General features: G+C 36.6%; 1 protein-coding gene across 1 annotated transcript; it reads right to left on the reverse strand.

The window, feature by feature from the left end:
- Positions 1-29,760: 29,760 nt before the first annotated feature.
- MAN2A1 (mannosidase alpha class 2A member 1) lies at positions 29,761-86,303 on the reverse strand. Its single transcript, XM_026719787.2, has 22 exons — positions 85,664-86,303; positions 76,203-76,463; positions 69,900-70,044; positions 66,890-67,061; positions 65,796-65,923; positions 64,740-64,913; positions 62,456-62,642; positions 61,758-61,935; positions 58,376-58,578; positions 56,065-56,250; positions 55,725-55,839; positions 54,707-54,774; positions 47,504-47,669; positions 45,694-45,927; positions 45,489-45,611; positions 39,471-39,585; positions 37,590-37,723; positions 36,752-36,893; positions 36,332-36,465; positions 34,073-34,267; positions 32,632-32,742; positions 29,761-31,266 (listed from the first exon to the last, which is right to left on the reverse strand). The coding sequence occupies exons 1-22, from the start codon at positions 85,796-85,798 to the stop codon at positions 31,114-31,116; spliced, it is 3,459 nt and encodes a 1,152-aa protein (XP_026575572.1). The 5' UTR covers positions 85,799-86,303; the 3' UTR covers positions 29,761-31,113.
- Between the last annotated feature and the right edge of the window lie 57,876 nt (positions 86,304-144,179).

Below are 144,179 nucleotides of genomic sequence, written 5' to 3' on the forward strand. Positions count from 1 at the left end.
AATTCTTTATCTCCTATTATTTCTGTTAAGTTTGAGCAATGAGAGGCTGAACCAGAGCATGAGTGCAACAGTACTTTATTTACAAAATAAAGGGCTGACCGTGCTTACAAGCCTGGAACTGGCTCGCAGCAATCAGCAGCCAGTTGGACCCCGCAGCCTGCTTTATAGCTGGCTGCTGGGGAGAACTGACCAATGGGAATAGGGAAATAACGCCCACACAAGTGAGTGGACCTGAGTGAGAACTCCTTGAGTCCTCAGGACATAACACCCCTTCCCCCAGATGCGAACACGCATAGTCCTTGAGGTAGATGGGGGTTTGTGTTGGCGCCCGGAGCGGCGCAACTCGGGAACATTGTCTGACTGTTCGGCATCAGTCTGTGACGGTTGAGCGGGCATAGTGTCACCAACACTCTCTCTGGACTGGACATCCTCGGAAACCACCGGGTTGGTTTCTGGAGTCGAACTCTCGTGGGTTGGATCCGGTTGATCAACTCTCTGGGCGCTGTTGTCCGGGTTTGGGCTGACGGAGCGACCGCTGGCGCAGACTGGTCACTGGGTGCGATGTGGCTGGGTGGCGGATGGGACGGTTCCCCTTCGACTGGAGACTCTGGATTCTTGTTTACGAGGTTGCTGAGGCGCCTTCTGAGTTGGTCTATGTGTCTCCTCCAGACGCGACCGTCCTCCAGCCTGACTCTATATGATCTCGGCCCGGTGACGGCGATGACTTCGCCCGGAATCCAAAGTGGGTCCCCAGCGAAATTCCTGGCGAATATCGGCTCCTGTAACATAAAATGTCTAACCCCGAAGTGGAAGCGAGGGGAGAGTCAGGGCAGTATTGTGGGTGCAGTCTATCCAATACAGTCCTCAGGCGTCGGCCCATCAGAAGTTCCGCTGGGGACTTATTGGTGACTGCACAGGGGTTGAGTGCTGGCTCATCAGGAACCGTGAGAGTTTGTGGTGCCAGTCATCTCTGCCAAACCTAGCGAGGGCCTCTTTGGTGGTCCTGACGGCCCTTTCAGCCAACCCATTACTCGTGAGGGTGGAATGGGGCTGTTAAAATGTGGCGAATGCCTAGGTTGGCTGCAAACGGCTGAATTCTACTGATGCGAACTGTGGGCCATTATCGGAGACCAAGGAGTCGGGTAGTCCATGGGTAACGAACAGGCGCGTTAACACGTTGGTGATTGCTAGTGTGGTTGTTGTGGATAGCTGCGCCACGTCTATCCACTTGGAATAAGCGTCCACGACCACTAGGAACATCTTTCCATGCACGGGGCCGGCCAGATCGATATGGATTCTCGACCAAGGGGTGCTGGCGCTCTCCCATCTGGTAGGGGTGGTGATGGGGGGAGCAGGACGGGATTCCTGGCAAATGCTGCAGGAACTTACCCAATTGACAATGTCCTCGTCTGGACCCGGCCACCATACGTAGCTGCGTGCCAACGCCTTCATTCTCACAATGCCGGGGTGTCCCTCGTGCAACGCCTCCAGGACTCGGTGCATGCAGCGAGGTCGGAATGATCACTCGAGTGCCCCACAGTAGACAACCCTGCAAACTGGACAGCTCCTGCATGCGAGTCTTAAAGGGTGCGAATTTGTTATCAACATTGCCTCCCGGCCACCCCTCCTCACCCAGTCGAGCACCTGGGCGGCGTTTGGTCTGCCTTGGTTTTGGCGGCGATGTCAAGGGCGGTGATGGGCAGGTCCAACTGGGTGATTTCAAAAATGGCATTGACAGGAGCTGGGTCTTCAGCCGGAGCGGGTAAGGGGCAGCGACTGAGTGCGTCAGCGTGGGATAGAGTTTTGCCCGGGCGGTGGATAAGTTTGTATGAGTAGGCCGCTAGAAAAAGCGTCCACCGTGTCATCCGAGGGGAGAGGACTTGAGGTGTCTGCTTGTCGCCGGCCAGTAGGCCCAGGAGGGGTTTATGGTTGGTGACCAGTTCGAAGGAGTGGCCAAAAGGAATTCGTGAAACTTTTCACGGCTGCAACAGCTGCTAGGGCTTCCTTGTCTATTTGGCTGTAATTTCGCTCCGTGGCCGAGAGCGTCCTGGAGAAAAAGGCGATGGGGGCCTCGGCGCCATTGGCGAGTCGGTGACTAAGGACCGCCCCAATTCCAAAAGGGGATGCGTCTGCTGCCAGTACTAAAGGAAGGTTGGGGTCGAATTGGATGAGCACTGCCTCTGACGTAAGTAGTGATTTGACGCGTTAAACGCCTGGTCTTCTTTATTGCCCCCAGTGCCACGGTGACTTTTTGTCTAGTAATCTGTGTAGGGGTTCAGCTACTGAGGCTTTATGGGGCAAGAAGGATGCATAAAAGTTTAGGAGCTCCAAGAAAGCTTGTAGCTCCGTTTTGGAGGTTGGTGTGGGAGCTTCGTGGATCGCCCTGACCTTGGACTCCAGGGGTGAATGCCAGAGGCGTCAATTTTATAACCCAGAAAGTCCACCTGTCTAGTGGCAATGGCGCATTTTTTTTTTTTTAACTTGAGGCCATGCTGTCTGAACCTCTCTAACACTGCTCGCACTCTCTGGAAGAGTTGGGGTCTGTCCCTGGCCGAGACCAAGATGTCGTCGAAGTAGAGTACTACACCAGGGAGGCCCTGTAAAATCCGCTCCATGAGGGATTGAAAAATGCCCGGGGCAACACTTACGCCAAATTGGAGACGCTTGCATCGGAAGGCACCCCTGTGAGTGGCGATGGTCTGAAGTTCGCTGTTTGGTTATCAACAGGAATTGTTGATATGCTTGAGACATGTCCAATTTAGCAAAAATACTGCCCGGTTCGAATGTATGCAATAAATGCTGAATGACGGCACGCAGGATAGGCGCTAACTTGTAAATATTTATTGATTGTTGTCTTGTAGTCCGAGCAAATTCTCAGGCTACCATCTTTTTTAGGGTGTGACAATGGGCGTCTCCCACTTGGCGAAATCTGTTGGCTCAATGACCCCTTGTTTTAGTAGTTTATCCAATTCAGCGTCTAGTTTTGGTCGAATAGCAAATGGAACTCTACGTGGTTTTAATCTGATTGGGGCTGCCTGGGGGTCAACGGTGAACGAGATGGGGTTCCATTATAACACCCCAGCTCCTCGCTGAACACATCTGCGTAGTCAGCGAATAAGGAGTCAGTGTCTGAGGTTGAGACAGCATGGACTCCTGTTAACCCTAGGCCGAGGTGGGGAAACCAATCGAGCCCCAATAAGGTGGGTAGGTTGCCGTTAACTACCACTAGAGGTAGGTGGCCTTTAAAAGCTCTAAAACTGACAAAGAACTTGCCTCTGCCGATCACGGGAATGGCCTTCCCCTGGTAGTCCTTCAGACCGAACTGGCATCTCTGGAGCCGGGTAGTAGATAGGCTGGGGTGGAGTCTCTTGAGGGTGTTCCACGAGATTATTGAGAGCGCTGACCCTGTGTCAACCTCCATGTGGCACGGTTTACCTTCTAGGGAAACGGAGAGAAATTTTACTAACAGAGTGGCAATCGCCTGGCAAGGCGGTGCGTGCGACAGTTTAATACTTGCCTCTGTGGTCCCGAGTGCGAGGATGGGGTTTTTGTGCAGTGCTTTGGGGGCTTGGCAGACTCTCAGCAATGTGCCCCCTCTTATGGCAGTTGTTGCAAACGGCTCCTTTAAACTTGCAGGTGGCCCTTTGATGTGATCCCCCACAGGCTAGGCACAGGGTGATGTGCTTGGGTGGACCGGTGTATTCTTGTTTGGCCCCTACCTGCGACCATCTGTCATTGGTGAGGCGATGGACATCGTTCTCATCGTTGTGGCCTTCCTCCGCTTCCACCTCTTCGGAATGGACTGGGAACGCTGCTAGCTTGGCGCTTGGGCCCTGAATTTCGGTGGCTGAGTTCGTAGCTAGCTCGGCTGCTAGGGCCTCCTCTACCGCTGCGCGAGGTTGAGGTCTTTCTTAGCTAGCAGTCGCCTCTGTAGGTTGAGATCCTTGACCCCACAAACCAATTGATCGAGGAGCATGTCCTCTAGGTATGTTCCAAACCCGCAGTGCAGGGCTGCTGTTCTGAGGCGGCCATATATTGGTTGATGGTCTCCTTACTTGATTGCTTCCTCATTCGGAACGTGAACCTCCTGGCGATTTGTGAAGGTCTGGGAGCGTAGTGGTTTGTGAGGATCTCAAGCAACTTCGGACCACGGAACGTTTTTAATTCTCTCGGCGCCACGAGTGCTGCAGCGGTATCGTAAGCGGTGGCTCCGCAGTAGATTAGGAAATAGGATTTTTCCGATGCTCTCCCGCATCCGCCAGGCCGACCGCATCGATGTAATGATTGAAACGGTTCTTATACGATTCCCACTTCTCTTCGTCTGGTTTAAACGCCGGGAATACTGGATTGGAACTCATGGTGCTGGAACGGCTGGGCTACCTGCAGGAGAAATCTCTCTGGGACTACGAACGCTCGTGAGTTACAAGTGATATCAGCTCTGGAGAGGTTTTTTTGCTACCCTCTCTTTCTCTCTCTCTGGGTTACCACGTTGGCTGCTAGCCGTTGGAGGTGTCTAGATTCGCGCCAAAAAAGTGGGCGGTAGTGACTCTCTACAGCGCTGTGCTGTGATTCCTACTGGCCCGAAATTCAAATGACACCCGTTTGAATTTCGCGCCAAATGCAGAAGCGGCTGCGGCTCGCAGCGCTTCACTTTCCCGTAGCGAGGCTAACAAGCGGCTACAGACGCTTCTAACTATTTGACTCAGACCGCTTTCTCTGGCTGCGGATCTGCGTTTGCTCTTTTGATCGCTCGTTTCGCTAGCTGACCGCTCTCTCTGGCTGCGGATCAGCGTTTCCCCTGTTGCCAGCCGATCGCTCTCTCTGGGCTGTAGATCGGTGGCTAGTGACTCAGCGGTTGCAAGGTGCTTCTGGTAGCCATCCCACCTTCGTCGCCAGTGTTAAGTTTGAGCAATGAGAGGCTGAACCAGAGCATGAGTGCAACAGTACTTTATTTACAAAATAAAGGGCTGACCGTGCTTGCCAAGCCTGGAACTGGCTCGCAGCAATCAGCAGCCAGTTGGACCCCGCAGCCTGCTTTTATAGCTGGCTGCTGGGGAGAACTGACCAATGGGAATGGGGGAAATAACGCCCACACAAGTGAGTGGACCTGAGTGAGAACTCCTTGAGTCCTCAGGACATAACAATTTCCATTTTCAGTTTACCACCTATTTTATGTTACATTATATGTTGATATCATCTATAACTTTCTCAAGACCAACATATAACTAGACAGTCAAGGAAAGAAAAAACGAGTAACAGTAAAGTAAGATTAATACATTTAGGATCCATATGGTATATCCCCCCATCTACGATATATCTTATATACACTGCTCAAAAAAATAAAGGGAACACTTAAACAACACAATGTAACTCCACGTCAATCACACTTCTGTGAAATCAAACTGTCCACTTAGGTAGCAGCACTGATTGACAATCAATTTCACATGCTGTTGTGCAAATGGAATAGACAAGAGGTGGAAAGCATAGGCAGTTAGCAAGACATTCCCAGTAAAGGAGTGGTTCTGCAGGTGGTGACCACAGACCACTTCTCAATTCCTATGCTTTCTGGCTGATGGTTTGGTTACTTTTGAATGCTGGCCGTGCTATCACTCTAGTGGTAGCATGAGATGGAGTCTACAACCGACACAAGTGGCTCAGGTAGTGCAGCTCATCCAGGATGGCACATCAATGCGAGCTGTGGCAAGAAGAATTGCTGTGTCCTGGCGCTACCAGGAGACAGGCCAGTACGTCAGGAGATGTGGAAGAGGCTGTAGGAGGGCAACAACCCAGCATCAGGACCGCTACCTCTGCCTTTGTGCAAGGAGGGACAGGAGGAGCACTGCCAGAGCTCTGAAAAATGACCTCCAGCAGGCCACAAATGTGCATGTGGCTGCTCAAACGGTCAGAAACAGACTCCATGAGGGTGATATGAGGGCCCAATGTCCACAGGTGGGGGTTGTGCTTACAGACCAACACTGTGCAGGACGTTTGGCATTTGCCAGAGAACACCAAGATTGGCAAATTCGCCACTGGCGGCCTGTGCTCTTCACAGATGAAAGCAGGTTCACACTGAGCACATGTGACCGACGTGACAGAGTCTGGAGACGCCATGGAGAATGTTCTGCTGCCTGCAACATCCTCCAGCATGACCGGTTTGGCAGTGGGTCAGTAATGGTGTGGGGTGGCATTTCTTTAGGGGCCGCACAACCCTCCATGTGCTCGCCAGAGGTAGCCTGACTGCCATTAGGTACCGAGATGAGATCGCGGACCCCTTGTGAGACCATATGCTGGTGCGGTTGGCCCTGGGTTCCTCCTAATGCAAGACAGTGCTAGACCTCGTGTGGCTGGAGTGTGTCAGCAGTTCCTGCAAGATGAAGGCATTGATGCTATGGACTAGCCCACCCATTCCCCAGACCTGAATCCAATTGAGCACATCTGGGACATCATGTCTCGATCCATCCACCAACGCCACATTGCACCACAGACTGTCCAGGAGTTGGGGGGTGCTTTTGTCCAGGTGTGGGAGGAGATCCCTCAGGAGACCATCTGCCACCTCATCAGGAGCATGCCCAGGTGTTGTAGGGAGGTCATACAGGCACGTGGAGGTCACACACACTACTGAGCCTCATTTTGACTTGTTTTAAGGATATTACATCAAAGTTGGATCAGCCTGTAGTGTTTTTTTTCATTTTAATTTTGAGTGTAACTCCAAATCCAGACCTCCATAGGTTGCTAAATTTGATTTCCATTGATAATTTTGGTGTGATGTTGTTGTCAGCACATTCAACTATGTAATGAACGAAGTATTTAATAAGAATATTTCATTCATTCAGATCTAGGATATCTTATTTTTGTGTTCCCTTTATGTTTTTTGAGCAGTGTATATTCCAGAGATATTCATATAAACATTTCATATTTTTTCTTTGTTTCCACTTAGCTAAAATACAATACATTCATTATAAATATTTTACATTCCCACATAATCCCTTCTAGTTCATTATGCTTTCTATTTTCTCATATCCTTTGTATAATCAAATGAAATTGGTTAAAGGGAAGTAAAAGGGGAAATTAACTCAGTTTTTATTTTTATTTCTTTTCTTTGTGGTATACATGTAATAGAAAATGCAATTGATTATTAACACAGATGTTGAATATTGTTTCAGGAACAGCACTCTTTGTGTGCAAACTCAACTTTTACATGTTGATTAGCTGCTATTGTAGAGAATAAAGATGACCATGACAGAAATATGCAGGAACTTTTATCTAGGCAAAGGGGGGCTGAAACATTTTTTAAATTCACAAGAAATGACTTCAAGAAAAAAACAAGTCCAGTTGTCTTTTGAAAAAGCACCTTTGGGACAACCATGACCTGGATGACTGAGAATCTTCACAGACATCCTAAACAATATTGGAAAGAGACTCAGGCAAACAGCTCTCTAACTCACCAGAATACAAGAATGAAGAAAATGAGATACTGCACAATCAAATTCTCAAGATTCTGGTATTATAGTCAATCTCAATTAAAAATATTTTCAGCTTTCCTATGGCATTTCCTCATCTGACAACCTGGTTGTGCTGACAATTAGGCCCTCTTCCACCAAACAAATACAATAAACATATATGCTTATAAACCTTCATTTTTTCTTCCTATACAGAAATATATCACTGAATACATTACTATGCTGAGAGATGGGGAAACCCAACAGTATTATGTAGTTTAAACAGGTATTGGAAATAAGTTACACCCCACATCATTGTGTATTCCAGTTTACCTCCATATATATATATAGAAATCTAGGAAAAGGCCTTGAAAGACAGGAAGAAAACTTGCTACCAAACAATGGTCAGATAAAACAGTGTTTAAGTTCAGTGTTTAAGAAACTAATTTGAGAAAATGCCTCAGACTGCACACACAACCCCTGTACAAACAAAGATAGAGTGAAAAGGAGGGAAGTACATTCAGACTTTCAATACTCTTACTATGGCTGTTACAATAAAAGTAGTCCTGACTTACATGGTATTGGTTTCTTGGTCTGCTCTACCTTAAAGATGATAGATAGATAGATAGATAGATAGATAGATAGATAGATAGATAGATAGATAGATAGATAGATAGATAGATGATAGATAGATAGATAGATGATAGATGGATAGATAGATAGATAGATAGATAGATAGATAGATAGATAGATAGATAGATAGATAGATGATGGATGGATGATACAGATACATATAGAAAATATGATTGGGGGCCTCAAACATATGAAGAATAGTTGCAAGAATTGGGTATGTCTAGTCTACTGAAAAGAAGGACTAGGGATGACATAATAGCAGTGTTTCAATATTTGAGGGGCTGCCATGAAGAAGGGAGTCCACGTCCACCTATTTTCCAAAGCACCAAAAGGCAAGGTAAGAAACAATGGATGGAAACTAATCAAGGAGAGAAGCAGCCTAGAACTAAGAAGAAATTTCCTCACAGTGAGATCAATTAACCAGTGGAATGGCTTGCCTTCAGAAGTTGTGAGTGTTTTAACAGTGGAGGTTTTTAAAATGTCTGGACAGCCACTTGCCTAGAATAGTACAAGGTATCCTAATGGAGCAGTGGGACTAAAAAACCTCCAAGGTCCCTTCCAACTCTGATGTTATTCTATTATAGGGCTGAGTGTGAGTGTGTGTGTGTGTGTGTGTGTGTGTGTGTGTATTTCCAAACTGCTGGAACCTATTTTTCATGTTCAACATAGAAGCTTAGGTAACTGGCAGTAAGTTAATAAGACATTTGTGAACGCTCATTAATGGATATTGAATAATTTGTTGACAGTTTCAGGAGTAACTAAATCATGAGTTAAATGGATTCCAAGATTCTGTTATCCTAACAGAGCACATGGATCATTTTTCTTTCATTAGCAATGAAGCAGAAATAACAATTTTATTTATTTGCATACACACTACCATGCCTAAAGCTCGTCCCTTATTGCTAGCACTAAATCTTGTTCAACTCTCAATATTGAGAGAAATATGGAATTGGAAATAAGCCACCTTGCTAGCAACTTTGTTCACTGGGCATGTTAAAAAAAATACTATCCGAACTTATAAAAATGCTTTGGCTTTCTTGTCTTCAAGACAGTAATGTAATCAACAACTGAAAATAATGTATTGATAATTATAGGTAGTCCTTACTTAGCAACCATTTATTCAAAGTGACCATTCAAAGTTGCAACAGTATGAATGAGTGATACTTTCAACTGGTCCTCCAAGTTCCAGCCATCGCATCACCTTCACAATCAAAGAATTATGTTTCTGGACCTTGGCAACCAGTTTGCACTTATGAAGGTTGCAGCATCTTGTGGTTATGTGATCACCATTTGCAGCCTTCCCTGCAGGCTTCCCACAAGCAAAGTCAATGGGAAAGTGATGTGGTCATGGGGCATCATGCTTTATAATCACATCCTTTAGCAATGACAGTCCTGGTCCCAATTGCTATTGTAACTTTGAAGACTATCTATATTTAATCTAGACTAGTTATGCTGATCACATCAGTTCATCATAGAACTATAATTTGAGCTGAGGAATTTTACTATGGGAGACTGAATTTATTTATTTTGTTTAGGGCTGCCATCCATGTCTGGAATCTTAGTTAAATGTTGATTAATTGGTTAATTGTATGAATGAAAACAATAGTTCTGAATAATTACTTTATGTGGAGTAATAGAAAATACTTGTAGCTTAGGTTTTAGATTTTGGCAGTGTTTGCTCTCCAAGCTTGTTTCAATTTAGCTTCTGAACCTTTCGTCCAGACTAGGTAACATCATCACTAAATAACAACATGGATTTTCTTGTTCTGTTCTTCTTAGCTTATTAATGACATATGTGCCAGTTTGGTCAGTTGGTCATATGATTGGTGTTCAACCTCTGGTATGAGGAAATACTGGTAGTCAACAATGCCTATTTGATTGTCCAGTCATGGATTAAGCTCATTAAGAGGCTATTAAATGCTAAATGCTCTCCTTCACCCACTAGATAAGTGCTGATAGGAATGGTATAAAAGTAACTTAGGGTATCTAGGATCTGACAACTTTGAGGTAAGTTCATTTCCTAAACATACCTCAGACTGACTGACGAGCATGTTATTTCTTTTTTGGTGGACAACAAAAACAAACACACAGAAGCAAAAGGCAATAGATGACTGTAAAAGGGAAGGAAAAGAGAGAGAGAAAACACCCCACCACTTTTCAACCAGTCCAACATATTGTGCATGTACTGTAGCTCTTTGCAGCTTCAAAAGCAAAGGTGTTTGTCGAAGAGAAATAGATGACATAAAAACTTACTTTACAATAACTACAGTTGCATAGAATATGGAACATATTTGGTTAAGCAAATTATTTCTATTCAATTAATTTACTTGTATTTCAAGGAATATCTCCATACTTAAATGTCTCCCATAATTTAAAATATCTGTGAACATTTGTAACAATCTGGAAAACAATCTGCTTGATAAATTCTTTAGTTGCATATCACAACAGAATTTTTTTTGGAAGCTGCAGAAATATCCTGAAGATTCTGGTTTAAATCAAATCAAATCAAACCTTTATTGTCAATGCACAACATGTGTACAATAAAATTGAATATTTAGTTTATTATTTCTTCTGGCCATTGCAATACAAAAACAGATTGCAAAGTTGGTTATAAAAAAAGCAATGGGCAAATTGTTCAGTGCTACAGGAGTGGGTAAGCATGTTCATTGGATAGTTGTATTTAATTATAGATAGGAAGTATGGGGACCATGGTTCAGGTTGATTTAAGCATTTTACTTTCCAAGGAGAAAACCAACTAAAATATTATGTCTCCGTAGGATAGATTTAATAAATGACCTTTTATCATAAAGTCAGGTTCCTATTTGTTCACTTCATAGGGCATGAAAAATGCACCTCTGCTACTTGTAAAAATATAAATGCCTGTTAAGGTTAGATTCTGAGTGTCATATAGTTCATATTGTTGCTCTATTTATTAGTTACTCAGAATTATGTCAATTTTGCCTAACAACCAGTCAATACAGTTTGAAGAAAAGAAAAGTAGGGTGAACTCCCTCCAGATTCTGTGTATAAGAACGAGTCTGCTTATGGAAAGGAAGTACAAGGGTTGACATTGCGGTGTAAAGAAAATATTCTTACACTTAATACCAAAAATCCTAAAGAACTTATAATTGATTTCAGGAGGAAGAGAGATGTACATTTACCATTATACATAAATGGCAAGGAGGTGGAGAGGGTTGGTAGTTTTAAATTTCTGGGCACTTATATCTCAGAGGAACTCTCATGGACTATGAACGCTAACATGCTTGTGAAGAAGGCACAGAAGAGGCTGAACTTCCTGAGAATGCTCAGGAAGATAAATCTATCTCAGCATCTACTTCTGTCCAACTACCGCAGCACCATTGAGAGTGTCCTGACATACAGCATTCTTGCATGATATGGGAGCAGCTCTGTAGGGGACAAAAGGACTCTACAGAGAATCATTAAAACTGCCCAGAATATCATCAGGCTCCAGCCATCAGCCCTGGGTGGCATCTTCACATCTTGCTTTTTGAGGAAGTTCCACAACATTCTCAGAGATTCTTCCCATCCTGCTTACAATCTTTGTGAACTGTTGCCTTCTGGCAGAAGATACAGAACAATTAAAACTCAGACCACACCTTTTCTGAATAGTTTTTATCCCAGAGCTATAATTGCACTTAACAATTAACTTAAGGACCACCATCAGTGAGCTGTTGGACAGTATTACTTGGTCTGTTGTGTGGATGCTTATGTGTTTTTAGGGGGCAGGAAATTTTGGCCAGTGGGGGATTGTTTTGGGAATTGTCATGTATGTGCATGTTGGGTCTGGTCTCTGGGTGTTATGTGAATTTTGTTGTATGAATACTGTGTATATACGTACAATGACAATAAAGAATTCAATTCAATCAACAGTAATAAATTATTGATTGAAATTTAGTATTTTTATTTTTCAATTAGTTGGACATTTTCCAAAATTAAATTTGCTTTAGAACATGTAATATATATATATTATATATATGGATCTTTGGTTGTTCGGGTTTTCTCCCGCGTAAGATTCGAAGTATCTAGGCAACGTTTCGATGAAGTCTCATTCATCATCTTCAGGCTTCTGTCTCCGGCTCTGTGCTTCTCAGAGTGATATGAGATTGCAGCTGCTTCTTCCTTTTAACTGCTAGTGGGGGTGGGACTTGATTGGGTGGGGGCTTGGCTGTGTTCTGATTGGGTGGGGGTGTGTTCTCATTGGTAGGGGGTTTGGCTGTGTTCTGATTGGTTGGGGGTTAGCCGTGTTCTGATTGGTTGGAGGCGTGTTCTGTTCAGGTGGGGGCTTGGTTGTGCTCAGGTTAGTCTTAGTTGCTGGGGGATTTGAGTTGGTGAGCTGTGATCTTGCTGTTTGGCTTCGAGTTCGTGGTCGTGTTGCATCTTCATAGTGGGTGTCGGTTTGCTTCATGTATGGCTCGGAGGGGTTTGAAGTGGGTAGTGATGCAGCTGCAGTGCAGCTTCTGGTCCATGGTCGTGTCTCATCTTCTGAGTGGGTGTGAGTCTGTTTTCTACTTGGAAGTGTGGTGGTGGCATCTTGTGTGGCTCTCATGGGTGTGGGTCTGGTGTCTTTCTTCATGTTAGGTACTCGTCTGTTCATGAGGGCGGGTTTCCAAATGTCTGGAAGGCGGGAGGTGTCATCTCGTTTGTTCATGCTGTGTGGGCGTTTTTCTATCTCTATGGCTTCTCTGATTATTCTGCTGTTGAAGTGTTCAGTTTTGGCGATAGTTCTGGTATTTTTAAAATCAATTTCATGTCCTGTGGCTTTGAGGTGTTGGACCAGAGAAGAGGTCGTTTCTTCTTTTTTGATTGAGTTCTTATGTTCTTCAATGCGTGCACTTATTCTTCTGTTAGTTTGTCCAATGTATGTGGTAGGGCAGGCAGTGCAGGGGTTTTCGTATACTCCTTGGTTTTCTAATTCGATTTTGTCTTTGGGGTTTCTTAGGATGGTGGATATTTTTCTGTTTGTGCAGAATGCTGTTTTGATGTTGTGTTTTTGGAGGATCTTGCTGATTTTGTCTGTAGTGCCTTTTATATATGGGAGGAGGGCTTTGCCGTTTTCTTGTTTTCTGTCTTGGATTTTGGTTGGGGTTTCTTTTTGGATTAGGTGGGTAATCTTCTTTCTTTGGAATCCATTGGCTGTAAGTACGTTGGTGAGAGTGTGTAGTTCGGTTTTTTGGTGTTGTTCATCGGCTAAGCATTTTGTTCTGGAGATGAGTGTCTTGGCTACGGAATTGATCTGTGCTGGGTGATGGTGTGAGAGTGCATGTAGATAGCGGTTTGTATGTGTTTTCTTCTGGTAGATGGTGTGTCCTAGGGAGCCATTGGATCTTTTGTATACCAAGACATCTAGGAAGGGAAGTTGATTGTTGGCTTCTGTTTCCATGGTGAATTGTATTTTGGGGTGTAGGCTGTTGAGGTGTGTGAGGAAGTTGTTCAGTTTTTCTTTCCCATGTGGCCAGATTATGAAGGTGTCATCTACGTATCTGAGCCAGAGTTTGGGTTTGTGGTCGTATTTTTCTAGAGCTTGTGTTTCAAAGTGTTCCATGTAGAGGTTTGCGATGACAGGTGAGAGGGGGAATCCCATGGGTGCTCCTTCTATTTGTTTGTATTTTTGTCCATTGTAGGTGAAGTATGTATTGGATAGGCAGTGGTTGGTCAGATCTAGGATGTGCTTGGGGGGGTTGTATTTGTTTTGGATGGCTGTCAAGGCTTCTTTTATTGGCACTTGGGTGAAGAGGGATATGACATCGAAGCTTACTAGTAGGTCGCTAGATTGTAAGTTTTGTTTCTTTATGATCTCGATGAACTGGAATGAGTTTCTTACGTGTGAGTTGATGGATTCTGCATAGGGTTGTAGTTGTTTGGCGAGAAATTTGGCCAGGTTTTGTAGAGGTGAGCCTATGGAGCTGACTATTGGTCTGAGTGGGGTTCCTTCTTTGTGTATCTTGGGGAGACCGTAAAGCTTGGGGCATCTGGATGATTTCTCTCTGGGTATGATTCTTTGCTGGATTTCTTCACTGATGGGGGAGGCTTTTATTTTGAATTTGGTAGTTTTTTCTAGGTAGGTGGTGGGGTCTGTCTTTAGGGGTTTGTATGTGGGGTTTTGGAGTAGGTTGGTTAACTTGGTTTGGTAGTCAGATGTGTTCATAACCACTGTCGCGTTGCCCTTGTCTGCTGGTAGGATTATTATGCTGGTGTCTTCTTTCAGGTTAAGTAGTGCAGTTTGTTCTTCTTTGGATAAGTTGCTTTTGGGTGGTTTGCTAGTGCAGAGGATGTTGGTGATTTCGAGTCTGATTTTGTTAGCATCGTCAGGGTTGGTTTTGGTCAGGCTGGTTTCAACTCCGCATATGATGGTTTCTGTGGGGATGTGTTTGGGAGCGACAGCAAAGTTGAATCTTTTTGAAAGGACCTTGGTTTCAGCTTCAGTGAGGATCTTGTCTGAGATGTTGTGCACTGTTTGTTTCATGTGTGGCTGTGGGGGGAGGAGTTGGTTTCTGGCGTTGTTGTAGTTTCCTGAGTTTGTTGGTGTGTGTGTCTGTCTTGAGGGTGGTCTGTGTTTCGGCTCTCCAGACAGTGAGTTGTTTGGATTTGTCCCAAAGTAGGGGGTGAATCTTGTTGCTGAGTCTGAGGTGGAGTGTGAGGAGATCTTTGTTGATTTGGTCTAGGAGAAACCTTTTTGTGTGAAGTTCATTTCTAATTAGGGCCAGTTCTGTTCTTTTTAGGATGCGTTTGGTGGCTGCTGTGTTGGTGTGGAATTTCAATTGGAAGCTTGTGGGAATTAAATTTTGATCTCGGCAGTTGCATAGGAATGCAAGGTCACATAAAATGGAGGCTCTTTGGACTTCAAGTTTTTCATAAGTCCTGGTCAGATGGTGGGTTTCCTCCCGTAGAGGTGCAATATTTGTTTTCTGAGGTTCTCGCGGGTATTTGTATGTGGATCTTTGGTTGTTCGGGTTTTCTCCCGCGTAAGATTCGAAGTATCTAGGCAACGTTTCGATGAAGTCTCATTCATCATCTTCAGGCTTCTGTCTCTGGCTCTGTGCTTCTCAGAGTGATGTGAGATTGCAGCTGCTTCTTCCTTTTAACTGCTAGTGGGGGTGGGACTTGATTGGGTGGGGGCTTGGCTGTGTTCTGATTGGGTGGGGGTGTGTTCTCATTGGTGTTCTCATTAGCCCCCACCCAATCAAGTCCCACCCCCACTAGCAGTTAAAAGGAAGAAGCAGCTGCAATCTCACATCACTCTGAGAAGCACAGAGCCGGAGACAGAAGCCTGAAGATGATGAATGAGACTTCATCGAAACGTTGCCTAGATACTCCGAATCTTACGCGGGAGAAAACCCGAACAACCAAAGATCCACATACAAATACCCGCGAGAACCTCAGAAAACAAATACACACACACACACACACATGGTATTCAGCTTTGTTTGGGTATTTTACGAACACAATACAGAAGACGAACACAATACAGAAGCCTGATGATGGCAGATGAGATTCTGCCGAAACATTGCTACAACTTTAAAAGCACAACTATAATGACATGGGAAAATACCCAAACAATACCATACATGTAACTACCCACGAAAACTTAAGAAAACATATGTATGTATGTATGTATAGTATTCAGCTTTGTTCAGGTATTTTCCCACGTCATTATAGTTGTGCTTTTAAAGTTGTAGCAATGTTTCGGCAGAATCTCATCTGCCATCATCAGGCTTCTGTATAGTGTTCATCTGTGAGTCAGACTTTCACAGCTGCTTCTGTTTTAAATTTGGTGCTAGCCTATGCTGTGCCAGAATGGTTTTTTCTTCGTCCTGATTGGTTGGGAGTCTAAAATACTGACAGCCAACGGCTTCCACAAAAGCAAAATGACTGGTTTGATCCACAAAAACACACTGAGATATAATGGAGACCTAGAAGATGAACAGACCTATGGAACAGCTGTCCTGCCCTACATAAGAGGTACTACAGACAAAAATCAGTAAGCTACTACACAGGCATCACATCAAGACTGCCTTCAAAACAGACAGAAAAATAGCAGCCATCCTAAGAAACCCCAAAGATAAAATTGACCTGGAAAACCAAGGCATATATGAAGTCCCCTGTGCATCCTGCCCTGCCACATACATTGGACAGACCAATAGAAGAATAAGTACCTGCCTGGATGAACACAAAAATGCAGTCAAAAAGTTGGAACACACTTCCTCACTAATCTAACACATGAAAGCCACATGTCATAGTATCAACTTCAATAGCACCAAAACCTTAGCCACTATAGAAAACCCCAGCCACAAAATTATCAGAGAAGCTATAGAGATTGAAAAAAGACCTGAAAGCATGAATAGAAGAGATGATTCCACCAGACTGTCAATTATCTGGAAGCCTGCACTCATAAACAAAAAAAAATCCACATCACAAGCCAGGCAAACACCTGGGCACAAACAGATCCCCCCTGATACCTCCTGCTCAAACACACCCCAAGCAGGCACCCAGATGAAACCTAGCTTCCTAACTAATAATAGCCGTCCATTTATCCGGAGCCAAGCTGCACTAAAGCCCTCCAATAAAGTAACACAATGTTGCCAGCCAATCAAGAGACAAAAAGAGCCAAAAAACAGACAGAAGATATTAGAAACACCAATCAAGCAGAACACAGCAAACTCCAAGACCAATAAATACAGACCAGGACTCCCAACCAATCAGGATGAAGAAAAAACCATTCTGGCACAGCAATAGGCTGCCCCAAATTTAAATCTGAAACTACTGTAAAAGTCTGACTCACAGATGAACACTATACAGAAGCCTGATGATGGCAGTTGAGATTCTGCCGAAACATTGCTACAACTTTAAAAGCACAACTACAATGACGTGGGAAAATACCCGAACAAAGCTATTGCTTGTATGCATCTTGTGATATTTTAGATATTACTTGGTCTCTTGAATGGATGCTTATGTTTTAGGGGGTGGAGAATTTTGGTGCGTGGTCGGGTGTTTAGGGATTGTCTTGTGTGTGTGTGTGTGTGTGTGTGTGTTGGGTCTAGTCTCTGGGTGTTATGTGAATTTTGTTGTATGTGATACTGTGTATATATGTACAATGACAATAAAGTATTTTGTGTGTGAGAGAGAGAGAGAGAGAGAGAGAAAGAGACACACAGAGAGAGAATATGCTATCTGATGGAACTTCAGAAGTTGTTATTTGGATCATCACCTCTGTTATCTGGAATTCCCTCCCTACAAAGATCTGATCTTCTCTCCTTTTGGGTTTCAAGACAGGTTAAATCCTGCCTAGTCCATCAAATGCAGGAAAAAAGTATGCTGGGATAATGGAGGGAATTTGCAAAAGCATAATTTTAAGTATTTTCCTCTGCATTATTAGAATTTGATTCTGTTTGTTTACATGTTGGAAGAGTGTGCTCCCAACATAAGCAAAATCAGCTAGGATAGGAAAAAGCGTCATGGGAAAGGGGGGGAACTAGCTCACTGTGGCCTGCGTTTTCTGAATAGTCAAGCCCATTTTATACTTGCTCCTTGACGTTCCAAATGTGCCCACCAGTTTGTCACCTTCTGCTTTATGTGACATGTTCTCAACCTCTGATTCATGCTAACAGTCACTTTATTTTTAGGCTTTGGAGTTCAATTCTACATATATTTAACTGCAAGTAAAGTTCACTGAGTATAATTAAAATTATTTTTGAGTAAGCATACATACAGAAGCATAGCATTCCCAGTCAGCTAAGTATTATTCTGCTATTCACTGACATCCATCAAGATCATCATCATCAAAAATTAAGATCTAATAGGGAGAAAAGAAAAGAAAGAAAATAAACAAAGAAAAGAAAAGCTGCTTGTCCTAGGGTTGAAAGTTGGCATTATTATTCTCTTTTAAAAGGATAGGGAGGGAAAATAAAAATAAAAAAATAGGCTGACTGTCAAAGTGATTACAGTTTTGTTAAATATTAAATAGGGACAAATTTTCATGCTGTGTTTTTCAACTCTCTCAAGGGAAAAGGAGCAATTTATATGCTGTGCTTTAGGTTTGTTCTTATCCTTTAAAATCTTTGGTGGTTTTAAAACATTATGAAAATAATGATAAGAAAAAATAGTATTAACTTGCTTTTAAGAATATGTCCTTTCCCTGAACTTCGATATCAAACTGAAAAGAAGCAATTTGAACAGATGTTTTTATGTCCCAGGTATGTTCTTTAATCACATCTTCAAAGAATTTGTCTTAAACTACAAAAGAGTTAATTGGTCTGCTTAATTACTTGATATATCCACTCCAAGGACCATTATTATTGCTTTAGGTTGCAATCTTATGCTCATACTTGTCAGAAGATGTCATATGGAAGAGCTACATTGCCATTTATAAAAATAACTTTTCGTATTTCAGGAAAAGTAGCTATCTCTATTCTTTTTGCTTTGTTTTGTATTGTTTTGTTTTAAGGCTTCAACTTTTCCCTTGCCTTTTGGACCCAGATGAATGTGTAGGGTGTAATACGCTAACTAAGAAACAGAAATGTAAAGTAATTGACTCCCAGTTAAAATCTTGCATCACTGCCATGAATTTATTAGATCCTTTAGCCCAGCAGCCCCCAACCTTTTGGGCACCATGGATTGGTTCCATGGAGAGAGCTTTTCCCATGACCCAGAGGGAATGTGGTTTCATATGCTGCCTGTATCCTGCTAATGGGGCTTCACTTATTTGTGTGGCCCAGTTTCTGGCATGCCCTGGATCAATGCTGGTCTACAGACCAGAGGTTGAGGACTCCTGCTCTAACCAATTAATTAACACCTACAGTATAATAATGCTGCCTCCTACCTATAAAAGCAGTGTTTATTAGCCTGGACATCCCTCTGATTTTCTCAGCTAGCATGGCCATTGCTGAGAAGTCTGAGGGCACAATCCACAATTTGAAAATTACCATGGTTGGGAAATTCTCTTCTGAAATTCTGAATGGGGAATTTGTACCTCTTCTCCAGATGTTGCTAAATTATCCTAGAACTAGTGGTGAGAGATGCTGAGATTTAGAATTTATCCATATCAAAAGGGCAATGTGTTTCTTACCATACCACAGCTTCATAAATGTATGCATATACAGAATGCCTGTTTTGACACACAATTCTCTAAAAGGCACAATTATTCAGATGAAATAAATGAAAGCTTAAAGAAAAGGAAAAAAAATAGAACATTTCTTGTATAACAGTTCAAAGATGCTGGTACAGAAGAAAAATCCTGGTTAGTCTTGCTTTTGCAGGAGAAGCTCCAGTTGGAATATTTTCAACTGATACACTATAATATCTTAGGCCAGTTTTATCCATAATAGCTCAAGTTGGCATATATGATTTGTTTTGTTGTTGTCTCCCTAAAGAAATCAGAGCTCATTCTGGTCTCTTCATGGTTGAAATCTCTAAAACTGATTGGCCTTCTTTTTAATATCATGAATTATCTCTCTGAGGTGAATCAGCTTGCAATGGGTTTAATTATTCAAACCAGCTTTCTCCAAATCTGTAAGTATGCTTGGACTACAACTTCCAAAAGATTTCAGGAGACATGGCCAATATAACAGAAGTTCATTTAGGGAACATTAAGGTTCTTATTTCTATTCAAAACTATTGGGACATTTATTTCTGATGCACTCTATTTCTTTTGCTCTGATCTGAATGAGTCCAGACTAAACTGGATTTTCATGACTTTAATAACTAGCCAAATACATTTATTATAAACTGGTAATGGACTGAGATAATATGTCAGTTCCACCCTATGTGCATCTTACTCCCTTCCATCTCACATTAGATTATTTTTAGTCAATTTTAATGTTAATATTTATTATTTTATCTTGTTTTACTTAGATGTAAGCTGCCTAGAGTCACCCTTCGATGAGATGGGTGACATACAAATTTAATGAATAAATTGTAATGTTTAAATTACAGTAAAGATGCTTGGGTAGGCACAAAGTAATGCATGAAAGTTCATCTTAATTATCACTTATTTCTCTGCTCATCTTGCCAACCATTCTATATAAGTTCTAAGGTAGCAATTTAATCATAAAACCCCAAGGACATGGTTTTGCTTAATAGGGAAGTCTTGGTTATGTAAGTTACAGCGGCACAAATAAATTAATACATGATATTTTGGGAAAATAAAGATATTTGGAATTCAGTGTGGCTGGCAGACACCAATTTTGGAAACTGAAGCCTTTAAACACATTATTAATACAAATGGGTTGTCCAAAAGACTAATATGGCTTGCAACTCTGAACAATACAGGGATTCATTTTAGTGATTAACTTAACAATTGCTCTAGAATGCATCTAAGTCTTTGTTGAACTCATAATTTCCAGCCTGCGTGACTCTAACTTAACATGTGCATATGGAATGAGGAACCTACATATCTGGAGATTACTAATTGGGATGGAAAAGCATACATGCAAATGTGAAATAATAAACAGCATCCATATTTTTGGAGCAGAAATGTCTAGTGGATTATGCTAAAATTTTCAGAAATATTCTCATACAGAGTGCTTTTTTCCCCTGTAAGGCAACTGAGCAGTGATACTTTAGCAAGTTGACAGCTTTCTTGTGTTTAATACCTTTTTGCTTGAGTAATCTATAGTAATTTCTTTCAAATGCAAACAACTGCTACGATAGTTGCTAAGACTGGGCAAATTAAATTAAGCTTCTGGCACATGATTTAAACTTTGGCACAGCTAATTAAGTATCTAATGGGTGAGGATGTTAAGAATCAGTAATGTTAAGGGGTAATAGCATTGTCAAATCTTCCTTCTAACCATTGTCTACCTCCTTCAATGTCAGTGGCTTGCAATGACCTACTAGGATTTCATTATTTTGGCTGATTGATCTTCAGTTGTAAGGACCCTAGTGACACTTGGGGGTTATTTGCAATGAATTTTATACCTGTTATTAGCCCAGATACTGTCAATGCAAAGAAAACTTCACAAGCTTTCAGGAAAGCATCTATTGAGAGCAGAGGGTAAATCAGCATGCACTGATAGATCACAAAGGATTTATGAGTTGCTCTTTGGTAGCAATAGTTGTTCCCCATTCTAAGGAAAAATAAAGCAAGGAGGCAGGAATGGACAATCTGGAGTTGCTTTTCATGAGACATCTGTGCTTGCAATTAACTTTTGATATCCAGAATAAGTCCAGGCTTGAAACTCCCCTCCCAGTGCATTCCTTTTGAGATAAGCTCTATTGAGTCCATAGCAAGATTCCATTAAAAAGCAAAGTGAATCTCACTAACCCCAAAACACCACACTGTTGATTGAAAAGAGTGGGGAAAATTTATGGCTTTAAATATCAAGACCTTTGAATGTTCTTTGACTCAATTAAGGCATGCTTAGTTAATCTAGATCAATGATTTCTATATGCAATGTCTTTTAATAAAAGAATAGCTGAATAGTATCACTGCGGGACAAATTCATTAAACATTTGTCATTTTCAAAGTTGATTAGATAAATCTTAATTATTGCACCTCTTGGCTTCTATTTAGTGCTGTTTCAAACAGCATAGTAACAATGAAAGTAAAAGAAAGCAAATGTACAAAAACAGGCCATTTTCCAAGCATCATTTAAAAGTGTGCTGCTCCAGCAGTTACTTCTTTACTCATGTATGGAGAATTGCAAGAATAGTATGTCTAGCTAAAACATTAGTAGAAAGGAGCAGAAGCAGCACATATTTTATATATAAAATCAGTTTGTTGGAACAAGTTTCCTGAGATTAGATAAAACAATAGCATTAATAGGGATAATTGTAAAATTAGCACACATCCAAAAACACCCTTCAGTGGAGCTATTGCACTACAAGCACTTCAGTAGAACATACTGTCCTGTAAATTCTAATTATTCATCATAAGGTGGGGCTCACAATAGTTAAAAATGCAATTGTCTCTACATTTTTAGGTGTCAATTGTACAAATTTCTATTTTTAAGGACTTCTTCATACTACCCTTCTCAAATTCTTGTAAAAGTTAAATTAACGTTGTTAATTACAACTTTGTATGCTTTTAAAAATACAGATGATGAACACACAAGGGACCCTGTATTCTCTGTTGTGGTACACATGGTAACTACAAAAGCAATGTTGATAATTACTGGATCACAGAAGTGGAAAAAAATTAACTTTTTCTGGTCTTGCTAGAGTCTGGGCAAAAATCTTAAAATGATATTTGGAACAGAAAGTACAAAAATAACCGAAAAGTTATTTCCATTACCAACAAAGAAGCTACAAATAAACATTTCTTTCCTGCATGAAACTGATACCTTATCTACATAGTGTATTTTTAAACAAATGCCTATAAAATATAAAGAAAACTTCAACTTCAAGTACTAGAATAGAATAGAATAGAATAGAATAGAGTAGAGTAGAGTAGAGTAGAGTAGAGTAGAGTAACTGTTATTGTGTCTAGTTATTCTGGTGTGCAGTGCTGTATAGCGTCGTTTTGAGGGAAGGAATTGAAACAGTTTAACTAGATAAGTTAATTAAAGATAGATTACTAGATAAGTTAATGATTTATATTAGCACAATTTTGTATATTTGTAAATAATGCACAAAATATTTGTATAAGACGAATGTCACAAACTGTTGATATAAGATATATTTTGTTGTTGTTTGACTTCTTAAAATTATAAAAGATTAATAAAATATATTTTTTTTAAAAAGAAAAGAAAAAAGGAAGTGGGAAGAAAAGGAAAATAATTACTTTAATATTTACATGTTTAGGAATTTATTTTATTCATTTTAGTTTTTTGAACTACTTACTCATACAATTGTAGAGAACCTACAATATTCAGATATAAAAATATTCCTAAAAACATTCCATCATTAGAATAATTTATGTTGCTGTTGTAAATAAAATCTTCCATAGCTTTCCTATGGAAGAGCACAGTCTTCACCATTTTTATGAAAGACAAAATAAGTGAAGTCAATCTGACTTCAGGTGGTAGGCTGTCCTACAAGGAATGCTATGTACTGGTCCCAGCAATCCTCTTTAGAATATGGATGGAATATCCATGAATTAAGTGGGTTTTGTACCAGCAGTAGCCCCATCATGCTAGAATTCAGTTTCAAGAAACTGACTCTTCCTTACAGTTTCTGGATATTAGGACAGGACATCTAAACACATCTTTTACTTAAACTTTCTGACCAATCCTCACGTTTACCACTTTCCTAGGTCTAAGCAGAAGGAAGATGAAGATTGTAAGCACAATTGTGGTTTCACATAATAAGTGCTTTTTTACGACCAAGTTGTTCGCTTGACAATCAGTTGTTGATTGTTAAATGAGGACTACATGTAGTACTGTTAGGAAGGATTAGAGCCACAATATCTCTCATTTTTGTAGATAGCTAGAAAGGATCATTACCAATGCTATTGAATGCTACTAAGAGGTCTCACATAATAATGTGAACCAGCTCACTCTCCTTCAAGTCCCCTTGCAGATCATCCACGAGAATAATCAACACAGTCTCTGTTCTATGTCTAAGCCTGATTCCTAGATGGAAGAGATCAAATAATCAGGACCTTCTGTATAGAAGCTAATCATTTTTTCAACCTTACCAAGAAATGGTAGGTTGGAAACTAAATGATAATTATCAAGAAAATCTAGGTCAAGGAAAAGGGAGAACACTGCTTTCTTCAAATAGTAGACACTGCCTCTTTTGCAAAGATAAATTCACTTTTTGTACTCATGCCATTGTGTTTCCTCTTGTTGTCTGCATGTTATGGGGCTAATTTGCCAATGGTCTGATTCATATTACACATGACTGTCAACTTTGTCAGCCATCACAGACTCAAGTCCTGATTGATAATGCAAAATATTGAAAATAATTGCACATGAGCCTGTCCATTTAGTATCCACTTTAGAGCAAACATGGGTGATTTTGTCTTTAAAAAACTAGCCAAACTGCCCTAAAAGGCCAGCAAGAAGATATTTTAGGTTCTCAGGACTAAAATGGAATGTGTCACCCAAAGGACATTTACCCATTGATACTTTATAAATAGAATATAGTGCACTCTACCATAACGGTATAGGCTCCAACTGTCTTCAATCCTTTTTATTATTTGTCATTCATCAACATTACTCCTGGCATCTCATCTGGTGCTTCATTTTTTGGAGATTATCAATAAATAAGGAGCACTTGGAGGCTAGTTGGGAACAGTAGCCCCATAGCTTTAAAGTAACAGAGTTTCTTCTGGGTTGCTGGGAATTTTCCAAGTGCCTAAGTATAAGCTGCTTGAATTGGACAGGTTTAATGAGCCTGTTCTCCTAAGATGGTTATTAGTGGCTGCAAATCTCAAGGCAATTAGATAGTAATCTGCTATGATAATGAAATTAATCTCCTCTCCTGTCAATTCATTCTTGGCAGTAGTAAGGTGAAAACCAGTTCTAGTGTGTATGTGTACCACGTAAGATAGAGTTGTGATGATTTTGAATAAAACCCTAATTGTCATGGTAACCATGAGATCCTGAACTCACCCGTTTCCAAGGCATGGAGGGTCAAATTCATGTCTCAGTATATGAAACCTGGGGAGGATTGGGTAATGAATCATTTCTTAGCTTAATATAACCTCTGAATACAGACAGTTGTGCCTTATTCAGCTAACCACAGCTCTGCTTACATTAATGTATGAACACAATTGCACAAACATTTTTGTTTCAGATGGCTTTGAAGTATGGCAACCATTCTCTCAACCAGTCTTCTAGGATCCTGAGGATTTGTAACAATAAACAAGCCAATTCTCACAGTTCATGTGGTTAAAGCTGTTTTATTCACAAACATCAATCTCCCTCCTCCAGCAAGAATGGCAGGAAGTCGATCAAAGTTAGTGCTGGGAGTGTCTGCCTCCCAGCACCATTTATAGCTGTGGCCACGCCCTCTGCTACATGCAGGTACCTCCTGTCATCCGCTTATTTCCAATTACCCTACTCTTTGTAATTATGGATTAATCCATCTTGGGTCTAAGGCTTGCCTAAGGAATCCTCTCTCACCCCAATCCTCTATGCACCCTGTGCCACCCTGTGCTTAATCTTACTATTATTATTATTACCTTTATTTTCAGTGCACAACATGTGTACAATGAGATTGGCACCACCCCGATGCTCACCCCACCCTTGTACCCCGGCTCCCCCCACCAGTGGGTTGCAACTAGTGGCAACGGTTTAGTTTTGGATTGCCGAGCACCAACCATCACAATCCCATGCTGGTGTTTGCTCCTGGATCTCCAAGCACTGGACAATGCAATCCCTTTCTTTGAAAAAAATGAACAACCATGATTCATAAGGATAAACATATTTGATTATGTTTGTAACTTTGCTTTACAAAGTTAAACATCTAGAGCAAAACCAACAAAAATATTACAAAACATATATTCTGATAAAATATCTAAAATCAAAATGACAATTCAATTTCCATTGAATGTTAAAGATTAGGTGTGATACCATTTGTAATGTAAAAGTTAAATGACTAAAATAAATAAAAAGGACAGCTTTCTGAAATGCCCTTCTTTATAATAAAAGAAATGTGGTCACTGTACTTGCAAGATATGAACAGTATTTATCCCAAAGATGTCTTACGTTTTTCCAAAGTGTTCTCTGCTACTTACTGTAGGTTGTAGTATAATTTAGAAAAAACTTAGTAAAATTGTTTTAGATGGAGTTGTACAGATATTCTTCTCTTATGTACATACCCAAGTCTCTATCATGATTCTAATCACAGAAGAGAGAGATGGGTTTGTTGGCTAGATTGCCTTCCTTTATTCCACTTGAGAGGGAAGATCAGGGATTATAGTGGCACATTCGGCCATACTTGATGGACTTTGTATTCAAAGTCTGAATAGCATGCAGGAAGTCTTCCCAACAAGGGAATGAATCCATTTCATTATTGTGGAAAGGAGAACACACAATAACTGTGGTATGAGCCCTACAAACTGCTTTCAGCACACACACACACCAACTGTAATGTGGCTAAAATATATTGGTGATTGGAAGGTTAACTGAATCTTTTGTGGCAATAAAGGAGAATGTTTGTAGCTCAGGGTTGAAATAAGGGGTCCTTGGTGCTCTCAACAAGCTTGCTTATTTTCTTGCAGACATTTCATTACCCAAACTTGGTAACAGTATCAGTGTTATCTTTTGTCTTTCTGGAAATCATTTATTCCCATTAATTATATATGTTCCATGTGAACTGCAGGATAATTGAATAGATCCAAACACCAAAACCCAAGTATTCTTCTACTTCAGAAAGTATTCCACTCATGGGGAACTAATTATTTCTACTTGGATATCCACATAACCCCAATATCGAACTATTTTATATTTCGACTACTCAGTTTCCATTATCCTCAAATAGAGGTTTGCCATACACAGCAGTGGCTTCGTTTAATACATGTTGCTAATCTTCTATTAGCTGGATCTTAGCTTTTGTATGACAATTTGGATGCAAAATCAAGTCAGCCTTCAAACAGGCAGAGTCAGGAGAATAAAATATCGAGAATAGAGCCATTGCCATAGCAACTGCAGAAAGATAGGAATGGTGGCGATCAGTGGATAAGTGAAACTCCATAGATTGGGACAGTTATCAAAACTTATGCAATCTTTTTGCTTCCATCAAGTGTTAGTTACAGCCAAAATGAAGACATTTACTTTTCCTCCTTGGTGTAATTGTATTAGAACTGTTAATGGCCAGCCTGCTTAGATAGTGATCACATTAAATCAGGGGATGCACTCCATTTGATTAGAGGCTGCATTTTAATTTGATCTTAGGCTAAAAGCAGCAGAAGCAACACAGATTTAAGTGGAGAGGCAATAGGAGGAATCTTGGATTCTGAAGGAATTCAATAATTTAAGAGTCTTATTTTGTATAATAAAATACCTACAATGATCATACCACTTGCAGAACATATTTAAGGAATCACAAAATGACACTCATAATTTATTGCTTCATGCTTTTACTTTTTAAACTTACTGCTTTTATGATTCACAATATTTATATTTTTTAATTATTACATTTGTCTCCTATCCTTCTGTGTGAAAAACATCATCGGCAGCTCTTCTGCAACGTAATTACATCACTGGAGGCCAACTTGCTGGCATAGAGTGATCTGAGTATGGTGACTTGAATGAATGGCAAATGTTAGGATAAAAGATCTGGAAGATGAAAGATTTTATTCTACAGATTTCACAAGGAGCTCTAAAAGTTATAGTGCCCCATATACAGGAAGTCCTCGTGTTACAACCACAATTGAATCCAGCATTTCTGTTGTTGAGTGAAACATTCAAGGGAATTTTGACTCTTTTTAAGATGTTTCTTGCCACAGTTGTTAAAGAGAATCATTGAAGTTGTTAATAACATCGTTATTAAGTGAATCTGGCTTCCCCATTGACTTTGCTCATAAGAAGGTTGAAAAGGGTAATCACATGACCCCGGGACACTGCAATCATCTTAAATATGAACTAGTTCCCAAGCATCCGAATTTTCTTCACATGACTATAAGGATGCTGCAACAGTTGTGTGGAAAAAAGTCACTTTTTTTCAGTGCTGTTATAACTTTGAACAGTCACTAAATGAACTGTTTTAAGTCGGGGACTATCTGTATTCCAGATTACAAGGGGAAAATATTATCCACAGAAAATAAACAGAGAAATCCAGAAACTCTTTGATATTCCAAAAATTGTCATGAAGCAGTTGTATAGACGCCTTCCTCAAAACACAAAGCAGCATATATTGTGGGAAAGCTGCCCTGTCACAACTTTCAGATCTATTGATATATGTATAAACCCAACCTGTATACAATGGATGGGTCTTGTTTATAATAAAGCATTTGTCCTGAAGAATTGCAGCCTTATTTTGAGATATTGGTTTATCTAAAATGACTATCAAGACAGCATCACACAGTTATCATAACAGAATTTTTATTGGCAAACACATTACTCTCCCTCTGCAAGAAGAAGAAAAAAAGAAAATCTATGGAAATAAAGATATGAAAATGATCATTCAAATTAAATCAGTTGGTTTCAAAAGAAATCAAAATATAAAGGATTGTTCAAAATCCACATTCCTACAGAAGAATTTGGTTTCAGATTTACTGAAGATATAATCTTTTAACTGCTTAGTATGTGGTATATAGAAACTGATCTTAAAATACCCAAGATGGGATCCAGAATTTACTAGCAGTAGCATCCCTTGAACAGACCTTTGCTCATAATGCTTTCATTTACAGAGACATGAAGTGAAACAATTTTCTCAATTCCCTTCCCCATTAATCACTCTAACTAAACTATTCCAAAGACTCCCAATCTTTCTGGAGTTAAAGAGGTTGCAAGGAGTAATCAAAAAAATTGATCTCTCAATTCATTAGCAAATTCCTTCTTTTGGATCAGATGACTACTATGAAAGAATTTTGCTCTTGGGAGGCAAACCCTGATCCTATCTGTATAGGTATTAGAAATTATGCCACTAAAACTGAGAAGTTATCAATTTCCTAGAGAAATACAATTTGGACTGTTTTTTGACAAACTTCAGAATATATACAATCAATTACTATTGCAACATGCCATATTATGCCATATTATGAAATAAAGCAAAAGATCATTAATAATTTAAGCATGATTGTACAGTTTAAGACTTTTAGTCATAAAACATAGATCACAATCCTTTACTAGAAAGATACGTTAGATTCAATAATTATTAAGTAGGTTTAAGGTAGGACTGCAGATCCCCTTTGCAATCAGGTTCTCCAAAAGAGGTGACCAAATTTTCAATGCAATCTTTTAAAATTAAGTTTTGACAGCCAAGATTTGGGTGTGGCCAGTGTTCTACCATAATAAAATAACCTATGGGGCGGAAAATTTGTAGAGTTGTATTCGTAATATATTAAAAGAATACTAGGTATTTCTCAGTTTATTGAGGAAATCTTTTCTCATTTAGTTTTCTGTATGGCATAGAGAAAGATTCAGGAAGTATATACTACAGGAGTTCCATTCCTATTCAGTTATAATCCTACCTAGTCCAATGCCTTCCAGATATGCTAAATTACAACCCTTATACATCAAGGACTGTAAAAATCTAACTTTTAAATATCTGGAAGGAACTAGGTTTAGGAAGAGGTTTATACTAGTAATACTATAATTATGTTGTTGGTGTTTATTTTCCTTAATTTATTGGTGATCCAACTCCTAAACAATTTTGGGTGACCTATAAATAAAATAAAAATGTTCTACAGTAAAAAGATAAAAACTTATGAAATGGTTATTGGTATAATATGCTGAATAATTTTGGGAGGGGTAACCTACAAAATGTATAGCATTTATGAAAATGAAATCTATGAAAATGGTAAGTAACAATGACAGAAAGGTTCTGCAATTAAAATTCCATTCAAATAAAAGTATTAAAAAGTGTACACTTATTGCATAAATTTATTTTCAGTTCCTTATGCTGACTTTTTAATAGCAGAGGTGACACTCTTCTATAACTGAAGTAGAGCAACTATAATGGAAACTTTCAACACTGAATATCATAAATGTATTAAAAGTTTGGAATGGTGGCTAAATTAATAATAGATACATAAGTTGAACAGAGTACATAATATATGAGTCCGAAAGCAATTCTCCAGTTATTTGTTTTAAAGGAACCTAAAAAATGAAATAAACTGGAATCATACTGAACTACAATTTATTGCGCAAGCTTATACAGTACATTTCTTGATTGAAGTCCATTAAACTCAGTGGGACTTAAGGTTCATACAGTAAAAGACACCACCCAATAGATTGCAAACGTTTGATAGGACTGCAGCTTTAAATAATTGAAATTCTTTAAAAAAAGTTTATTGAGAGATGAAAATTTTAAAGCCACATGGCTTCAAGAACAACATAAAATGCTTGATGCAAAGAAACTAAATTGGCTAAATACTGAGTTTGTACAACAGTTTTTTAAAGAGAGGCACATGATGTTGTAATGCACAAGACAAATTTCTGCCAGCCTCCAAATGTTTATTTGCCAGCAAATGATTATTTTAAATCTTTTATTCATGTGTTTGTTTTATTTTTCTACATTCATAGTGTTCAAAGCACCATTAGGTCACACAGGCTGCAGTAGATCAGAATGTGGCCATTACTGTCAAATAAAAGATAGTTTTTTTTAAACTGTAAACCCCATTTTGTCCTGTTTCTTGTTATGGACACATAAAAAGTAACAACACTTATAAAAAAAATAAGGCACATTTATTTTGATAAGGTTAAATTGAAATAGAAAACACAATTCAGAGAGCATTAGTATCCAAGTATTCAGTAAAAAAAACTTGTACTCAGACTTCCATCTTCATTATTCTGTATTCTGGAGTAATTGCACGTATCCCAATGTGTCAAGTAACAATACAGATTTAATGTATTTTCCAAAAAAGATGTATAATTCCAGAATTAAGTTCCACAGTTCAAGATGGTTGGCTAATATTAAAATCGTCCACATTTCTTAAAGGTTCTTGTTTTCACTCTAGAGTTAGAGAGAGTGGGATAAATGCAGACTCCTTGTGGAAAAGATGAAATAATAATTTATAGAAGTCTTTACAAGTATTTGGACAATAGCTTCACCAGAGAATTTTCAGGTTCAATCTCAAACTGTGATTTCAACAATGTATGTATTTAAGAGTCAGCTAGAGATCAGAAAACAATTTAAATTCAGTGTTAACTCCCTTTCAGGTACAAATTATGAATTTAGAAGTCATAAACTAATATTTAACCTGAGATTCATTTTGTTGATGAGAGATAATATCCTTTGTTTCTCCCTCAGTTCTTGTATTCATGTATACTGATGTTGGCATTTTATTAGAGAATAAGAAAAACTGTTTGCATCATGGCTTTTATGGCATTTAAGATCAAATAGATTCTAAAATGAATGCATTGTCACAGTATCTAGAAGCTGGAATTAAAATGTGCTTTTTATTGCACATTAATCTTTGAGAAGACACAGAAGTGTATATTCTTCTTTAGTATCCAAGTCCAAAAATCAGTTTTCATCTCAACTGAATTCTGTATGTGTTAATTTCCATAGGATTCATATTAATCTCACTGATATTTCTGGCATCTGGAAATGAATGCATCAAAGATAGGGACGTAGATATTAGACTTTCCACATGGAATTTGTTAAAGAGTTTGTGCACCCTTAACTGAAAATGGAAAAAGACAAAAAATGAATTACTGCCAACATCCAATTCAATGCAAATTTTATTTCATAGTTTTAAAGATTATTATTCCAAAGTTTCTAAACTGCATGCAGAACTTCTCTGGATAGAAGAAACTCTCCACTGAAATCACCTGAAACAGGGCTAGTGCATTTATGCCTACTTTTGCAAAAGGCAAGGCTAGAGTTTGCCTAGAATGCCTAAAGGAAACTAATCAAGATCCAAAATGCTCTTCTGCTGCCAAGCGTGGATGAGAACCAATGCTTCACACAAGACCTACTAGCTGAGGTTGAAAACTGTGGAGCATGTCCTTTTATATTGCCCTATGTATAACACAGGCAGATCTAAGTTACTGTCTCTCCTTGAAACAGACCCTACTAGACCCAATGTTAGTAATTTGTTCTTATATTGTCTAGGGGATGGCTCCTCATATATCACTTCTTTGGTTTCCTTTTTTTTTTTAAGAGCTGTAACCATCAGAGGAGAACGCTGTAATTCCCCTTAGTCAAGTTTTTGGTGACCAATTGTTCATGATTAATTTTCCCATGTTCTTCTTTTGTTGTGTTTTGGTCTGTGACCACAAATAAAGTATTATTATACGGACCTACTAGCCACACTCTATTAGCGACAGGGAAAAGATACAACAAAAGTGACAAGTACATATTTTAATTTTAATTATCTATTTGTGGATTTTTAAATATCTACTTTTACATATTATTGTTTATTTTTATTGACTATTGTAAGCCACCCAGTTGTTTCTTGCAATATGGGCTGCTGTACAAATCTGATAAATAAGTAATCCCACACTACATAAAGCAGTAATTGGTGTGTGTGTGTGTGTGTTGCTTTTAAGGACAGCAGATAAATCAACTGAAATTGTAAAGGAAAATTGAATGCCATTCTGACAAGTATAAATCTAGATAATTGAATGGAATCTTAAACATATTCAGTATACTAAATTTGTATTTTTCCTTACAGAATTTTAAAATTATGATGACTTATTGACAGCAGAAAGTAATAAAAAGCTGATTACAGTAATATTAGGTACTACTGATTGAAAAACAAACCCATTCTTAATTGACAACATATGTTTAGAATTAACTCACAAGCTGAACATTTTTTCTTTCTATAACTTATATTAAGGATACCAAAATACGCACCCTAACATAATGTAATATGTAAAAACTATAAAGTCTACTATAAATCTGGCCTCCCAAAAGAAATTCAAGCTCTGATTTGTGATAACAGCATAAAGCTTTACTGCTTAAATAAGCAGTAAAGCATACCCAATTGGATACCAGGTAACCAGTTCAACCAGTATAAAGACTTTATTAAAATACTGTATCTTACCTTTCCCTGAGTGGTGGAACAAAGGAGCCCTAAGTCTGTGTTTGCAAATCTACAATCAAAACCTTTTCTGTGAAGAATCAAGGCAGCTTCTTCAGATGGCCCCGAATCTATCTGAAATCAAATTTGGAAAACAATCAGGAAGTTTAGGCAACTTATTTACTAGGCAACTTATCTTACATAATGTTTAGGTAACTTATAAGGTATTCTATAGCCTAACTCTGTTCTGTCTAATCTGTAAAATGTTAGACTGAAATATACATACACACTTGAAGTCCTGAACTTTATTATATGGTGAGCAATATTTACAAAGGTTAGAGAACAGTGGTTAATATAGCAGGTAAAATCCTAAAATGCATGAACAAGATAATTAGATGATATACAAAATAGACTTTGAATTAATATTTCAAATAGTTCAAAAAAGAAAGGATAAAATATCCTTTAAGTAAAACTTGATTATATGGCATATTTAACCAATATCTTCACCAAATAATAAAAGAGTAAATCCAGTTCAAATAGACCCAAATGTATTAATGATTTAGCAAACTTCCATACTGTTAATTCACAATGACACTATTAAGAAATACTATAAATGTTCATTTATCTCTCAAAATGATTATTAAAAGGTCAGTTCCCTAAAAGTTGTATGTTTGTATATATTGTACAAATTAAGTTAATGCTCATTCTACTATGTCTTTAACAGACCTGACAGCAATCCTTACAATGAAGTAAAATTCCATTGCTCCCTGCTACTCACAAAAGAATAGCATTTTTCTTTTTAAGTATTACTATTTTAAAGAATGTCTTCAGCCAATCCTTCCAATCTATTAAAAGCTGTCAAAAGGAATATGCATATGTCACAATATTCTACTCTTAATTTAAAGAAGTATGAATAGAATGTATATGTCATGACATATACTGCTGGAAATATGCACCACTCCTTCCTGGTTACTGAACTATATGACATATGTTGTTAGGCTTAATATGTTAATAGTACTAATTCATTATCTCACTATTTTAGCAATTCGAGGATATTTTTAAGGTGCTTCAGTGACATACATTATTAGCCAGATAACTGCATAATATTATTGTTATCATTACAAAAATCGTAGTTTGTGATTTACAAGACACAAGACATTTATCACTCTCTCCTTCAGAAGGTTCACATAATAGCAGCCCAGTTATACAGCAAATTAAATTCATTGTTATAGGAGAAAGAAAGAAATGCACCTATAAATCAATGTACATTAAGAGGAGGCAGCTATACTATATTATGCTTCTTACACATGGTAAGAAACTGTGGGTCTCATCTGCAAGCATATCATGCAAGCTTTCCATTACTCTGGAGAACACCATCTGAATACTTGGTATCAGTAATATTTCACAAACATTTTACATTTACAGGAATACTGGGATTTTGTAAGAGTGTGCATTAGGAACTCACCTTTGACTGTATTGTCCTCAGATTAACTATATGCATATCACATGGCATCGATGAAATTAAAGGAGAAAAAGTATTCAAAAGTGAAGAGATAAAGCTGCCTGCAGAAGTAATCATTGGAATCACAGGATGATTTATAAAAGCTGATGTTACATGACTGCGTATAGAAGGGTAGCTGACAGATGACTGTTCTTCTTTCTGTTAAAAAGCAGAAAGAAAACAATTAGCTGTTTGCCCATGTGGTGAGTATATTTAAATCTATTTATATTGATATATGAGCCCATAAATGTGTGCAAATTTTACATGTGCCCAGATGTCACAATAACATCCATTTCCCAGAAGTCACAGTAACGTCCATTTATGCTTGGATTCGGGGCAAAGTGTTACTTACATTTTCCCCTTATCAACTTTTCTGCCTCTGTCAGACTTGGTCATGCTATATAAGAATGAATGACAGCAAAAATACTGATTTCAATTTGAAGTCAGCACTATCTAAAGAATGAAGCACTTTATTTTGTTTTCTTCTTTTACTATGGCACATAGGGCATTAATTGTTGAAACGTTTACCCCAACTCGTTAAAGAGTCTTCCATTATTACTATGCCTCACTTCCCTGAAAGTTCTGGTTCAAGAGAACATTCAGATCTTCTATCTAATTTGGTAATCTATATCACCTATGTAATATCTCAGTTGTTTCCACTCCATTATACAGATAGGCCTCTCTTAACAACTTAATTGGAATTGGAATTTCCAACTTAAGCTATGTGTTAGGCAAAATGTCACTGATGAAATGCTTAGGTGCTGAAAGTTCTGGCAGTTCACAATCTGTAACTGCTTGCCTAGTTTGCTTAGCCTTTTCTCGTATCCTGGGATGTGCCAACCCCTTAAAACTAACCCTCGCAACACCATAGCAGCCAGGAGATAGCACTTTGCTGCTAGGAGCCCCAACAGGCAGACTGGGCTGTGTAGCGGGCTTAAAATGTTAAAGTCTGGCAGCTGAGGCAGCAGTAGCAAGCCCAGCACCAACAGAGCCCTCGTGCCAAGGGGGAGGAAGTCTACAAAGATTGGCAAGGGGTGGCAATGGATAGGTAATAGCACAGTTCAGGGAGGCCAAAAGGGCAGAGTTGGGGGGGAGAGAGAAAAGTGGTGAGAGCTGAAGTGCTCCTGTAATTTTAGATGTGAATGAGTTGCCAAGCACCTGGATTTTGATCACATGACCAGAGGGATATTCCAAAGGTTGCAACTTTGATGGTCAAATGAGTATGTTGTTAGTATCGTTGTAATTCCAAACAATCACTGAATGAATGGCTATTTAACGAAGACTACCTCTAGTTGTAGTGCAATCTCTTGATTTCATTAAGACTTCCAGTTTTTCCTGTTTGTTCCCCATATTCTATGGATTGTAAAGAGATACTGGGCCTTTTTGGAGAACCCCCCCTCCCCTCAGTGTTGCACTTCCTAAGCTTCTGAAATGCTATACCATTATAAATTAAAATATGTATTTCCGAAAGACAGCAAAGATATTTATGTACTGTAACTTAAATCAGGGATAAGAAACAAAATCAAATGTAAGGTCCAAATCCTTTCCTAGTTTTGCTTCAAAAACAGAAGTTTGAAATAGCATTTCCTTGAATCAGACTATGCATTTTTAGTGAACCTGCTGAGGTGTTTGCACACATAGTTGTTTTTCATCAAACCAACGTCCTTCTTTCAAGAAAAGCACAGAGCAGTCAAAAAAGCTGCATTTGCAGGTACCACCACATTATAAAATTAGGGCTTAGGGAGAAAGGCCTAGAACAGTGCCCCCCCCCCAGCTTTTCCAGTTGGTGACCCTGCCTGGCATGGGGGGGGACATGTGAGTGGCAGGTGCATGCACGCACCCACAGCTCCATTAGTGCAAGTGGCAGGCACATGCCCTCTCCACTCACATGAATGGAGGTTTCCACACAAGCGAAGGGCACTTGTGCCTCCACTCATATGAGCAGCAGACACTTGTGGAGTGGAACTTCATGTGATCTTGCCTATTGCTCGTGTGGCCCAGTTTGGAACAGCCTGTGAGCCAATAGTGGGCTGTGGCCCAGGCGTTGGGGACTCTTGGCCTAGAAGGACAATACAATTATCCTGATGAAATTAACTATAATTTGAACACTGAAGATGACTGCTTAATATAAGATTATAAAAAATATTGTGGAAAATATTGACGATACATAATTGAATATATTTAATAGCTGGCAGACTATAAGATGATGAAAGTGCTTCATACCATATTTACTTCATTTCTTTTCTCCAGCAGAAGTCGAAACAGATTAGCTGTTATTTTGTTGTCCTGTACACCTTGCCCTAAACCTCTATTATCATCTTGCATAAGTCGACGATCCATGATAACCTCTAACTGGCCTAAAAAAAAAAACAATACTGAATTTATTTCTACATGTTAGCTATTAAACATTTACTGCAATATACTTCCCAGAAACTGTTTTAAATGTTTGAAGCAATAATACAGGATATTTACAAAGTAAAAGATTTAGTAGTTTCCTAAATTAATATTTTATAAGTTGCCAACTCAAAATAGCAGTCCCAAATACTTGAGATACAGAAAAGACTTTTAGATTATACTGTATGATAGCATTATTAAAATTAATTTTCTACACAATTGTATTGAAATGTTACTACAAATTCTTACCGCTTTTTAAACTTGCAACCCCAAGAGACTGAGCAGAATGAAGGGTCAAGCGAATCTTGCTATCTTGTATATAAGCCATTGTGGTAATTGGATAAAAATTTGCTTGAAGAGGCAATTTACTCATTGTCTGTCTAGGCTGAATCTAAATTAGAAAATGTATCTTCAGTGAATGTTGAGAATTTAAATAATACAAGTAGAAAAACTGCTTTTGCTTCACAAAAACAATAATTGTGAATACTACTTTATATAATTTATAAAAGTATATATCATGTGGATATTTCAACCAAATTTAATTAACATGATGCATGTCACTTGACAGTAATAATACACTACTTCTTAGATGTTACTAAACTGATTGCTAAAAATATTTCTGCAAAATTCGGTCACAAAAAGACCAGACAAATATTCTATTTACATTAGCTGAAGAAACTGCATTTTTAATGATATATTTTTTGAAAGTCTGAACAATAAACACTCTTATATAACAAATGCCCATAAGCCTATAAAAAATTATGTTTGTAAGAAAAGGATTTTTTTAAACTTAATTCTTGTTGACATGCTGGAATCTCACATACACATATGTACATACATACATTTAAAGGTGCCGATCAAATTTTCCTAAACATTATTTCCCTAGAACAAGCAAATATTTTTTTCTTCATATTTACTAAGAAAGAAAAGTGCTTAAAAGAAGGTATTAATTTTATATAAAATTTTGTGACCCAAAATTCAGATTGGATTTTAGGCAGTTTATTCTATAATACTTTCAACAAAACATGTAAAAGGAACTTATGAATTTAATATATGTGTACAGTACCCATTAATTCATGAGAATTACCTGATATCCATTGAGGTCAGTATAAAATTTGTTATGGCTTTCTATATCAGATGAAATTCTCATTGCAATCTCACGATTGTATTCTCCTCTTATGTCCACAATATTGGATATCTCAAGAGACTGACCTTCTAATCCTAAATATAAAGGGTATTTCATAATACATTGGCATGACTTTTAGCAATTGTGATTAGTTAAACCCATAAACCCAGCTAATACAAGTGTCTCATAATCTTCTAATTTGGTAAAATTGGAATAAAAAATACTCCTTTAGATGCCTATAGAGATTTCCTGCAGAGTTGTTGATTCCTACCATTACCAGTTACCACTACCAGTGTTGTGTTTTCCATCACTGAATGCTTTCAAAAAGAGACTGGACAATCATTTGTCTGAAAAGTATTGGGTCTTCTGATTGAGCAGGGAGTTGGACTAAAAACCCTTCAAGGTCCCTTCCGTAACTCTATTATTCTATGTTCACGGGTCTGAAACACTAGGCCAAAGGGCAGAAATTAATAAGTAAGCATATAACTAAGTAAATAACCAATTAACCATACATACACCCAAGCTTTCCAAAATCTGAATGTCCTCTAGCACTGTGAACTTTAATTCCTGGAATTATCCACCAGCATAGTACTGCAGACAATTCTGGAATCAGATTTCACACATCTGGAGTGCATACATTTTTAGGAAAATGAATGTGAGCACGCACACGTATTTTATTGCCCATTGTTTGTTTTTTTCTATTTCTCCATTGTACTCACAGAAGCAGAGAAATGTAATATAATTCAGGGGTTTCAAAAAACTAAAATGCTTTCCAAATAAATGTTATACGTGTTTTATTTACTATATTTTCTTGTAGAAATAAGTGAAGTTTTTACATCTTGAAGGAAATATTATTTTCAAATATTAAAACATGGTTAACATTTGAACTTGCTAAAACACAGTATCTTTGAGATGACCTTGCCTGATAGTTCGGAGACTTTAAAAGTCAAAGTCACCAGAGCTTGAACACTTTTCAAAGGCAGTTTCACATACAATTTATTACAATAGCCTAGCCTCAAGTACTCTGCATAAATTGAGCATATTAACCTCTGTTGCAGTTAAAAGTAGACTAGAACTTCCCTGAACAGTCAGTAATGGGCTGGATGAAAAATAATAAATTGAAACGGAGTCCAGACAAAATTAAAGTGTCTATTGTTAGGAGTCCGTGTGGTATGGTAGCTCAGCGGTTATGGTACTCGGCTTGTCAGCTGGAAAACCAGCAGCCCAGATTCGAGACCTAAGTGTCAAGTGATGGAGTAAGTTTCCGTCCTTACTTCAGCTCCTGCCAACCTAAGCAGTTTGAAAGCATGCAAACATAAGTAGTTAAATATGTACCACTACAGTGGGAAGGTAACAGTCCTCTGTGACATCCTGTATTGAGAGGAGTCATATTTTCAGAGTGCTAATAGATCTGCCTATTTGGAATGGAGTAACTGTCAGCTCCGCCTGATTTAGTCTGATGCCATCAAAAAAAGAAGCGGGGGGAGGATGAAAAGGCAATAAAGCTTTGTGTGTATGTGATAGGAAATTGGAAGAGTGGGAATGACAGGTGATAAGGACTAGACCAGCCAGATCCTGATTGTACCAGCGTCCCATTGCCAGGCACCCTAAAAAACAGGTGGATTACCCCCAAATATCTCAGAGTTCTCAAAAGATCTTGGTGAGATCTGGTTGGCTGGAAATGGACTGGTCACAGGGGAAGGAATGGACTGGGGGAAAATCTACAACATATTTTTGTATCTAGGAAGCATGGTAATTTCAGAGCTGGCTTGACTTTACTGCAACCAATTCTTATTTTTAAATAGAACAGAAGAATTAACTACATTTGTTAATTTACCTTACCGTGAACTTTATAAAGTCGTACAGTGTGTGTCACATGATTGAAAAAAGTAGTAACTTCAGAAAAAATTATCCCATGTGTCACTCGTATGATAGGTGGATCAGAAAACACGTAAGGCTGAAAGAAAACAAAAGTAAACAAATGTGTACCTTCTCGTTTCAAGTTTCATGGTCCTGCTTGAAAGAGAGAAGTGGAAAGGTAACCCATCTATTCCAATTATTTCCTTTAAACCAGGGGTCTCCAAACTTACTCATCACAGACACCATGGAACATGAACAGAAACATCCAAATGCCATCTTATTTGGTCTCGAAGACACCAATGAATCAGATGACATCACCATAGTTTGTGATATCATAAGCAACTCAAATGCAACAAACATCTCTCCTGAAGATATCATTGAAATAACCAGAGATGGCCATGGGTACAAATACAATGACGTCTCTGTGGCCCCAAGATTTTGTACGGTTGTATGCAAAAATGAGTCCAGCAAACACATATTCATTCATACAATAAATGCCACTGCAAAAACCAATCCCAACCACAAAAACCTTTGCTCAAGATCAGACTTATCCATACTGCAAAGAATCCGCTCCTGTGAACTCTGCGAAGAACTCAAAAACCATCTAGACAATGGAGAAAAGGACCTATACATTGACTACCATGCTGATTGCATCAAAAGAAAGTCACACAACCCACAACTCTGCATCCAACCCCACCCCATCCAATCCAACATCACTCAAACTAGGCATGCACGCCCCAAACTAGCTCTATTCCAACCACAACTGGCCTTAAATGCAAGCTACTCAATGCAAGAAGCCTTGTAAATAAAATACCTGAATTTCTCCTCTTACTAAATACGGTTAAATTCGACATTATATTTGTCTGTGAAACATGGCTCAACACATCTCTCTCTGACTCCATTACCACAGTAAGAGACTATCAAGTTTACTGATCAGATCGTGAAATCCGTAGAGGAGGTGGTGTTGCTATCTTCTATAAAAAGTCCCTACATCTAAAAAACATCCAAGTTACCCAGGAGCTTGCTATTCCTGAGACCATTGTCTGTGAACTGTTCTTAAATATCTCATTTCAGTTCTTACTATGTTACAGAGCCCCTGATTATGACATCGAACATGCAAACAAGCTAAATACACTGCTAACATGGGTAGCACCCTGCCCACACGCTTTTATCTTTCTTGGTGACTTCAATCTACCTCATACCCTGTTTCTCCAACAATACGGCCTCCCCCAGTAGGAAGTCCGAGCATGTTTTATAGGCACGAAATGAAATTAACCCCCCCCCCCCAAATTAAGGCCTACATTAAAACATGCGAAATGTGGGGGAATGGCAGGGGGCTTGCCGTTAGGAAGTACTTTTGTTGTACATCCAGATATGGTGCTGCCTGAGTTGACCTCGGCATTGGTGGGGCACTTTGTATCAGAAGACCTTCTCCCACCGTTGCTTTCCTTTCTCCCCATGCTGCCGCAGCATTTGGAGCAATGCCACTGTGTTTGGTGCAGCCACATGGCATTTGGCGCAGCCATGCGCAGCCAGCCAGGGCTCCTCCCTGCAACCGGAGGCTGGCAGAGACACTCAGCTTCAGGCGCTGCTTCCCTGGCCAGCGGGTCTGGCAGAGAGAGCCCAAAGCCACCCGTCCTTTCCACCCCTCACCCAGCCCGTCCCCATGCATCTCCAAATGCTCCGGCAGCTCCAAACGCTGCAGCGGCATGGGCATCAGGCAGAGGCGCTCACTTGGCAGGGCTCAGCTTGGAGGAGGATGCGGCATGGGCCGTTGCCTTGCCTCCATGTCCATGGATGGGTGGACACTATCACTGTCTCAGGTGGCCTCTACCAGTGGCCCCTTCGGGGTCGGGCTGGAGGGACTTGGGAAGGAAGCCAAGCTCAGGTCGGCCTGGCTCTTTTGCTTGGCAGGTGGATGTACACCCGCGGCTCACTTTCCTGGCTTTGCCAAGCCTGCATGGCTCTGATGTGGCCCTGGCAGGATGAGCGGAGGGCCCAGCTGGGAGGCACTTGCTGCTTTGGCCAGAGTTCCATTGCCAGGGAGGAGGGCCTGCCTGTCAGCTGTGCTGGGCACCCCAGACAAAGCTCTTCGCACTCTGCCAAGCGCCAGGCAGGGATGGCGGCTGGGCACTTCTCACGGGGTGGGCCGATCCTACGCTGCAGCCCCGGGAGATTTGCCTCCCCATGTGGGGTTGGGCTGCCCTCTCGGGGAGGGGAGGCTTTGTCATACCGGTACTAGGGGGTTGTTTTTAAAAGAATGGGTTTTGCCTTCGAATGATGCCCGGGAAGGCGGTGACAGGAGCGCCTGAAGCTGAATGTCTCCGCCAGGCTCCGGTTGCAGAGAGGCGCCCTGGCCGGCCCCTCATGGCTGCGCCAAATGCCATGTAGCTGCGCCAAACACCATGGCATTGCTCCAAATGCCGTGGCAGCATGGGAGAAGGGAAAGCAATGGTGATGGAAGGTCTCCCGATACGAAGTGCCCCACCAACATCGAGGTCAACATCGAGGTCACCCCCGAAAAGATGGCCTAGCCATTTTTTCGGGGCTCAAAAAATAAATAAGACCTGGCCTTATTATATGAGAAATACAGTATTAACTGGACCCTTAATGAATGTACAAGTGAACCCACACATGCAATCTTCCCCAATGCAGTAACAAATCTGAACAACTAGAACAACTAGTAACCAACAACACTAGACTTAACAACTGCCTCGATCTCATCTTCTGCAACAGTTTGAATTCAATTTACAGAATACAAATTAAAGAACCCTTTTCCAATAGTGACCACAACATGATTGACTTTTGTCTCAACATACGTCCACACAAAAATCATCACAGTGACGGAATCCCCAATTATAACTTCAAAAAAAGGCTACTATGATCTTATAAACAACGATTTCTCATCCCTTGATTGGCAATTTCTATTCTCTGGATGCAATACTGTTGAAGACCATTACAACATATTTTTAACTTGATGTCAAAAGAGTCATCAAACTATATGTACCATTAACAACTCTCAAAACCAGAAAAAAAGAAATTACCCAAAACAATAAGGAAGCTTCAATCCAAAAAGAAATCACTTTGGCGGAAAAAGAAATCTAGTCACGTTGCCAACTTCAAAAGTCGATACAAAAATTTATGCCACCAGATAAAAACTGAATGCACCAATTATCACATTAAACAAGAAGAAAACCTTCTATGCACCAATTCCACCTGCGCTTTCTACAATTTTGTAAACAACAAACTAAAAGATTCAAGGTCCATCCCACCCCTGAAAGGACCTAATGGTAAAGACTGCAACGATGACACTATTAAAGCCAACCTCTTTAACACATCCTTTGGCTCAGTATTTGTAAACAGCAATGGATCATACCCAGTATTTCTTAGTCGAACCACAGACAACTACAATGATCTAATACATATTGATTTTACAGAAGACAATGCTGAAAAAGTACTACGCAATCTAAAACCATCTCTATCTATTGGATCGGATGGAATATGCGCCTACTTCTTAAAAAAGCTATCCACTGCCATAGCTGAATCTCCAAGCATAATCTTCGAAAAATCTTTCAGGACCAGCTCCTTGCCAAAACTATGGTCACAAGCCCACGGCCATCCCCATCTTCAAAAAGGGAGACCCCAGCCTAGTTGAAAATTACAGACCAATCTCTTTATGAAGCGTCACCTGTAAAGTCATGGAATCAATTATTAACCAAACCATCATCCTCCACTTAGAAACAAACAACCTACTCTCTAATAAACAATTTGGTTTTAGGAAAAAACTATCATGTAATCTGCAACTCTTACACTGCAAAAACATATGGACTATACCACTCAATCAGGGCAAAACAATCGATGCAATCTACATAGACTTCTGTTAAGCCTTTGATTCAGTGGTACATGACAAACTACTCCTAAAACTAAAATCTTACGGTATCTCTGGACAACTGCATAACTGGATAGAAGCATTCCTGTCAAAGAGACAACAAATGGTCAAAATTGGGAGCATCCTATCAAATTGTGTACCTGTCAATAGTGGTGCCCCCAAGACAGTGTTCTAGGACCAACTCTTTTCATACTCTACATAAATGACCTCTGTGATCATATCAAGAGCAACTGTGTTCTCTTCGCTGATGATGTAAAGCTATTCAACACCACAGACAATACTGCTACCCTTCAAAAAGACCTTGACTATGTATCAGAATGGTCAAACAAATGGCAACTTCAAATCTCAACAAATAAATGCTGTGTCCTACATATTGGCAAAAAAAATCAGAAAATAAAATACAGGCTGAATAGTCGAGACCTTGTTGATGATCCAAACTCTGTCAAGGATCTTGGAGTACTCATCTCAAATGATCTAAGTGCTAGAGCCCACTGTAACTACATAGCCAAAAAGGCATTAAGGTTTGTTAACCTAATCTTACGTAGCTTTTTCTCTGTAATACTACACTGATAAACTAGAGCATCAAAACATTTGCTAGACCAATACTCGAATACAGCTCATCAGTCTGGAACCCACATTACGTATCTTATATTTACACAGTTGAGAAAGTCCAGAAATATTTCACAAGAAGAGTTCTCCACTCCTCTACTCGTTGCAGAATACCTTATGCCACCAGACTTGAAATTCTAGACCTAGAAAACCTAGAACTACGCCGCCTTTGGTCCGATCTAAGTATAGTATATAAAATCATACATTGCAATGTCCTACCTGTCAATGAATACTTCAGCTTCAACCATAACAACACAAGAGCAAACAATAGATACAAACTCAAGGTTAATTGCATCAAACTTGAATGCAGGAAATACGACTTCAGCAACGGAGTGGTCAATGTCTGGAATACTCTACCTGACTCTGTGTTTTTTTTCTCCAAACCCCAAAAACTTTAACCTTAGACTGTCTACTATTGACCTCACCCCTTTCCTAAGAGGTCTGTAGGGGGCATGCATAAGTGCACCAATGTGCCTACCGTCCCTGTCCTATTGTTTCTTTCTTTAACTTAGCAACTTTAAGACCTGTTGACTTCAACTCTTCAATTCCCCAGTCAGCATGTCCACAAGTCTTGTAGTCGCCAGTTTGAAGAGCCCTGGATTAAGCCATTCAAGTATTTTACCATGAAGTAAATACAGTTGAAATATTCCTCAATTTATGACACAATTCAGACCAACATTTCTGTTGCTAAGGGAGAAATTTGTTACGTGAGTTTTGTCCCATTTTATGATCTTTCTTGCCACATTTGTTAAGTGAATCACTGCAGTTGCTAAATGAGCAACACAGCTGGTAAGTGAATCTGGCTTTCCCACTGACTTTGTCAGGTCATGAAAGAGTCACATGATCCCAGGACAATGCAACCATCATAAATATGAACCAGTTGCCAAGCATCTGAATGTAAATCATGTGACCATGGGGAGGCTACAATAGTCATAAGTGTGAAAAATGGTCTTAAGTCACTTTTTCAGTGCTATTGTAAATTTGAATGGTCACTAAATTAACTGTTATAAATTGAGGACTACTTATATTAAGGCTCATTTTATTTCTCCGTCACTTTTCACTAAGAATGAACATTAACCGAGTGAACAATTGTCAATTCCCCCTTTCACCTTCTAGCTCCCTGCTAGCAGATATCACAATTTCTAAATTGGAACATGAGAAATCATCCAAAAATTAAATCTTCTGAAATTCTAAATCCAAACCTAAATTAATCATATAATGAATATTATAGCATATAGTATGCAACACATTATTTCATTTAATTTGCCTGATTATTTATCAGAACAAAGAGAGGCAAACTATTTACATCAAATACACCTGTAATTTCACCAACCATTCCTCCCCACCCACCCTTCTTTAATTAATCTGAAGGCAGTTTTCTTTTTATTAAGTTTTTTTTAAATTTTTACTAGGAATGAGTCAACTTTGATTCCAAGTGAATATATCAACAGTCACTTCACTTTCCTCCAAAGGTAAACCAATTGCAAATGTAGTCATATTACCTTGCTCTCTCCATCTGGCAAGAAGAGATAAGCTCCACTTTTATCTCTGTTACTGGTAGTTCCATACCAAGCAAACTCCAACTTTACTCGATAGTTTTTATTATCTTCTTTCGTATTTATTTTCTAAAGGGAAAGCAATTAATGAGGTTAATCTTCCTCATAATTTCAGTATCAAAAGTATTTTAAAAATAGTTTACATTCATACCTCAACAAGTCCAGAATTCCCAGAGAACCAGATTTTCATGTAATGGTTCTCTAACATGATCTCATCCAAAGCATTCTGTACCTCTTTAACAGTAAAAATTCTGTATGGCTTGACTAACTTAGCTTTATCATTATGATACAGATTATAATCAGCAAGTGCAGTTTCTGAATTCAGTCCCTCTAGAAGCTCATAAACTCCAAAACCCAAAGGAGGTAACTGAGCTAAGAAAGAGACCTGTTAAAAAAAAGAAAATGTTATATTTCTGATCTCAAAAGCAGATATCCAAATGTCAAAAATATTTCTGGGTCTCAAAACAATCAATAGTTAAGATCTTAAAATCAACACTACAGATAAGTCAAAAGAACTCGTTAAAAAAAAAGAAACAAATGTCGTTCAGAAGAATTATTTCTGTTTGTTAAATTTATCATATAGTAAACACACCATCAGGTAAGCCCAGCTCTTCATGTCTCCATGGACACACCTAATTTTCATGATAAAGTATGGAAGTGGTACTGCCTTATTTGAGGATTTCTTTTTTTAAAAGTGTAGCCTCCTCACCAACCCCCTCACAGGGATTTTGTGGACAGATCTATGCTTAGTTTCCAAGCCTACAGCTGCAGCTTCCTAAAAAGTCTTTTGTCACAATATCACTAAAATATCTGTTTTTTTGCTATTTTAAGAATTATACAGGTATATTAAGTTGATATAATAAAAATAATAAATTCTTCTGGTCAGAAGAAAACAAACTGAACATATTATACTGTTTTATGTTTCAAACCCTTATTGTACATTTCAAGTAGACAAAATAATCTTACTTGCTTTACTTTACTCATTACATGACATAATAGGTACAAAACATACAGCACTAGTTTATATGAACATCTAGTTGTTTTAAAGCGCTTAACTCATACTTTAATCAAAGTGAAATTAAAATTATTTTCTCCTACCACAAAATAGAAAGAGAAGTTATTTGCATACTTTTATATAAAACATCTAGTTAAAAATATATCTGCATCAATATATCTGTATTCTGATTCTCTTACCAAATTCCAATTTAAACTTTGAAATGAAATATATATAATCTATCACTTTATCAGTATTGTTTTTTAAACTGCAATCCCACATTGAGTTTTTAATTTGAGAATAGATCCATTAATCTCAATAAGTTTTATTTCTTAATAAAAGTTCTTAGGATTTAACTGTAAAATTTTCAGGGCTTCAGAATATAGGCACCAAGGGAGATATTTTTTTTGTATTTGGACTTTTTAAAAGATAATCCAGAAGACACTCTTTATCATTCTTTATCTGCTCAGAATATCATTGGGCTCCAGCTACCAGCCCTGGACGACATCTTCACATCTCACTGTTTGAGGAAGTTGCACAACATCCTCAGAGATTCTTCCCATCCTGCTTATAATCTTTGTGAACTGTTGCCTTCTGGCAGAAGATACAGAACAATTAAAACTCAGATCACACATTTGCTGCAGTTAACAATAAACTTAAGGACTACCATCATATTACTTGGTCTGTTGTGTGGATGCTTGTGTGTTTTTAGGAGGTGGAGAATTTTGGCGGGGTTGTTTTGGGGATTGTCATGTGGGTGCATGCGTGTTGGGTCTAGTCTCTAGGTGAATTTCATTGTATGAATATTGTGTACATACGTACAATGACAATAAAGAATTCAATTCAATTCAATCAACATTAATAAATTGATTGAAATTTAGTATTTTTTTATTTTTCAATTAGTAGGACATTTTCCAAAATTAAATTTGCTTTAGAACATGTAGACATATATATTCTAATAGCTTGCCTGGTATGCATCTTGTGATATTTTAGATGTTCCATCCCATACTGCACTAAGTTGGACCACAACTGCTTTTCCAGTTGGAGAGAGTACTTTAACTTTAGGCGTATTCACATAGAGTGAAACCACTGATGAACGTTCTTGTTCCACAGGATTAAAAATCAAAACGTGCCTGGAAGAAAATGGATGAACCTTGTAATTTGTTCAAATAATTCTGCTTCACAAAAAATAAATTCCCCAGAAACAAGAAATAATTAGAAATTGGATCAGTTATATTCATGACTGGGTTCATGACTGGACTAAGCCATAATTTATTTTATGTATAGTTTGAACAAACCAGACAATCAGATTCAATCTTGTAGAGAAATAAAACAGTCATCAATTGTTTGGACCATTCATGATTTCTCTTCACCATGTTTATCTCTTCTATGCACTTCTATTGACTGGATAAAGGGTTGGGGAAAGCACCTAAAGTATAAAAAATGAGTTCTTATTACTATACATTGCTAAACAGCAACTGAGAGCTTGTTTGGTGTTGTGGTTAAAGCATCTGGCTAGAAATTAGGAGATTGTAAATTCTAGCTTTGCCTTTGGCAGAATATTAGCTGGTTGACCTTGGGCCAGTCACTTTCTCTCAGTCCTAGCAATAACACAATGGCAAAAGGCAACCTCTTCTGAAAAACCTTGCCAAGAAAACTGCAGGACTTGTCCAAAGAGTGTCCAAGAATCAGACATGATGGAACAGAAGAACAGCAGGAGAGATCAACTGCATCAACAATTTCAAATGATTATTTATTGTTCAAAAATAATCTACACTTTACTTATTGTTACATCTGCCTACATGAAATAAATATGGCTTATAATGTATGAACCCAGTCGGTTTATCTTAAAAAACCCCATACTTTAATATATTTTGAGGATATATAAAAAATGATCAAGATGAATTAGTACAGGTAGTCCTCGCTGATAACCATAATTAGGACTGGTAATTACAGTTGTAAACCATGATGGCCAACAAAGCAGGTCATTTGCTGTCACATAACAGTGGGGTGCTGCAAATGCAGGCCAGCTGCCAACCATCCAAAATGTGGTCATGTGACCATGGGGAGGTGAGGCAACCATTGGAACTTCAGAACCAGGTATTAAGTAGCTTTTTTAGGGGGAGGGGCATTGTAACTTTGAATAAGTGACCAGTCATAAATTGAGGACTGCCTGTAATCCTGTTGTAAGATGTATTCAATAGACTTATATAACACCCACTTAAAAAGTTACAATGCATAAATGTACCATTATTTTAAAAAATGAAATAAATTCATAGCATAGGATTGAATGAAATTAAGCTTCATCCAAAGTAAACATCCTCCAATGAAGGAAACTTGCCAGATTCGACCCACTGTTTAGCAGCTTGCTGACTTGGCAGCATCCAGGTATATTGGGGCTAAATCTTAGATTTTGGAGATTATACAAATTGAACTAACAAATCTAATGAATCTAAAGATAGCTACTGCACTGTTAAAATCACAATTAATATATCAATGGACAATGAAACTCTTAACTCTAAATTTATCCACATTACTGAAAAAATAGTTTTATTATTAGAATAGTATATCTAGACATGGCTTTTCTGGCCCCATTCTCATCTTGTTATCATGTTTCACAATTGGTTTCATTACTGAAATACTTCCTCTGTAAATCTGTACAAGTACCAGCTGCAAAGGTCAAAATGAATATATTGAGATTGTGTGTGCATATCCTATACTTATAGAAAACAAAAGAATAAAAGCAACTAAATTTCAAGTTAGAAAGTATGAGTAAGGTAAGTTCCACAAAATTGATATACCTATAAAATCAAACTGGCCATATCATAAAGAAAATATCTGCTCTGATGTGTATTCTTCTGAAATACGTCCCAAAAGAGTAAAAAAAAAAAGTGTGAGGTTATATAATAAACAGTGTGAAGATGGATGGATGGATGGATGGATTGTGTGTATGTATTTACTTAGCAAAGGGAATAGCTCCAAGTAGCATTTAATTGCAATTGAACCTGTATCACCAAATCTTCTATCAATGTCTAGAAGCAGACAATTTTGTTATGAACCAAGACAACAAAATAATAAAAAGACCTACATTGAAATCATTCAAGCAAATTTTCTGTTCTATGCTTTGCCTATGTAAATGTTTTACACCAGAGTAGGTAATATAAGGTCCATGGATGCTAGTATAATCAGGCACCACAATATAATTAATTGCAAATTTTAAGATTGTTTATACTGTACTCTATTTACAAAAGTAGAAAAGTATATATATAATATATAATATAATATTAAATCCAGGATCAAATATAGTTGAATGTTGGAAAATTCAGGAAGCGGAACGTTACATCTTTAAAATTAAATCGTAAGAATACTATTAAGTTAATATTCTGTTTTACAGTTTGAAAGTTACTGGCCATTATCAGAATAGAATGCTGGAATCCATGAAGACTTTTATTATAGAGTTACATATCTAAAAAAGTTTACATTCTCAAAGATTAATTTTATTTGCTGATTGAAAACTGTAATTCATATCTCCATTGATTATATGAACCCAGATATACTCTAGTTACTTGTTGTCACTGATACAAACTGAAATGTATCATATCTCTGTACCTAGGAGACCTGCAAACTGCTAATATATAGATAATCTGCATAACACACAAATTGAGGAGATGAGAAAACTTTCAGCCTGACTAACAATGATGCAGAAAAATAAGACGGGTAATATAAATAATCCTTCGTTTACATCCGCAATTGGAACTGAAATTTTGGTCAAAAGTTATGATGGTTGAAGTTAAGGCACTCAAATGACCAGATCTGAATTTATGACCGTTTTTACAATGTTCATTAAGCGAATCATTCTCCCAATGAGCAAAAAATATTGGAAATTGGCCAAAATGTCCCAAACTTTGGTTATATAACTGCAAGTAGCTACAGCCAGTCTTGTGAGATGGATGCCAAGTACCTGAAATGCAACCATGGGACCATGCTGGAGGTGGGGTGGGGAAGCATGCAGCATTTTATGATGGAAAGCACATTTCCTGAGGCTGCCATAACTGATCAGCCATTAAAAGTTGATAAGTTGAGGACAAATTGTATAATGTTCTATTTTGAACAGAACCACCAAGAAAAATATCACTAAATTAATTTATGACACTTGTACATAAATTTACTTGGGGAATCTAATTTATCACAGAGAGAAATATTTTGGGGAATAGAGAAAAATTAAAAGCTAAGAACATCCCTCTAAGCAGAAGGAATACATTTTTTTAGTAATCTTCAAATGTACATTCGCAATTTTGGAAAAGAAAAATAAAACCACAAGATTTGTATACAGGGTTTCCAGTTAATAAGTTTGCATTTCAGATACAGAACAGTACGCATACTGTAGCTATGACTAACACAAACCTACCATACTATTTTAGAGCATGTATACAGTATGATATTAGGCCACCTATAATATCATAGTTACAATAATCAAAACATCACAGTTACAATAACAAAGCATGACGCTCACAACAGACACTACTCATTCTGTGTAGCACCGAACACCACTCATGTGGAAGACCAGATATAACTCATCACAAATGAATTAAAAAATGAAAAAAATGAAAAAAAATTCCTGAAGCATAGTGGCAGGTTTATTGAAGGAAGTTTTTCTCCATTTGAATTCCTGGAGAACTTGGAAAAACTACCTCTGTTTTAGAGGCAATAGGCAGCTATGCTGCTCTCACCATTCAGAGCACTTCTTTGTGGCACTGGCCTCTGGATTTATGCTGGAATTGATTCTTCCTTCAAAAATTTAAAATTGTTCTCCTGTTTCGATCAGCCAGAAAGACCCTGAAGAAAAAAATTTCCAGTCAGAACATTTTTTTTCCTAGAATCAGAAGTGTGGCTTGGCCTATTCCAGCATTAAAGTGCTCTCCAAAATTTCAATTAAATTATGTTTTATTCTTACTGCCACTTTGGCAAGGGGGAAAAAAATCTACCTTGGTATGATCCTAAGCAATGAGATGGTGCACTGAAAATTTCATTTGCAAAAATACCACCTCCCTTTATGAACTTTCAGGAAGGCTATAAAAATCTGATGGAACTATTGCATTGACTGCATGCTAACAAAAAACACAGATGCTTTTTTAAAAATGTCCTAAGTAATTTCCCAGAAACAGACAACTGCAAGCATTAACCTTTACAAACAAAATAAATTACTTACCTCTAGTATCAAAGATACTTCCATGAAAAATTCATACCAATATGCCTAAACATGTCATTCAAGTTTAACTAGGAAAACTGAACTGCATCAAATGCACACTGCAGCATAACTGATTGCAAAACCCTCAATGCTAAAGCATAATCTCTTCAAAAAGCATAAATATGTAACTGGTAGGTGAACAAGATCTTCAAAAAGAGAGGCAGTTTGATTCCTTTCTCCCGATAAACAGTAGAGACAATTGGCAAAATCCATAGATCATCATAAAAATATATGAATTATTTCACAAATTATAGGACCATCCATAAATGGTACTGTAAATGGTACCAAAAGAAATGAAGATCATAATCACAAAACAACAACACACATATATGTAAAAATAATAATTCTAAACCCTAAATGATTGAAAACATATTTGAAAGTGGCAACAAGGCCAGAGAATGTTGGGGGGCAAAACCTAAAAAAACAAAACAAAGCTTCAACAAAATTGAACATCATTTTGAATCTTGCAGTTCAGTCAAAAGCCCATTACAATTTTTACCTAAAATGTATGAATGATCTCTGAACCTTAAAATTTTACAAGGGTATACAATATATTTTATATTTTTTTTAAAAGTCCCAGTATAATATAAGTAATCCTTGGCTTAAAACAGTTAATTTAGTGCCCATTCAGTTACAACAGCACTGAAAAAAGTAATTTTTGACCATTTTTCACACTTATGACCACTGCAGCATCCCCACATGATTTACATTCGGATGCTTGACAACTGGTTTATATTTATGCCGGTTGCAGTGTCCTGGAGTCATGTGATCTTCTTTTGCAACCGTATGAAAAGCAAAGTCAATGGGGAAGGCAGATTTCACTTAACAATCATGTTACTAATTTAACAACTATAGTGATTTACTTAACAACGGTGGCAAGAAAAGACATAAAAGGGAGGTAAAACTCATTGAACAAATTTCTCTTTTAGCAATATAAATTCTGGGCATGATTGTGGTCATAAGTCGAGGACTACCTGCACTACTTTTGCTGATTGGGTCATAGCAGTTGTAATCACAAAATTTTTTTATGGCATTACGGTAATATTCATCTTAAATAATGACATCACAGATCATTTGTTCAACAAATGTGCAAACAAGTCTATTTCAGAGCTAGTTTTCTTTGGTTACAGTGCAATTGTTACCTTTTTTATTTTTATTGTACCTAAAGCTATTTGCTGTCACTTCTGCTATTTATATCTAAACAACACTGTAAGAAAGAATACATCCAAGTATGTTTACCTCTGGGACCCAACTAGATCTATGATTCTCATAATTGTGCCTGCAGCCTTTCACTTTGGTCCCTTTTGAATTTCATGCCCTCTTGTCTGTCATGGGGCCACGTGATTCCGTGAATGGACAAGCCTCCCTCTCCCAATGCAAAGCAACTACCATGCCCAGAACAATGTTGTCAAAACGTGTCCACTGACCATAAAAATTGGGAATGCTATAATAGAAAGATTATATAAAGATGCACCGCAAGTTACACACATATTTTCCATTGCACTGAGCTATGCACTGAGCTATGAGCAATATTAGCAAAAGCAAGTATTTTTAAATCTGTGCTTTCATCCATCGCTAGGAGTCAGACGAGATATAAATTTAGATAACAACCATAATAATAGTAATAACAACAATAGAATGTGAGCAAGGTTTCAAGGAATTAACGCTTACAATTCTATTCTCATTACTTGTGGCCCTTAGGAGTTAAAATGTTTAATTTTAACTTTCATTGTTAGCAATGATTAATTTTCAATAGCCAGGCTTAATCTAAACAAATTTACCTTATTCTGCTGTGGTCCATGTGATGTGTATGCATCTCAGCTTATTTATGATATAAAGCTTTGTGAATATGCTACAAATTAATGTCTAATGCTCTATTGCATTACTTGCTTTCCACATGAGCAGAAAAAAGCTAACAAATTCCAGACAGGTTTTTTTGACAAGAATGCAACCCAAGACTACTTGCAGAAAGAGAAAGTGTAATGCACATCAAGATACAGCTCATAGTTTGATTTATCGTATCATATCAATTAGCTACGAAAACCTTTTTTATTTCATGTTGCTACTGCTTCTTCATGAAATAAATTGAATCTTAATATAAAACCAATAATATCAAGCAGATTTTCTGAAACACTATAATAATCAATCTTTAAATTTAAAGATTAAATTAAAAAAATAAAATCAATAGAAAAGTTAAGACTTAAAGATTGTTTTTAAAAGTCAGACATTTTAGATATATATTTATTAAGTATTTAGTATTGTTTGAATGTTTCATACAAGAATTCAAATGCAACAAACATTTGAATTGTGTTACACTGTATTATTATAATCAATTGATGGGCTGCCAAAGCAAGATACATTAAAGCACACACTTTTACAATTAAAATAAAAAAGTTCAATGGTGACAGTGCGCAAATGAAAACAATTCTGTTTGTTGGAAAAGAGAATGAAAATCCACTAGTCTTCTTTTCCGTTTACAGTCTCCAATGAAATTGCATATTGTCTTGGAAAGTGTACAATTCCCAAGAAGCAAAATTTGCACATCTATGCTATGCTAACTAAGATGACAGCTTGTTTTTGTAGAATTCTATTTTATAGAATTGTAGATGCAATTCAAATTATTTTTATGAATCTAAGCATTTATTTATTCAAGCAGCATTGTTTCATAGTCAGGTTTCTTTAGTAATGACATAGTTAACCATTTATAATAGAAATTGGTGTACTGCTAATCAGAAGTAACATCTGTGCAAGTAATCTGGGTTGGGGCACATGCTGGGAGGGGCACATGCTGGGAATGGATAAACTACAGCAAACAGTGATTGTGCTGAATAATGCATGCTTTCCCATTCACACATACACAACACAGACACACACATCTAACATTTTTAGATATTTTTAAACATTAAAGAACCAAATATTTACCTTGGCTGTTTTCCCAGCTGTATGACAGTCTTATGTGGCAAAGAGTCTTGTGAAGATTGAGTAATATCCTATCAGCAAGGAAAGTATTTTTGGTTAATTACTGATGCAAGATATGAAACAAAAATCAGAGCTAGAAACAGTCCAAGAGAGCCTGCAACTGTACTATAATTAGGGTTGGTGATTTTGGCTCTGACATTTTATAGTCTAAAGTCCAAATCTTCTGTTTAAGTTCTAGTCAGGCTTTACCAGTGCTGAGTGAACGACAACGTTGCCAGAGAATATGCCAGACAAAAATCAATATCCCTCCTCAAGAATGAGGAAAATCTATTCAATTGGGTAAAGTAAGACTCACACCAAAAAATTTATTCCAGTCAATTCTGAGAGCTAAATGAATCCATTGTGTCCAAAGCAACCCAAGAGAAATATACCCAACCTCTAACCAAATAAGGATATTAGAAACTGATCGAGATTTTTTTTGTAATTTAGACTGAAGATCTTTTTTCAGAATTTATTTTCAGATTGTATGTTCAGCGGAAATGTCGTCTCTAGTAGTTTAAAATACAACTACCATGCAGCACCAAAGTTTCCAGAATATCTTCTGTATGTTTTATCTCATGACTGTTTTTCAAAGCAAAATAAAAAATTCCTTTCATTAACACCTTTCTTTCCTATGAACAAGTATTAAATTCTTTAAAAAATTATTAAAAAATAAAACAGGCAGTTGGAAGCCAGTTTGCTTTAAAGTACTCCACTCACCCCCAAAAAAGGGCTAAGGTGGAAACAGGGAAGTTATGAAAATAGATCCTGGGAGAGTGAAAAGGCATATTGTGCATATATGCATGTGTCCAATATGCATAAAGGTGTGGGGTTTAATTCTGCTGTTCTATTTCCTGGTTAAAAGACCAGTTCAAATCAATGTTTATAACCTATATTTTTTATAAAGCTATCTTTTCATCAGCACAATTTATGGTTTCTGTTACAGTAACTCTGATCACATTAGCTGCTTTGTGAAACCCACCATTGTAAAGAATGGTGTTGCTGCATTGTAGCTATACAGTTCTTGGTCCTTCAGAGTAAGAATGTGAGCAGATTCAGTGATTATCTCCTTCAAGTTCATTAATGAATGAAAAAGCCTGCAAATAAAATAAATACACAACTATGAGGAATAAATTCAAATATTTTTGTGTTAAATTTGCCATGAAGTATTTTTTGTGTTAAAATTGACATGTAAGCATTAGACAGCTTAAACTTAAAACAAGCAAACAATCTTTAGTGTGACCTAAAACAAGACTCCAGATAATTAGATTCACCTTAAAGAATAAAACCTGTCAAGACTTTTTAGGGCTTTTAATCCTCACCTTGTGCCATAATCTACAACTACCCAATCTTTTGAAGTTCCTGTGATAGCATCATGATGTTGAAAAAGTCCCAGATTTCTTCTTGCCTCTGTCAGCAATTTATAGTAGTCTACTGAAGGAAACATTTTTGTTTTCTCAAACTTTTTGGATTGTACCACAGCCCAAGAATACAGAATTTCTGCAGCTCTGAAATTAAAGAGATTGCTTATTATACAATAATTAGCTAAACAAATATATGTTTAGTTGGACAACATTTGCAATGTTGACTTACGTTTCGTACAATCACTCAAGTGCTATAAGAAGTATTAGGAAAATATTAGATTAGAGGCATTATTTTGATCCTTTCACACATGGAAATCTCACATCTCATAAAAAAAATCATAGCTTGAAAAACAAAGTCTGGGATGCATTGTATTAAGTATGAATATATCTATCTTCTGGTAGTTTAGGCCTTCTATAATATTGTTCAATGGATTAGTGAAATCACTGGGATTCAGGCAATGTAAATATTTTATAAACAAACATTTCCTTTAAACCTAAAATTGGATTTGACTTATTTCATTGGACTTTTTGGCAAAGTATAAATTTAAGCATTTGTCATCATTATGATTACCATAATCTTTTTGAGCAGATAACACATGAATAGCATTTGAAAATGCCAAAATGATCAGACAATCATTTTCTTTGTTTGTCTCTACATTTCTATTTCCTGGGGGTCGTAGCATTAGCAATAGCACTTAGATTTATATACCACTTCACAGAGCTTTTACAGCCCTCTCTATGCAGTTTACAGAGTCAGCATATTGTCCCCCAACAATCTGGGTCCTTGTTTTACTGATCTTAGAAGGATGGAAGGCTAGTGGGACTTGACCCGGTGGGACTTGAACTGCCAAACTGCTGGCAATCAGCAGTCAGCAGAAGTAGCCTGCAGTACCACACTCTAACTACTGTGCCACCATGGCTCTTAGCATAGCAACTATATTAGTTCTGTTCACAACTTGATGAAGTAGTATTTTGCTAATGGGGAAATACCTTTATGTACTTTTTGACAATCACACTTTTTGACTCTCACAGTCACAATTCCCTTTCCTGAAGATCTGAGAATTTCTATTGAATGTTCCTAACTTAGAACCTGTCATAATCAGAAATGGAAAAAGTAAAAGAAATGAATATTGTTTATATACTTTTTGTAATTATTTGTTTTAAAAACTCACTTTTGTAGGCTGATTATCTGTAATCATTATATCCCCCTAAACTTATTAATGGAGTGTTTTGTTCCGCTCTATTGGGCTTGTGAACTGTTTCAGGATTAACTGAAATAAAGTGGTATAAATGTACTTTAAATTGAATGATTATTTTAAAAACTTAGAATTCATGATGTAATTAAATCAACAAAAACAGTTTAATCAAGTTGTTGTGCACATCAGATGTTTAACAGATTTAACTGCAATTACCCAACAGGTGGATATGAACTTTCTCCTACAATTTTTAAGCTGTGATTTGGAAAAACCATTTGACACTATAGTATTTGATGCTTGACAAAGAGAAGTATTTCATTGTCGGACATATTATTTCCTGAATAGAAGAGAAGCTAATTAATTACTCCAAGAAACAAATAGTCAAAACAAAAAACAAAAAATTCCAGGATTTTAATACCAACCAAAAGTCATCTATTAAAAAAAGTATGAGACATTAACAAAATGAAATAAAATTTTGGGGAAAAGAGAGAGATTCTGGAAGAATAATTCTTGAATAGAAGCACAACATAATTAAAAAGGTTAATGAATACATCTTATAATACTACAGTAGTAATCATACCTATTCTATAAATTCCCTTTCCCCTCCAATTTACAAGACACAGGTGTCACAAGGATAGCAAAACCCTAAGGCTTGCAGAGATATGAGAAATCTGTAGAAAAATCTTCAGCTAAGATGTTGTGACTAATGAATACAGAGTATACTCAGTAAATATGGAGTTACTGTTTTAGTTAACTTAAGTGTGGCTGACAGAATGTAGAATAGAGGGTCTGGAAAACTGAACCAAACCATTCAAGCAGTATATGTCCCCTTGTTCTCACCAAAAGGTAAAATAAAGCAGTTCATTATTGCAGTAGAAGATATTAAATATGCAACAACTTTTACAATATTCTACAGTAGTTAACATTTAGGCCAAGATTTGTTGCAATATTCTATTGTAGAATCTTTAAAGTAATAAATACTACTGGATTGGCATAGAAATATAACAACATAATTACAAAAGCATGTTACTTGATAGCATAAGAGTATAAATATTCAAAATTACACGATTTACCTTAAATATGATTCTAGAACTCTATCAAAGCGCTTGTAGAAAGGTCGTGATGTAAAATAGCCACTCCAATAATGATGATCTCTGTCTGCATAGGTGAAGAAATCTCCACTCAAAACAGGGAACACTGAATTACCGCTCTTTCCATCTAATTTGCCAGCTTTATTCAGCGCCTCAAAATAATCGGATAATGTTCCAAACTGAGCCTAAAGCAAATTAAAATGTGGTATAAATTCTCTATCATGCATTCAATTAGAACAGATTTTGTTCTTCAAGCATACTTTGAAAAATCTACTATTTCACTCCTGTAGATGTGATTTTTCTCATTGTTATTCTATATTGATCTACTTTAGTTTTGGTTTCTCATTTTTCTTTTCTCCACACAAAAATAACTTTTTACATCTTGGTTTCAGTACTATAGCTTGTTAATTCCTCAGGTGAAGAGATGAGATGGGAAAGACTGATATATATATTTTGAAGCAAACCATGAATTGTCAAAATGTGGAACACTGTAATAGGGAACATGACACAGATGAAGCATGAACTTCTTCTTTTGACTTGGGGTTCCTACTTAGCACTGGTAGTTAGCTTGTATCTTTAAAATTTTAAAAACTCACAGAAAATCTTGTCTAGGAAAAAGCATATATTTTTTCTGATAAAACCTGAACAATTTTTCTATTACCAGACTTGTGATTCCCCAAGCATAGTTAGCTGCTGCAGGAGTAGTTTTCATCCCTAATATAATTTTAGAAGACTTTATTGACCATGTTTGCATTATGGTGTATTGCAATTAATCTTATTCATTTACCGTTCTTTTTCTGAAGATACCAGAGCAATGCTCAGCATAATAAAGCATCTAAATTATAAATCTATATACTACTAAAACTCTTGCATCCATTTGATACTTTGTAACCTTCAATTGGGCAAAACATTGCATCGTAGGGCAAAAAAAGGGGGCTGCCACAGGGAAGAAGGGGTCAAGCTATTTTCTAAAGCTCCTGTAGGCCAGACAAGGAATAATGGATGGAAACTGAACAAGGAGAAATTTAACTTGGAAACAAGGAGAAACTTTCTGACAGTGAGAACAATCAACCAATGGAACAGCTTGCCCTCGGAAGTTGTGGGAGCGCCATCAGTTGAGAATTTCAAGAAGAGATTGGACTTCCATTTGTCAGAAATGGTGTAGGGTCTCCCACTTGGGCAGGAGGTTGGACTAGATGACCTACAAGGTCCCTTCCAACTCTGATTATTTGTAAAACCTGTCACAAAAGTACCTCAAATGGGCTAACTTGCAGAAAGCTGGAACCCATTACTCACAAGGGAATGAAAACTGGGGATTTTTTTTGGTACTGTAGCACTGCTGCCGTTCAGTGCAGCTGCCACAGTGAGCTGTGATCACATGATTCTCATTTTCAATGTTGCCTGACAGCTTGGTCAAAGTCAATAGGAAACATGGAAGGCAATGATATGATTGCTGAGATGTCTATGCTCCTTGCTTTCTTCACACTAGCAAAAACTTTGCTTGTGTGAAGCTTGCAGGGAAAAACCATTGAAAGCTAAGTAAGCTTTAAAGATTTGAATGTACTCCTGAATTGTAATCAAAAATTTGGAACATCATAATTTTGCATGTAACAAAAGCTGTATGTATAATCTGTATATTTTTAAACAAACATCAGTTAGTTTACTATCCCATCTTACATTCCCATGTTTTGAAATTCACATTTACTTTGAATATGACATGAGTTTGTCTTAAACCATCATATCCATTATATTATTTAAAATGACATCAAAACTTTGAGGAAAAATACGTACAGAAACCCTCTCTTTCGCATAGAAGGAAAAGAAAGAATGAGAATTGCATAAACCTAAACTAAAACAGTACAGTTCAAAAACAGTGAATAACAACACTAATTACACTTAAGGATAAATAATATGCTTCCTACATGTGATTATAAGAAATTCTTGGAGATGCCACATAGATATGTCTAAAATTGTTATGCTCTGGGCTACAAATTCTTATAATTTCAAAGTAACCATCTATAAATAATCATTTCAATGAAATCATTGAAGTCATAAAAGATTTTTAGTTGTTTTACATAGAACAGAAGTGCTTACAAATATAAAATGCTTACAATTCAAAATTTCCTACATTTGAATTTAAGAAATAGCAAATCATGAAGCAGTTAATCTAATGACTTTTCATTCAAACCTAAATCATTTCAAGTGTCAGCGTTCAACTAAACTCTCCTGGGGCTGACATCAAGATTATATAAATTCTATGTAAGCCTACTTTGTATTTTATATAATTATATAGTTTCATCATGTTTTAGCTATAAAGTGATAACAGATAATTGTTTTAAAATTTACTATTACCTTCATATTTACTTTAGGGATTTGAAAATTAAAATATATACAGTCTCTATGTTTAAAGTAAATTCTATTTCTATTCCAGTTAAATAAGTACAAACTCTGACATCTGGACACATTCCTAATAATTGTATGGAAAGTCAGCATAACACATTTATGTTTAAAAATTTTAAACTATGGTACTCTGTAAAACTCTTTTAAGGAAAAGTCATATGACTTGCTACATTTTTTTCTTTGAGCTCAGTGAAGATTTGGGGTTTTTTTAGAGAGAAGATAAAGGGATAAATTGTTCTGTTAGCTGAAGCTATTAGTTGCAAAATTTTATGAGGTTACTTGAAAGTTGGGTTTAGTTTTCTTAGGGAAAGAAATAAACCACATGACTCATTCATAAAGCATATATAGTACACTTCTGTAATGTACCAAGGAGTAAAACTTTCTTATTTCTAAGTGCAAATAAAGATTAAAATTGTTAGCCATATATTATATAACCTATACAGGATTGCAATCAACTTACAACCATATAGTGATCATTAGAAGTTACTACAGCACTGCAAAAAGTGACTTATAACCATTTTTCACGCTTACGACTGTTGCAGCATCCCCATGGTCACATGATCCAAATTCGGCTGCTTGACAACTACTTCACATTTATGATGGTTGCAGGGTCCTGGGTCATGTGTTCACCTTTTGCAATCTTCTGACAAGCAAAGTCAATAGGGAAGCCAGATTCAATTTATAAACTTGTTACTAACTTAATAATTGTAGTGATTAACTTAACAGAAAATGGGGCAAAACTCATTTAACTATTGTTTTGCTAGTCACAAAAATTTTGGGCTCAATTGTCTCATACATTGAGGACTATCTCTACACCAGAAGAATATCTCTCACCAGAACAAGGAATATTTTAAAAGATGTATATATTTATTTGCCACAACAGTCCAGAAGCCAAATGTAAAGCTTTCAAAAAATTTCTAGTGAAAAAAAATAAAATGGGCATCTTAAAATCATTGCTTCCTACCTTGACATGGAACTCAGGATGAGAATTCATATAATCAAACAACTTCTGGTAATTCTGATATTGCTGATCCCATTCCGAACTTTCACTATAGCGAAAATCATCTCCTAGTGGAGCCAATAAAATATTGGTACGAAAAAGCTTTGACTTCTTTCTGTATTGATCTAAAATCATCCATGCCCTTAGAAATAAAAGAATAGATTTGCAAAATTTTACTGGTTGAATTAAATTATTAATGTTTTAAAAAAAGATTTATGCAACCAAATTTGATTCCTGAGTTCATAGTCTGACTATTTAAAATCTACTCCTTCTAATTAAATATGCAATTCTATGAAGGTTTATCATTATTCCTTTCAATTGACATAAGTGATAAAATCTTTAGCTTATTTATATTCAGTCATTATGACTGAGCAAAACAGATTTAGAAAATCTGTGTCAATGAAATGGGAACCTCCAAAATCCAGAGCGTTCATTAATTTCACCATTTTAACTCCATCCATCCATCCATCCATCCATCCATCCATCGAAAGCTACTTTGACATCTGGTTTTGGCTCATATACCAGATAAAATGCTTGAAATAATGTTTAAAAAAATCCAAAGTTGTATTAGTGTGAAAAACATTTTTGTCTAATTATAAAATGTTCACATTTTATAGTTAGTGCATTGCTGCTGTTGTTGATTGATATTTTTATACACTTACCTGTGCTGAACATTTCCGGAATGAATAGCTTCTGGGGGAACTCTCCAGGGGCAACTAACTCTTCCCCCAGGAAGTCGCTTAAAATCAAATTGGCAGCAGATTTTAGGATCTGGTCCACAAGTGTGAGGAACATCATAGCTATAGAAAGGCATCATGTGGCAGAGAATATCTGTATCAGATCCCAAATCTAAAATTAAAATACAAAGATAAATATAAAAATAAATTCTTTTACATATATCATAAACCAGACCTCTTAGAATCCGTATCACCCAAGTTCAGGCCTTAGACAGTTTTTCTTTCATCACCAATTAATTCAAAAAATACTTTTTTCTTTCTTTTTTTTACTATAAGCCATCGGTCATGTAATAAAATATACATTATATGTCTTTCCTCTTGGTCATTCTCAAGGTTGCTAGATCCATGGATCATGTCATGTCACAAAAAAACGATATTCTATCTCATCAGATGATAGAAATTAATATTAAATTGCATTTACATACCATATTCATTCTCCAGTTTATAATCAAGATTACAATTGACAGCCATATATAGAATTATAACTACTTTTAATTAAATAGGTATACTGTGCTATTTCAATATTACTATACCTTGTAAGCCTACTACTGGTAGTTGCTTTCACAGACTTAACGATGAATGCCATGTCAAGAATTCACATGCACTTAATTTCAAACTGTTTATATGATTTCATCTTAAAAGTCAAATGATTCTTGATAATATGAAATCTCCAGAATGATACTCAAGTACTTCAGGAGCCCTATGTGTACTATGAATTTATATACTATGAATTTTAAAAGAAATCTAGTAATGCTGGATAGTATGCTTTAGTATGCTTTTTGAGAATCAGAATGTCTTAGAAAAGTCAAACTAAACAGAACATCAACTAAAACAGGTTTAGGAAGCAAAGATGTAAACCTTGGAGAAACCCGCCTTAAAACCTTGGATACATAGATACCTGACTATAAGTAAGAATATGCTTCTTTCAGCATTACATCCAAAAACTGACTTCGGAAAGGCAATTTGAAAGTTATTTCCCTGCCTAACTTTTATTTCTGAGAGATTAAGTTCACAAAGAAGGTTTTAAAATGAACAGCTTAAGTTTGCATTATAACAACAGCCTCCTAGCCTTCTCTTGGTTAAAGGTTATTAAATGATTGGTTTCAAGTTTGCCCCACTATTGTTTAAACAACAGCCATTTGATTAGACTACAAAACAGAGAAAAAGAAAAACTGTAATAGTATTCCCCTGCTTCCTGGTAAAAAAACCAGCTCACTTGTGCTCTCTCACAAATATCACTTAGTCCTAGCCTGCAAGCATTCTGCTACTCTATTTTGATTATTTCCAGCTGAGCTGATTATTATTAGATCCAGCCTGTTTCTCTCCATATCCTTCCTCCTGTTCCATTCACATGGTATATTATGTCTTGATTATAAGCTATATTACTACTTATATTCGCTATGGGAGACATATGGCTAAAGATGAGGATTAAAAAAACCCTATAAATAAATAAAAACTGGTAAATGCATCATCTATTCTTCTAGCTTCCTTAAAATAACATATTTGTAAAGACCTTTGTCATGCTCATTAAGTGCAGGATGGATGAATCTGATTTTTTATCTATCTACACCAGAAAACAACAAAGTCAACAATCTTGCTATTTTGCTAAAACATATTTGATGATATAACCTATGTTACAACACAAATGCTGATAAAGATGTCTATTCAGAGCTTGTTTATTTGTATCAGAAACATAATTAAAATTAGGCACACTATATATGATATAAAATTTAAAATATAAAATACAAGATTATTCAGAGCTGACACTACATTACTCTGGGCAACAGACACTGTAGCACAAAAAGTTCATTCCTTGCAAGCTTGAGATAAAAGCAAATAGTCATCAATAGATATATACAAATAAACCATATTTACACACATCCAACAGAGACAATAAAGCAGCCAAGAAGGAAACAAAAAGACCAGGAACACAACCTCTTGAGGAGCCAGCACTGATTAAGCAAGGATTATCACCAAACAATCAAGGAGATAACAATACTTATTCAAGGAAAGACCAAGTGGAAAACCACACCCCCACCTAATGGCAGCACACACTACTATGTAGGCAGCAAACCCTACCCTTATACTGAGGATATAACTTAATGAAGTTGAAATGAATGAAATGTCTGCAAGCAAACAACGAAGCTTAACAAGCACCAAGAACTCTAAAGTACTTGTTGCAATGAGCTCCTATGAAAGTAATACTTACCCCAATTCTGTCTCCAAAAAAATTCTAGTGCTTTCTGGGTTGCAAGATGTTTTTTAACTGAATAATGAACTCTCTGTATTAGCATATTGGAAAATCCAGCACGTTTTAGAAGGTAAGCCATAGTTGGTGAATGTCCAAATGGATCAACTGCCCAGCCAGATTTTGGCTTTACTCCTAATGAAAAGAATGTGTGTTGAAAGTAATATAATGCTAGACTATAATAAACACACAACATTTATTCTTACACATGGGATCCCCAATATTTGGGGACTGATACACAAATTGGAATGGTTGACACAGTCAATTCTAAAGCAAACAGAAACTCCTAAAAGATAAACTGTTGCCTCATAGAAAGCTTTGGGTTTTTTTCAGTGCAACAGGAAACATAGTTACATGGATGAGGAAGAAACTGTCTGGAGAACCCAAGTATGAAGCAAAGGTGCTATCTAATCCAGTGGTGGGCTGCTGGATGGTCAGCAAGGTTCAGGTGAACCCCTAGCTGTGGGGTTTATTAAATTTTCCAAGAAATTAGACACATTAAAAAATGCAGGCATACAAAATGAATGCTATCTACCTTGACTTCCTACCATTTATATATATATTCTTTTGAGAATAAAAATAAGTGCAGTTTTTTTACTCTGCAGCAGGGCAGCCTTTTATTTTAAAAGTGCAATAATAAAGCATTAGGAGGATGCTAGGATGATTAGGATCTTACAGAACAGCCTGTGAACATGGTGGGTTCCAAATTTCAAAACCACTCTCTTCTCAACTTGAATAATTAACAATGGACAAAAAAAAACTGCACTGAAAACTCGGTATATTACAATGTTAATCCAGAAGCCATATTGAACTTATTGTAATAATATTTAGGAGATGAATTCTCCAAATGTTTTTACTGATATCTGTCTTTACTACAATCCCAGTTAAGCATATTATATACATGTTTGTCAATTGAGGTTTGACAATTTATAAAGGAAAACAATTGATTCATTCATCGCTCTGTACTCAAATGGAAGAGTTGGCAAAACTCACAAGACAAAAATTATGTGGACCTACCTACAGCTTTCTCTAGCCACTGGTGTCCTTCTATCAATTGGTCAATTAAAGCAAAATAATGTGGAGAAGCTTCATCAGGCATGACCCAACCTCCTGTTACAATTTCAAATTGGCCATCTTCTATTAACCTGAAATATATATTTACTTTTTAAAATCATCTGTAAAATTGCTTGTTTATAAACAATAATAAAACCAGTCATCTTTAAATACTGATAGCAAGTACTTCCAATTCTCAAAAAAAGAAAGAAAGAAAATAACTTGTATCATCTTTATTAGAAAAATATGTGATACTTAGTTTTACAAAATGGTATGAAGACTTTGAAGTTGGAAGGAAAATTAAAGCATTCTCTGAGAATAACTCTGCAGCCTTAAAATTGGGATTGGGGGAGTGAATGTAGTCACTCGTTCACCTCTTCAATAGATAACTTATTTTCTTTATAACAAACTAGGAAACATAATTGCATGGATCAGGAGATATGGATAGATATATCTGTACATGCAGGTATAGAGTGACATTTATTGATATGAGATGCAAAGATTACAACCAAAGCAATTAGATCTTGTGTTAAGACTATTATAGTTCCTTTATCTTGTTCCATTTTTTTCCCTCTATTCTTTCCATTGTATTCCACTAACTTGGAACTAAAATGATGTAAGTTACTGCCAATAGAGAAATGTGGATTTAGTTATCATACTATGTCTGTTGGAATAAACTGCCCATTTTATTAAATGTCTAAGGTGAATGAATATTAATAATGGAGTTTCAGTAGACAGCCAAATTATTATTTCACTGAAACTTTGTTTTGAACTGAACCAGCATCACTATAATTAAAAAAGAAATGACCTTACCTATAACTAACATTTCATTCCAAAGTGTTCACTTATGAAGCTTGGTAATTTAATTATAACATTAAAAAGAAATGAAGCTAAATTGTGCTTTAAGAAATAAAGGCCAAGTCTAGTTATGTATTAGAACACTATAATTTATAAACCTATATACAAATGGGTCACAATGACAATGAATACTGATTTTTTTTTACTAAGGCATACAATAGGTTGAATGAAAATATATACACGTATTAAAATATCCTGACCTTTTCACAGCATCCTTCTTCTGACTATCTATTCCATCCCACCACTTTGAAAAATAAGAGATTTCAGACCACATAAATTTCCTTCCTTTATCTTCTTGAAGTTTAAGAACCATGTTATTGAGAATGTGTTGTGTCTGATCTCTGAAGTAGTCATCAAATGTCTTCAGCCAACCTATTAAACATAATATCACATGCTGAACAAATTAAACTGAATACATTGTGATAATATCAGGGTTTCCCAAAAAGAATCACCACTGCTTTTTCTACAATAAAAATCTGACTGACTAAAAAAACTAGACAGTAACAAAAAATAGACTGTGACTGGGTTGCAAACCTCAATTGAGCAGTAAGAAAACATTCTTTTTTTGAACTGTATCTATATTTAAAATAACTTGGAAACATTTTGAAAGCATAAACTATGGTGATAATGGTAATACCTTATCAAGGAAGTCAATTGCTCTAAAATTTTAAACCAGAAGAAAGCATTAATTTTTATTTAATATTAAGGAAAAGTACCAAGGGGGTACTTCAGTTCAACTGCTTTTTGTTATAAACAACTTAAGCAACGTGTGTGTGTGTTGGATTTGCTTCAGCCATATCAGTAAGGGGAAGTAATAAACTATTTTCTCAGCAAATGCATGCATTTTTTAAAAATTTTCTTAGAAGCTCCTGAAACATATGTCATTCTAGAACATTTCAGAAAAAATAATGATTCCTAAAGTGCTCTTAACACTTTCTTAGAATTCTGAGAACAAAACAATGGCCAATAAGAGGTAAAATCACCGTTATTGCTGCAACCACAAACAACAATGAGGGCAAAAAAAAAACCCACCTCCACAAAGTCAATGCAAATGGAAACTAATGTTATATTTAAAAATAAAGAACTGTAATTTCAGTGATGAAAAATGAAGTCAATTTAAGTCTTTGAGATTTTATTCACTTTTGTATCAAAATGAAAATTATTTTCTTATTCTAGAAACTAAGTAGTTATGAATCTCTTTAGAATAAAATTACTGAAAGTCACTGAGTTTTCTAAAAGGAAAGAATGGAACAGTTAAAATTAATATGTGCTTCTACATGTATAGGATCCCAAATATAAGCGATTTTAAAAGGCCACAACTTGAACATGAAGAGAAATATAAAATACTAATCTAAAAGAAATGAAACGTATGAACAAACTTAAGAACTGAGTTAAAATAAATTGCTATAAAATATGCTGGCTTCTTTTCAGAGCCTACAATGATATTTGTGACTACTGTATCTATCTGAATTGTAGAATAATCTTCCATCATACAAAAAAAAAGTAGTGGCTTGATTGTTTTAAAACACAAGAACATACAAACATTTGTCTTTTTTGATATAGGGACAACAAGAAGTCAGGTAACCACTGTATTGAAGAATAAATGTAAAGTATTTGCCAGAATTTCTGGAACAAGAATTAGTAAACAAAGCAGAACAAGTAGATGGTATGTCTTGCTAATCCAATGCTACTCAGATTTTATTTAATATGCCCTCTTTTGGTCAAGTTAACCACTAAAGGCAAACATAGAAGTAGAAAAGCATGAGGAACTATTGTGTGTAGGTCCTGAAAATCATGTCAGCTGTTAGCATTATAGTCTTGAATTATGGATACAGTGACCATACAGCCTCTTTATTTCAAAAAGCTGCCCTTTAGATTTATACAGTTTACTTATTTATTTTCTTGGCTTTACTCTTGAAATTTCCTTTGTAAAACAAATTTAGAAACTATTTTTTAATCCGTATGAACCTCTCTCAAATTTGCTCTTTCAGGTTTTGCCCTTTATTTTTTCCATAAAAATATGATCACTGTAATTATGCAAGATTGAGGTCACCAATTTAAATTTCCACAGATATCCCATAATTTTAAATATATTTATTAAATGCAAGGACCTAGTTGTACAGTAATGAGAATGCAATAACTGTTGTTAATTTGATGAGTGTTGGCATCTATATTTAACATTGGAATTATTCTTTCAAATAACTTAAATCTTTATATAATGAACTACTTGAAATATGGAATTGGGTTTTAGCTAACATGGCATAATTCTTAATGTAATGTGCAAACAGACTATTGTATTATGTGAGCCCATTTAAATAAGATTGAAAGACATAGAATGTTTATGTAAATAAGGAGTATATCAACAGCCTGAATCTTTTGTAAACCAAGTTTCAGGCTTAAGATATTGTCTAAAAGAAAGCGAATACAATATTTTTGCTTAAAATATATTCCTGGCAGGGGGTCAACTATACGACCAAGTCACTAATAAAATGTGCCACCAAGGCATCTCTAGATGTTGTGTGGTTTATACTCTTGGTCTCTTTAAAAAGCATAAAATGGTGACACTAGCTCCCAGGTACTGTAAACCTTAACAAAGATCTAACAACCTGGGAAGGTACTGTGCAATTGTCATCCAGTTCCAGGGGGCCCATTTGCCATCATTTTGGGGTTCTTGACAGGCTGAGATGATGTAGTCTGGTGTATTTTCTTTTTCTCTTGCAATTTTTTAAAATTTAAAATTTAAAAATTTTAAAAAAATCCTTTTTGGCATTCACACTTATTTGAGTCTATTGTCTGCAAAACCCTATATTTACTGGCTACTGCCTGAACCACATTGTGCAATCTCTTTATTTTCTCTTTATTTTGAACTGTAAAATCCAATCCAGTGTTTATTGATGGTAGGCTGAAAGATTAAGGCACAGAGATTAAGGCAAATAGATATTGTTGTGAATTTTGTAATAACAGCTTAGGATTTCACTGGTCTCTCATTTTTGTCATTTAGTTATTTCTGTACAATTTGTACTGAAATCTAGCCAGTTAGAGTGGTTACCTGCTGATTCTGAAACCATAAGGTATTTTTAGCAGCAGTGGAATCAAGGAAAATACATTAATAAAAAAAGAACTATATGATAATAAAACGTTATGTTTCATGGAGCTGAGGACACAAATATGATTGCCCCAAACATATTTTGAAGCTTTCTGATATGTTACCTGGATCATTATGTGAGTGAGGTACAACAAAAACTTGAAGAGGTTTATCATCCCACTCATGTTCATCATAAGTGATGTCAAACCCTTGCTTCCAAACTCCACCATCTGGATTATCAAAAGGAAGAATATCATAGACTTTCAGCATCTAAAATGCATAAAAAGAATAGATCATGATATATAAAAGTAAAAGGCTGATGCACATAGTTCTGCAAGTATGGTTATGGCCATTAATTTACTATTTACAAAATTCAAACAAATCACTGAGAGCCAGTTTAACGTCACTGGACTAGAAATGAGGAGCCATGAGTTTTAGTCCTGCCTTAGGCATAAAGCTAACTGAGTAACTTTGATCAGTCACTTTCTCTCAGGCCTAGGCAGCAAGCAAGGGCATACCACATATTTATCTGGGCAATTGAGTCAGCAAAGACCCTAAGGCATGGATGAATAAACAAGTAAAGAGCCTCATTCCAAAATTCTGTTTAAATATTATATTCAAAAAATACTTTTCATAGATTTTTATATTAATATTATTTTTCTAGATACCATAAATTGAACATGGTACATATTTGATTGGCCGTAATAGTATAAAGGATGTCATCCATCACCTTTTATAAACATACAAACATTTTACAACCAACATTCCTACTGTTTAACTAATTCTTCCTACAATCACAAGTGGGAGGGGATGGGTGATAAGGAGTGATGAGAAGATTAATAGTAATAGTAGCGCAGAATTTGTAAATAGCTGGTCAGTGTTGAGGGAATTATTTGTTTAGCAGAGTGATGGCGTTCGGAAAAAACTGTCCTTGTGTCTAGTTGTTCTGGTGTGCAGTGCTCTATAGTGTTGCTTTGAGGGTAGGAGTTGAAACAGTTTATGTCGGAGTGTGTGTGTGAGGGGTCTGTAAATATTTTCATAGCCTTCTTTCTGACTCCTGCAGCATACAGGTCCTCGATTGAAGGCAGGTTGATAGTAAAAAAAATTTCTGCAGTCCTAATTACTATCTGAAGTCTGTGTCTGTCTTGTTGGGTTGCGGAACCAAACCAGACCAGTCAAAAATTTTAGTACAGTTTTAATAATATTTTAATCTGTGTCACTTTAATCTTTTAGCTATTTGTTACTTTTTTTATAACTTGAAAGCCGCCTAGAGTCATCTTGTAGGAGACATGAGTGACATAAAAATTTAATAAATAATAAAAAAAAATTAATAAAAATGAATTACAAGCAAGTAAAGACAGACAATACAGCATTTCCACCTAAACCGACAGACCAATACATAAGAGAAACAAAGTTCAATTAAGTTATCTGGCACCTGAGCAAATAGGATCCTCTCTTTCTTCATGAAAGTTACATCAGTAAAAATTATTTTTTAAGAGAGTAACAAGCTTCTTATCAAAAAACTTTAAGAATGTAGCTAATTCTTAGAAATTCTGATGAACAAATTATTTCTAGGAAAAATGATTATTTTACATAATACATATAATGCAGTGCTGTCCAGACTGCATTCTCCTCTTTCTTATCAACACATACCCAAACTTTTGCAACTGATGGAGAAAAAAACCCAAACAAGCAAAATAATTAAAACAAACTAAAAAGCCAATGCTCTTTTCGGTATCATATATGTGTTTACCTACAAAACATTATTACCATGGTTGCAATTTCCCTGATATAAAGGAAATGTTAGGCACATGCAAACAACTTCCAGTGAAATTCTATTAGGAAGGGGTTGGGATCAATTTGCACACTACGGTGCTCCTTTCTACAATCCAATACAAGAAAGAAACCAAAAATTACAATTAGAGAGAGCATTATTTCTTTCAACATCTGCCTCAAGAATTTGACCTGTCAACATCAGATAAAAGAATAGACTGTTAAATTGGCTACATTTTTAAATCAAACTGTAAGGAGTTATTTCTTTCTAATATTTTATTACTTAAAATTGTTGGCATTTATCATATCTTAATAGCGTTCTCTCCCTAAGCAAGTACTAGCTGATATTTTGAAGTTTTTTGGGTGTGCATAAACATAACTTCTTGTGATTTTCTAAGGCTCTTGGAATCCACTGCTTTGGGTTTTTCCCCCCTTTAAGATGGTATGTTTAAAGAAATTGATGCTATATAAAGCTGCACAAGCAGAAAAACAAAGCCGTAAAATCTCGAGAAAATAGAAAATACCAGTAATGTACACTGGTTCTGATTGCAATTTTGAAAAATGGTTCTTGTTCTGGAAAGCTATTTTATTATCAGAAAGATTTTTTTCTAACCCCTTGAACTCTATGTAACTATTCTTTGTAGTAGCTGCTTCCATTTGAAAATGTTTCAAGACCCTTTGAATTGCTTTTGACAGAGTAGCTGATAAGGGAGAGATTATACTGCATGCCTCAATCCAGAGGCCTAATAAGAACCACTAACTGCAATGCTTGGGTTCATTACTGTCCATATAGCATTTGCTATTCATTACTTACTTCATTACTTCATTAACTTACAAAAGTTATATAACTGCCTATCTTGTACACTAACTTTGGTCAGCTAACAATGAGAGAATATAGAAGCAACAATCAAAAAGAATATACTAAAACCTGTATATTTTTTCAAAAAAATAAATAAATAAATAAAAATACATTAATCAAGGCACTATATAACATGGCACCATATAACAAACTCAGCTATACAAGTCCCTAACAGACCAAAGATTGTTACAGTAAGTATGCTGGCAATTTAGCTACTTGACAATTCTACTTTTGGGGAAAAAAAGATATCATCTCGAAGAATCTGTTAGAATTGTAGATTTGACAGAATATTGATGGAATATTGGACAATCTCTTGTGGCTACTATATAATTAAATATAACAGATCAGAATAGGCAATCTGATCTGCGATTTTTAGCAATCTTAAGAGAAGTCTGGAATCTCACAGGTTTCTTATCTTGTATTAAACACTCAAAGACACGTAAACAGCTATTACATCTCACATTAAGAGAAAGTTGGAATTCCCCCAATACTCTGGAATCATAGCTGGCCAGGGATTTTAGTCCCAATAGTACAAGGAAGAAGCTACTCTCTTCCCTTTAATAATGAAGTTGTAGCACTGTCATCCTATACACATTTCAGAAGTTGATGACACTGCAATGAACTGCAACCCCAGTAAAGCACTTCAAATCATAAAAATGCATACCCAAATAAATTGTTCTAGGAAATGCCTAATTACTTTAATTTGTGTAATCACGAGTGCTAAGTGTATATATTCAGACATCAACCTCATATAAGGCCTGGCATTTCAATAAATTTGATTTGAACGTATTTAAATGACTGCTCTTTCAAAAGTTTTGCATGATATGAAATACTAGCTATCATATAGAGCTGTGATGGTGAACCTATGGCACATGTGCCGCAGGTGGCATGCAGAACCATTTGTGCTGGCATGCGAGCTGCAGGTAAACTTACCTCACTGCGCATGAGCACGCCTCACAGCTGTTTTTTGGCTGCTTTGAGGCTTTTTTCAGTATTACGTCCTGTAATACTGGAAGTGACAAAACAGGCCTATTTTTCAGCCTGCAAAGGCTGCCAAAGGCCTTTCTCAAGCCACTGGGAGGCTGAAAAAGGCCTCAAATCAGCTGAAAATCAACTGGAAGGCACAGTGCAGGTAAGCGGGTGGTGTGGAGGGGGGAAAGGAGGGATTGCATGAGCATGCACAGGGGGCATGGGGGGCATGCATTGCCTTCTGGGTGCTGGCCTTTGCAGGCCAAAAAATAGGGCCATTTCATCACTTCCTGTAATACCAAAAGTGATGAAATATGCCTAGTTTTCGGCCTGCAAAAGCTGCCAAAGGCCTTCCTCAAGCCTCTGGAAGGCCGAAAAAGGCCTCAAACTGGCTGAAAATCATCTGGGAGGCGCAATGCAGGTAAGCGGGCAGCATGGGGGGAAGGGGGGTTGCACGCGCATGCATAGGGGGCACGGGGGGACACGCATTGCCTTCTGGGTACTGGCATGTGAGCATGAGTGCACAAGCACACGCACAATTTTTGGCACAGGAGCCCAAAAATGGTTAGCCACCACTGATATAGAGCATGGCTGTTTAACATGAGGCTCCTGGGTGATGTGCAGCCATTAAGAATCCCTTTGGCAACAAATTTCAACACTCTTGTGACATGATTTCTCAAACTTTTGGAACAGAAACTATTGTAAGCCCTCAAACAGACAGACAATTCAACCATTTTTTTTAAAGTTGTAATGGGGGGGTGGGAGAGAAAAACTTAGTCTCATTTTCTTCACACTATCCTCTCTACCTTCCATGCAAATTGACCTCTCAACAGTTAAGTTGTAAAACTTATGAATATATTTTTTATTTTATTGAGCAAGCCATGATGAGTAATTTATTGAGCTTCAATAACATAGGAAAAAGATAAGCAAAACACTGATCTGACTCGTAACTGGATGGATTTCAGAACAAAGATCTAATAATGGTGGACCCAACCACTTATACGAAAAATGAACACAGGAAATTCTAGGAAAAAGAAAAGACCAGACTTTCAGGAACCTGGAAGGAAGAGAACTAAGGGAAAGATAGGATACATGGCCAGAAACAACAGCTGTCAGAGATTAGCTTTGCAAAATGATTTGAAATAAAAAGGTCAAATTACTGGCTATTAGCCTCTAGTAGTGCTTTATTTTCAAATGTCTTTTCTCAAAAAAGGTAAGCATTTCCACAATAAGTATAGGTAGTCCTTGACTTAACAGTTAGTTTTGTGACGTTTCAAAATTACAGTGGTACTGAAAAATTTGACTTATGACAGTTTTTCACAGTTACAACCTTTGTAGCAGCCCCAAGTTACATGATCAAACTTCAGATGCTTGGCAACTGGTTCATATTTATGTTGTGGCCCACCAGCAGCTAGTGGAGATGGTGGCAGACTTAGACAATGAGGAGGTTGGAGAGGAACATGAGCCAGTCCTGTAGTCTGGGGAAGGCTATGACAAGTGTTCTGCGTTGGAGGCAGAGATAGGGCCAGGACCATCTGACAGTTATCAGCTGCCTTTGGAGTTGGAGATCAGTGGGGCAGAAGAACAGCTAGAACCTGTTTCCAGTGTATGCATGCGTAAGGCTGCCAGGAGAAGGGAACAGTTAAGGAAAAGGGGTCAACTCGGGAATAAAAGCTCATGTGGATGGTGAATGGCCCGTCCCATAGGAAATAAAGAGGAGCAAAAGGGGAGTGGTGTTTGCAGGAGAGAATTAGTTCAATTTATTAGACTGAAGATCTGTTCCTGATTTCTTGCCAAGTAATTGCTGCTACAGCATAGTATTTGGAAGATATCAGCCTGGCAACTCTCCAAGCCTGATAAAGGTCTGTAGTTGTGAAATTTCATGAGAGACTGTTTGCCGGGACTTTGCTAGAAAGGAATTCACTTTAACCTAAATAAAAGGGGTTTTATCAGGACGACAGTCTGTTTCATGATCTTGGGAAGCCTAGGTCAAAACAATTTATGACCGTTGCTGTGTCCCAAGATTATGTAATCATTGTTTGCAACAAGCAAAGTTTAATGGGGAAGCCAAATTCACTTAACTCGGTTACTAATTTATCCAGTGGAGTGATTCATTTAACAACTGTGGCAAGAAAGGTTGTAAAATAGGGCAAAACTCACTTAACAAATGTTTCACTTAACAACAGAAATGTTGGACTTAATTGTGGTTGTAAATCAAGGACTACCTGTAATCCCTAAAACACAGCCTACTTTAACTTTTGGTATGATAAACATCAATATAATAAAATTTGCAGTGATGGAGAAAGCATTGTTTTTAATTTAATCTACAACTTTTAAAAAATAGTTCAAATCACTCAGACGAAAACAATATAAAGAATTTTCTCTGAAATAGTCATTCTAACATTTATACAAGTTCTCCTTCAACAGAGTTCAATTGTATCAAATCTGTATCAAACATAGTCACTCAATCAGAAATGAATGTCTCAAATTATAATTTTAAAAAATTATTCTAATACAACAGTGATTAGCAAGTATACCCAGTTTACACTCATGCAAAAACCGCACATATTACAAATGAATATATTACTTTAAACAAAACATATAAACCATTTAAATAATCAAATTTGCATATAATAATGTATTTTCATTGGCAATCCCAGTGATTTCAGGATCTGCATGCATGTTTGACCAACCTACCAGTTAATTATTTCACAGTTTAGGAATCCAAGTATAACTACCTGAAAGGCTACACAAAGATCTCTATATTTCTTTGACAGAGGACTAAAAATAGATGAAGGACAATAGCTAATATTCAATTGATTCTTACTTGAACATCTGAAGCTTGACTTCCAGTTTTTGAAGCAAACTGACAATCTTCAGGCTCAATTGAAAGATATGCATTGGCAAGAGGCAATACTTCTGAAAAATTTCTTTGATTAAAGTTTAATACTTCTGGACTATGTTGTCCATCTTTGACAGATTCACTCAAATTGATCACAGAATCTCTTATGTTTGAAATAATTTCGTTGTTTTCCGCCAGCAACCGTTCCAAGTGGTCTATTTTCTCTTGCAGTATTGAAAGCTGACCCTGTTGAAAAATACAAACAATTAGACATCCAACTATCTATATAGTAGAAATATATTTCCTCTTTCTGTTCTAAATATGATAGCAAAGAGCTTGTAATTATCATCAATTCAGTATAAGAAATTTTCTCCAAAAAAACCCCAGTACTCAAGATTCTTTCATTCTTTAATTGTGAATTCATATAAGATTTAGATATTTTCTGAAAAAGCAAACAACCACAGTAGCAGTTTGAAGCTACTCTTATTTTGCTGCAAATATAAAAAGATAACCACCCCGATTTTCATTTTCCCAAATCCACTCTGAATTCAATAATGTTCTAAAGTTATCCCACCATTAAAATATTCAAAATTCTACTCATGATATCTTAGAATAAGGCATTATTTATTAAGATAAGAATTAATTATATTACAAAATATCATTGGAACAGAAAATCAAAAGTAATAATTAGCAGCCTTTCAGAGAACCTTTTTAGGTATAGAATTACAGTCTAGATATAAGATTAGTTCAAAACATTTTATGGGGTAAGTGAACTATTTGCTGTAGTTTGAAATAAAAGATTAAAACAATTTTAGCTAGTGAGAGTTTATTCATATTCTTATTTTTCCAGGAAGTAGATATACATTTCCTTGTTGATTCATTGTATCTCCTCACAGTTACATGCATATTTTTGAAAGTGTAATCCCCTATCATAACAACTATACTGCTTTCCCTGCTGTGGCACCTGCTATATACAGGTAGCTCTATCTACATAAAAGAATATTCTTTTCATTCCATTTAGTACAAGTATTTGCAACTACAGGTTTTAGCAAGAATTAGAATATTGCATTAGTAACAGAATTAACAAAAACACACTTTTTATATTTTCTTAGATTTTTAAAATGGACATGTACAATTTATTTCCTGTTCCCACCATGGAAATCAGTGGCCCCCAACCTTTTGGGCACCAGAGAGAAAGGTTTTTCCATGGACCAGAGGGGGCGTGGTTCTGCATGCTGCCTACATCCTACAGATGGATCTTTGCTTGTTTGGGTGGCCTGGTTGCTGGCATGCTGCAGACCGGTGCCATTCCATGGACCAGGGGTATATATCAGGTGACCCCTGATATAAATGGCATATATAAATTCTGAGCGGCAGCAATGGTCTTTCAATAACATATATGTGCATGTAATGGTAAAGGCATCAGGCTAGAAACAGGAAGACCATGTGTTCTAGTCTTGTTTAGGCACAAAGCCAACTGGGTGACCTTGCAGGAGCTAGAGTTGAGGAGAAAAACACAAAAGCATAAAAGAAAAAAAAAGTACCGTGTTTCTCATATAAGGCCAGGTCTTTTTTTTTAAGCCCCGACAGCTAGGCTGTCTTTTTAGGGGTGAATTAATTTCTCTCCCTCCACGCACCCTCGCCTAGACTGCCCCGTGTGCAGCCGTGCCCACCACCAGCCACACCTAATGGCCAATCATGGTGGAGCACAGAAGGCTCCCTACCCCCGCCAAGTGCCTTTACTGCAGACTCGGGTATGGTGCTGATTGCAGAACAGGTCAGCGGGTGGCCAGCAGCGGCATGGATGTCTGCCAGCAGCGTTTCAGCAACTTCTCGGGCCTCCGTAGCTTCCATGGTTCCTGCCGGAGCTAGCACCTCTCTTGCCAGCGCCGTCTTCAACAACAGCATCTGAGTCGCTCCCGCTTTTCCCCCCATCCCCGCAACTACAGGGAAAAAAACATTTTGAGGTACCATGGAAGCTCTCCCGCTCAAGAAGTGGCTGAAATGCTTCCACGTTTCCTGCTGCTTGCTGCCACTGCTGTTGGAGATGGCGCTGGCAAGAGAGGGACAGCTGCAGCTCAGCCTGGGCGCGCTTGGAATGCAGGAATGGGCTGCACACCTTTTATGGAAACTTGCAGAGCCCAAGGCTGGAGAACTAAGAGTAGCAGCGGCAGAGATGCTCGCCTGGCTCTTCTCATGCCCAACCAGCCGCTCGGGATTAAATGAAAATGCACCGAGCGGCACTCCCAGGTACCTCAAAATGTTTTTTCCCTGTTGTTGTGGGGATGGGGAGGGGGGGAAGCGGGAGCGACTCAGGTGCTGTTGTTGGAGAGAGAGGCACCAGCGCCGGCGGGAACTGTGGAAGCTACGGAGGCCCGAGCAGCAGCTGAAACGCTGCTGGCAGACATCCATGCTGCTACCGCCCGCCTGCTGACCCGGCCTGCAACCAGCACCATGCCCGGGTCTGTAGCAAAGCTGCTTGGCAGGGAGCAGCTGGTGGTGAGGCGTGGCTGCCCCGGGGTGCTCCTAATGGCAAGTCCCTCCCGCCCTTCCCTCCCATTTTGCTTGTTTTAAAATAGGCCTAAATTTGGGGGGAGTGGCTTAATTTCATTTTATGCCTAGAAAATATGCTGGGACTTCCTATCGGGGGGCTGTATTGTTGGAGGAACAGGGTACAAATAACAAATGTATCTTTGACATTGTTATGCAGCCCTAAACAACTTGGAAGGAATAACTATAAAATGCATTATACCACTACAGTGGTACCTCAGTACTCAATTGCTTCAAAACTTGTCAAATTTGGTACCTGATGCATTTTGACATGAAATGTTGTTCCAGTACTCATCATTTCTTTGGTATTTGATGCATTGATATAGGAAGAGGGGGATGGCTGCAGAGAACAGACAGGAAGTTGGCCATGCCAAAAAGTTGCTGCAAAAGGAAGTGGGGGACAGCTGCAGAGGTTAAACAGGAAGTTGGCCATGCTGGGAAGGTCACTGGCATAGGAAAAGGGACAGACAGGAAGTTCTTCCCAACTGAAATAAAGGACATGTGGTGAGTCATGTGGTTTGCTTGGTACTCATTTTTTAGTACTTGTTGTATATCCCAGAATCAATTAATGACAAGTACCGAGGTACCACTGTACTCTAAAATCTTCCCTGATTTCCTATTTAATTCCAAATAATTTTATATGGTTGGTATCTATAAACCTTTAACACATAGTCAACTATTGCTTCTATCAAAAAATCACTTATTTTTATTATCAAAAGTATGAAATCAAGAAACAAGATTTGTTGGCAAGATTATGATTCAGAATATCAAAGACGCTGTGCATATTTTATGGCTCTACCTTGATGTTCAAATTTTCAAAGTATCTCATGACAAGAGCTTCAAGATTGCGAAAGCTATTTTAAGATCAGGTTAGTACAATGTTAAATTATCCAGAATATTTTTTAAAAAGTTTTGTCTTCAGATTATATACAAAATCAATTTAAAAACCTGCAATTTCTGCATGCCAGAGGTTAATGCCTCTCTATATTGTGCAAGTAATCTGCAAATAGAAACAAGTTCACTCAGCAATCAGTACCACACTAATCAACACTCCCGTAGTTACATTGAATTGTGCATCAGAATCAGCAGCAATTTTTGTTAAGAACCTGAAGTATTAGGTTGACATTTTAGAAGTGTAGGAAATATTATAATCTGGAGTAAAACAGAGCTTTTGTTGGGAAATACAGATATTTTTATTGCTTTGTATTTGTGTTAAAGAAAGGCTTAAGTACAATTTATTTATAAAGTTTACTTTGAAGTAATTTTTTAGTCTAAAACAAACTGTAAGTTTAATATTTGGTTTAGTATTACTTATTTATAACAATATAAATAATCCTAATTTTTGTATGTAGCATACAATTAACTTTCAGTATCTTTATGTTCCAGAAGACAAGAGAAAGGTTTTCAAAGACAAGGATTGGAACCTTATTGTGAAATGGTTTTACTAGGGCTGTTCAAATCCTTTAAGAGTTACTTCACAATATGTCGAAGTGAAGGTGTCTGCAGGGAAACTCAATGACATCCAAATGGCATGTGCAAGTAAGGGATTGAAGCTACACTCCTTTTTAATCAAAATAACTGTGCAATGACTGCAAAAGCAAGGTGATAACTGCAGCATCACTATTCTCTTCAAATTTTAATTTCTACTAGTGGGGGATATTATATTTTTGCTACATATTAGCAAGATTCTGTTAATTGCAATGGTTCTTTTTAAGGCTGAAATGAGGCGGTATCTTGCTGATGTTCCTGCATGAACAGCATTTAGCATCCCTTTATCCTGTGGTCAGAATGTACTACCATTCACTAAACTGACTGGGGTTTATTGAAATGGAAATCTACAATATCTGGAGCAAAAGTTGGGGGAAATGGCCTATATTTTTCCTCTTTAGATCATTTTCATGACTTATCAGCCAACACTGCAGCCATTCTCCAATTGTATCTCATTTCCAACTTATCTTTATAATATCTGTTAAACATACTTCAAATTTCTATTGAACTAAGCTTCCTATTTAGTGGGTGGTTTTTAAGCAAGTACTATAATTCATATATTTTTAAATCATATCTGAATCTGTAAACATTGATAATAATCTCAAAGAAAATTATGTACACTATTACAATGCTGAGGGAAAAGTTTAGAAAGCCGTACATGTGAAGTATCATTTTGTGCCCCCTAGTGGTATATTAAGCAAACTAGATAAAAGAGAAATGTTTAGTTCCATGTAGTTTCTACCTACTACTATAATTTATGGAAGTTATTACAAAAGGAATCCTCAAGCTAGAAAATTAATATTTTGTAACTTTGTGGCTGATATCTAATTACCTACAAATAATTTTACAGCTTTTTTTATGTATTGTCAAAGCTTTAAAACAAAAACTGCTCAACTATTATAAAATCATGTATCAGCCATATGTTTTTTCCCCAGCTCAACAAAACAATAATCTTAGCAGTTTAAAATGTTCAATATATAAAACTATTTTAAATTAACATAGCAAATCAAAACATACATTTTAAATGTGTGCCGTATTTCTCAAGGCTTAGAACAGTATTTTCTCCTAATTTTGGTCAGTTCACTGCTGCTATGCACTGGACTTGGTTTTATATCTTCAAGCCTGCTTCCATAAGCTATTCATCTTGAGAAGGTGTTATAGGCCCCTCATCATGGCAGGAGTCTGGATTATTTGGCAATTGTGTCTGGATTGCTCCTAAGAGCTATACACATCTTTGGGACCAATCTTAGGTTGGTTCTTTGTTCACTCTTTTCATATTCTCATTTCTCCCTCAGCTCTGTCACAATCTACACCACAGCCCAGCATTTGTAAAGAGATGGCTCAGTATTTCAATAAGGGTGGGACTGTTACAGGAAGTGGGAAAGATGGATACTAACTATCCAAATAACATACATCCCTCCTTCCATAGGCATTCATTCATTTTATAATTATTTTAAAGGCTAATATAGTCAGTAATTTAAAATGCATATGTATGTAGGTTTTTATATGGTTTCTAGCTGATATGGTATAGACACACACAAACATATAAAAAATATGTCATATGTCCACATTAGAACAGAGGAATCTCCAGAATTGTTTTGGTTGAAACTCAAACCCCAAGACTAAAATGGTAGAAAAGATGGGCACTGCAAATAATTTTTGACTGCATTCATATTTTTGCCTATCTATTTCTTCTTTAGTAGAAAGAAAGAACTATCTTAAATTCAGTGATGCCATCTTTGCAGATAAATATATTTTAATTCAAACCCTCACCTCATACAATAAGTACAGTTTTTAATTTTAAGTGTTGCCACAACTTTGCATCCATACACCTTTTGGAGAGACTGTAGGAACCTGTCTTCAAGTAAAAATACCACCTAACATCAAACAAGTTTAACAATGGCAATTCTTAGAAGTAAGACTTGTTGGAACAAGAATTTCATTAACAAGAGCACTGAGTCCAGATGACAGGAAGTAACTGTTCCACTCGATTCTGCCCTAATCAGATCCTGTTTGGAATACTGCCTCTGGTTGTAGGTACCAGATATCAAAAGGTATAGTGACAAACTGGATTTTTTAAAAATATTGGAATGGAGAAGAAACTAGTAAATTGGGTAATTATATCAGTTATAAATATAAAAAATAAAGTGACCATGTAATATTCCATTCAGATGACAAAGTAGAGTTTATTCAAAATAGTAAAGATTATTTAAATTTACTTCACTTTTATAAAATTAACCAAGACTTTAAAACATTCTGATAAATGTATTTCCAACCCCACTAAAAATTCTAAGTATTTCAAGATAAAGACATTTTACATTACATTGAGAAAAGTAACTTTTGGTACCTTTAATTGCAATGCAAACTTAACAGCATTATAAGTCATTCAAGTTAAATGTCACCCTTGCAAAAAAATGAATTCCTTTTTTAAAAACTGTGTATCAACCTTCAAAGTAAGATAATCTATATCAACATGGCCTATGTGCTTCTAATGAAAAATACTGCATTTATAATTTGTTAGTTTACAATCCAGACAACATCAAGACATCTACCATGTTTATTGTCTGTGAATGCAAGCTGCCCTGATCTACTGCTCTGAATCAGATTGTGCCTCCAGGCAAGTTTACAGTTTGCATACAACCTAAGCCATTGTGAGGCCTGTGTCAGGGAGATAACTGAAATCTACAGCTGCACAGTTCTGCCAAATAGAGATTCCTGGATGGTTTGTTTATATCCGTTTCTCAGCAGCTTAAGCATCTGCCTATCATATTATCCACAGGCAAACACTAAGCTAGAAATTTTAGCATCCTTTTATTGCTTTGGCTGTACTTAATGTTCTCTTGCTTTAAGCAATCATAATACTAACTTGTGAATTAAGTAAGCCAACAATGTTCCAATTCTAGCAAAGCACTGCATATAAATGCTTTTATTTGGCCCAGTACCCAATTATCTGAGATAAATAATAATGGATAAGAAAGGGGAACATACAGACTTCAGTAACCTAACTGGTTCTTTTAACTGAAAATCCTATCTATCAGAGGAAGAATTCCTATTACTCTTTCAACAGATGGCAGCACTTATTGGTGTTACAATGTTTTAGGGTAGGATTAGTCACAGTTGTAAAACTGTTAACAATAAATAGATACTCATCATTTCCAGTCTATCAAGTAACAGGGCTTTCAAAATAGATAGCAAATATACCGCCCACCCAAAAATAACCTGAATCTTTTTGTTTCCAAACTCATTTTTACAGAACTTCAATTCACCTGTACTCCGTTGCAAAAATACAAGAATAAAAATTTTCTAACACATTACTATAAAGCACTAAACACTGTGAAACTTACCAGTTTATAGCTCACCTATTCATTTTAAAACTGCTGTATTATGTATATGAGTACATAAGTTCTGACAGTGCTGCCTTATCTTTTTAATGAACACACCCTATTAAATGTTCTTCTGCATTGTTTGACTTTAATGTATTTTATTTGTTTTTATATAAACCACTTTGAGATCTCCAACATAGGATGCAATACATATTAAATAAATTGTTTTTTTTTTACTTTGAAAAAGAAAGATTCCTTTACAACCCCTCACACACCTGTACTGGTCTGCAGCCTGTCAGAAACTGGGCAAGTGGCAGGTAAGCAAGCAAAGCTTCATCTGTGCATGCACAGGATCTAAGTGGCATGCAAAATCATTCCCCTCCCCCCATCCTGGTCCATGGAAGACATTTTTTCTTCCAAAACCAGTCCCTGGTGCCAGAAAGGTTAGGGGGTGCTGCTTTACATCAGAGCATGAAAGCCTACTGAGTGACTTTGGGCCAGTCACACTCTTTCAGTTCAACTCACTTCACAAGGTTGTTATGAGAAAAAAAGGAGGAAGAAATACCTTAATCAGCTTGTGTTATTTATAAAAGATTTTTTTTTTAAATCTAAAATAAACCTAAAAAAATAGGAACTTGGAATTTTAGAATCACAAAATTAGACAAACTATGATCCTTCCTCTGCATAATACATTTTTTAATATATAGTTTGCTAAATAGTCCAGAGTTTGGCAGTTCTAAACAATATTTAAAATGTGAAGTTTTATTTATCCTACTTGGAAGTGTACCAGATATATCAGACTTGGTTCAAAAGCAAGCAAATCTATCATTGCATATTTTTTTTAAATGTAGAAACTCAATGCCATAAATTACCTTTCTCTCCTCTAACATAGGGAGAATTTCTAAACTACACTAATATTAATTGGCAGAATTAGCCATATGCAACTCTATTGTTATGAACAGAACAAAATAGTTATAGAAAGCATAAAACTTTGTCCACTTCTTAGCTGCAAATTAATTATCAGAGTGATGTTGTTTCACACTTTATTTTCACTGAACTGCTGAATTCAGGTCTGGGCCAATCTTCCACATCATCTATCACACAGGCTGCTCAAAGAATTCAGGGTGTGCCCTCAAAGCGTCTTAAACTACAGTTATGTGATAAATAAAACACAATTGGCTGGGTTTATTCATTAAACCCATTAATCCAGAAATATAGTTTACCAGCCATATTTGAATATTATATTGTGCCATAAAAGAAACTAGCCTTTTTGTTGGAAAGCAGTTACTCCACTATCCACAAGTCAAAGAACATGAAAAGAAAAGAAAACCGAGCAGTTTATACTCCATGACCAGTGGTGAAACTATTTAATAGTCAAGCAAACTTACACTTCCCAGAAGTTCTATCTCAAAGTCATGAAAGAAAAGAGCACCTGATAAAGCAGCTGACTTATACCTTGAGAGCCAACATCCTATCCTTGCCTACTCTTTTCCTACGGGGCACCAGAGCAACCCCTCTCTGGAAACCCCACCCTTAAGTCTTCATCCGTAGTCACTACTGGAGATATACCAAAAGACAGTATTTTAAAGGCATAGGGTCCCGGACTAGGGCAAGTATGTTCTTTAAAATCCAATTCCGGGACTGCACTCCGGCTCCTGTGAAATCTATCCAGTACAACTACAATTGAGCTTCCATTTAAAATCTGCTAAAAAGGGAGCTGCTCGGTCGCTCACCGCTCTCTCCCTACCATTAAACCGAAACGATCAAGATAATAGCTAAGAAAGCTTAAGCTTCTGTACATGCCCAGCAAGCCTGCTTTGATGGAAAGGCTTGAGGTTCACCGTTTCCTTTCTCCCCGGCTCCGAGGCAAGGAGACTTCCCAACCCCCCGCACTTCCTTTTCTGAAAATATGCCTACTCTGCTTGAGTCATCCGCGCCACTTTCCCCCTTTTTTACAGCCGGAGCGCTCTGCATTTTCTCCCCCCTTCCCCGAACCGTCCCAGCTTGCCAGGCGAACCTCCTTTTCCACCCCACCAAGCTTTCTTTCACCACCCCGCTCCGCGGCGGCTCCCGTCCCTCGCTCACCTGGGGGAAGGAGCCTTCCCGGCGGTGGTTCTTGGGGTTGTCCAAGTGGCTCCGATCCAGCATCAGGTAGAGCGAGAAGATCACCACGCAGAAGATCGCGCTGCCGAATATCGTGAACTGCCGGCTCAGCTTCATCGCCACCCTACGCCAAGCGGAAAACAAGCCGAAGAGATCAGCCCCGCCGCCAGCTCTCCGACGCGCACCAGCCCAACGTCAACGGCCGCTCCAACAATCAAGTTCTGGACACGTTGGTGAAAAGTCCTGGCCCCGCTGCCTACCCGGCGGGTGGCTGGAAGGACGGAAGTTCCTCCCGGGCCCGGACAGTTTGCAAGCGGGGCCGGGACCAAAAGGGTCTCCCGAACCCGTCTCTGAATGCCGCCGCCGCCGCAACTCAGCTCAGCTCCCCCCGCTCGAGGTGAACTAGACGGCCGAAAAGGCGACCAAACCGCGACCGCGAAAAGAGCCCGTTTGTAAGATCCGCCCGGGAGTTTCCGGAGAGGGTGCGGACGCTCCTCGCGCTTTGTCGGAGCGGATGGAGAGGGGCCCGGCGGAGGGAAACCCGACCGGGCTTGCAACACACCGAAACCCCGGCCGCCAACCCGGCCGCGCCAGCTTCCCTCGCCTCCCCCGAGCAGGACTGGCGGCAAGGAACCAGAAGCAGCGGTTCCACAAACCCACAAGGCGGCGCGAGGAAGGAAACGGGGAGGAGCCTCGTCCCGCCCGTCCCGCCCTCCCGTCGCGTAGCAACAGCAACCGCGGCTATGGCGGCAACCTCAGGCTGGAGCCGCCTGAGTGGCGGCAAAGCTCCAACGAGGGGCGAGGGGCGAGCGCAGGCTCTGCGGTTAGACCCACTCCGCCGGCCAATGCCGCTTAGCTAGAGCGCGGCGTGTGCCGAGGGCTATAATTGCCTTCGCTTTCGTATATGGGCGCCGTTGCTTCTCCTGACTTCCTTTTGTGAGTGTCTTTGTGACTGGGACAAGCTTCCACAGAGCTCGGGATGCGTTCGTGAGGAAGCGGGTCCCGCAACACTCGAGAGGGTTGGCATAGCGACGCTTGGGGCATGTGTGTGCCTGCGGACGGGCCAGCGCGAAATCGTGCAAGAAAGGAGTTTGGCAAGCGTGTCGGGGCGAGAGAAAACCCCTTTTGTACACTCGAAAGGCTGGGGAGGAAGCAGCTGCTGCGGCTGCAATTTCTGTGGATATATTTTTTTTCCCCAGCTGTTACTACTTTGGAGTTTGCACGGCAGATGTGGGCGGCGCAAAGGCCCGGGCATATCTCGTCTATTTTCAGGCTAGATAGAACGGTGTCCCCTTAACGCCTGATGTTTCTGCCTACTCGTTCTTTATCAAGCAATGGGACACAGATTGGGGCGTTTTCCTTCTCTTTTCTTCAGGATAATAATAATATAATAACAATAACTCACCCACTATTCTATATTTGACATGTTGACATATTCGTCAGTGACAGCTTATAGCTTCGCTCCAGCCCCACTCTAAATTGATTTAAGAAGATAAGGATAGGCCTGCTGAATCAGCCCAAAGCCCTCTTGGTCTGTCATTTCTCACACTGGCTATGCTAGATATTTCTGTGGTGTTTGTAGGCCCCTTTTTTACTGCCTTTACTCTGTTACTTGGTGTGTTTGGAAACTGAATATTCAAAAGTAGTAGCCCTGATAGACTCCTCTTCGCAAACGTATCAAATCACTATAGTGGTTCATCATCCCATTTTGTGGTAATGAATTCTGATTAATTAGACTCTGCAAATAAATTCTTTTGTAGCTAAGGTGGTATTCTGGCTACCATGATTGGAAGATCCCTGCTTTAGCGTTTTGAGAGGAATAAATTCTGTCTACCTTGTGCAATTATGGTAATGATTTATACAGCTTGATCATGCCTCCCTCAAATAACTTTTTTCTAACCATAAATTGTGGGTTGGGGTTGGGGTTTTTTGTGTGTGTGCATGTATGCGCATTTTAGAAGATCAGTATACCAAAGAATACTCAGACTTTCTGTAGATGGCTTACCTCACAAGGCTTCCTCAATACAGAAGAGAGACTTTTCTAGCAATATCTCTAGTCTATGTAAAATTTGGCCCATGGGTGGGGGGTGATTGGTGATCGAAGGTTTCCTTAAAAGCGGGGATCAAATTACAAACTAATTACATCCACAGCATACAAGGAAAATCGATACAAAATGTTCTACAGATGGCACCTTCCTGCCGCTAGATCAGCAAAAATGTTTAACTCAGACCCAAATTGTTGGAAATGTGGAAAAGAAAAAGACACTTATTTTCATACTTGGTGGACATGCCAGGAAGTGAAAAAATATTGGAATACAGTTAGACAATGGATAGAAGAAATCACAATTCAGAAAACTGAATTTAATCTGGAAACTTTTTTATTAGGTATAATAACACAAAAATGCAATAAAACAGATAGATATATTACATATATTAACAGCTGCAAGGATTTCGTACGCACAACTCTGGAAGGAAAAAAGGGTTCCACTGGAAAACATGGTTATTAAAAAAATAATAGATTGTATAGAGATGGACAGGCTAACAATGAAAATAAAAGACAGAGAAGATTCAATTTATTATAGGGCCTGGGATGCCTGGTATGAGTTGTTTAGAAATAAAAAGAAAATAAAATGCCAATTAAGAAAAGTATGAGGGAATATGTAAATATATAAATATACCATGGAGAAGAGTGAGATGTAAGGATAAAAGATATTGATTTATAGTAAGAGTAAGATGCAATGGTAAAGGAATAAGTAAATACATATACTGAAAAATGTGAGGAAATGTAAAAGATGTCTTGATGTTGATAACAATGTATAAAGTTTTATGTTTTTTAAAATTTGGAAACAATAATTTTTTTTTAAAGTAATTATAATTTAGCTGTTTACAAATGCCTGCAGCAAGTATTTTAATATCTTGATATTAATCTCGCAAGGCCAAGCCACAAAGTGGATGCAAGATACCTGGGCTATCTCTTGCAAGAATCTGTCTTTCTCTCACCGCAACCCCTTTCTCTCTTTGTCTCGCTCTCACTCTCACTCTAGCTCTCTTGTACTTTTACTGATTTCTTAGAAGTCTCTCTAGTATCAGTAAGAAGCAAAAGTAGGGATGAAAGATTTTAGCATAGGTATATAACAAAAATAAATCCCTGTTAGCCATTTTTTTAAATTATAAGTATTATATATGTATTATAAAATACAAAGTAAATAGAAAAGTATTGGGGGGAGGAAAGGAGAAAGAAAAATGAGGAAAGATAAGAAAGAGAAAAAAAAAGAAAAAGAAGCATTGACTATTATAGTAAAATAAGGCATTAACATCAAATCACAACTTTTTGCTTTTTTATAATAATATGAACAAGCCATTTATATAATGATCTATCAGTCTAATCAGTAAACCCAAAAGTCAGAGTTTCATTCTTAAATCCTTAAATGGATACGGGAAGAGTTGCTCCAAAATATGTATCCCAATGACAAAGCATTTGTACTCAATGCTTGTTAGTGTAAACATAATTTTTGTCCCACCCAAACAAAACAGAGAAGCATAGGGGAGATTGAGGAAAAGAGGCTGAGACTTCACAAAAATGCAGGCCAGTTAGGAAGCAGGGTATAGCTCCATATGAGTGTAGGGAGGCTGGGGGAAGCAGTGGGTTGCTCTTGATTTGCATTGACTTAGTTTGTGGGAAGCTGACAGGGAAGGTCATAAGTGGCAATAAGATGGCTATGGGACATTGCAGCCATTGTAAATTCAAGCTGGTTGATAGGTGCTTGAATCAAGATTGCATGACCATGGAGGTGATGTGATGGCTAGAACTTCCAGGACTGGTATAAGAACCACTCCTTCAGCGTCATCACAACTTGAATGGTTGTTGAATGGGTGATCAGTAAGTGAGGGCTTATCTGTAAGTCTAATAGTGAAGTCTGATACACATTCTTACTTGTAATGTTTGCAGTAAATTTAAACTCCATTATAAGTATACTGAAGCCTTTTAGTAGGTACAGTTTGACTGAACTCCATGGGCAGGATTGCTGAATCTACCATCTAAACTCATACTCAACATTGTATGTAGTAATTGCACAACCCCTTACTTTGAACTTCCCAACCACCCCAGCTACCTCTCTGTCATTGGTAGGTGCCTTCCCTCTGCTTTCTAAAAATATAATAGGTTAAAAAATATAAACAAGTATTATCACATTGGAGAAGATTTGTCTAAGATAATCTCTAGGTTTGAGGCAAGCAGGGATTTCCTAGAGATTTCATAAAGATTACAGCTAGTCCTCATAGATTGACTCATTTAGTGACTGTTCAAAGATACAATGATCAGCTTTACAAATGACACACATTTATGCCCACTGTAGCATCCCACAGCCATGTGATTGCAATTTACATGCTTCTAAACCCGCTTCTAATAAGCTCTGTACAAATCATACTTCCATTAATGTAATGTTTTAATGTAATTTTCAAAGTTATTTTCCATCACTTAGAGATAGGAAATTCTGCTTTGCAGATCATTTTGACTTAGATGAATAAAGTAGTTAATGTCACTAGCTGAGTTCCAAAACAATGAAATGCTAAAGCACATTTACTGTTAGAAAGATTTCATAAACATGCTGATGATTTCATTGCTTACAAAATTTGGGAAATTGCACATGGAGGCTAGTCAGGTCCAAACATAGACTTAGTTGTTTCAGAAATTGGATAGCAACTGAATTGACCACTATTGTCCAGAACATTTCTGAAACTGAAAGAAATCCACTTGGCTCCACATAGCTTACTGGTAGATAACAAGTGGCTTGAAACTGCTGGAATAAACATGTTACTGTTGTGCAATCCTTTCACCTGCATTCTTTGCATCAGAAAATACAATGCTGTCTTCCTTGGATATGCTCCACATTTGAATTAAAGTTCTGCAGTGTGAAATTTCAACACTGAAATGTTAACATTGCCTAATATTTTTTATCAACATGGCTTCAAGAGTTTGTACTTACATCATATAATATAAAGAGATAATCTGACACTTTGACTATTGAATGAACTACAGTTGTTTGAATACAAACATTAAGTTTGTATTCATGATTATGACTATGCTTTGTACACATAATGCTGCAAGCCAATAGTGATTAAGGCTCCAGGCTAAAAAGCAGGAGATTGTGACTTCCAAGCCCCACTTCAGCTGGATAATTTTGGGCCAGTTATTCTCTCTCGGCCCAACCATTTTATAGGTTTGTTGCTGTGGGGAAAATAGGAGGAAGAAGGTGTGTTGGATATGTTCAGTTTTTTGAATTATCTGTACAAATAATAAAATCAGGAATAAAATTTAGGCAATTTTTCTAGTTCTCACAATATGAATGCTGCTGGAAAGGTACACTATTCTTGAACTGACAATTTCAGGGATGTTAGCAATTAACTAGCTATAAATCACAATGAATTATATAAAAATTATAATCATTATTAGGCATTTGTAGCATATTTAGCAAGCCATAGTTTAGTTACTGCATGTGGATCTAGCTTGCAACTATATCTACAGGCAACAGTAACATCAAGGTAAAAGAGATACTAGTGTTGCCAGGATAAACATCTTGAAACTAAATTGCCAATTAAATTGACTTGGGAAGTTTTCTTTTTCCTGAGATTTAGGATTGCAAACATCATCTGCACACAATAGTTTATTCATCTTGTATTGATTTGTTTGAATTTTTACTTCAAAGGCAAAATAGTAATAAAATCACTTTTAAATTTTAAATGTTCTTCAGTTCACATCCAATATTTTAACCTACAAAAATAACATACCGCGCTGGAATAATTTTGGCAGCACCATACATTTTAGATAATTTGTGTTATTTAATACTTCCTAAAATTCAGAGTAATTTTAAAATACATTTTGCTACTATCAGGATGCTCTTGCAAGGAAATGGAAACAGTAGTGTAAGACAGACTTTTAGAATATTCCTTTATTCCTTGAATACCACTAATATTTTACTGTATCTCTGATATTTTAATTAAAAACAGCTAATTTCAAATCATATGATGAAAGGAGAAAGCAAGGCTCCCTAATATCCATTTTCTTTGTTTTTCTTGGGACTGTTGAATAGATTATATTTAAAATAAATCATGATGCCAGTAGTTCTCATTGAACAACTTCTCATTCAGCAACCATTTGAAGTTACAATGGCACTAAACATGAGGAACTTGTGATAGTCCTGATAGTTGCAGCCATGGCATCATCCTCATGTGATGCCATGTTCAGGCACTTGGCAGCAGCCAGCTTACAATTATGACAGTTGCAGTGTCCTGTGGTTGTGTAATCTGCCTTTGCAGCCTTCACTGCCGGCTTATGACAAGCAAAGTCAATGGGAAAGTCAGCAGGTGGTTGCAAAGGGCAATCACATGACTGTTGGATGCTGTGACTGCATAGAATTTGCCTAATGATAGCAACTGGGACTGTTGTATCAATCAGGGTCATAAGTCAGTGCATTCATGTGATGTCATGCTTTACAACCACATCTCTTAACACAGTGGAGTTGCAGGCCCAATTACCATTGTTAAATGAATGCAACCTGTATAAAGAATTAATACTCTCTTTTGGGATTGAAAAAGGGTATTAAGCTAATTTTTAATTAGGCTTCATTGAGTAAAGCATGATTGGCCTCATATAATAAGACATAAACTTTGTTTAACTGCCATGAGTACTGTTTGCACAGAACATTGAAATACATATATAATTTTAAAAAAATAGATGGCTTGCTTAGCAAAGAAATCAAAGAAGCTACATTATTGTTAACATGAATTAACAATAGCACCAGTGTCAAGGTTAAATGTGATAAGAGCTAATAGCAGCATTAAAGGGGCGGGATTTCTATTTACCAAATATCTTGGGGTGGGGGAAGTCTAAATACTGTCTCCCTCTTTCCCACTGTTTTGTTCCATCTCCCTAAATTCAAATTAACTGTTTCTCAGAGTTTTGAATTATAGAAAATATATATTATGAGATTCTATCATGAATCTCCTAAATAACATGTCAATCCTCCATAATCAAATTCCTGTCAAATGGGAGAAATGTGGATGGAAGCATCTATTCTTGAGTGTTGATGTTTACTTTCTCTTTTTTCTGTGTTCCACATAGGAAAAGCCTTTATAGCCTCTCAGTTCTCTGCTATTTATTTTCATTTATTGAGTGATTTGTTTTGCAGAATCTGCAGAAAATTTCATCTGTTGTTCATAGTTCTTAGCTCAGGTCTTATTCCTTGCACATGTATTTTATCTAACAATATTCCCAAATAATGCCTAAATATATGTTACCTTTTTAGTGCACTATATTCTTTCTCTGAATTAGAAATGATATAATATAGTTGTCTAAATGCTGCAGATTCAGCAAAGACCGGGGATGGGATTCTACCAGTTCGCACGTATTCGGTAAAACCGGTTGTTAACATTCTAAGCAGTTTGGAGAACCAGTTGTTGGGAGAAATTACTGGCCTAATCCTGTAAGGAAGGCAGGAAGGAAACATTCTGATGTTGCTTATAGAAACTGCCTCTTTGTTAACCCTAATTACATTCTTGGCAGGACTAGACTTCCTGTCTCAGGAATTTTTTTCCCTTCCTTTGCTGGTACTTTGCTTGTGTGGAGTGACTATTCAAAGTTACAATGGCACTGAAAAAAGTGACTTATGGCCATTTTTCACACGACTATTGCAGCATCCCCACAGTCTTGAGAGGCCAGGCGAGGAGATGCGTGCCTCAATGTGAGTGATATTGAGTTGGCCACATCCAGCCAATAACATGACCACCAAGTCATGTCCACCCAGTCACATGACCACCAAGCCACGCCCACCCCCCTAAGCCACACTCACAGAACTGGTTGTTTAAAAATTTGAATCCCACCCCTGGCAAAGACCATAGTATATACAAATGTATTAGCCTGAACTGAAAAGAGTCCATTCAGTTGCTAAGCAACTTTATGATTTAACAGCATGAAAAGTGCAATAATTTCTTGTCAGAGTTGGGAGTTGTAATTATGCAAACAAGCATGAGAAGGAAGAGATTAATACCACGTCTCAATTACAAGATGTGAGAATGCTGATAAAACTCTGGTTTGTAGTCTATATCCTTTCTATGTAGAAGAGGGAAACTAGTAGTTTCCAAGAAAAATACATTAAATGTTATCCATACGTTTAGTTATAATCCTTTGCAATAACACCTGTCTGAAATGTTTTTGGCAATCAATCATAAATCTTCTTGTCAAAGTTTGACTTGGCTGAAAATTCTGAAACATGGCTTATAGTACAATATTTTCTACAAATAAGATACATAGTACCTCATTCCCCACTGCTAGTACTAATATGTAAAAGGATTTTATATTCTCAAGTGTTTAACTCACAGCTTCATCTTCTGGTTCTTCCAAATTAATGGGTAGCTGGTGCAAAACTTGGTATATATCTACATAATAATTGCCTTTAACCAAAGCAACATATCCCAGCTAAATTCTGATTCTTGCTTTAATTTGGGGGGGAAGGGGGGGGAGGATGTAAACTTTTAACAAAGGAAGACTCATGTGTCTACTGTGTGACTTTTATAATATATAACGATCCCACATAGGCGTTCATAAAAATCAAACAATGGGTGACTACAGAAAATAACATTGAGTTGGTAGAGCTAAGTTAGTAGAGACCATTGAGCATTATATGTCTTCAGATACAGGAAGTCATCAACTTACATTTGTTTGTTCAGTGACTGAAATTATGGTAATGCTGAATGAATTGACTTATGACCCTGCTCAAAGTTCTGATTATGGTAGTGCCTCTGCACTTACATCATCAATATTCAGGTGATTGGCCGTGTGCCCACCATATGATTGTGGGAGTATTGCAACTGCCCACCACCACCACAGTACTGAATGCCTCATATTTGTTCCACTCACAAGAGAAAATAGGGATAAGTCAGCTTGCTGTTTGCTTTCTGCTTGCAGAAGAGAATTTATCCCTGGAAGATATCTGAAGTTTAAAGCATTGATTTTCTTTGGTTTCAAACTATGCAAAGCTCTTTAAATAGGAGAAGCCTCCACTGGTGACAATTGTGCCAAATAGAGGTGAGAATCAAGAAGGACATCAATTTGCTAACTTCTAAACCTCATTCCATGCTTAATTAAGACTCGTGATATCCTCTGTACAATTTCTAGTTATGTACACATAGCAAGACCATTGTTGCATAGGGTAAAAGTAAGAATCTGACATTTCTGTAATTCACAAGTTAACAAGCTTGATCTACAGTGACATGTAGTATAGACACAGATATTCTTACTGCAGATTTCTGTTGCTCTTTATCCTACAATAAGCCCTGTTCTGTCAATAGTTGCCTAACTTTGTCGTCAGTAGGAGCAGGAACAAATGAACTTGCAGTCAGTGATTGGTGCATAGCCATCTCCAATCTAGTTTCCACTAGTGTTGAAGCGGTTGGACTGCATTTTCTAGAATTACCAGAAATGATTTCCAAACAGAATGTAATATTTGCCTTCTCACAAAGGCAGAACAAAATGATTAGCAGCTTTAGTTTTTTTACAAACTAAACTAAAAGTGCTACAGTCCAAGGCTTAGCTAAAGCAAAGTTCACCGAAAACCTGTAAAGATGCCAGGTGAGCCTCTCTGAGCAGAAGGTGCCATAGCTGGGTGGAGAAGGCAGTTTACTGTCGTTGTCCCCCCACTTCATTTTGCATGTTGGAAACCCGTGTAGTAGAAAGTGCCTTTAATAACTGCCCTGATAGTTCAAATTGTTTTTTTCAGTGTTCACGTTCATCCTCTGGAATGAGATTTCCCCTGAAGTTTGAGTGTTCCCCACCTTTCCAGTATTTCAAGGGGCCTTAAGAGATTTTAACCGATGCCCTTTTCTTCTTTTCTGCTCTTTTTTTTTGCCCTTGTTCTTTTATTTTGTTTTGTTCTGTTTTTTTGTATTGTTAGTGGTTTAAGCAGTTTTAAAATGCAATCCGCCCAGAGTCACTGTCTGTCAGGCTGATTTAAATTGAATAAATTATTATATACACAACAATGTTGAATTACAGCTGCTAGTTCTTTAGCTGGTGTTTTCCTTCATGTGCATTGAGTTTTTCCCAAGAATCTAGGATGTCATAATATATTGGTGTAGTATTTGTGTGTGGATCCAAGTGGTGTTGTCTTTTGTAATTGAAAGATGAAAATTTTGTCAATGTCCCCATTTTCTTAGAGCCTTCCAAGAGGTTTTGGTGTGGCACCCACTGTGCCAATAACAACTGGAACCACTATGGTGGTTTATGACATAATCTTTCAGTTTTGATTTTCAGACGGTTGGTACTTTCTTTGTCTTCTATTCCAGTATCTCCTGGTATTGTCCCATCAATTATCCACACTTTCTTCTTTTTAACCATAATTAAACTTGGTACACTAAGAGCCAAGGCTTTATCAGTTTGTATTTAGAAATTCATACTATTTTAACCTCCTCATTTTTTATTACTTTCTCAAGTCTGTTTCCATCCATTTTTCATTACTGGCACATGATCATTTTTACAGATGTTCTAGTGAATAATTTTGGAAACTGAGTTATGTTGTTGTTTGTAATCAGTTTGTGCAATCTTCTTGCATAAGCTGAGTATATGATCTACAAAAATTATTATTTGTTCACAACAATGTCAAGTCACAGCTGTCAGATCTTATCTTTATCTTTAGTTTGTCTACATAGGAATCTGGTTCTTCCCAAGAACATAGAATATCACAATATCACATCGAGGCACGCACCTCCTGTCCTGGCCTCTCATGACTGTGGGGATGCTGCAATAGTCGTAGGTGTGAAAAATGGTTATAAGTCATTTTTAAGTCATTGTAACTTTGAATGGTCACTCCACACAAGCAATGTACCAGCAAAGAAGGGAAAAAAAACTCCAGAGAAGTTCTAGAGACAGGAAGTCTAGTCCTGCCCAGAATGTAAAAAGGGTTAACAGAGAGGCAGTTTCTGTAAGCAACACCAGAATGTTTCCTTCCTGCCTTCCTTATAGGATTAGGCCAGTAATTTCTTCTAACAACTGGTTCTCCAAACTGCTTAGAATGTTAACAACCGGTTCTACCGAATAGGTGCAAACCTGTAGAATCCTACCCCTGGATTCAGTATTCCAAGTGTGACCTCACAAATGTAGTATAGAACAGTAAAATCACATCTTGTGATTTTGATGCTATCCCTCTGTTGATGTAGCCTAGAACTACATTGGGTTTTTTGGCAGCCGCAGCACACTGCTGGCTCATACTTAGACATTCATTTTGTGTTTTCAGTAGAGGCATACCATAGTTTATTGATTAGTTTATAGAATTACTAAGAATGGAGGGGGTTTCAGTGATTAGTATACAATCTTTTCAAGCTCTGCAACTTAAACACATTTTTTTCAATCATTTTAAGAGGAAATTTTCTACTGACAATAGCGGAGGTCAGAGATACTGTTAGATTTTTCCATTTGCTGGGAGATGATTAAATAAGCCCCTTTAAATGACTACCATAGGTGAATGTGCAGATGCAATATCTGTGGAGAAGTAGTCACACTTTGGCATTCTTATCACCATGGTATACTCCCTAAAATGGACATTTAACCATGATTGATTGCACTGATTCCTTATTTTCTGCCACTAATGTTCTAGGTGACTTTCAGCTAGTTATTTACTGAAGCTTTACAGAGAATCAAGAAGCCACCAATATTTGTGACCAAGCAAAAAGATATCAGGAATAGCAATTTTAAAAGAAAACAAATCTTTTAAAAAATCTGCAATAAATGATCCCAGAACAAAATTTATGGATGACTACGCCCTTCCTAATCAGTCTACCCACCAATCCTATCCAGCCCAACTCAATGTCAACTAAAAAAAATACTTCTTTGGTCTTTTTAGTTGCCAGCAGAAAGGGAGTGGGGGGAAAGTAGCGCATTCCTTAAATGCTTCAGATAATCACTTTGGCAACCGAAGCTTTTGGCACGCAAAATTATTAATGAAGAGCGTAATTGATGACTCTTGGCTATGGATGTGTCTCATTAGAGAATATACATCTAGGGGGTGGGGGGAAGACTAGGGTCAAGGGTGAAATGAATGATGTGTCAGAGTCAGCTGCAATCGGGTAACGCTGACATGTCAACTCCTAATAAATCAATCTTTTTTACTCTGAGAAATGTGGCTAGAGACTTATGATTTGAATGGGGGTGCATGTTGGAGTCCTGACACTCAGTATATTCCAGCAGAATGGTTTTGAGAATTGATTTCATTTTCAGATTAATTTCTGCATATACTACTTTCTTTGCCGTTTCCATATTGAAACTATTAAAATTTATTTTTTAGTCCTTAGCAGAAAGAGCAAATATTTTATGGTATCTTCCAGCTGAGACTCAAAAGTCATTTAACATATAAATTGTTTAATTTAGAATCACCATCTGTTATTCTTAGGCAATTGACCAACTGTATATGGAACAAATACACCTGCCTCTAAAGTCAGCTTACTACTTTTTTTTCTTTTCATCATCTATTTATCATAATAGCATCAGACATTATCATATTCAAAAGGTATCAGTTTTAATTTTTGGTATCCCAAATTGATTTCAAAAAGATCCTTAGTAGAAATCCTAAATGCCTACCGCCTATTGTCATGCATGTACACCGATGTGTATTGGAGTTCCTTGCAATTGTAGCTCCAATATCTTTGAAGGACACCAGGCTGAAAAAGATTAGTCTATCCCAGTTATTGATAGTTCTCACTTAACGTCTGCTATGTTTACTGACTGTTAGAAGTTATGATGACACTGAAAAAGTAATTTTATTTCCAGTCCTCAGACTCATGACTGTTCCAGCATCTGTGCTATCATGTAATAGAGATTCAGGCACTCTGAAACAGTGTCCTGCAGTAACATGACTGTAATTTTATTTTAAAACATCAAAGCTAGTGCATATTCCTTTTCAATTTTAAACATTTGAACTGTGTTATTAGATTTGATGTCTTAAAATAAAATTTTAATATACTAATCAGTTTTGTATTAGATAGAGTATATAAAGAAACAAATGCTAACTTTAGACTTATTTTCTTACCAAATTTATTTATTTAAAAATATTATTTTAGCTTTTCTTTTGCAATAGTAATGCTGAACAAGAGACTATCAAATTAGCATTTTAGTACTAATTTTTTATATGCATTTATATGTATTTAAGTGCCATGCAAAGTCCTATATTTCCCCACAATACTCTTGTGGGGTACATTGGGCTGAGAGAGAATGACAGACCCAAACTCATCTATTGAGCATCCCTGGCTGAAAATAGAATGGAACCTAGATCAAACTCATGACAAGATGTTGTCGTCACATGATGTATCACAACTTTTTTCCCTCTTTGCTAAACCAGGGATAGGCATGGCCAGCACATGATGCATCCAGCCCACAGGCCACGAGTTTGACACCCCTGACCTAGAACTTCCCATTCCTTGTCCAAAATTTTAACCATTATACCACATTGGTGTACTGTGGTTATCATTCCCTGCTGGTAATCTTTTTGTCCAACTCTTCTCATGCTTTGTACAACATTTCTTGTAACCCACACTAAGTAGAATCATAGCAGAGTGCAAATCATATAAATTCACCATTGGTTGTTGTCTTCCAATATTGCAAAGATTAAATTGGGGCTATCATATACAGTTATTTTTATAGAGATATATTATAAAGGCATCTGTTTTTCTAGCATGTCCCCCATTATTATAATTGTCAAAATTACATGATTTCTCTTTGCTATAAACAGTCTTATAATTATTTAAGGCAAAAAGAGTTTACAGAATCAATTAAAACCCCAAAACAATTTCTTATTGAAAATAGATTCAGCAGTTGCAGGGTATGAAATGGAAACTATGTTTCATGGTGTCTACTATTCAGGCAATTCAGAATTGTATTATTAAAATGTTGGTCTTAGAAATAATGAAGAAAGAAAAGGGGAAGGGGAGGAAAGGAAAGGAAAGGAAAGGAAAGGAAAGGAAAGGAAAAAATTCAGAATCTTTGTCAATCTTTTACTTTCCAGATATATTGGACTACTAGTTGTACTTGGACTAGAACAGGTTAGGAAAATCTGCATATTAGAGATTTCCAGGGACAAACATAATAGAACACGGTAATAAAGGCAATAATTACATGTTAAATTGTGTTAGGCATTTATACATTATACTTGTAATACTGTGTAACATAAGTACTATGGTCTTTTAGATAGAGTACATGTTGAATTTCTCATTATTCTTGAAATACTTAGCTTAATTGGCAATTTCTATGCATTAATCCGGTAGGATGTTATTTAGCTGGTTACTCCTTTTTTCCTATCAAGGTTTGTGATTTTGCCATTACTGAATCTGTTCTACGATATGAGTGCCAAATATTTTAATGCGTAATAGAAATCCTTTTTATCACTTTTATCACTATGTCAGCAAGATATGAACACACCTGCTGAGTCTCTTCCCCATCCCTGTGAAAAATCCATCTGACTCTTCATTAATAAATGAGAGCCTGATGCTGCCAAGAGACACACCAGTGAGGACAATTGTCTCTTTATAGAAGCCAAAGTGCAGTCTGTGGAATCTCCATTGATAGCTCAGTGGGGGAGTACATGCTTTGCCTACCAAATACCTCTGTTTCAGTCCCTGATATCTCAAAGGAAAGAGTCAGGTAGCAGGTAATAAGGAAGCCTGAGCCAGGCTAAATGCTACCAGTCACAATAGATGGGATTGCATTCAATTGAATATCCGAAAGGCACCTAGTGGAAGGTAGTGGAAGAGTTTGCTTGCCACTCATATTTAGGAAAATATTACAAAAATATGTTGGGTCATCTTTCTTTCCACATATAGTATACACTAGGAAAGTTTTGCATCTTCTCATGACCCTCAACAGAGCCTTGGTGAAGTTCCTGTTGTTCCTGCTCCTGCTCCTCTGTTAATCCAAGGAACTGCTTGCCATTTTGCTGGAGGGAAGGAGAACAAAGGGAGACAACAATAGTTGACCCAAAGTCTGTGAGAACAGAAAGCTTCTGCCTGGCATCTAAAATAGCAAATACAACAGCAATTAAATATGCTTGCCTTTTATAGGCTGCCTGTGGTAATGAGGTATCCTCAAATGATGAATGGCTGCCTTTTAGAACTCTGGGGAAGGAGGCTGGTACAGTTTTCCTAAGGTGCTGTTTCGGACCAAACTGGGTATTTGTTGGCTTTGTGCTCCATCAGTTTACAAGTTCTGCATCTTATTATTGTGACTCTCACTCATGCTTTTAGAGGGCATGATCTCAAAGTGTCCTTTGAGTTTATACATAAAGTCCTGGTAATTGTCAAGAACCAGATCATTTTCTTCAATGAACAGTATTGCTCACTTGGCTCCTGTTTCATCTGAACCCTGACATCCCATAGATATAGTCATGACCACAATCCCCAGTGGGCCTGGGATGGAGTTATATAACTCAGCATTATTAGCATATTTATGATACTTCATCCAGATGACCTCATGAAATAGTAGTTTCATGAAAGTGTTGAATAAGATAAGCAAATGGACCGAACCCTGAACCACTTCTTATCATAATGCCTGAGGAGGGCCAATCTCTCCCCACTCCCCACCCCCAACCATCCTGCTCAAGGAGGAGTAGAACTGCTGTAATACCATGTCTCCAACTTTAATCCTTGCACTGAGTGTTGTGTTGTCTGCATAGAGAAAATTTGGCAAAAACCTGCATCTGAAACGTGTCTATGTCTTTCACCATGCCAAACCCCCAGCAGAACATCCAGATAGAAAAAATGTGGATTCAACCATGGATAGTTACATTATTTATATTTCCTAGAAAAGCCAAGTAAAATTGAGAGTGCTGTCCCCTCATGTGGCATTGCAAGAAACACAGAGTTGAAATTCCTAGTCTAATTAATACATTGCCTAAAAAAATCAGAGGTTTTCTTTTACAAAGTTTTTATTATCATACAAACAAAACATAAAAACATAAAATCCTCTTTCAATTATATACATACAGTGTGTCAGTTGGTTACAATCTTTTGTGCTATCCTTTTTTTACCATTACTCACAAGTTATATAAATTCTCACCTTATCAATCTAGTTTGTGCTTATGTAATATCAATTATTAAACATTCATTTGACTAAACTATTTTTCCATCATTTTATACGAGATATTCTAATTTTCATTATGATTTAATCTTATACATTCATCCAATGATCATATATTTTATATTGTATTCTATATCAAACTTTTATTGTAAGGCTTACTAATCTGTTTCTTTACTATGTCTTTTTATCTAACCATTGATAAAATAAATCCCATATCATATAAAATTGTTTATTCTCTTGTTCTCTAATTTCAAATGTCAATTTACTCATTTCAGCACAGTCCATGATTTTCTTAATAATTTCCTCCTCCATAGGTATTTTTTCATTTTTCCAATTCTTAGCAAATACAATTCTAGCCGTTGTTAAAACATTTACAATCAAATATTTCAATTCTTTACAATATATTTCCATTATAATTCCCAATAAAAATATCTCAGGTTTAAAGTCTATGTGTTGTTTTGTCATTTTTTCCAACTATGTGTGGATTATAGTCCAATATCTTTTTGCATCCGAGCATGTCTACCACATATGGCAATATGAACCAGGTATCTGATGACATTTCCAACATTTATCCGATTTATTCTTGAACATCCTCGCAATTCTCGTCGGGGGTAAGTGCCACCTGTAAAACTTCTTATACAAATTTTCTTTATATGCAGTCGACATTGTAATTTTATAATTCTGAGACCACAATTTTTTCCATTTATCTAAGTCAATCCCATATCCAAAATTTTTCCGCCATACAATCATTGTTTCTTTTACTTGTTCTTCCTCTAATTTAAACTCGAGCAAATGTCCATAGTTTTTTGACTACTTTTTCATCACTACCTCTCAAAATTTTATCTAGATCAGTCAACTTATCATAAATACCTCTGATTTAACATCTTTATCAAATGTAGATTGTATTTGCAAATATGAAAACCAATTCATTTTTACACCTTGCTCTTCCAACGCTTGCATAGATTTAAGTTCACCCTTTTCAGTCAATATCTCACCATATCTGTTTTTCCTTTTTATATATTATTGGATAGGAAAAAGCTTCAATAGTAAATAACCATAGTGGAATTTTTAAATAATATTGCTTTTTTATCTTCTCCCAGTTTAGAAACAATGCTTCTTGAATATAATGTCTTTTAAAATACCCCTGCGTTTTAGTTCCCTTATACCAGAGGAAGGCATGCCACCCTAACAGTGGGTCATGCCCTTCTAAATTCCAAAGTCTAGTATTCCTTAGTGTTATCCACTCCTTTACCCACATCAGACTCGTCGCTTGGTAGTATAATTCCCAATTGGGCAAAGCAAATCCTCCTCTTATTCTTGCAACTTGTAGCAATTTAAGTTTTATTCTCTCTTTCTTCCCCTGCCAAATGTATTTGAGCACTCTTTTGTTTAAATCTTCAAAAAATTCTTTCCCTAATCTGATTGGAATTGTCTGGAATAAGTATAAGATTCTAGGCAATACATTCATCTTAATTGTAGATATTCTCCCAATCAGTGATAATTGTAAATTTTCCCATTTTATCAAGTCTGTCGCAATCTGTTGTTTAAGTTTAAGATAATTATCCTCCTTAAGTGTGCTACATCTTGGTGCTATGTGTATAATGTGTATAATCTTATTTGTGACCTGGATACCCAAAACTTCCTCCAATTCTTTCTTTCGTCTTACTAACATGTTCTTTGCTAAAACCATTGTTTTATCTTTATCTTTTTCAAACCTGCTACTTTCCCATACTCTTCTATCTTTTCTATCAGTTTAGGTTCTGACTCCCATAGATCCTCTAATATAAATACCAGGTCATCTGCAAAAGCTTGTAATTTATACTCTTCTTTTTTAATTTTCATTCCTTTTATGTATTTTTCTTCTCTGATGTTCCTATTCAGCACTTCCAGTGTTAACACAAACAACAGAGGCGACAGTGGACAGCCTTGTCTAGTCCTTTTTCTTATATCTATAAAGTCTGTTAACTCTCCATTTATCATAACCTTTGCAGTTTGTTTATGATATATCGTTTCTATGGCTTGAGTAAATTTTTTACCAAAGCCCATTTGGTCCAATTGTAACAGCATAAAACACCAATTCACATTATTGAATTGGTGTTTTTGTGCATCTAAAAACATCAGAGCCATTTGTTTTTCAGGATGTGCCTCATAGTATTCCAGTGTATCTAAAATTATTCTCATATTATCTTTAATCTGTCTCTTTGGCAGAAATCCATTTTGATCAGGCTGAATAAAATTGTTTAAGTATCTTTTCAGTCTTTCTGCCAGAATTGAAGCAAAAATTTTATAATCTGAATTGGTCTGTAGTTTTTAACTCGCTGTGGGTCTGTGTCCTCCTTCAGTACAAATGTGATATATGCTTCTGACCATGTTTTGGGTATTCTCTTCTTTGTCATAACTTCATTCCTAACTTCTAATAAGTGAAGATTCAAAGTTTCCTGGAATGTCTTATAAAATTCCACTGGCAAACTGTCCGGACCTGGTGCTTTCCCAATGTTTTGCTTTTTTTAAAGCTTCTGTTAATTCCCTCATTGTTATGTTACTTTCTCACATTATTTCAATATCTTTGGGTATCTGAGGCAAATTTTGCTTCCTGTAAGTATTGTTGAATTCTTTCTTCCTGAACATTCTCTTGATGGTACAGTTTTCCATAATAATCTTGAATAACGTTTTTCTTCTCCGCATTTCCATAACATACATGTCCTTGTTCATTTATTAATTGATTTATCCTTCTCGAGTCTCTTTCCTTTCTCAATTTATATGCTAGCCTCTGCCTGGTTTGATTGCATCTTCAAAATAATTCTGCTTAGCATTTTTAATTTTTTGTGCTATTTCTTCTTTTTCCATTAGCCCCATTTTATGTTTAGTTATGTCCATTTTAATTTTAATGTCCTTTTTTTGTGGAAATTTCTGTAGTTCTTTTTCCAACTTCTTGTAGTCATCTTCCAATATTTTAAAGGTTTTTTTCTGTTTTATATTTCTTTTCCTTGTATAGTCCATTATCAAGCCTCTTGTATAAGCCTTCATTGTGTCGCAGAGGTTCTGTAATGATGTATCCTCTTTTGTGTTTTCTTTAAAGAAAAAAGTCAATTCTCTCTCAATTTTCTGTTTAAAGTCTTTTTTCTTTAATATCGTATTATTTAAAGTCCATCTAGATCTCCTTTTTTGTTCTTTCCATACAAGATAATAGGTATAACTATGTATACACTTATGCCTATCATCTTGTAAGTGATTGACAGATCAAATCAAATCAATCAATCAATCAATCAATAAAGTGTTATTGGATTGTGATCTGCCCAGGTATTTGCTTCTATTTCAATGTCTTGTATATTAGAAAGCAATTATGTTGAGAGCCGTATCAGAAATCAGAGGTTTTCATAGGAAGGGAGACAACAGGGGGGAAGGGAAATGACAAAATGTGTCTTGTGATAAAAGAATGCAAAAAAGTGACTTACTATCATCACATCTATGAGGACAGAGTTTGTGTAACAATATTGTTTACATGTCATCATGTTCATATGATTTGTTGCAGTTTAGGTTCTGATATCATTATCATCTTTTTGACATTTAAAAAAATCTTTTAAAATTAGTACATGAGCTTATGGTTTCAATGAATTAAAATGAAAATATGTGCAAATTATATTTAAGGGTCCTGGTGCTAACATTTTCTAGAAACTAATATGCTAAAACACAAATAATACCAATTCTTAATCTTGCTGAATACTTGTACTTTGGTATAATTTTAATTTTAATTAATTTAGCAAGAAAATTCAGTTAGAATTCATGAGGTTTTCATAGAAGTATTGGACTCTGTGACTTGCTTATCTCTTAGCTTTCTCCTTACAACCATTTGTGACTATTATTCATGCAATTAAGGTTCAACAATTACTGCTAGTATAAAGGTCACTAAATAGGCCTATATTAAACATTAACCTACAGAGATCTTTGCTTATGCACCCTTCACTTATTCAGGTTTTTCATATTGATTTTCTAAATTATTCACCATCCTTATGTACATTAATTTGTTGAATAAATCTATGTTTAATTCCCTATTATATTTCTCTGGGGTTTCTCTCTGTTTGTATGTGTGCATGTTTTTGTGTGCACGTATCTGTTGATATTCAGTAACACTGTGTTAATTGTAGTCACCAATCAGCATTTTATACAACTTTTGTAAAAGTGTTATGAGATTCCAATACATAGACATTTTGAGAATAGGAAAAATGAATAATGACAGTGATTCAAAATATAAAACTATAAATATGAGTACTGGAATACTAAAAAAAATAATATTTAAAACTAATTTAATAAATTATAAAAACTGCTTTGGGAATAAAATACTAAATTACAAAGCGAATGTGTTTGTATATAATTATAGGCCAATGAGATCTAACAAAGACTTAAAAAATGCAAAACAACATGGAAAGCTTAAGGGCAAAATCTTACCTGTAATATTGTAAAATGAGGAGAGTGTATTTTCCTGTGTAATGCAATGACAGCTAAAATAAATTTTGAATTCTCTTGGAGAGGTTGGAATTACGATCCAACAATGAAAAGCAAATGAAATCTTGTCAGAATCAGTGAAAGTTCTTATATAAGTGAAATTTTGAAGGGAGAGCACAAGTTGCTATAGAAGAGGGACACTGAAGGAATAAATGGGATAAAGTTTCAAGTTTCTCCAGGTCACAAGGCAAAAGGGATATTGTTATACTTTTCCTCCAATATTGTAGAGGCCAAGGCATTAAAACAGGCTAAGGAGAAAGCTCTGAGATATATGGAGGAGCTAATACTGAATAGTTAATTTGCTGACATGAACAATTTTCTGCTTATATCCTGCCAGTATTGATTACTTAAATTGCCCTGCCATCCTTGGAAGCTTATAACATCTGCTCCCAGATTGTGTCTTTAACTCTGAATAGACTCATGGCCAGAATACCTTTACATAAGGAGCTGCACTGGTATAGATCATTCTGAATTCTAGTTTTTTTCAGAAAGAAAGAAAAATCTAACAAAATCACAGCAGTCAGGGAATCTCTAGGAAGTGAAGTGTGAGCCAGAAATAGAATTGACAATTGATTGGAATGGGCGTGAAGGAATCCCAGTATGGCCATGGGACAGTTGTTGGCCTTATGAGAAATAGATTTTAATTTGTTCATGACAGATTACAGAAGGTTGGAATATCATAAAAATGGTATTTGTATTAATTTATTATCTGCTGTTAATGGTTACTCAAGTAATTTCAGTCAAGAAAACCATGATGTTGGTTTCAGAAGAGTTTACTGGGAGCCTTTTCTCCCAAGACTTATGCTAGAGCTCCAAAACTTCTTCTAAACTAAGGCCAAGCTGAATTAGGAGAGAATGACTGAATTTTGGCATTGAGAAGTTTGCCAGCTGTCTATTGTTAAGCATGTGGTGTTAGAATTCTGCTTTGATCAAAGAGCTGGCCATTCACTTCAGATAAATACTGAAGAAGCACCATAATACAGGCCTGTTTGCCCTCTAAGATATCAGTGAAGACATCTAACTTGTATAATTATGTTTTCGTAAACCATTCTAATTAAGCAAAGTAATCTCTGATCTATGGATAAATGAAAGAACTTCCACAAGAATCTTTCTGTAGGGAAGGAATCAAAAATTGGTTTTAAATTTAAAAAATGACACAGAAATATGCACATACTTCTTTATTAGCAAGACATTTTTCCTGTTCTAGCCAGTTCAGAAGCTGTAGAACACAAAGCATGTCTACAGTTTGCAGAGAACACTTAAAAAACTCAGATGGCAATGCTTGTTGACTTTGTTAAACAGTGGGACAATAATAGAAAAGTCCAATCTTTAAGGCTTTTGGAATGTGTTGTTAATATATGTTATATATTGAATCTACAGGAAAGAGGGAATCAACCCAGCAATGACATTATTTTGCAATAGTGTAGGAAATAATAAATCTCTACTGGGGGTTTTGCTTTCTCATTTTTCATTGATAAATGCTACAGCTGGGATGAAGAGAACGCTAGTTAAAGGGTGAGAAGATGTAAGCACTAATGGAGAAAGAACAGTGTAGCCTGTTGTAAAACTCTTGCCAGTTCTCAGAGGAAATCTTAGCTTCTAGCCAAACCATCTTGTTAGCTGTGGCTCTTGCAATTTTCTTCAAAGAAGAGTGGCGTATCTATCCCTTGTGGCTTGGAAAAAACTATCTCAGTTGGTTTGTATAACTTCTTTTCTTTCTTTCTTCCTAGATTCTCTAGTGAATTCTTTTAAATGTAATCCACATGGTCCCATATGTTTGATGGAGTTTAAAGGAAATGGGCCTTGGCAATTAGGTATTCCATTTTGTTATTATTACACTCTACTGTTTCGCTAAGATATTTCAAGATTCTCTCCTATAGACCACTTCAGTCTAATGCCTTTTTAAAAAGTTTTTTGAGCCAAATATCAGAGATCAGCAATCTTTTTTTTAAAGAATTTTTATTTTTAAAAACAAACATACACACACGAAACATAAACACATGAAACCATCTTCCATTTTATATACATACAATGTGTCAGTTGGTTACAAATCTTTTGTGCTATTCTTTTGTAGTCATTTACTCACAATTTATATCAATTTTCACATTGTCAAACTAACATATGCTTATATATTTATCAGTTATTAATCATTCATGACTAAACTATTCCATCATTTTATACGGGATATTCCAAGTTTTACCTTAGAATTTATGTTATACTTTCAACCAACCATATGTCTATATTATGTCTTATATCAATCTATTAAAATTCTATCACAAAATTATCTAGTCTATTATATTACCATGTCTTTTTGTCCAACCAATGATAAAACAAATCCCATATCATATAAAATTGTTTATCTTCTTGTTCTCTAATTTCAAATGTCAATTTACTCATTTCAGCACAGTCCATAATTTTCTTAATAACTTCCTCCTGCATAAGTATTTTATCATTTTCCAATTCTTAGCAAATACAGTCCTAATCGCTGTTATTACATTTACAATAAAATATTTCAATTCTTTACAATATATTTCCATTATAATTCCCAATAAAAATATCTCAGGTTTAAAGTCTATGTGTTGTTTTGTCATTTTTTCCAACCATGTGTGGATTTTAGTCCAATATTCTTTGTGTCCGAGCATGTCCACCACATATGGTAATATGAACCAGGTATCTGATGACACTTCCAGCATTTATCCGATTTATTCTTAAATATTCTCGCAATTCTCATCGGGGGTAAATGCCACCTGTAAAACATCTTATACAAATTTTCTTTATATGCAGTTGACATTGTCATTTTATAATTTTGAGACCACAATTTTTGCCATTTTTCTAAATCAATCCTATATCCAAAATTTCCCCCCCAAGCTTTAACTTGTTCCTCCTCCAATTTAAATTCTAATAAGTTAAGTGTCCATAAAGTTTTTTAATTACCTTTTCATCAGTACCCATCAAGATCTTATCTGTCAGTCAACTTATCATAAATACATTCTGCTTTAACATCTTTGTCAAATCTAGATTGTATTTGCAAATATGAAAACCAATTCATTTTTATACCTTGTTCTTCCAACGCTTGCACAGATTTAAGTTCACCCTTTTCATTCAATATCTCACCATATCTAACTGTTTGTTCCTTTTTATATATTATTGGATAAGAAAAAGCTTCAATGGTAGATATCTATAGTGGAATTTTTAAATAATATTGTCTTTTTATCTTCTCCCAATTCAAAAACAATGCCTCTCAAATATAACGTCTTCTAAAATACCCCTGTGTTTTAGTTCCCTTGTACCAAAGGAAGGCGTGCCATCCCAACAGCAAGTCATGCCTTTCTAAGGTCAATAGCCTATTGTTCCTTAATGTTATCCATTCCTTTACCCACATCAAATTTATTGCTTGGTTATACAACTCCCAGTTAGTCAAGGCAAACCCTCCTCTTATTCTTGCATCTTGTAACAATTTTAATTTTATTCTTGCTTTTTTGCCCTGCCAAATATATTTCAACAGAATTCTATTTAAATCTTCAAAAAAATCCTTCCCTAGTCGGATTGGAATTGTCTGGAATAAATTTAAAATTCTAGGCAATACATTCATCTTAATTGTAGATATTCTCCCAATCAATGATAATTGTAAGTTTCCCCATTTTGTCAAATCTGTCGCAATCTGCTGTTTGAGTTTAAAATAATTATCCTCCTTCAGTGTACTACATCTTGATGTAATGTATATCTCTAAATACTTATCCTTGTTTGTGACCTGTATTTCTAAAACTTCTTCCAAGTCTTTCTTTTGTCTTACTGGAATATTCTTTGTTAGTATCTTTGTTTATTTTCAAACCTGCTACTTTTCCTTCTATTTTTTCCATTAATTTAGGTGCTGTTTCCAATGGGTCTTCTAATATAAATACCAGGTCATCTGCAAAAGCTTGCAATTTATACTCTTCCTTTTTGATTTTCATTCCTTTTATTTCTTTATCTTCTCTAATATTCCTATTCAACACTTCTAATGTTAACACAAACAGCAGGGGCAACAGTGGACAACCTAGCCTTGTCCCTTTTCTTATATCTATAGATTCTTTTCGTTCTCCATTTATGATAACTTTTGCAGTTTGTTCATAATACTGTATATCGTTTCAATGGCTTGAATGAATTTTTTACCAAACCCTGTTTGCTCCAATTACAATAACATAAATTGCCAACTCACATTGTCGAAGGTTTTTTGTGCATCTAAAAAACATCAAAGCCATTTACTTCTCAGGATGTGCTTCATAGTATTCCAGAGTATTCAAAATAATTCTCACATTATCTTTGATTTGTCTCTTTGGTAGGAATCCATTTTGATCAATATGGATAAAGTTATTTAAGTATCTTTTTAGTCTTTCTGCCGAGATTGAAGCAAAAATTTTATAGTCAGAATTTAATAGGGATATAGGTCTGTAATTTTTAACTTGCTGCAGGTCTGTATCCTACTATATAAGTGTAATGTATGCTTCTGTCCATGTTTTGGATATTTTTTTCTTTAACATAACTTTGTTCATAACTTCTAATAGGTGAAGATTCAGTATTTCCTGAAAGGTCTTGTAAAATTCTGCTGGTAAGCCATCTGGACCTTGTGCTTTTCCAACATTCTGTTTTTTAAAAAATTCTTTTAATTCCATCATTGTTATATTCCCTTCTAGCGTTGTTTCAATATCTTTAGGTATCTGAGGTAAGTTCACTTTCTGTAAATATTGCTTGGCTTTTTCTTCTTGAATATTCTCTTGAAAATACAATTTCCCATAGTAATCTTGTATAATTTTTTTCTTCTCCTCATTTCCATAACATGTATGTCCTTCTTCATTTATTAGTTGGCTAATCCTTCTTGATTCTCTCTCCTTTCTCAATTTATAGGCTAGCCATCTGCCTGGTTTATTTGCATCTTCAAAATAATTCTGTTTAGCATTTTTAATTTTTTGTGCTAGTTCCTCTTTTTCCATTAGTCTCACTTTATGTTTAATTATATCCATTTTATTTTTAGTGTCTTTTTTGCGGGGACTTCTGTAAGTCTTTTTCCAGTTTTTTTTATAATCATCCTCTAATATTTTGAAAGTCTTTTTATGTTTTATATTTCTTTTCCTTGTATAGTCTATTATCAAGCCTCTTGTGTAGGCCTTCATTGTGTCCCAGAGGTTCTGTATAGATGTATTCTCTTTTCTATTTTCTTTAAAGAAGAAAGCAAGTTATTTCTCTATTTTCAGTTTAAAGTCTTTTTCTTTTAATATCATATTTTTAAAGATCCATCTGGATCTCCTCTTGTATCCTCTCCAAGTAACTGTCACTGGGTTATGATCTGCCCAAGTGCTTGTTTCTATTTCGATCTCTCATATATTAGCCAGTAGTTCTGCTGTCATTCTGTTCTAGACCATGAAGCATGTCTGTTTGAGTAAAAGGTGCATTGCTTACTCTCCACATTTCTCTCTCTCCAAGCATCTTTTAAGTTGAATTCTTCTGTTATTTGAAAGAAGGATTTTGGTAATGTCTTTCTAGCTTTCTTTGTTGATTTCTGCATTTTGTAATCCAACTGATCATTAACTATTCCATTAAGATCCCCCATCATACAAATATTAACATAGTCCAATTCAATTATTTTCATATGTAATTTCCTGTAAAATTCTTCTTGGTTATCATTCAGAGCATAAATTACAATTAAAAGTGTTTTAACATTATTGTCCATTATTTCCATCATCAAAATCCTTCCATCGTCATCTGTATAAATTAATTCTGCCAAAATTGTGTCTTTAATATACACTGCTCAAAAAAATAAAGGGAACACTTAAACAACACAATGTAACTCCAAGTCAATCACACTTGTGTGAAATCAAACTGTCCACTTAGGTAGCAACACTGATTGACAATCAATTTCACATGCTGTTATGCAAATGGAATAGACAACAGGTGGAAAGCATAGGCAGTTAGCAAGACATCCCCAATAAAGGAGTGGCTCTGCAGGTGGTGACCATAGACCACTTCTCAGTTCCTATGCTTTCTGGCTGATGGTTTGGTCACTTTTGAATGCTGGTGGTGCTGTCACTCTAGTGGTAGCATGTGATGGAGTCTACAACCCACACAAGTGGCTCAGGTAGTGCAGCTCATCCAGGATGGCAGATCAATGCGAGCTGGTTTGCTGTGTCTGTCAGCGTAGTGTCCAGAGCATGGAGGCACTACCAGGAGACAGGCCAGTACATCAGGAGATGTGGAGGAAGTCGTAGGAGGGCAACAACCCAGAATCAGGAGTGCTACCTCTGCCTTTGTGCAGGGAGGGACAGGAGGAGCACTGCCAGAGTCCTGCAAAATGACCTCCAGAGGGCCACAAATGTGCATGTGGCTGCTCAAACGGTCAGAAACAGACTCCATGAGGGTGATATGACGGCCCGATGTCCACAGGTGGGGGTTGGGCTTACAGCCCAACACCGTGCAGGACGTTTGGCATTTGCCAGAGAACACCAAGATTGGCACATTCACCACTGGCACCCTGTGCTCTTCACAGATGAAAGCAGGTTCACACTGAGCACATGTGACAGATGTGACAGGGTCTGGAGACGCCATGGAGAATGTTCTGGTGCATGCAACATCCTCCAGAATGACCAGTTTGGCAGTGGGTCAGTAATGGTGTGGGGTGGCATATCTTTAGGGGGCTGCACATCCCTCCATGTGCTCGCCAGAGGTAGCCTGACTGCCATTAGGTACCGAGATGAGATCCTCAGACCCCTTGTGAGACCATATGCTGGTGCGATTGGCCCTGGGTTCCTCCTAATGCAAGACAATGCTAGACCTCATGTGGCTGGAGTGTGTCAGCAGTTCCTGCAAGACGAAGGCATTGATGCTATGGACTGGGCTACCTGTTCCCCAGACCTGAATCCAATTGAACACATCTGGGACATCATGTCTTGTTCCATCCACCAATGCCACATTGCACCACAGACTTTCCAGTAGTTGTGGGATGCTTTTGTCCAGGTGTGGGAGGAGATCCCTCAGGAGACCATCTGCCACCTCATCAGGAGCATGCCCAGGCATTGTACAGAGGTCATACAGGCACATGGAGGCCACACACACTACTGAGCCTCATTTTGACTTGTTTTAAGGACATTACATCAAAGTTGGATCAGCCTGTAGTGTTTTGTTCCACTTTAACTTTGAGTGTAACTCCAAATCCAGACCTCCACAGATTGCTAAATTTGATTTCCATTGATAATTTTTGTGTGATTTTGTTGTCAGCACATTCAACTATATAATGATCAAAGTATTTAATAAGAATATTTCAGTCATTCAGATCTAGGATGTCTTATTTTTGTGTTCCCTGTATTTTTTTGAGCAGTGTGTAAAACCACACCTCTTTTTTTAGACTGTGCCAGTGATGTAAATAATTTCCCTATTTTTTTTGTTTAAGTATATATTCATGTTGTTTTTTAATATGTACTTCTTGTAAGCAATTTATATCAAATTTCAATTTCTCTAGTTTATGAAATACTTTCCTTCTTTTAGTAGCCAAATTAAGTCCATTTATGTTAATCGTAATCACTTTTCTTTCGTCCATGTTAGGCTTTGTGAGGGGGTTTTATTGCTCTAGTAGGTCTTAATTCTCGTTGCTCTCTGGGTACACCACCTACTGCACCTTCTTCTTCCTCTTTTTCAATTACTGCTATACATTCCTCTTGGAATTCAATTAGTGACTCTTCCTTTCTAGCTTCTTCTTCTTTTCCTCTAAAATATTCTAAGTAGAATAGCTCAGCTTTTCTGTGTCTTTGTTCCTGCCAGGTGAACAAGAGGCTTTCTGGCATCAGCCATCTGTAATTTATTCCTCTTTTAAGTAACTCTTTAGTCAAAAATAAATATTCTCTTTTCATCTCTCTTACTCTTCTTGGTAGCTGTTTCAGCACCACAATTTCTTTATCTTTGTACTTCAAGGTTTTCTCTCTTGCCACCTGTAGTATCTGTGTCTTAATAATCTTTTTAGTGAATCTAATATGAACTTCTCTTGGTAGACTGTTTCTCATTCCGTATCTTGTATATACACGGAACACTTCATCCATCCCATCCATCATCTTCTCTTTGGTTATCTCTAACGCTTCTGCCAGTATTTCTGTCATTATTTCAGCAAGATTTTCACCTTTTCGTTCTTCTACATTTTGAAATCTTAGGTAGAATTCTGATCTGTCTATTTCCCATCCTAATGGTTCACATCTGCGCTTCTCAATATCACTCAATCGAGTGTCAATATCTCCAATTTTCTTATCCCTTCGTATATCTTCTTCTTCAATTTTCTTAATTCTATCCTTATATTTCATCATCATCTGTTGAATGCTCTCTACTTTCTCATCTGTCTTTTCAGTTCTTTGCTCAATATTCTCAGCTCTTTGCTCAAATATTCTCTATTATCTTTTCAATCTTTTGGATTCCTTGCATAATCATCTGTAATGTCACTTCCTTCTCTTTCTCCTGTTGTAAAATTGTCTGTATTGACCATTGTCCTCCAGATGGTGAAGAGGCTATTGGTATTGAGGAAGCTGGTGCTGTTGTCTTTCTGCTCATCTTGTGCTTGCCTGTCGAGAGGAAGAGAGAAAAAGGAAAAAAGAAAAAAGAAAAAAAGGAGTACAGGCAGGCAGTTGCCATTCCCCAAAAAAGGGGGGGGGAAAGAAAAAAGAAAAATCTTCAGGCACTTATGTACCTTAATCCAATTCTTTCTCTTAATAAAAAAGAGAAAAGGAAGAAGATAAAAAAAGTTTTAAAAATTATTACATTCTAGTTTCTGGAATAGAAGGTTAAGATCCAAACATAAAAATCCAAACTGGGAGGGGGAGTGGAATAGAAGATGGAAAATAATCTACAGTTAAGCCAGCTGCTGCCACTAAGTATCCAAGGCTCTTTAATAAATCAAACTCATTGTTTCTGGTTCCGGTATTTTCAAGGTCACTTCAATCTTCTTTCAACTTCAGCTCAAAGCTCTAATTATTTAGTTTCATGGATGAGCACCTGTATAAACAATCTACCATGCTCATCCCACTATCTTTTCCATTGCAAAGCTGAGTCCTTGAGTATAGCAAGTACATAAACAAACTGAGAAAGAAAGAAACGATATGTTCAAACCTCTAAATGGCAGTGCTACTTTTTTCCCCCTTCACTTTCACTCCCCCCTCTTGTATCCAATACCAGAAACAAAAAGAAAAAATAGAATCCTTCCTTTTTTGAAAAAAAATAAAACTCAAATCCAAAAGAAGAGTCTTACTCAAAACAGACTTTCAACAAATTATTAAAAATAAATAAAAATAAAAAGGATGAAAATTTAAAAGAAACCAGTCCAGGTTAAAGTTCAGTAAAAATAGTAAAAATAGCTTTACCAAATTCAAAGTTCCAATAAAAAGGGAAACAGAAAAAAAGCTTTCACTTTAACTAATTTAATTTCACCGCTTAAACTCTTTCCTCTTCACTTTTAATTTCACTTTAAATCTTTCAGGGTGTTCTCTTCAAGTAATAATAAGTAAAAGTTCATTTCACCAAGCTGACACACTTTGCTTCAATCTCTTCTGTTCCGGAGCTGTCCCAGCTTCAGCAGCTTGAATGGCTGCCTCTCTGCCGCTGGCAAAAGGGCTTTTCCTGGATCAACCAGGGACTTTGCAATGTCCTTGGGATCGACAGGATGTGCCCTCCTCATTCACCATCTCTACAGTATGGTTTAGGTCCGATGGGACCATCCTGCAATGGAGATATCAGCAGCAATCTTGGAGCTTCAAGATCGCACACTGTACCGCTGAGACACCAGCTCCCCCCGCCGAGACCAGCAATCTTAATGTCTGTTTGTAAGCAATCTTGCCCTTTAAACTGATGAAATTAATGAAGGAACACAAAACTATGATTCTTTATGAAGAATAAGGACTTTTGAACAATCACCCAGTTTTGTAAAATCAAAGCAAAATAAAAGAGTGGGACAGAAAATGGAAAAAGAACACAAGGAGATAACAGTCCCTGCATCCTGCTATTGTATTGCAAGTTCAAGAGAGACCTTAGAGGCAGTCCAACATATAATGGCAGGGTATAAGATGCAGGTGCATCAGGATAAACTGAATGGTATGACAGCCCAAATTTAGATGTGAGATTTTATAAACAGTCATGGAGGGCTAAGATTCTGTGAGATTTCCAAATCTCAGGAAAGGGCTAGCCAATGAACCAAACATTGTAATAGTTAACCCAGGCCAGAAGATAGTGGGGATGATATATGTAGTGTTGCCTAGTCATAGCAACATCAGAAAGAAACAATATGAGAAGCTGGAGAAAAATCACAGCCTGAAGGAGAAACTAGAGAAAATGTGGAAATTAAAAGCCAAGATGGTTGCAGTGATGGGACCACCACTCAGGGATTTATTAAGCTGGGAGAGTGGCTCCAACAGGTTCCAAGAATGATATCAGAGCTCTCTATTCAGAAGAGTGCAGTGCTAAAAACAGGTAGGATATTATGCAGAACTCTCAAACTCTCAAAACAAGATTAAGGAAGACATTCATAGAAATGAGAAAAGATAATAACCATATGAATTATATGTTCATGTTCATATTCATATATATTTATGTATATATAGCCAATATTATTTCTGATTGCTTTTCCTGGCCCTGATTTGAAAAGAGCTTCACATGAATATAAGTGTTTAGGCCTGCAGCCAATATTATTCACTTCCCCAATACATATAAATCTGGTCATTATTCCTCCTCATTTAAAAAGTCAAGTCACACTGGTTAATTTCTGAAATGAGATTGTGATGTAAAATACCAGAGATAAAATAACATTCAGTAGATTTTTTACAGATGGAGAAAAGCCTATATGAATATGAATATGAGACATCCAATGAATTCCACATCATCTTTTTTTAATAAAGGAACTTCAAAATCAGTTCTGTGAATAATCATAACGGGCATGCTGTTCTTTGCATTCATCGGAAAGAAAATACTTTGATGTAAAATAGTAATGAAATATTTATTTACTGCACATTAGACTTACACGCTTCTTGAAGCTCATGACAGTTTACAATATAAAATCAAAGAAGCATAGACATAAAATAAATAGGAATTAGTCTTTAGATAGCAAAAAATTTTAGGCCATAGAATGAAGGTGCATGGGTGATGAGGGAAATGTTAAAATTATTCTGCTGTTTCAATGTCTAGCATAACATTAAATAATAATATCTATATATCTTATATAAAATCATTGATCAAAGGCTGATCCAATAAAAACAGCAATAGTGGTAGCAAGAACAAAAACAAGTTGCACCCTGATATGAAGAGTAAAATGGACCTTCTCATTCCAATTTAAAAAGTTATCTGGACTGGATGGAGCCAGGAGGCCATGACATGTACCTCTCTACTACCCAAATTACTACTTACTGCCATCATCTAATATCAAAGTGGGCTTAGTTACTGTAGTTTCTAACCTATGCTGGTATCTGCTCATTGGCTAGAAAGAACAACGGTGGATCAACTGCATTCTTTTTGTGAAGAATTCTGGTTTAGTCAAACTAATTAAACACTTTTCATGACTTCTTGTTTGCTTGTCCTGTTGTCTGTTCCCCCACCTTTTAAAAGTTTAAATCTAAGGACAGGACCTATTTTTAATTGATATGCCAGTTCTGGGTGTAATTTTTATCTGATGATAAGATTTTTAAGGAAGAAAAGAGAAGAAAAGGATGACCAGCTGTAAAGGGAATGACTGAAGTGATTGAATACTTTATTCATCCAAGGCTGATTAGACACACAAGGGATTTGTCTCTGGTGCAAAGGCTCTCACTGTACACGCAAAGCAACAGAATGATCATCATCATACCAATAAGAGAGGTGAATACATATAGGAATAAAGAAGATAATAATAATAATACTACAGCCATACTACATGGTTGAATACACATAGACATTAGGCAGCACTATGAGAATTATCAGAGTGATGCACAAGGGAAAAAACTGTCCATGGGTCTAGTTGTTTGGGCATGCAATGCCCTATAGTGCTGTCTCAAAGGAAGACGTTGAAACAGTTTATGTCCAGGATGTGAGACATCTGCAGATATCTTCTCAGTCTTCCTTCTGGTTGGCACAAGATTCAGTTCTTCAATGGAAGGCAGGCTGGTTGCAATTGTTCTTTCTGCAATCTTTCTGTAGGAAAGCCTTGGTTATAATGGTGATGGGTATACTGTTAGAAGACCTAAAGGTCAGTCTGTGGACAGACCACCTTGGAGAATATATCTGGATGGTTGCTAAAAGTAATGCAGTCTTGATGGCACATAATAAAAATCATTTTTAAAAAGTAAATAATTTAAACCTCTGCTAAGAAATTGCTTTTTAAAAATATTTTTCAGACATCTCAGCAGATCATGAACATTATGATAGATGTATAAATCTGCTGCCTTTAATTTTCTAGATATTTTCAGATGTCATGCTAACTAATAAAAACAATGAGATCTAGCCCAACAGTAGCTGCACACACTCCTAGAGGCATTGCTTTTAAACAGTATTTGGCTAATCATTTTTTATTGTCCTTGAAAATGTTAACCTGTAAATACATCTTCATGCAATTTCTTTGCTTAATGAAATCCAAGCATTTGATCATTCACTTGTCTATCTGTGTCCCTCCTGTGCATTCCCCCATTGATTAAGTGTGATATAGTGAGGAACTAAGTCTGTGTTGATGTGATTTAAAGATTAGCTTAGACTGCCATCTCATTTGGAGTCATCTAGAGGAAATTACTTTTAAAGGGCTGTTACTTGGGACCAATAGCGCAGATATCTCTTACTGCATACAAAATGCATGGATAAAGTATTTAACATACGACAGTGAATCCTCTTAGCAGAGAGTTACACACCAGAATAACAGATATCAAGAGGGCTGGTTTGTACAGCAAATACAGTATCAAGAGAAAAGAATCAAGAGAAAGGAATCAGTACACAAGCCGTAAAGGACTAAAAACTGTAGTCATTCACATTTTATAACTCCACAAGGAATCAAGTAAATCCTACATGATCTTTTAAGACACCCTCAGTGATTTCAAGTTGCATTCACCTTGCAAAGAAAGATAGATAGAATTACTGATTTATGTTTTTGAGTGATTTCCTTACACATGCTCACAGTTGATTCATACAAGGTGACTTTGCTATCAGAAGCTAGCATTCTGGACTTCTGGTTTGTTCCTCATCGGTGTTAGTATGAAATCTGTGATTATGCATGGTTTCACCCGAGCTCTCTTGCTGGAGGGTCCCAATTGAGACCAGAGCCACCCTGGTGGGGTGGTGAAGAAGGGGAAATTGCCTGGAGGGTCAAGGGGAGCCACAACTCCTCTCCCTGACAGGAAAATCCCTCCTGAAGGCAAGGTGCAGTGGTAGTCCTAAAATGGCCACCACGAAGATGAAGAACATTCCGGGAAACTAAGTTTTGTGCTGGAGAGAGAAGTGGTGAGCAGAGTGTGAACCAGGCAAAGGACATTGCTTTTGAGGTACCCCGGTATCAAATTAAAGGGCTATTTTGGAGGAAAGTGTGTGGAAGTGGCGACCAGAGAAAGTGAGAAAGAAAATTGGTTTTTTAAAGTTGGACGATTATTCTACTGGAGTAATCTGGAGAAGAAATTTAAAGGAAAATACATTAACACAACAAAGGTTTAAAAATTAAACTGGACTGATATTAAACTCTGGGTACTTAAAGGGCATAACTAAACGCTGGAATTGAGTATGTTGAAAAGCATAGCTAATGATTGAAATTAGCAAACTTAATAAAAATACTATATTCAACAAAGAAAGTTAAAAAGACTCAAGAGCGCCATCTGGTGGTACAGGAAAACATTAGTATGTTTTAAAACGAGTGGCTGGTCTTTTTGAGACTTTGGATTTTGGAATTTGAAAGAAAATAAAAGGAACTTTACTATTGCCAGTAATTAGAGAAACAGTTGAGAAGCCAATTAGAGGATTTGGAATAAAGATTCAAGAGCATGAATTGTTGAAAATAAACTCAAAAGATATTGGCTGAAATAATATACTTGACTCTGAGATTGAATATATCTACTAAAGAAGAGGATTTCAGCTGTTAAGGAATAGGAAAGAAAAAGAAAAAGAAAAAAGGAGAAGATATAATGGAGGAGCTACTTGTTGATATAAGATTGGACTTACAAGACATGAGATCAGATCTGCAAGATACAAGGGACATGATAAAAATCAAACTTGAAATGTGTAGCTATGTACTACAGAAATTAGAAATGGTGACTTAGCATACACAAGAACATAATAAACCAGAGGGGGAGGAGTTTTATAAAGAAGAAGCCAACTCAGAAGGACAAAACAAACAACAATTACTTAAGCAGGGGGGAAAAGGAATTAGAATTAAAAATTTGCGGTCTGATGGGATGATAAAAGGGAGAATGGTTCAGAAAATGGTTAAAGAGAGAAGGGAAAAGCAAAAAAAAGGAAGTGCAAAAGCAAAATCAAAAGAGGGAGGGAGAAAAGTGTAATAACTGGAATGAGAAAAGGAGGGGAATAAGAATGGGGGAAAAGGAAATTAAGAGAAAGGACCAGAAAATAAAGAGGAACAGGAAACAAACAAGGATGAAAAGAAGGTACACTGTTCAAAGAGTGAGAGATAATGGGTGAAAAAAAAGGGATAAGGAAGAGGATTCCGCAAGGCAATGTGTTGGGATGTAGAAGAATATATTGAAAATAGCATTTTGTAATGTATAGATGATTTATCAAGAAAATATAATGCGGAATCTGAGAAAAATATATATATATTTGTGTTTTATATTAGATATCATTCTTAAGAAAGAATGAAGGTGGTTAGCTCAAATTATTAACTGGGGGGACAATTATATTTACAGATAAGGATTGATAAAATGACAAATGTGACAGAAAAAAATAACATGAGAAATGACAATAGAAAGGAGATGAGAATTTTAGATAATATTGTAAAATAAGATAAGAGAATATGAATTGGGATTGGATAAGACAAGCTTAATATTTAATAATGATAAGGATGACGTAATATGAAATTAAACAAATAAAATGAATAGGTAACTCTGGTCATGTTTGTATTGAGATGTGAAATCTGGAACCATACTGCTTGCCAAATGAGAATTTTTTATTTAAAAAATAAAATGAAAACAGGGAGAAAATTGAATAATGGAATAACTAGGTATGTTTAACTGATATGGTGGTAGGCATTTGGAGAGAGTAAGGTTGAAAATAAATATTGAAGAAGTATGAATTAATATGAATATATGCAATGAGTGATGTGTGATATATTGATGCCATACTGTTAATGTATATAGATTGAAAAAAAACATTGGACAAAAAAAGAAGAAGCTAGCATTCTGTAATCAATGAGACGAGAGGACTTTTTTTTTTACCAAGCCCAAACAAGATGCCTATTGAACTACTTTCTCCACCTAAATGTCCCCTCTCTTCTTTCCCAGCCCAATATATTCAGTGTTAGTAAAATTTGGGAACATGCATGGGTCACAGAGAAACAGAGTCTTAGCCAAATCTGCATTTGGGACTGTTCCCACTTTATTTTTCACCTGCTTTTTAGGTATCAGGAAAATACTGGCAAAAAATTTGCTGTTCTCATTGTCAATTCCTGTTCTATTCTAATGTCTCTGTTCTTAGTTGCTGTCAGACATAGGGTGAAAAACTGTAATAGATCATATATAAATTAAGGCTGCTTTGCCATATTGGAATAAGGGGGAAAAACACATTAACACAGTATATCCAAGGTTGATATAAAGAAAATTCTTGTCTGGGATCAGATAAAGACAATGTCATGAGAACAGATTTTGCCAAAACATACGGGTTTTTCCAACATGTCAGGGATCTCGCCAAGTGTCCTTGGCCATGTTGCTGAGCCATTAAAGGTTTCCTAGAAAAACAGAAAAGAGAATAAAATTGGCTAAAATAGAATGCTTGGACATCCTATAGTACACAATTATAATTCTATGGATGGAACAAGTGGTACCATTTCTACTAGCTCCAGCCATGTTCCCCCTGTTGACTGATTCCACCAATCACATGGAAAATGAAAAAGACTGAATGTCATATTCACTGTTCTGGATCCCATTTCAAGGGAGCGGGGAGTATCAAATGAGAAGCCATTGTCCCCACTTTTAATTCATAAGATCATATAGTGAGAAGGTCAAATATAATCTATGAAGGCAAATACCCTTTTCAATGCAGAGGTCTAAGTCTAAACACCCCTAATAGTGTTGTGTGGCTTTGCTGGATGATTCAAATCCAGACGACACCATCAAATGGAAGCCAGATGTTGCTGTGTGAAATGTGAAAACCATTCTGGGACAATCCTATATTCTGATAGTGTTAACAGTCTAGATCACATGGTAATTTGCAAAAGTGGTGGGTGAGATCTTGTTCTTAACACAATAAATATTTGTAAGTTAAGCTCTTTTGCAATATTATATATAGGGGCTAGTTCTTTTGAGATAAGCATTTATCAATCATTAGGAAAATGGACCCTTCTATATGTTGTTGCTGGTTAGTATATTATTAGTACACTGATCACCAAAAAATCACTATGTCTCTCTGCATATTCTCTAAAAGTTAACTTATTTGAATTTTCAAGTAGATAAAAATGAATTCGCAAAATTAGGGTCATTTACATTTACTTGGAATTCTGTATGTATCTGAATACTACAGAGCCATTACTCCTTACTTTATGTAGCCAGAGAACAAACTCTTTGTTGAGAACAGGTTTTTCCAACATTTTTAAATTCATCTCTGTTATATCTATTTCTTCACATCTCATTTGTGAAAACTTTTGTATTATTGCTTTGTATGTGTAATATCATGAAGGATAACAAGCTCTGTTCAGACTTCTCCTTGGCAAGAGCAGGCTCGAACCAATTAAATAGGCATGCTACTGTCCAGCAACTTCTGATAAGTAAAGATTGTAGAAAAGCAATAAAGACATTATAAAAACAATCCCTATGAATGGAAAATGTGTATTAAAACCCTCTCCTATTTATAGTAAAATCAAAGCTTATATTTCCTTCACCTCTTTCTCTTGGCCAAGCTATGCAATGATCTAGACAGGCCAAGTTTCCCTTGTTTCACATTGCTAATGGGAAGATTTGGTATCAAATTATTTTCCTCTGTGCAAACAGTAAATCTCAAAGCATCTCCTTTTTCCTCATCCTTAGAGGAATCTGGGGGATCACTTCTTCATTCCTTCTTCCCTACTAGTAGCAAGCTCAGAAAGAAAAGTGCTTCTTCCATTATTTACATATGTTCATGGAGGCTGTAGAACTTTTCTACTTTATTATAAGATTATATTAATAGAATATTTGAAGTCCGAAAATAGAATTTTCTCCACCTCCACCCCACCCCCACCCCCATATACCTTGAAAATCTCTTCTGAGTATCTTACTCCAGTCTCTATCCAACTGTGGACTATGCTGTCTTTTTTCTGACCATTCCCCAGGCAGTGTCTCTGGGTCCTGTCTCCCAAGATCATTCTTACATACCATTACAGCAATAAAGTGCGTGGAGGCAAGAAGGCTAATTTCCAACTATCTCTTGTTTTTGGGGGGGAAAGATCAGATCTGATAACAGATTGTTTTTCTCTTTGTGAGAATTAACTCTCATACCTTCACTTCAATTATAGCATAAATCAGTAAATCCTATAAAGGCCTGACATTGTAATGATTCATCCTCAAAAGCGAGAAAAAATTCCATTTAAATCCGACATTCCTACAATCAAGCATGCATGAAGGGCAACATTATGGCACAGAGGTAGATTGTGCATGGTTTTTTTAGTATCTTCTCCAATTGCCTACTGATGCTGGTGTGGACAACACTTGACAGCCTGTAAGATGATACATTTCAAAAATTTCCAGGATACTGATTGTCCAGCATTAGAAAATTGATAATTTGCATAAACTCGTGAAAAAAAGTTCATTGCAATCTAGAACTGGCATTCTAATTTCTTACAATGTGCAGGAAAAATATATGCAACAGCATATTATACTTTGCCATGAATGTTAGCAGATATTATAAACAAATATCTTAGTAATTTCCCTATGAACAGTTTGGAAAACATATTTATATGACTGAGATAATCAGGATAAATAATGGGTAGATTTGTCACAGGTCATACAAAGGTATACATTTTGTATGCTTGTAATACGTTTTATGTACCCATACGTTTTTTGCAACCTGTTAACAAATGTATGATCAGCAGTAACTAAAGTTATATCTTCCCCTGCATATATGATCAATATTAGCACTTTAGATTATTGAATTAGAGCAATTAATATATTCGGGGAAATTATATTCATATAATTCTTCGTTAAAACCTCATAAATTATAATAAAGATAAAATAATTCACTATTCCATTCAATTTGGTACAAATATTCTAACTTTAATTATAGTATTTTTCATAGTGAATCCTATTAGTTGTCAACCTTTTTTTGATTTAGAATAATTATGGAATATTTAAGGTTGATTAAATTTAAGAATTCCTACCATTGGCCTGGTCACACCTGGTGCTACAGCATAATGTGGTTTCTTTGCTTTGCTGTAGCTTGTAGAAATCCAAGCATTAGGGTTTGTAAATTATGGTTTATAACTTAGTGTATTGTACATCAAATTGAATGTGGACCCTTTAACCTTGCTTAAGAAAATAATGATTTAACATAAAGGCAGTTTATTAGAGGAAATATTTTTTCCAGGTCAGGGGAATGGAATAAATGATAAGATGGAATCTGGATATAGAAAGTAAGTTTCCAAACTCAGAATTTCTTTTAAAAATATAGCTGCTAAATCTGACAGTGCAGAAGGAAAATAAAACATATTGCCCTTTAGGACTACCAAGGACAAAAAGAGCTCAGGCTTTAGAATATACAGAATAACATGCTTGACTAATCTAGATTTTCACTCTGCTTGCTACCTGGAAAGTTTAGTGTTGCATTCCTTCATTCTCTTCTATAATTAAAGAGGATCAAGGCTCAGTCTGTACAATTACATGGTAACTTCAGTGAGTTTATCTAAAAATAGAAGCCTGAATCTATATATTATTTCTAACTATAATGTACAATCAGCAATATCACCACTTACTGCATTAACCTGAATATGTTATTCCAATATAGGTTAATTGATATTTCAGTGTGTCTTTAAGTATTCTGTTCTTTTCCATCATACCTTTCAGGTTCATCAGAAATATCCTACAAACAAATCTGATTAAACATCTTCCAAATTTGTGCATACCAGAAATATCAAGTAGAAAAGAACCTGATTTTAAATTACATACCCCCCCCCAAAATAGAACAAAATTTGAGTGATCTTTCTAGTTTAAAAAAAAAAAGCCATTAGGATCATTATCACAAAGTTTGGCACTTGTATAACTTTACCTTAAATAATGGAGCAGAATAAAAATTGATTGATTCTACTAATTGTTTTTTCTGCACTTGAATTATGCAATAAGAAATCCTCATCAGATTATTTTGTTCTTAGTAATGCAATGCATTTTCAACCAAAAGAGAAATCTCTAAGTACTGAAAGGGAAAACAGCAGAATATTCAGAAGGTCAAGACTCTATGACAGAGCATTTTAATTCGTAAAATGTGGAATACACTCTAAATACTTCTTGACACCTCATTCCAGTGACGAATATTATAATAAGATTGACAAAATGGAACAAATTATTTCATTCACTTTACTAAGATTATATAGGAATGCAAAATGGCACAAATTTTATTAGTTCTTTTTACATTATTTAATCTTCCCCTTTTCAAACATATTATTTAGAAATACAATAATCATATTTTCAATCTGTATACAATATGATTTTTTAAAAACAGGAAATGAGTCAACTATAAATATATTTAATTTTTAATAACAAAATAAATTAATGCTCTGTTATTTACTCTTTTTAACATAATGTTTTATGGGAGTGTGTTATATTAAATCTCATTCCTTTCAGAAAATGCTCCATTGGAGCATAAATCTCATCTCACAAGAGTGGATAATATTGATAAAATGCATTAATAGGATTCTTAGGAAGCCTGTTATTGTAGACTTTTTCTGCAATCCATTTAAATATTTGAGAAAGTATGTTGTTATTTCTGTCCTTTGGTAGTGTTCTTCTGCTTTAAAGCATGTACATTTCTTTATTCTTTTTTTACTGCACAGTGATTCTATTTTTAATGTGTTCCCATTTCAGGACTTTTGACTGGAGATATAGGAAGAAAGTACTGTAGGTGTTATATGAACTATGCAGTACAATACAATATACACTGTAGAACCAATTGACCAAACAAAGGTGAGCTACTATTTGAGGTGAATTCCATCAAAATGATCTCAGTCAGGTCAGCTTCAGAATTGATACACAGGAAGTAGACACAATCAACTCAAAAAGTGATATGTGTGTTTCAGTTGCTAGGATCTGCCCTAACCTATTGAGATGGGTTGCCTCAGGTGGCGGATACCTAGGTCAGTGCATTAGAAGCATTATAACCTCAAAGTCAGTGAACTTAATTACTGTGTATTAGTGCAAGATGATTAAAATATGCTCTTCATCCAGAAAGATTCCCAAAGCTGTTCTAAATAATTAAAGTATAGCTAGGTTTATACTATTTGCATAAATAGTTCGTGGATCATATTCCAAAATTCAGTTAACTGAACCAGTCAGTAAAGAGCAAGGGAAATGACTTAGACAAAAATATGCAAGAACCATTATTAGGCAAAAGGGATCAAGCATTTTTTAAAAGTCCAAAGCAATGAGATAACATATGGAAGTGGATCAGGCAGATGCCTCTCTAATTCATTGAACTATTAGAAGGAGGACAAGATACAGAATCACCACATTTGGTGATATACCATATTTATACATAAATATTTATTGATTATAATAATATTTCAAAGCATTAACATTTCAATAGATTTTCCTTTTCTACATGTTTTTAAGAACGGTTTAAATGAGCCATGATGGCACTGTGGTTAGAATGCAGTATGCAGGCTAACTCTGCTGACTGCCGGCAGTTCAGTCCTGATTGGCTGAAGGTTGACTCAGCCTTCCATTCTTCCAAGGTCAGTAAAATGAGGGCCCAGATTGTTGAAAGCAATATGATGACTCTGTAAGCTGCTTAGACAGGGCTGTAAAGCACTGTGAAGTAGTAAAAAAAAAAATCTAAGCGCTATTGCTATTTCTTAAAAAAAAACAAAAAACTGTTGACTTCTCCCAGCAGAAATAAGAACTATGGATTGCACTTTAGGACCCTACTGGGTAAGCTATAAAGAATCTGTCTCAACAGAAAACTGAAATCGTTTTACATTAGCTGACAGCTGTCCATTCTTCTCTGAAAGAGCAGTCTGTGTCTTTTTATGAATGTGGAATCTAATATAGGGGCTAGGGGTCCTTGGTGCTCCCTGAGCTTGGTTGTTTTCTTGTTTCATTGCCCAAACTAGGGATACCATCAGCATCTAGCACTGATGATGTTACCTAGTTTGGGTAATGTAATGTTTGCAAGAAAACAACCAAAGTAGGAGAGCACCAAGGACCACACATTTCAACCCTGAGTTACAAATATTATTCTTTATTGCTATGTACTGTAGGAAATCATCTTCTGAAGAAGGCAGAAGAGCTACATCTTTAGGCTGAGAAAAGGGAGAAGCAGGAGAGCCATTACAGAGTATTCTCATTTGTTAACCTAATCAGGGCACAGCAGTAAGATAACATGGCATTTGGGAAAGGTTCTTGTTAAAAAGTGGGTTCTGTACTTACTGTTTCTAGATGTCTATAATAAATTGCCCTTCTATAGAAAGCAATAGAATATTCATAAATGTGTTTATAATCAGGCTACAAAATTAAATACAGTTTTTTAAAATCACAGGCATTATGATGTCATACTCTACCATCTTTGAAACATAACAAAACTTTTGTTAGGAGTCTTATACAGTCTGCAAAAAGAAAAGATCTATTAGGAACAGAAGGAAAATGCTTTACAAATAAAATAAATGGGCAACATAAAGCATAACCAAAGAATTCTAGATGAAAATACAGAAGATTTTCTGTGGAATCCAAGTAGACCACTATTAACAATAAAGTATATAAATAGTTTGCCATACCTTATGGTGTAAGAGACGACTAAAAATTGTGCAAATAATATACTGTAGGCCATCTATCTTCAATTAGCAAAATTTCAGATGTCCTTGATAGTCTTTCATTTCATAATAATGAGTTACTTGGAAGCATAATTACCTTTATCGATAAAAAGACAAATTTTCTCTAGGAAATTAATTGTAGCAATTTAAAATACTACTGTGAATTGTTAACACGTCTTAACAATCACCAAGAGACTCATGTTGTAAATGTTCGCATGGCATAAATTCATGATTCAATTATGTAATGCAACACAGTTTCTGAAGTAATATACCTTTCCTAGGATAATACACATAAGGACATGATGCTACAGTAACATTCTATAAAAGTAGTTCTCAACTTACAACTGATCACTTAGTGACTGGCATTTACTTCTGGTTTTGAGCAACACTCTGTAGCAAACAATATCCTCACTTAATGACTGTTGTACTCACTTAATGATCATGGCATTTGTTTTATGAAGGTTGTAAGATAAGATCTGGTCATATGATGACCAATTTTACAACCACGATGAGTTAGAAACATAACTCAAGGACTACCTCTAGTTCAATTTCTCCAAATAGGAACTGGTTAGATATAATACTTATGATGCAAAAGTAGCTTCATATTTCATGCAACTGTTGTTTATCTTTTTTAAAGCCTGCACATATATTTTATTGAGCTACACCTCAATAAAACTTCCAAATATGCTGCTGCCACTGGATATATGGGTATTCATGCTGTTTTCACACTTTCTGTGTTTGCTTTGGGAATAACCTGTGTAAAAATGGTTAGTCCACAAGATTTGAACTTAATGATAATGATGATATAAAATTGTGTAATTTGGATCATAGAAAAGTAAAAATTCTTAACCTTTCTGCAGCAAATCTGTATCTATTTAGTCTTTTCTGGGCCAATTCCCCATTCTTTTTTTTCTCCAGAGAAAAATCTTTTGATACAAAATGCAGGTAACCAACAATAGGAAGGATGCACTGACATAACCCAGACTTTCCTTAACTATAGATGACACTCCTAATTGTACTGAAAAACATAATTTCCTATTAAAGAGCAGAGGTCAAAAATTTAAAGAGGAAAGTATAGATCTTTTGCTCAACAGATGTTTCATCTTAACAGGCAACATAGGATTGAAGTTTTTCTCTAATACTTGGGAAGCAGAGTATAATACAATAGCTATGTTTCCTAGGAGATAAGGTGATTATTATTATTAATTTGATAATGATAAAGGTTGCAAGATCTCTCTCTTATCTGAGCTTTCTCTATTGCTTGTCTATCTGTGTTTTCTCAAAAAAGGGGCTGGCGGTAAAAAGATGGTTAGGGGTTGCCAAAAGAGGTTTTTATGGCTACAGAGATGAATGCACTAGTTTTAAGCTCCCAGAAAAAAAAAATACTATTATCATTTTAGGAGGTCCTATCAAAGCAAACATTTTACATTTTCAGCCAAATTCATCTCTCAAATAATAATAATCTAGTTCATAGTCTAGTTGCAGTTTATAATCTAGTTCTTTAGTATGTATTGATGGTTATTCTATTTTTTTCAATCCTTAACAAATACAAAAGTCTTCAGAAAGTGAAAAAACCAAAAGAATCCAAACCAATCTGGAAATAATATATTTAGCATGCAACTATTATGTTATTATTTCTACTTACTTGTAGAAGATGGGTGCAAGGAATACAGAACTTCTCTCATAAATGATATAGGATAGGAATATATAATAGAATTTTGTGAGCACAATATTTTTCTAGATTACCATTTCCTGAAAGAGATTTGACTTCATTAGTATAGGGAGAAAATCCAGTACAGTTCCAAGCCGGGAGAAAGACACTGGAAATAAAATGGAGGCTGGCTACAAGGAAAGGTCTCTGTTTATTTGGTTTCCAGAAACTTCAGTGACAGCACCATATTTCTGGGGTGGCTAACAAAAAGGCTGAGTGAGTGGATGGATTTTTATAGGGTTCTGGGGTTTGGTGATTGAGATGCCTTGTGTCTTTTGCTATTCTAATGGTAGTGAGTAAATCCTATTATGTCCTAAAGGTCATGTCCTGTCCTTCAAATTTGGGTGGGGATGGGGGCATAAATTCTTAATCCCATCAGCTCCAGCCTTCTGTGGGAGTTGTGGCTGAAGGCATTTTGTTTATGAATAGATTGGTTTTTGCCTTTGTTAAGATTTTTCTCCATTTCTCCTTTGGGGAAATATAATATTCTGCCTCTTTTAATATTCCTCAAAATATTTCATTCTCTGTGGAGGAGTGGTGCTTCCCACATTAGCTACTACTCTGTATGAAAACCAAAATAAACCTTTGATTAACTTTGTCCAGTGGGACTTAAATACAGATTTCCATTTCCTTGTTGAAGGGGAAAAATTATGGCTCAGTGATAGATTGCTTGATCTGCATGCAGAAAATCCCAGGACTATCCCTTGTTTAGTTCAGCATAAGAAAAACATTTGCCAAATCACAAAGAACTGAAAGGTGGTTAAGTGGCTGAAATGTACTGGTTTGTTTGGAAATGTAATCAATTATCAGAGAAAATAAAACAAACGTAAGCTGGATAGTATACTTTAGAGTAATCAAGGGAGTTGAATAGGTAAATAGGAGGATTGTCACTAGCAACATTATTGCAACCATTTTCAAACTGCAGAACTCACATTTCCAATGATGATCATCTCATGAGAGGATCAACAATGAACTATTAAAATGTTTGCAGTAGCTTAAAAGTATATCTGTCCTTGGCTTAATTCTTAGGAACAGTTGTGTCTCAGAGCCATTGATCAGATGAAGGAACTTAATACAAAATGTAGGTAGAACTTGTCAAGGCATTGGAAGAGAATACTACGGAATCTGGAAATAGAAAATACTGTTTTTTGTCATGGCAAAATTTATTCTGAATGGAGACATTATCCATTATATTCCAGTTAATAGGTAGAATTGTTTAGCCTATCCAGGGATGGGATTCTACCGGTTCTGCCCAGCTCTATAGAGCCGGTAGCTCTGAAGAGCAGCAGACACTGAACCGGTTCTGTGTCTGCTGCTGTTTGGCCCACCCATCCGCCCACCTGGGCTCTTACCTGATCTTTATTTCCTGCCTCAGCTGCTTTGTGCGGCACAGCTAAGGTTGAAAAAACACCAAAAAAGTGGTTTCTCAAGCACTGTGCACCCACCAATTGTGCTTATCAGCTGTCTGGGCAGCACAACTTAAGCTGTATTACACGCAAAATGTACATCGCTGAACCAGTAGTAACACCGGTTGAATCCCACCCTGAGCCTATCCCAACTGGATACCTCTTATGTATTGGACAATAATTCTTAACATCTCAATGCATTGTCGCCATTGATCATGCTGCGAAGAATGAGAATACTACTAAGAATTCATGAAAGGTACTACTGTATATTAGAAGAGATAAGCATTTACCTATAGCTAATTGTAGACATAATTTATTCCTATCTGTTGTGGATTTATAGCTACTATTAACAACCATGGCTTGGTAACCTGTTCGATTAGCATAGGAGCATTCTACTAAAGTTGCTATTTTAAAAAGATATCATTTACCCATAGAAAGTATATTCTAATAATGGAACAAGAAAAAAAAAGCAGTTTGGTGCAGTAGTTAAGGCATCAGGCTAGAAACTAGGAGGCTGTAAGTTCTAGTCCTGCTTTAGATACAAATCAGCTGGGTGACGTTTGATCAGTCAGATTCTTTCAGTCCTAAGGAGGCTGCAGTGGCAAATCAATGCCAAAAACACTGAAGGGAATTGTCCAGGGAGTCAGCAAGAACTGGATACAATTGAATGGAAGATTTTTTTTTCTAAGAATATCTTTGTAATAATAGTTGGATTAATTATTATATACTATCCAATTATTAATAATCATTTCCCAATTTTACTATAACAAAATTATATAATACATAATATATAGAATTTATATAGAATTATATATAAAATCATAATAAAAAATAAAATATATATGTTTTATGCATATAAAGAACAATAAGTAGTGTAGTTCTAATTTATTCAGAAGGAATCTAGATATGGGTGAATATAATAGGAATGCCCAGAACAATATTAGAATAGGTCATAATTTTTCTTCAAGAAAAACTTGGAATTTGATATTATTTAAATTAGATATAAAGAAATTATTAGAAATTAAAATAAATGTGAATTGCAGCAAAATGTTAAACTGAATTCTCATCCTTAGTTTAATATTCCTCTAGATTACTATAAAACTTGATTGTTAGATTACTATAGAATCCTCTAATTCATTCATTATATGCTATAAAAGCCTCAAGCAGACTAATGATTTTTCTCCAACTCAACATAAACATGCTCATTTTTTTTCAAATTTTCTTTTGAATTTCAGAGTCAACATTTTAATCTGATATTGTTGAATATCCTTGATTGTCTTTGATGAAATATTTTGAAGGGAGGTGGATCCCTATTTTCATTTTTAAAAATATTTTTTAATACCTTATGTTTATAGCATGCTGAAACTCAATGTTTTCTACTTTTTGGTTCAAATATTGTTAGCATACAACAATATTTGTTGAATTCACTATTACAGAGAATTTTTACAGCTGCACCAATTTCCAACTTCTGTTATTTCTTGAGAAAGCACAGTTCTACAGGGAACAATTATTTTAAGAATGCTGTATATATGACTGTGATACTGAATTTGCATTGCATCTTAAATGCACAAAATTTAGTTTTATAAATTGTCAACTATATTTATTATATGAGCTGGGATCTCATTTCCATATCACAGTCACACCATTGAAATTCAAAAATATACAACAAATTAGGTTTTCATTGCAATATCCAAAATCATAGACCTTTGTTGCACATAGATTTTTATCATGAATAAATTGCAATATAAGTGTAATTGCATGTGTGAATGTGAATAGGATTTGAATATGCTGATATAAAGTATTCTTTTCAGATGAACCAGAGGCTACTGTATGCTAATTTTATTAAAACTCCAATTTTAATTAATATATAAAAATGGCATATTATAAACTTACACAAGAGGTTCAGATGAAACCACATTCACTATAAAATGAGATTTAATGGGACATAATTTTATACTGTCTGTAAATGGTAAAATCTATGTTGCCCTAAAGATATTTAAATGCATTTATTGGTAAGTGCCCAGGTTTTTTTTAAACTTTCAAAGCAGTGACTCTTATTTTAACAAAAGATGAATTGCTGATTAGGACTGAAGTAATGGGAGAAAGTTAGTTCTGAGTACTGTTATTGAATTGATTAGACCTGTCCTTTCATAGCATTAACACTTTCTAATTTAGAAAATTTAGTTTAGTATAAAAACATCTGCCAATTTGGGGGAAGACTGTCTAATCTAAACATATTTAGTTCTAGGCATTTCTGAAAGTAATCATTAAAAACGTTGAAATACATGGAGTGTAAAGTTTTGATTCAAAGAAGCAGCACTAGTTGCCAAATGGGAGATATTGCATAAATAAAAAAATAAAAATGTCAGACATACAATGCTGACAGCATAAATGAACAGTATCAGTGGTGGGATTTTACTGGTTCAGCCCAGTTTGGGTGAACCAGTATTAAAAAATGCTACCATTTGGCCATACCGGTAATTAAAAAAACAGCTACCAAAAACAGCTACCAGAACTGGTATTTTGTTTTTCCCCCCGACCATCAGCTGTGCTGGGATCCCCCCCACCCCCCGCTGTCTTACTGCTTCACCCAGGAGTTCCCCTGAGGCCCAGAAGGCAAAAAACAGAGCTGGGGGTGCTGTACGATCCCCCCATGTTGCATTTTTGGCCTCCTGGGCCTCAGGGAAGCCTCCTGGGAGCAAAAACGCCCCCCTAGGAGGCTTTCCTGAGGCCCAGGATACCAAAAAATGGAGTGCAGGTGGGGTGCTGCGTTACCCCCCTGCACTCTGGTTTTTCCTTCCTGCACCTCAGGGAAGCCTCCAGGGAGCAAAAATGCCCCCCTGGAGGCTTTCCTGAGGCCCAGGAGGCAAAAAAAATGGTGTGTGTGTGTGTGTGTGTGTGCGCGCGTGCGCATGCGCTGCACAAAAAAGAAGAAAAAGAAGCCATGCCCACCCAGTCACATGACCATGCCCACATTGCCACTCCCACCTAGCCATGCCCACAGAACTGGTACTAAAAATATTTGTATCCCATCCCTCAACAGTATTCCTAGATAATAATACATATTTGAAAGTATGCATGAAGTAACAAAGCTGACCCAGTCATTAGACCTAGAAAAATTGAGAAAGCCAAGGTCATATTTTAGAAATGGCACAATGTGCCATTTACAGAACATTTGTAAATAGATTTCAAATGTTTCCTGTCTGAAAGTTATAAACTGATTGTTGATAGTTGAAAATAAAGCTGCTAAAATTTAAAACATTTTATTTTTGCAAGGGAATTGCTGGTCCTTGACAGCAACAAATAGCAAAAATCATTACAATGCCAATTACAGAAATAATCAGTGTTGAGAAAGGTGGAAAAACAGAAGAAACATTAATGCTACAAACAAATCATTAAAGATGAGTACAAAGTATACAAATTAACAATATGTTTCTCTATACAGAGATGAAAATATATTTTAAACTTGCAAAAGAAACATTATTTTATGCTTAATTTTGTCTGAAATTAATACCCGAGTATTCTATTAAAATAAAGAACATGTTATTTTTACATATAGGAGTATATTTTTAAGAATAGGAAGTGGGAGACTAGACAAAAATTGTCCAGAATGGTAGGGTCCAGGGATGGCTTCTTGAGTAGGAAGCACACCAATGCCTCTTTAAAAGGAGCTGGGAACACCCCCTCCAACAAGAATGAATTCACCATCACCTGGACCCATCCGCATGATACCTCCTGGGTGCCCTTAAACAACCTGGAAGGGCATGGATCTAATGTGTGGGAGGAGGCGTGTTTGCATTCCACAGGATCCTGTCTACTTCCTCGGGTGCAACAGAATCAAAGTGTTTCCAGAAAACTGGATACGTCCATTACCTGGGCATCTCGACATGACTTGCATCATGCTTAGCATTCAATTGGGAATAAATCTAAGCAATTTTATAATCCAGATGCCTAGGTTTGTTTGTTTTTCTGCACAACCCTGTCGGTGATGTCTGGGCCACCCTTTTCAAGGACAGTTCGGGTGACTCTCAATAGGGCTATCAAGCAGCATTCTGTGAATGCAATAAGAATGGAGAAGTTTTGCCATCCTTAGTGCCAAAGCTAAATGACTGAATTCATGTTCTGTCTAGTTTGCTCTTCCTTTTCTTTCAACGGCACTCTAAGTCTTTTCAACTCACTCAACTCCTCTGTGAACCATGGGAAGTGATGGGCAAGGAGAGACTGCATAAATGAGATCCCATCTAAGACTCTGGTAGTTTCCCTATCCAGGCAGCTGCCAGGGCTTCTGCATGACCATGTAGCAATCAAATGGGTCCAAGTTCCTTGTGTAGAGGGACAGCACAAGAAAACCTCAATGTCACCAGGGTGTAGTCGCATTGCCATTGCTCTGACAAGAGAACCAAGTCCTTTTGTGATCCTAACCTCAGGAACAGGGTCTTACAACCAACAACTTATACAGCAAGGATTCAGATGGCTACCAGAGATTCCCCTATTACAATTCCTATCCCTACTCCCCTGCACAGGGGTCTCAACTGATGCCAAATTCTAAAGCCAGCTGGACATATTTCTGAGAGGGCAGCCCCTCCTCCCTGCCCCCAGCTAGGTCTAATAAGAGGACCCTTCTTATTGATAAACCTGGCATTAAGCAGCAACAGTCAAAAATCCTGGGCCCTATCTGCCTGCAGACCAGGACCCTGGGTGTGAGCACAGAAGACTGGAATGCAGTACCAATATTAGACATTGGGGGCATATTCCCTGGTGCAGCCTGCCCTTTGGCTACCATTGAAACATCCCTTGCCATCACCACTAGGATACAAAAACCCATCCCTGAGTCTCCAGTCTCCTAACCCTAGCTTCCCAGTTCCTTTACCTGGAAGGGATTCCTCCATCACAAATATACAGCCCTGATACACAGCATCAGACTGGGGGTAGTGGCAGGGCCTATAGTGCTTCAACACTAGTTCTCAGTACAATGGTACTCAAAACAGCCATGGAAGCAGTGGACCCTGGATAGGTTTTTTTTTATACTATCCTATAAAATTTAGACAATATTTTATTTAAAAAAAACTAGATGCAAAAAAGAATATAAACTTACAATTCTATATGCATTTTCTACTCTTATTACTCTTATTCATAGATTACTACACTAATTACTATAACAATTATTCTTATTCTATCACTAGTCAAGTACAATACAGTACTCTATAATAATACCAAAATAACACAATCTTTTCTTCATAGAATCACTATTTTCCCTTAATACCTCTCTCTGGAATTTCTGTTTTTTACTTCTCTCTTATTCAAATGCATGTATAATATTTGCAATTTTGCAGGTTATGCTTTTACTGTATATTTGCACTTTTTTCCTTGCTATGCCTCTATACTTCTTTTCCTCTAGACCTTTCACTGCCTTCGAAGAAAAAAAGTCAGTGGCTTTACTTTAGTTTACTGTTTAGTTTAGTTTAGTTTAGTTTAATTTGGTTTGGTTTGGTTTGGTTTAGTTTAGTTTGCTGTTGGTCATAGGGCTTCCAAAAGCACAGATCTCTTCAGTTCTCTTCCCACATCTCTTTCAAGGTTTTAGCTTTATTAGCAACTCTTCTGTGCTGAGATTGGGGAGAAGACTCAAACAGGGGACATGAAGACAACATAAGTACCTACCATTTTTCTAAGAAGGCTCTTCTTCTGAATTCCATAGACTTTATGTTATTTCAGTAGCAAGTAGCATAGAAAGAAAAACCAACGAATAGATTGCTTAAGTGGTTATGTATATAATAACACAGTGAACTGTTATGACTTGATTTGCTGACTAAATGTTGCTAACAAGCTAATGAAAATTGGGGGTTCCCCCCCCCCATCCTGTCAAGGAACTAAGGCTGTGTCAAAGATTAACACATTAACCATAAAGAATCAGCAATAATATATGAGTGGCAATCTAGGTAAGTTGCGTGCACTGTTACACAAATTGCAAAACATATCAGTAACTTGTATAAAATAGATATTTCACACCAGTAATGAACAGTTGGTGTTTTTCTTGCTGTTATGACTGAAAACCTTCAGTCAACCTGTTAAAAGGATGAAATGTAGATGTAATTAATTAGTAATTCATAGGTATAGAATATAGATATATAAAATAATGATCTTTTGATTCAAAGAAATATAACACAGAATTGTATTCACTCCCATAAAATGGCACTAAGAATAAAATGAGTCAGCAACTAAAGAAAATTTTGAGGAATATATTACATGAATAGAAGTACCTTTTGTCTAATGTCCACTAATTTTACATCCAAGCCATTTTCTCTGCCACATGGATAAAAGGGAAGGTGCTGCTATTACTATATAAGACCATCTGAATTATATTGAGAAGTTTCAAATTAAATCAGATTGCAGAAATTCCAGCACTCTTGACTCATTTTGTTGATCAATGAATTATCACCTGTATAAAATTGATTATTTTTATGTCAAGGGAAAAAAATGAATAAGAAGGAGCTGCTTCCCCCCACTCCTGGTACTTACCTTTCCATGATAATATATTCAGTTTATTTTTTGAAATAAAGGAAAATAAGACAAAAAGACAGTGTAATTTTGGGATAAAATTATTGAAGAATGTTTCTTATACCTTTTCTCCCCAAATATGGCAAAGTAAATGAGATCAGCATTTTTGGTATATATTCATATGGTTCTTTAAAATTAACTTCTTTTTAAAAGTATAAAACACTTCAGTGTTTAGCTACCAGATGGTTAATGAAGGCAAAACAAGCAACTTCTATAATTCACAATAATGAGTATGGTAATGAGCTTGCATTATAAACTAAACTGCCAAATTATACATAGTACCAACTTAATATAACAAAACCTTTAGAATGGCTGATTCTAAAAAGAGAATGATTCATTTCTGTGGAGAAATATATAACTAACAGCTTTCATTAAGCACTCACTTTAACTGGATAGTGTCTCCTATAAACAATTGTTAACTAAAAACCTTTGTAACTTACTGTAATGGAATGAAAATGGTGGATTGGATGAAAAACAAACAAATTCAGATTTTGTTTTCAGGAAGAATGCTGCAATATCTTCCAAATTCTTTTTCTATTACACGAGGAAAAATTAACATTGATTATGTTCAATTTGATTGTGTCATAGAGTGATTTGACCTGCTCTGTAAGATTCAACAGGCTGCCATTTTGCATTGATTTTCTCCCAAATTATGAATATAGTTTGTATATTACAGTTGGGGAAGATACTAGAGACATTGTAAAAAATTAGCTTTCCAATATACCAAGAATGTCTATTAAATTTGTGAAGGACACTAATTTCCATTTGCCTTAATGAAATATTGTTAATGACTATAAAACATTTATATAACTTCCAAGTCATTGAAAATTGGGCGTTCATTAAAATTTAGGTACATAAAGAGTCTACATGTCAATGAAGATTCTCAGTCATCCAAATAGAGTTGTCTGGAAGTTGTGTCATTGCAACTGGAAATCATTTTTGTTTATTCAAAACTGTTTATCCAAGTAACTTCTTAGCAAACTTGGTTTTATATATATAATCTCCAGTTTTTATTTCTCACCTAATCTGGTTAGGCTTGTTAGATGAGTAGGCAGAGTCAGTCCAGATGCTATGTATGCTTTTTAAATATCCACATTACTTCCTCTTTCTCTCACCTCCTTTATAGTGTGGACACATTTGGGTTATTTTAAACCAGAGTGAGGGTGTGGGCTCACCACATTTTGCTGAACTACTCTTTCCTGCAAACACAAACTGTATGATTCATTGTAAATTGTATACGATACTCATGCTAGATGCTATATAATAAGATCCTTGACTACTTAACCTGTCAATAATACTTTCTAACTGGGCTGTGAGGTGCATTCAAAGGGGGACTTCAAAGGGCTTTGACATGAACAAAATGGTCTCTGCATTAGCACTAAGGCAGATACATTATCCAGAAGGTTCAGCACAGTTGTTTTAAAGAATTTTCCAAGTTGCCAGCATGTAGCATGTAATTCTTTTTGCTATGACTGCTAAAATGTAGGAGAAGATGCCTGAGAAAGTCTCCAAAAGAGTTGTCCCAAAATTCTGGAAAAAAACAGCTGCTTACAGAAAGGTACTCTGTTCATTGCAATTGTACAGGACTACAGTGATAGCTTGAAGAAAGTACTCAAGAATCATTACAAAAACATCAGCTTAGCCTAGAAGCTCAAGATTGTCCCACTTTCATTCTCTGTTTTACAACAGAGAGGAAGAAAGAATGAGAAAGAAAGAATTTATATTCTGCGACAATAGAGTCTAATTCTTGTGTCTGTTTCCTGACCTGGCATACCTCAAAGAACTGACATCTCAACATGCTTTTATTTAATTTTTAATTTTCTCTTAATTGTCAACACATAAGGCTTTTGCTTTCCATGGATCAGAAGATTTGGAGTTGTACCGTTCTTTCTTGAAATGCAAAGCCTAGATAACAGTGGTCATATTCAAAAACCAATAAACTGCCCTGCACAATTCAGGGTCATGCACTTTTTTATCTTTCTTTACAAAACCTGTTCATAGTTACTAATCCGTGGAACTGCTTCCCACCACTTTCTATGATTAGATGTAATGGTAATCTGCAATTTAGTCTGAACTGAGTACTGTATGTAAGTTTCTTATTGCACATGAAGATGCAGGAATACTTTTGTCCAAGGCTTAATGCAATGCATATCTTCATCATACACTTCTGCCTGGTTTTCAGTGATTATTTTTCCTCCAGCATCTTCTCACACTCAGTCAATTTCTAGTGTAAAATTTGAAACTGAAGTCTCTGTGTAAAACTAAGCAAAGGAAAAATTAAAATTACAATCCACCTTCCTATAACTTATGTCCACTGTTTTCAAAATGTTGTCAAGCTTATTTGCAGAGATCCTGTGTAATTATTGAACTAAAACTGTTTTACTATCCTAACAGATTTAATTTTTATCCACACTGCAGTCACAATACTACTACAAATTCTTATTGGCTTCATTGTGCTCTCAACAGTAATATACCCTAGCCTTCTGAGGTCATGAAGTCCCTATTTTGACAATTTTATAAAACACTAGCTTTTTATCTTAGCAGCTCATTTTAAGAGTTAGTGCTTCCCACTGTACCATTTCTATGGCACATTCACAGTTTTTAAATGTTGCAGAAGAACAAGATTCACAGAAAAAAGTGAATCTCTACTGGACATTTATTCTGGGTTCATGACAGTTTAATCACTGAAGAGCTCAACTATAGAACCCTGGAGATAGTAGTTCACTAAAACATCTAGGGATCTTGAATGAAGAACACTCACTAGCCTCACAAAAAACTTTAGAAAATGTTATATACATTTACCCCTTTAAACCTAGTTTAATAAAATATGGCTATAACCTACCAGAAGTTGTTCTGCAAGATCTATTAAAATTAAAGGAAAGAGATCATTTTATACTTTTTTGTAGGTCCCATGAGGAAAAAAATAACCCTCCGGAATTTAAACTCATATTTAAACAGTGCTTTCTCATGATGAGCTAGTATTTCAGTTTATAGATGGTTGAAGCTTTACTAAATGATTGCATTTATAGCAAACAGTTACTCTGTATGTGTCTCTCTCTATGTATATAAGTTGTAATAGACTTGTCCTATTTCAGAGTAAGGTGGCTGTTTAATAAATAAATACTACTCAATGAAAATTGTACATTTTTATTCAGTGCATTTTTATTTAACCATTGCTTTGACTTACCATTTACCACTTCCAAGATTAGTGATAGAAATGGTATTCTATTAGGAAATATTGAAAAGTAACATTACAGACAGGATTAAAAGCTTGAGATTGATAGAAACATGGTCAGGTCTTATTTTGAATCAGTATAAAATAGGAGTGTAGTAGCTCACATGGTTAAGATGCTGGCTTGATAAGCAGCAAGATCACATTCAAGACCTGAATGCTACTCTGAGGCAGGTTGATCTCTTGTCCTTCATCTCAGCTGCTGCTGAGGACATGAAAGGAGACCCCAACTGGATTGTCCCTGGGCAACAGTGAAGTCACTGGCTAATCCCTTCAACCCACAAATACCTTGGTGCCTGTTCTATTGCCAGAACAAAAGCAGACTTGAGGCCGGAGTTGAATTCAGTAACTTCAACTAAAGTCGAGCTGAGGCAGCCCTTTTTATAGCGGCTGCTCACGGCTCGCAACCAATGGCATTTATTTAAACTTCCCGCCACTTAGGCAGCCAATCGGATCTGTTGTTATCAACCAATCGCCCAGCGATGGTATCTGTCCAATAGGAATGTAGTATTACGAGTATGTAAAACAAGTACACTACAGTGCCTCTGACACAAGTGTGATACAATCAATATAAAACACCAGGGCTAGGTTAACTTCTTCCTAGGATACTGAAGATTAATCTGTTTGAATATTTACATTCAGTTAATTGAATACAATGGATACTGGAACAAAAACAATACCAATCAATGTGAAGATGTTGTCTCTATCTTTTAAAATAGGGGAAAAGAAGGATCCAAACTGCTATAGATCAGTCAGTCTAACTTCAAGAGCAATAGCAACTAACTAACTACTTCATTGTGCTTTTAGAGCTCTCTCTAAACAGAACTACCATATTGCCTTCAACAATCTGGGTCCTCATTTTACTGACTTAGGAAGGAGGGAAGGCTGAATGAGTCAACCTTGAGCTGATGAGAATCGAACTGCCGAACTGCTGGCAATCAGCAGTCAGCACAATTAGCCTACAATGCTGCATTCTAACCACTGCACCTCCATGGATCCTACCCTTCAATACTCTGAAAATGATTTGTGAAAATAACATATGAGTTGAATATATTTATGAATGTCATAAAAATAAAGATGAAGAGCAGCTTTCCTTGTTCCAGTGCAGGATAAAAAAAAATGTGGATTTAAGTTACAGGAAGGTGGATTGTAAGAATGAATGTTATTAAACACTCCTTCCAAAGAAAAAGGCTTTTCTATAGTGGAATCAGACACCCAGAAAAGTAATAGGTTCCCCATCATTGGGCACTTTTAGGCAAGAGACAGACAATCATTTGTTAGAGAATTTTTAATTTCGATTCCTACATTGAGTGGACACGGAGGGGGGGAGTGTAGAATGGTGTAAATGGCCCCTTCCAATTCTCTTTGTCTGTGATTCTATTCGACCTATCCAACTATTTCTTAAGGATGTATAATATATGGCAAGAAGACCTTATAAAATCATACTCAAACATAGCATTATTTCCTTAAAGAAAGTTATGGCTAGGTTAATTATTTATTTTCTAAATTAATTATTGAAGACAGTAATCTTGGGTGTCAGTTTGGCACAACACAGATTAAAAAGAACATTCAACAGCTTTCTGTTATATTAGAAATCACTTGAGGTGTTCTGCTAAAATATACTTGCTGACTGCAGTGCATTAACATAAACTTTATTGTGGAAAAGTCCAGTTGCCTTTCTTTTAGAAAGGCTCTTTGGCATGTAATTTATTGGACAACATAATGGCCAGTCAAAGCATGATTTAATTATGTGCAAATCTAGAATAATCTTTAAGAACACAATCTGTACTCAGCTGAAGGGCATTTGTGAAGCATGGGGGCCATTTGAAATGCAATCATATGAATACTATTCTATGCCTTTTATGCTGTTTTTATCTAAATGGTCCACACTTCTCATTCCTTAGATATAGGAACTAGGACTATGTAAGAATATGATCAGCTTCATAGTTTGACCCCAGTTCTAGAAATAGACAGTCCATCTTGTTCTGACATACTGATTAGTACATTCTGATTTATTCACAGTTCAGAAATGTAAATTAGAAGACCTGGAATGTTATGTATAATGAATAACAATAATAACCACAGTAGCAACAATAATAAAGGAGTCTTTCTTTAAACAGCCCAGTCATGTGGTCCTATTCCATCTTACAGATTTGAAGGAGAAAAGAAAAGAAATAGGCTGGCCAAAACTATAGTCCCATACAAAACAATATACGTGTACAATCTACACGTGAGTCTTCAGCTACTTGTTTCTGGCTGGAGACTGAAATCCTTTCCTTCATTTGGCTACAATGATTTGATAGACTGTCCAAACATGTTTTGCAAGGCCCCCAAATAGGTATATTCCCCCATTCCTTTTTACCAGTCCTGGAATGGTAAAGCAAAAATTTTTTAAAGCCCACAGTGTTATCATTTTCCTATCACATGGGCTAAAGTCAGTGGTGGGATTCAATTTTGTTTATTACCGGTTCTGTGAGTGTGGCTAGGTGGGCATGGCCAGGTAGGCATGTGACTGGGAGGTCCAAAGTCTTTTTTTTTCTTTTCTTCTTTTGCAGCACCCCCACCCCCATGCCCTGTTTTTGGCCTACTGGGCCTCAGGGAAGCCTCCTGGGTGCTGAAAAAAACAAGCATTTTGAAGCCTTCTGAGGTAAATACAAAAGTGAGAGAGGGAATCAGCTGTGCCACAACAATTTCCTGCTTTCTAGCTAATCTAAATCATGCGGCACCGCCGATCATCGGAAATACTGGTTCAACCGAACCAGTAACATTTTTTACTACTGGTTCACCTGAACTGGTTCAAGTGAATTGGGCTGAACCAGCAGCATTT

Source organism: Pseudonaja textilis, chromosome 2 (genome assembly GCF_049901715.1).
Source record: "Pseudonaja textilis isolate UNSWEBS1 chromosome 2, rPseTex1.2, whole genome shotgun sequence".
NCBI lineage: Eukaryota > Metazoa > Chordata > Lepidosauria > Squamata > Elapidae > Pseudonaja > Pseudonaja textilis.

Excerpts from the sequence above, each read along its gene's own strand:
- MAN2A1 (XM_026719787.2), bottom strand. The coding sequence starts at position 85,798 with ATGAAGCTGAGCCGGCAGTTCACGATATTCGGCAGCGCGATCTTCTGC. Across the intron at positions 64,914-65,795 it reads GTGGCTAGAGAAAGCTGTAG|GAGTAAAGCCAAAATCTGGC; the intron begins GTAGGTCCACAT and ends TCTTTTCATTAG. Across the intron at positions 55,840-56,064 it reads GTTGTAGATTATGGCACAAG|GCTTTTTCATTCATTAATGA; the intron begins GTGAGGATTAAA and ends TTTTATTTGCAG.